The sequence below is a fragment of the Oncorhynchus mykiss genome, chromosome 18, assembly GCF_013265735.2.
Source record: "Oncorhynchus mykiss isolate Arlee chromosome 18, USDA_OmykA_1.1, whole genome shotgun sequence".
NCBI lineage: Eukaryota > Metazoa > Chordata > Actinopteri > Salmoniformes > Salmonidae > Oncorhynchus > Oncorhynchus mykiss.
In genome coordinates this window covers 32,563,097-32,707,275 of record NC_048582.1, presented here as the reverse complement: position 1 = coordinate 32,707,275, position 144,179 = coordinate 32,563,097, and the positions used below count along the sequence as shown (strand labels likewise).

Below are 144,179 nucleotides of genomic sequence, written 5' to 3'. Positions count from 1 at the left end.
AATGTCGTTCCACTTCATGATTGTGTCCCACTTGTTGTTGATTCTTCACAAAAAAATACAGTTTTATATCTTTATGTTTGAAGCATGAAATGTGGCAAAAGGTCGCAAAGTTCAAGGGGGCCGAATACTTTCGCAAGGCACTGTATATAAATGTTTTCTGAGTGCCGTTCTCAGATTATTGCATGGTTTGCTTTTTCCATAAAGCTTTTTTGAAATCTGACACAGCGGTTGCATTAAGGAGAAGTATATATATAATTCCATATGTAACACTTGTATTTTTATCACCATTTATGATGAGTATTTCTGTAAACCGATATATATCCAGCAAAATCACTGGATGTTTTTGGAACTACTGAACGTAACGCGCCATAACGCGCAATGTAAACTCAGATGTTTTTATATAAATATAAACTTTATCAAACAAAACATACATGTATTGTGTAACATGAAGTCCTATGAGTGTCATCTGATGAAGATCATCCAAGGTTAGTGATTAATCTTATCTCTATTTGTGCTATTTGTGACTCCTATCTTTGGCTGGAAACATGTATGTGTTTTTCTGTGGCTTGGTGGTGACCTAACATAATCGTTTGTGGTGCTTTTCCTATAAAGCCTTTTTGAAATCAGACACTGTGGCTGGATTAATGAGAATTTTATCGTTAAAATGGTGTAAAATACTTGAATGCTTAAGGAATTTTAATTATGAGATTTTTTTGTTTTGTTTTGAATTTGGCGCCCTGCACTTTCACTGGCTGTTGTCATATCGACCCCGTTAACGTGATTGCAGCTCTAAGAAGTTTAAGAACAATTCTTATTTACAATGACGGCCCAGACGACGCTGGGCCAATTGTGCGCCACCCTATGGAACTACCAATCACGGCCAGATGTGATTCAGCCTGGATTCGAAAACAGGGACTGTAGTGACACCTCTTGCACTGAGCTGCAGTGCCTTAGACCACTACATCCATGTGTGTGTGTTAACTATTTAACTGCACTAGAATGCTTAAAAGGCTGCAAAAATGTAAAATATTTATTATCGGTATTGGTATTGGGTTTTTTTTGCAAGGAAAATATTGGAAATCGGTATCGGCCAAAAATGTCATATCGGTGCATCACTATTAGTAATTGCAGTGTAATTGCCAAAGTCTATACAGCGGATGAATTGAGCAATAAGGCCCAAGAAGGTGTGGTATATGGCCAATATACCACGGCTAAGGGCTGTTCTTATGTACAACGCAATGCAGAGTGCCTGGATACAGCCCTGGCCATATAGCACAACCCCCTGATGTGCCTTATTGCTATTATAAACTGTTTACCAACGTAATTAGAGCAGTAAAAACAAATATTTTGTCATGCTGTGGTATGCTGTCTGATATACCACGGCTGTCATCCAATCAGCACTCAAGGCTCGAACCACCCAGTTTATAAAGGGCTGAATAGACTGTTCATTCAGGTGGTAGGCAATTTCCTCTACTGCAGTTGTATATCACATTCATAAGTGCTTATCAGACAATACTCATTATCATTGAAATAAATCAGTTGATAAAGCATAGATACAACCAAGATAAAGGTAACATCATACAAATGACAAATGAAAACAATCAAAATTATTCTGGACAAATTCCTAGTAGTATATTGAAAACACGTCAATTTCCCACACCATTGCATTATAATACTTATGTATCCATTTTCACTAACAATCTACAGTATTTACGACGGATATGTGAGAGAACACCTCAGTTATTTTAATGGTTAGATAGATTTCCCTAAAAAGACCCTGAAATTGGCCATTATCCGATAATTACTTAATAACAATTTGGCAGTACTAATTCAGCAACTCAACAGCACTGAAAACTCTGTGTTAATGTAAGGATGGAGTCGGCGAAGTGGTCTGATAACACACACACCTGCGTGTACAGCACACATGCATGAGCGTACGCACAAACACATACACACACACACACCACACTCACACACACACACACTCGCAAACACTCACACACACTCAGTCACTCTAGCTCAATGTAAACTGTTGAGGCAATTTAAAGAAGCCTTGGCAGCCTGTTAATGGTTTGTCACAGTCTAACGGGTTTAGATCACTTACAATGGAGTGGGGGTGCTAAGCCCCATAGCTCACGGTTAATTGTTCAGAACCTGATTCTCTGAGAGTTGCTGTCTGTCTGAGGAGTGGCCCATTAGAGCCGTCCTGGGGCCGTGACAAAGGCCATTGCCTGACTTTATGAGGACAGAGCTGCTGTTGCTACAGCGGTCAACAAGCAGGGAGATGAGGGACATTCAGGACTGCTAGGGGGAATAATACATTGTGATCCGGCGACATCAGGATTAACAGGCCACGGCAAGTGACTAGAATGTGCATCGGGCAAAAATGGGTCAAGTAGCTGACTAATAAGACTACTAAACAAGCTATCAAATGAAAATGGCCTTAGAGAAATGAAATAAAATTATAATCTCAATAGCAAAAAAAATGTCAGTCTGAAAGAGCCCTCTAATGATGCAGTCATGCCTGAAAAGCTTTCCTGAATGGCTACATGTTCGGAAAACTTGACCCAGAATATGTTTGACAATTTCCTTTTAATTAGACCTTGAAGACAAGACTAATTTCAACTGCCATCCAGAGAGCTACATTAATTACTGTGACAAAGTCCATTCTAGGCGACGATGAATCACAGCAGCATGTTGGGGGAACAACAGGCTCTATTCAGAATAACTGATAAAACACAGACACACGAAATGTGAGCTACAGTAAGTCATAAAAAAACTCCCACTGAATTTAATTGAATTACTAACCCGGCCTTAATCTCTGACCCCTGGTTTCTGTCTCTGGGTCTCTCTCTAGGTCTCACTCACTCTCTCTATTTAATACCACAGTCCCCCTCTCTCCTTCTACCGTCCCATCTCTCTCTCTCTCTCTCTCTCCCTCTACCTTCCCATCTCTCTCTCTCTCTCTCTCTCTCCCTCTACCTTCCCATCTCTCTCTCTCTCTCTCTCTCTCTCTCTCTCTCTCTCTCTCTCTCTTTCTCTCTGTCCCTCATGGGTCCACTCTGGTCTCTTCTGCTGGGTGATTCACAGATGGTCTGGGCTCGGCTGGAGCAGGGCAGGCAGGCAGCCCGTTCCACGGACACGCTGCTCACAACAGAGGCAGGCAGATCATTTATTCTGCTAAATGACTGTGTCATCTGTCAGCCTTTATAAACAAGTGTTTGTGAGTTATGGGCAATTTAGCTAATCACAACACTGAGGGATGTGCCAAAGACAAAGAGGCCTCACAGAAGTGACAGCACGTCGGGTTGCGGCTGAGCGCCAAGCCACACCTAGGCGGATCCCTGTGACTTACAGTTGAAGTCGGAGGTTAACATACACTTAGGTTGGAGTCATTAAAACTTGTTTTTCAACCACTCGCCAAATCTCTTGTTAACAAACTATAGTTTTGGCATGTCGGGTTAGGTAATTTTTCCAGCAATTGTTTACAGACAGATTATTTCAGTTGTAAATCACTGTATCCCACTTCCAGAAGTTTACATACACTAAGTTGACTGTGCCTTTAAACAGCTTGGAAAATTCCAGAAAATTATGTCATGACTTTCGAAGCCTCTGATAGGCTAATTGACATCATTTGAGTCAATTGGAGGTGTACCTGTGGATGTATTTCAAGGCCTACCTTCAAACTCAGTGCCTCTTTGCTTGATATCATGGGAAAATCAAAAGAAATCAGCCAAGACCTAAGAAAAAACATTGTAGACCTCCACAAGTCTGGTTCATCCTTGGGAGCAATTTCCAAACGCCTGAAGGTACCACGTTCATCTGTACAAACAAAAGTACGCAAATATAAACACCATGGGACCACGCAGCCGTCATACCACTCAGGAAGGAGACGCGTTCTGTCTCCTATAGATGAATGTACTATGGTGCGAAAAGTGCAAATCAATCCCAGAACAACAGCAAAGGACCTTGTGAAGATGCTGGAGGAAACAGGTACAAAAGTATCTATATCCACAGTAAAAACAAGTCCTATATCGACATAACCTGTTAGGCCGCTCAGCAAGGAAGAAGCCACTGCTCCAAAACCTCCACAAAAAAGCCAGTCTATGGTTTGCAACTGCACATGGAGACAAATATCGTACTTTTTGGAGAAATGTCCTCTGGTCTGATGAAACAAAAATAGAACTGTTTGGCCATAATGACCGTCGTTATGTTTGGAGGAAAAAAGGGGAGGCTTGCTTGCCAAAGAACACCATCCCAACTGTGAAGCACGGCATACCATATAATGGTCCTCTCTCTCGCAGCATCCTGCTGTGGGGGTGGTTTGCTGCAGGAGGGACTGGTGCACTTCACAAAATAGATGGCATCATGAGGGAGGAAAATGTATAGATTTTTTATTTTTATTTTACCTTTATTTTACCAGGAAGGGCTCATTGAGATTTGAAATCTCTTTTTCAAGAGCGTCCTGGCCAAGATAGGCAGCACCAAGTCATTACAAAATTACAGACAAACAACATGAAAAACTACAAGTAATCTAGTAAAAACCATAGAAATCACAAGAGTATAACAAAATCATAAAACAGCAAATTAAAAACATTGACAGGTCAGGGAATCAGTCTCAAGATCATTCATCAGTGATTTAAAAACACCAATCGGGACAAGTTCATCCAGTTTAAAAGTATTTTATAAGGCGTTCCAAGACGATGGCGCAGAGTACATAAAAGCCCTTTTACTAAATTCAGTTCGGACATTTGGAACAGTTAGCAGGATAAAGTCCAGCGAACGAAGAGAGTACCCACCACATTTCTGAACAATAAAAATACCCAAATAAAAAGGTAGTAAACCCAAAATGGCTTTGTAAATAAAAGTATACCAGTGACTGAGCCTACGAGTGACTAGAGATGGCCAGCCAACACTGGTTTACAAAGTGCAGTGGTGTGTAAGGGTTTTGCAGTTTAAAATAAATCTCAAAGCGCCATGGTAAATAAAGGGTGTCAATTGATCTCAAACACTGAGCGGAAGCATTCATATATAAAATATCCCCATAGCTGATACTAGCCTCCTTCTGGCTTCAAAAGAAAAACAGGCCTTATTCCTAAAATAAAATCCCAATTTCAGCTTAATTTTTTTGTAAGTTGCTGAATATGCAATTTAAAAGAGAGGCCGTCATCAATTAAAATTCCAAGATATTTATATGAGGTTACAGTCGCAATCTCATTGCCAATTATGTCGATATATTGAAGCAACATCAATCAACTTAAAGCTTGGTCGCAAATGGGTCTTCCAAATGGACAATGACCCCAAGCATACTTCCAAAGTTGTGACAAAATGACAACAAAGTCAAACTCTTGGAGTGGCCATTACAAAGCCCTGACCTCAATCCTATAGAAAATGTGTGGGCAGAACTAAAAACGTGTGTGTAAGCAAGGAGGCCTACAAACCTGACTCAGTTACACCAGCTCTGTCAGGAGGAATGGGCCAAAATTCACCCAAATTATTGTGGGAAGCTTGTGGAAGGCTACCCGAAACGTTTGACCCAAGTTAAACAATTTAAAGGCAATGCTACCAAATACTAATTGAGTGTATGTAAACTTCTGCCCCACTGGGAATGTGATGAAAGAAATAAAATATGAAATAAATAATTATCTCTGCTACAATTCTGACATTTCACATTCTTAAAATAAAGTGGTGATCCTAACTAACCTAAGACAGGGAATGTTTACTAGGATTAAATGTCAGGAATTGCGAAAAACTGAGTTTAAATGTATTTGGCTAAGGTGTATGTAAAACTTCCAACTTCAACTGTATGTGACCTTCTGCCTCTAAACTAATGACAACATGGGCTATTTTCTGACAACCAAGAGGTTGATTTCCAGTGTGAGAAGGGAGCAATGCAGGACAACTAGGATAATTAGATACTTACAGCATACCATATAATGATCCTTTCTCTCGCTCTTTTTCTCTGAAATTCTGAATTCTCTGCCATCAGATGAGCAGGTTTGTATCGACAGAATCATTGGCCGGTGTGCTTGGCAAGTGTAATGAAATAACAACTCGAGTGTTTGTTCCCATGGACCCCGTGATTTAATAGAAAGGTTCAAATGTGTATGTCCTCAGATGAAGGAAAGATGACAAATTATGTTTAATTTTTTTTTTAAATGTCTGTTGTAATCTATGCCTTGTATGATTGAAATTCCCCTATCATCCTAATTCAATCACTCTTTTGTTGCTGAGAACTTGTGGTGTATTGAAGGTTGAAAAAAACATAAAACGTTTGAAATTGCCACTTAAAAATGTCCGACTTGATTTACCCTAACGAAAAATGTATAACTTCACATTCCCTGTTGCCGTAGGATTATTTTCTTGCTTGTAGCAAACTGGCTCAAATTAAGATCCTGCATCTGTACAGAGCTGGCAGGTCAGCCAATAGCACACAATTCCAAGGCACTGGCTTTTTGTTCTCTGAGAGAAGTGTTAGAGCATGTGTCTGTGTATACTGTGTGTATGTGTGTGCTTGTGTGTGTGCGCATGCACAATGTATGAGTAGAGAAGAGCTCTGCTACAGCATCCTATGTGTCATTGTGGACAGGCCTGAAGGCCCACATTCAACAAGATCTCCCATGTACATATCCTATCACAACAGATCATTGGCCTCTGGTTCAGTAATCAGTAAAGAGGGCTTTAGTCACAAACACATACAGTGCTCACACAAACACATAGACAGCACTCACATGCAGTCACAGTCACAGATACGCACACACACACACACACATCTTTAATCTAAGATACCAGATGTTTTACCTGACCATTATTCAGTGTTTTTGTTGTTGTACATAATGTCTCCAACATCATTTCCTATGACTGAAAACCACTTCTGGAGATCAGAACAGCGATCACTAACCTTGATTTGGACTTCAATGAGTCTGCAGCCCTGGACATTGTGCTTACTCCGGCCCTAATGCCCAGGACTCGAAAGACTGAGTATACCAAACATTAAGAACACTTTCCTCAATTCATCAGGACATGGACTATACAAGGTGTCGAAAGAGTTCCACAGGGATGCTGGTCCATGTTGACTCCAATGTTTCCCACAGTTGTATCAAGTTGGCTGGATGTCCTTTGGGTGGTGAACCATTCATCATATGGGAAACTGTTGAGCATGAAAAACCCAGCAGCGTTGCAGTTCTTGACACAAACCGGTGCGCCTGGCACCTACTGTACTACCATACCCCGTTCAAAGGCACTAAAATCTTTTGTCTTGCCCATTCAACCTCTGAATGCCACACATACACAATCCATGTCTCAATTGTCTCAAGGCATAAAAATCCTTCTTTAACCTGTATCCTCCCCTTCATCTACACTGATTGAAGTGGATTTAACAAGTGACATCAATAAGGGATCAAATCTTTCTCCTTGATTCACCTGGTCAGTCGATGTCAAAAAATGAAGCCGGAGAGGATGGCTGCCGTTTTATTGGCTCTTAACCAACCGTGCTATTTTGTAGGTTTTTTCGCATTGTTTGTAACTCATTTTGTACATAATGTTGCTGCTACCGTCTCTTATGACTGAAAATAGCTTCTGGACATCAGAACAGCGATTACACACCTCGAATTGGACAACTAATTTTCTTGAATGAGTCGGACGGGAAGGATATACTCCAAACACCCAAACAGGCCCTCATCCCCGTCATTCACTGGAGAAAGAAACTGAGATTTTGCAGAAAGAGATCGGGGTGCCTTGTGAGGATCAGGTGATGAGTGGCTAATCTGACTTTGCCATCTGTACTGTTAGCCAACGTTCAATCGCTGGAAAATAAATGGAACGAACTGAAAGCAAGTATAGCCTACCAACAGGACATTAAAAACTGTAATGCTGGTGGGTTATACGCTCTATCGGCAGGGTAGAACAGCAGCCTCTGGTAAGAGACGGGGCAGAAGCCAATGTATAGTTGTAAACAACAGCTGGTGCATGATATCTAAGGAAGTCTCAAGGTTTTGCTCGCCTGAGGTAGAGTATCTCCTGATATGCTGTAGACCACACTATCTACCTAGAGAGTTTCCATCTGTATTTTCCGTAGCTGTCTACATACAACCACAGACCGATGCTGGCACTAAAACAGCACACAATGAGCTGAATTCCGCCATAAGCAAACAGGAAAACGCTCATCCAGAGGTGGAGCTCCAAGTGGCAGTGACTTTAATGCAGGGGAACATAAATCAGTTTTACCTCATTTCTATCAGCATGTTAAATGTGCAAACAGAGGGGAAAAAAACTCTAGACCACCTTTACTCCACACACAGAGAACAGCGAGTATAAAGTTCTCCCTCGCCCTTCATTTGGAAAATCTTACCATAATGCTATCCTCCTGATTCCTGCTTGCAAGCCAAAATTAAAGCAAGTAGCACAAGTGACACGGTCTATAAAAAGTGGTCAGATGAAGCGGATAATAAACTACAGGATTGTTTTGCTATCACAGACTGGAACATGTTCCGGGATTCTTCCGATGGCATTGAGGAGTACACCACATCAGTCACTGGCTTTATCAATAAGTCCATTGATGACGTTGTCCCCACAGTGACTGTACGTACACACCCCAACCAGAAGCCATGGATTACAGGCAACATTTGCACAGAGCTAAAGGGTAGAGCTGCTGCTTTCAAAGAGCGGGACTCTAACCGGAAGCTTATAAGAAATCGCGCTATGCCCTCCAGTGAAACATCAAACAGGCAAAGCGTCAATACAGGACTACTTGGACGTGTACTCCGAGCATGCGCTGACCAACAGGCAAGTGTCTTAACTGACATTTTCAACCTCTCCCTGTCTGTGTCTGTAATACCAATGTGTTTCAAGCAGACCACCATGGTCCCTGTGCCCAAGAACACTAAGGTAACCTGCCTAAATAACCACCGACCTGTAGCACTCACGTCTGTAGCCAAAAAGTGCTTTGAAAGGCTGGTCATAGGTCACATCAACACCATTATCCCAGAAACCTCAGAGCCACTTCAATTTGCATACCGCCCCAACAGATCCACAGATGATGCAATCTCTATTGCACTCCACACTGCCCTTTCACACCTGGACAAAAGGAACACCTATGTGAGAATGCTATTCATTGACTACAGCTCAGCGTTCAACATCATAGTGCCCTCAAAGCTCATCACTAAGCTAAGGACCCTAGGACTAAACACCTCCCTCTGCAACTGGATCCTGGACTTCCTGACAGGCCGCCCCCAGGTGGTAAGGGTAGGTAACAACACATCCCCCATGCTGACCCTCAACACGGGGCCCCTCAGGTGTGTGTGCTTAGTCCCCTCCTGTACTCCCTTCACCCACGACTGTGTGGCAGCGCATGACTCCAACACCATCATTAAGTTTGCTAACGACACAACAGTGGTAGGCCTGACCACCGACATAGGGAGGAGGTCAGAGACCTGGCAGTGTGGTACCAGGACAACAACCTCTCCCTCAACGTGATCAAGACAAAGGAGCTGATTGTGGACTACAGGAAACGGAGGGCCGAGCATTCCCCCATCCACATCGACGGGGCTGTAGTGAAGCAGGTCGAGAGCTTCAAGATCCTTGTGTCCACATAACTAAAAAATGAACATGACTTGGACTCGAGTCAGACTTGAGTCACAAATATGATGACTTGCAACTCGAGTTTGACTTTAACACCAATGACTTATGACTTGACTTGGTCTTGAGCCTTATGACTTGACTTGATACCCTCCCCAAGCCCAAATATTGGTGCTATTAAAAAAAGTGTGCAGCGCATCAACTCTTCATATAATGGATTACAGTTTGAACCGGACAGCAGCTAATCAAATTGTGCCAGCTGAGAAAAAGTTGTGCGTTTCAGTGCAGAAGAACGTGAATTCAGGTGGAGCCCTTGGAATGATACCCAAAATTATTATTTTCGGATATAAAGACTACGCTGTATCAACAAAAAACGGATTGCAACTTGCAAAACATGTGGAAAGAAAATTACAGACGGAGGCGCAACAATTTCCAACTTTGTTTGGCATTTGAAGCTGCACAAAGAACGGTAAGTCAGGGCCAATATAGCCAACAGCTATATAATTTATAACTTTACTAGTGTAGCATGTTGGCTAAATGAACGTTAAATCAATGAGCTTCCACACAGTCAGTCAGTGCGGGAACGTAATCATTGCACCCAAGATTGAGCTACAACTGGCTAGGCAGTCCTCTATAGTCATCACTATTGGGGGGGGGGGGGGAGGGGGGTGTCTTTCTCATGGCTACCCATGTATTTATTTGGAAAGTAATAAATATAGAGATATTATTAAAATCATTCATGATTTGCGTAAATGTAATATACTAACTATTAATCTTGTTAAAAATATGAAATGGAATTACATTTGGTGAAGAGCACATTATGACTTCTTTAGGACTCAAAACTCAAAGTTTAGGACTTGAGACTTGATGGTCTTGACTTGAGACTTGACTCGGACTTCAGTGCTAAGACTTGAGACTTACTTGTGACTTGTAAAACAATGACTTGGTCCCACCTCTGGTCCACACACACCAACACAGTCGTGAAGAAGGCACAACAATGCCTCTTCCCCCTCAGCTGCACCATTGAGAGCATCTTGAATGGCTGCATCACCGCTTGGTATGGCAACTGTTTGGCATCCGAACAGAAGGTGCTACAGAGGGTAGTGCGTACGGCCCAGTGCATCACTGCTCTCAATGGTGCAGCTGTAGAACTTTTGGAGGAGCTGAGGGTCCATGCAAAATCCAGTACCTCTATACCAGGTGGTGTCAGAGGAAGGCCCTAAAATTGTCAAACACTCCAGCCACCCAAGTCATCGACTGTTCTCTATGCTACCACACGCCAAATGGTACCGATGCAAGTCTTGAATCAACAGGACCCTGAACAGCTTCTACCCCCAAGCCATTATACTGCTAAATAGTTAACCAAATAGCTACTATCTGCATTGATCCGTTTGGCACTAACTCTTTTGACACGTCGCATATGCTGCTGCTGCTGTTTATTGTCTATCCTGTTGCCTAGTCACTTTACCCCTACCTACAGTGCCTTCCGAAAGTATTCATACCCCTTGACTTATTCCACATTTTGTTGTTACCGACTGAATTGAAAATCATACCCCATACTGACAAAGTAAAAACATGTTTTTTGAAATGTTTGCAAATGTATTGAAAATGAAATACAGAAATATTTAATTCATTTAATTCATCTATTTAAGATTTTCACAACCCTGAGTCAATGTTAGAATCCCTTTTAGCAACGATTACAGCTGTGAGTCTCTAAGAGCTTTGCACACCTGGATTGTACAATCGTTGCACATTATTCTTTCAAAAATCCTTCAAGGTCTGTCAAGTTGGTTGTTGATCATTATTAGACAGCCATTTTCATGCCGATTTAAATCAAAACTGTAACTAGGCCACTCAGGAATGTCGTTTTGCTTGGTAAGCAACTCCAGTGTATATTTGGCCTTGTATTTTAGGTTATTGTACTGCTGAAAGGTGAATTTGTCTTCCAGTGTCTATTGGAAAGCATACTGAACAAGGTTTCCTCTAGGATTTTGCCTGTGCTTAGCTCTAAATCATGTTAACACTATTGTTAAACTATTGTTTAATACTATTATTGAGTCCATGCAACTTATGTGACTTGTTAAGCAAAGTGTTAGTCCTGAACTTATTTAGGGTTGCCATAAAGGGGTTGAATACTTATTGACTGAAGACATTTCAGCTTTAATTTTTAAAGGGAATTTCACCCTGGCTCTGCCACGGCATATAGTCATTTCTATATTAACAACATTACATTTTTGTCACAGACATCAACATTATCCAAACCACAAGCTAAAACAAGCGCATTTTCATTTCACTGGTAGAATCAGGAAGTTTGGACTTCCTGTGTATTCGTCTGCTCATAGTGAACCACAAAGTCCAGCATTCATAGCGAATACAGATACTGCACAGCTAGGTAGATGGGGCATGCCCACAGACTTGGTTCATGGCATTGTTTACTTCAAAAGTCCAACACACAGTAATCTCAGAACTTCTCAATTCAGCTTTTTTTGAATAAGTTTGTGTTTCACTAACATTTGTCATCATGCCCATGTGGTGTTCTGTCTTGCTGTGCGAATTACAAATTACAAACAAGCCTTCCAGTTCTACCTTTCTGCCAGTGTTTTCTAGCTATCAATAGTGATGCTTACGGCGACCAAAGATGATCAGAGGGACTTTCAAGCTGAATCCATTTAGGCGACAGCTTATTTTAATTTTATTAGGATTTTATTAGGATCTCTTTTAGTCCCCATTTGGACTAATCTTCCAAGAGCCTTCAACATTAAAATACAATTTATAATACGAACACATTTTCACATATAGCACACTGTTACAAACAGACAGACCAGATACATACTCTAGCAGTCTGAAAAGATAGATTGATTCCTTCATCTACCATAGTCCTGCACAACCTTCCAATTTATTTGTATTTATTCATTTTTATTTCAAATTTATTTTATTAAAAAAATAATAATAATGTTACCCCATTTTCTCCCCAATTTCATGGTATACAATTGTTAGTAGCTACTATCTTGATTCATCGCCCGTACGGGCTCGGGAGAGACGAAGGTTGAAAGTCATGCGTCCTCCAATACACAACCCAACCAAGCCACACTGCTTCTTAACACAGCGCGCATCCAACCCGGAAGCCAGCCGCACCAATGTGTCGGAGGAAACACCCTGCACCTGGCAACCTTGGTTAGCATGCACTGCCCCCGGCCCGCCACAGGAGTCGCTGGTGCACGATGAGACAAGGATATCCCTACCGGCCAAACCTTCCCTAACCCGGATGACGCTAGGCCAATTGTGCGTCGCCCCACGGACCTCCCGGTCGCGGCCGGCTGCGACAGAGTGATGGCTACCAGATTGAGTTACTCTTAGCTAGCTTACATTAGTCAAAGAACGAATACAAAAACATGTTTACTCTGCTGAAGTAGCTACCAGTCTAGCAGTGACTACCATGGCATAAGCTAAATTGAATGACAGTGTGTAGCCAAAAGATATCTATCTATATGATTTAGCTGATGGCTTTCAAAGTTCAATACAGGACTGTAACGTCAGCTAACTTAGCAAATATAGCTAGTCCAGCTAACGTTACGTTATCTCTAATCGAGAACCTTCCGTTTTGTTGTGAAGAGAGAAAACAATGGTATCACATCACTTCTCATGAGCATTAATTGATGAACAGAATTATTGAACACTACGTGTCACGAATCCCGCTGAAGATGGTGCCTCTTCCTGTTCGTGCGGCGCTCGGTGTTCGCCGTCGCCGGCCTACTAGCTGCCATCGATTCCCTTTTTTGTTTCTGTTAGTTTGGTCTGATTGGTTACACCTGTTTTGAGTTTAGTTTTGTTTGTGGGCTATTTAAGGGCACTAGGCCCGCCGGCTTTTGTGCGGGCTTGTTTTCTGTTCATGGTGTTGGATTATTTGTGGATTCTATTTTTCCAGACAGTTTAGTCCTGTTTGTTTGGACTGGGTATTTTATGCGCCCTTGTGTTTGGCATGTCCGTTTTCACTGTCTTTGAAATAAAGATCCACGTTCTGAACTAACCTGCTCCCTGCGCCTGACTCCTCCACCCACTACACCTAGAAGCCGTAACACTACGTAATTATGCAGTTAAATTAAATCGCAATAAAATAAACTTTATTTTACTAAAATGATTTTATTGATTGTAAAAATGATTTAAAAAAGGTATGGAATACAGTTAAGGGCTTACTTGGTACATCTATCTCATCATGCCCATCTAGTGTGGAGGTTGACGGGAGAACAATAACAAAACCTGCAAATCATTTATAGATATTTTTTTACAAAGAAAACAAATTAATTGAGAGATAATGTAAACACTCATTCATCCCAACAAGTAATTGTCCAATGGATTGATGATCAAATTATGAGCAAAAGAAACTGCTCTTTTAGTCTACCATTGGTACGGGTGGAGAAGCTGTTAAACCTATTGAAGTCATTACCCAATGGTAAATCTGCAGGTTATGATATTATGAACTATTTTTTACTTTGCTATGATGCTCCCCAGATTGCAACTCCACTGAAATACGTGTTTAATTGGTCACTGGAAAAGGGGAAATGTATGGAAGCATGCTAAACTGTGCCCATTCCCAAAAGACAGCAAAGAACCCATTACTCTTGCCAAAAGTTGACCAATCAGTCTACTCCATTCACTCAGTAAGATATTGGAGGGTATTGGGAGTAGACAAATATGGGAATATATGGAAAAGCATGATCTGATCACAGACAATCATCATGCTTATCACAAAAACATTCCACTACCACTGCATTGGTTGACATGACAGACCAGTGGCCCAATGCTATGGATAATGGCAGGTTTGTGGGTGTAATATTTTAAAATTTTAGTGCAGCATTCGATTTAGTGGATCATGAAATAATGTTGATAAATTATTGCATTATTAAAGAGGCAAAATTGAATTTGGTACAGTCATAGCTAACTAACAGGAAAAAAGTCTGCCTATATCAATGGGTTTTCTTCCCCTCCCCTTAAACTGTGGAATACCCCAGGGCAGCTGCCTTGGGCCACTTCTTTACTTAATATATACCAGCGACCTTCCTTATGCCTCATCTGACACTCAAGCTACTGTATTTGCAGATGATACTACAATTTATACAGCAAGACAATCGGTTCAACAAGTACAGCAAGCTCTACAAGTAGATCTGGGAAATATCAGGGAGTGGGTTTGCCAGAACAAACTAGTTTTGAACGCCAAGAAAACCAAGGTTATCTTGGTCTGTTCCACCAGGAAAAGGCCAACACAATATGGGATGCAATTAAGTATTGAGGAAGTACAAATTGAGGAAGTGGCAGAAACCAAACTACTAGGGATGCAGCTAGACAACTGCTTGTCATAGTTGTCTCAAATAACTGATCTATGTAAAAAAAAAAATAAAAAAAAAATATATATATAATAATAATAATAACTGCATGCATGATCAGAATATTTACAGGGAAAGATTCTTAAACAAACAACCCAAGCATTAATTGGAAGTCAGGTGAACTACTGTTCTATGGTCTGGGGAGATGCATCAGCAAGTCAAATTAGGAGGCTGCATGTGTGTAAATGTGTGTAAATTGTCTATGGTTGGTTAGTTGGTTCTCAGCTGGATAGAAATGTTGTGACGCTAATTAGCCATCAGCAAGCTGATAATATTAAAATGTCCATGTTAGGTCTGCTAAGCTAGCCAGTCTATCAGAGATCAATACAATTAGTGGGGTGGTAAAATTGTGTATTGTTGTGTGTTTTGTTATAGGTGGTACATACTCTGATTCCACTAGGTGTTTCCAACCCCAAGCTCTGCACAAAATGTGTCTGCCTTTATGGATTCACAGAATATATACAGGGCTCTGTAGCATCAAACAGATGTTAGATATTCTGATACTGTACATCCAAATAATGTTTATTTGTCTAAACATAAAATACAGTGGAGTGTATAATATTTAATGCTAATTCAAAAATAACCGAATATTTAACAAGAATGTTATATGGTAAAAATACACAGTGTGTCTCAGGTGTCGTAAAGTGTGGAGAACTGTCGCTACAGATTGTTAAACAGATCATGTGATTTAAACAAAGATTTTTGGTATCCTTTACTGGAATTTACAGGATACTATTGTTTGGTGTAGCACAGAGAATTTTTGACCAACTTTAGCTCGGCGATCCTGCCTTGATTCATGGAAACGGGAGTCTCAATGTCCGTGTCCAGTTGCAGGGTGTCCGTTTACATTTCGAAAATGCTCCATTATTAAAATAAATACTTTATTTCTCCATGAAGTAATCCAACAGAGTACGCCACCATCTTATTTATTTAAAGTCTTCTCTCATTGATCGAGACAGGTGAGTGTCCACCCCAAAGGGCTGCATGCCATGATGACAGACACCTGTCTCGATCAACGAGAGAAGACTTGAAATAGACAAGATGGCAGCGTACACATTGGTGAATTACTTCATGGAGCAAAATAATGTGTATTTACTCAATTAAAACGGACCACCTGCAACTGTACACCAACATTTTATGAGACTCCTGTTTCCACGAATCGAGGCCAAAGGCAGCATTGCCAAGGTAAGGTTGGTCAATCTTCGAATTTGCGTTGATGAGAGGAATCACTTGAAGCCACTGTGGCCTGGTCAGTTCTTTCAGTTTTGCGCTAAGTGTCTGCCTCCCTTTCAAAAAAGCCTTAGGGAAAGCATGGTGCCAGAGCACAAAGCAACAGCCCAAACGAGTTGTCTTTCAGCAATGAATCCGCTGATAGGAACATCGCTGAAAGATGTCCAATGACTCTATCGAACAAGGACAACCTTTATCTACACGGACAAAAACGTATAGTGCGCTCAGTATAACATAGAGCCTTTGCGAAATGTCACAAAGCAGTACTACATTTATTTTCAGCCCCCCCCCCCCCCCCCCCCCCCACCACCACCACCACCCTCCTACTGACCTTGAGATGCCTCAGACATGATGACAACAAGACCAGATTCCCCCAGGGTGAAATTCCCCTTTAATTCATTTGTAAACATTTCTCAAAACTTAATTACACTTTGACATTATGGGGTATTGTGTGTAGGCCAGTGCAACTAAATCTATTTAATACATTTTAAATTCAGGCTGTAACAACAAAATGTGGAAAAAGTTAAGAGGTTTGAATACTTTCTGAAAGGGGAAAAGGGGATACCTAGTCAGTTGTAAAACTGAATGCCTTCAACTGAAATGTGTCTTCCGCATTTGAGGGGGGATGCCTTAATCGACATCCACGTCTTCGGCGCCCGGGGAACAGTGGGTTAACTGCCTTGCTCATTGGCAGAACTACAGATGTTTACCTTGTCAGCTCAGGGATTCGATCCAGCAAAATTTCGGTTACTGGCCCAACGCTAACCACAAGGCACTCTGTATGTATATATCTACTTCAATTACTTCGGAAAGCTGTACATCGACTCGGTACTGTTACCCTGTGTATATAGCCAAGTTATCGTTAGTCATTGTGTATTTATTCAGTGTGTTATAATTTGTTTATATTATTTTTCTATTTTTCTCTCTGCGTTGTTTGGAAAGGCCCGTAACTAAGCATTTCACTGTTAGTCTACACCTGTTGTTTACAAAGCATGTGACAAATGCAACTGGATTTGATTGAATTTATAGTAGCTCCATGAACGGTGGTGCAATTAGCACAAGCTTGACTGCACAAATGTAATCAGCTGACAAGATTGTGCTAATGCAACAAGGCCAGTTAACCAGTCAAGGCATTCAAGAGAGACAAATAGTTGCATGAACATGATTCTCCAGTCCAGCCTGACCAGCTCTGGGAGGGCCATGTTGTCACAAACAGTTTGATAGTCTAGCAGTTAGGAGAAACACACCATCCTCATCACATTGCAAACATCTGGCAATGGTAAAATTGTAAAAAATCTAAACACATCCGTCTGGAACCACACCACCACCCAAAAACAAAAACAGGTCCTTGTGTTTCAAACTAAAATGTAGATTTTCCATGAGAGGACGGTTGTGCAATTCTGACAACAAGCAGAAGACTACATTAATCGTGGTCTTGTCCTCGGCGAATAAAGGCACTATGTAGAGCCACATTCATATCAGTGAGCCTTGACTTGGGTTGCGTCCCAAATGGAATCTTATTACCCATATAGTGCACTACTTTCGACCAGGGCCCATGAGGCTCTGGTAAAAAGTAATGCACTATAGTGAATAGGGTGTCAATTGGGACACACCCTTGATGTACTGGGTAACCATAGGAAGCTGAAGAAATGGCACTCTAGAATAACCTGCAGATCAAGTGTTTATCTTTGTGCAACATATGCACTTTTGACATCTTCCAGGTGATCTGGCATGTGCGTGCAATTCAATAGGGTGTCCAAACAAAATCACGTATTTTGACCAATGGTTAAAACAATACGTTAATTGTGTAGATACTCCTCTAAGAAATGTACGATCATAATCTGTTCAAAAGTAACTGGAGTTTTTACCCTTGTAGGATGGTCAAAATTAGGGTGACTAAATCGATGTAGGCCAGAAAAAAAAAGTGGTCAAAAATCTGGAAAATAGCATTACGCCAGCTAGGCTGGATGCTGTGCGAGAATTAAGACGGTCATCTTTCGTCTCGATTCCTGAGGACACAAAACAATATAGAGGTAAGATAGATATTTATTTTGAGACATGGCATGTAGTATTTTCCTATTTTAGTATACGCTTTTCATTTTAATGCGAAATTTCTGTTATTTTTAGAAGATTTATCACAAAAACAAGCGTATTTCTGTGAAATTTCTCACAAAAACAAGCATATCTCTGTGAAATTTCACACAAAACCAAGCGTATCTCTGTGAAATCTCTCACAAAAACATGCAAATCTCTGTGAAATTACCTAAATTACCCTCTTTATGCCTTCTTTTGTTGTTGCCCATAACAGAAGGGACATAACCGCAAACAAGAATTACATCAGCTATTACATATGCATTATTCCAAACCACAGCTATAAGGGGAAGATAAATCATTCCACAAATGCAATAAACCACTGAGGAATTGGCACATTAACACGTATAGAATGAAGCAATGAAAGAAGGAGAAAGAGAATGACAGAATAAACAGAGTGAAAATATTAACGGAGAAAAAAATAAAAGGGGGAAAGGAGTGAGGAGGAGGAGGAGGACTTAATCGGCTGTGATTATTTGAAATGTCACTAAAAGGCCACCATTAATGTTACAAGGGAAATACAACCATTGGTGACCTTGTCCTATGTGTGTAAACTGTGTTATTGCCATCTATACATGTATTTTAAACTCATTACCAAAGGGACAAGGAGGATCATTTTATTCACCAAACGGAACAAGGAACATGGAATGCTTCTTTAACTTGATATGTGTTGGAATACTCTTACTAACCGCACCAACTGTACTACTTGTGACATGAATTGAGTATATAGTATGCTTGTTGGTCATAGTATGGATATAGTTAGTGTGACAAAGGTTCACGGGTGTCGTACTAAATTCGCCAACATACGAAGTACACACGCAGAGGACAATATTTCTGTGCTTTTAGGGCACTTAATGCAATTCTTCAAAAATTGGGAGTGGCTTCAAGGTTTTCAGATTTGAAGAAAATAGCGGAAAATAATGAGCCGAGGCCCGATGAGAGCGAATAACAAATTCATTGAACTACTGTAGCTAATGACAAATGTTAAGAAAATGTTGAGCAATGTAATAAAGTAATGACTTTTCAAATAAGTTGCGTTACACTTGATGTTGGCTGCCAATTTGTTAGCTACGCTATCCTTACGAACCGCATAGCATTACAGCAGTATGTACTGGTATGTTAGCTAGTTACCTAACTAAGATGGCTACTAATACATCGAACTTGCCAGACAGTATATTAACTATCTGCTATCTAACTAACTACCCAATGTTTATTGACTTGATTATTCACATCCTTATTAGCTAAGTGGTATAGTCATTGTGCTTTTCAATGGACATTGTTAATTCTGGCTATCTACTCCGATTTCAGAGCACTCTCGTCTGATCGAATTTACGAACACACCCGAAATTGTAAAATGTCTAGCTAGACATGTGTTATGCTAACAAGCTAGCAAGAGGTTGCATAGCAACAGCATCAACTTCCGGTAGACAGACAGGTGAAGCTCTAGTATGCTCAACTGAAATGATACCGTTTGTTTACAGTATAATACAACTAACTAATAGTATATAGTACGTAGTATATACTCATTAAGTATGTAGTATACAGTATGTTAGTATGGGTATTCGAACACAGCTTATGTCTTTGTATTTTTCTAATAAATTCTCTACAGACCCGAAAATCCATTGAGCAAAACACAGCTAAACTCAAGGATACTAGCTAGACTCCAGGGTGCATCCCAAATGCCACTCTATTCCCTATATAGTGCACTACTTTTGACCAGTGCCCATTGCGCTTTGGTCAAAAGTAGTGCACTATATAGGGGATAGGGTGGCATTTGGTAGGCACACTAGCTGCTAGAGCAACCTTCCCAGCCAGCCTCTGAAGAACCCAATAACACAATGTGCCCTTTTTCAGCGATCATTAGGTTGTCAAGTTTTATTACACTCAAGCACCCGAAGGCCGGTCAATTTGCTGTGACCATTACCTGTACTGGTTAAGTGTTTGTTGAATGGTACACCAGAGGACTGCATGTGACATATGAGATAGAATACAGATGGAAGGCCTGTGGTGCTTGGCAATGGTATCCTTCATTCAACACAACTCATGCGTCTCCTCAGTCCTCGCTCCGGCAGATCACATCTCCTCCGCTCTTTCTCTCTTCCGACTTCCTCTGGTTCTGCTTTGTCATAATCCCATGTCTCCTCGGGGACATCCATCCCATATTAAAAGTGGAAATGTATCCGCTTCCATTGTAATTAGAAAACCACTGGAGGCGCAGGCGCTTGATCTCGGCTGGATCTGAGCGCCTCTCGTTATTTACTTGCCTCGCTCATCCGAGGGGACAGAGAGAGAGGCAGAGGTATCGGTTCTGTTTTTCATCGACTTCAACAAAAAAAAACGTTTTTGCATGTAATTTGCTTAAAAACACAATGGCTGGGAAGGGGGGGGGGGGGGGTTAGGATATGAGTCAACGAAAGTGCATGTTTTAAATGAAAGACCATGAGAAAATACACAAACCTTGAAGGATGGACGGATGAAGGCATGCTTTGTTTGCTAGGATCTGTCTGGCATAAACAATTCTAGGCGTTGCGAAACCTCCAATGGGTCCAAAGTGGTGACTTGTCTTGTAGATGCATGGCGGGGGAGGGACAAAAAACTAACAACCAGTAAGAAAACATCCGGCCTGGTTTCCCGTAAAAACAGCCCAGTAAAAGTGTGTGTCTGCGTGGTGTGGGAGTTGGGTCGAGGACAAGCCAGCCTTTGATGTATCCAGGGCTCAGATGGAGCTGAAACAGGTTAGCGGGAGACTGAGATCCACCAGCAGGGTGTGTCCAAGCATCCTACACAAACACTGAGGTCCACATGACGACCAGATGAGTCTAGGGTGTGTCCGTTTCTTTGTGAATCAGGTCCAGAGTTGTATTTACCAGATTCAGACACAGACAGTCACCACCCCTAGCCAGGTTCCAGAACTGTTTGTCCTGTCTTGCCAACTTCTATGGTTATTGTCGACAAGACGGCACAAACAGATCTGGGACCAGGCTAAATGACCCCTGCTCTAGTCAATAGGAGACATTCCTCAGGGATATGGCTGGGGAACATGCTGTACTGTACCAACGCTGCCACTCCTCACATAAACACAACTGACATGACCACAACCATAGTCAAAACCATGTTCATTTAAAAAAAACAAAAAAACATTTATAGACGGGCTGGCTCACAACGTCACGAAAATGATGAGCGTGCATTGATGTGGCCAGAAGCCGGGCTTTGCTATGATTTTGAACGGTCAGATAGCTAGTTGTATCTTGTTCTTGATACCATGTGTTGTTTTGAGGTGTTTCAAATTATTTCACGTCAATGCTAATATGGCTGAAATTCGCTAGCTAGCTAACCAACAACAGGAAGGATATATTTGGGAGACAGTACTACAGTCATACTGTGCAGCAGCATGTGTTGTTGTTGTTAATAACACACTGAACTAAATCTAAGGTTCATTGAGCCAGCATTTTATCAACACAGTGGTAACATCAGAGAATGGTGTGCAACATGAAACAAAATGGAGACTGATGGTTATCACCTACTACGCTACAGTATGTTCAATCAGTCCTTCACACGCAAGTACTTCAGGGGGGTCTCTCCATGTTTGTGAATACAGGGGATCTGAGAGACGCATGGAAGGTGAGGGGGGTTTCAGAATGTTTGTTCGCGTTGGTGGGATCAGCCACATGTGTTGCCCACTACACACTGTATGTCAGTGTGAGAACAGATAAACATTCATTTCCCATTGAAGGGAGAGGGGGATAGAGTAGAAAGTAAAGAGAATAAGAGTGAGAGGCAGGAGTCTGACAGAGTGGGAAAGTGGGAGAGAGTGTGGAGAGTGTGGAGAGAGGGAGACGTGAGAGGGCGATGGAGAGTGCAAAGTGAGCATAGCTGTACAGTATATGTTTGAGAGTACTCACTGCTGGCTGTCCCTGGCAGTAAGCGTAGCTGGTGTGGTGATGGAGGTGGGCCGGGTACTGCAGGCTGGAGCGGGGGTAGGAGACGGAGTGGCCACTACAGGCCCCCTGTACACTGCTGTTCCATTGGGAGCTAAAGCTTGCAGGGCTCATGGCCGTCTTACTGCTGTGGTATCCTCTCACTGCTGCACTGGGCTGAGGGAGGAGGGGGGGGGGGCAAATGTTAATATAATAATAATAATATAACATAATATATTTAGCAGACGCTTCTATCCAAAGGGAGTTACAATAGCGTGTGCATACATTTTCGTATGGGTGGCCACAGCGGGAGTTAAACCCACGATCATGGCATTGCAAGGGTCATGATCTACCAACTGAGCCTCACAGGGCCAATGCATCACTACAAGTTGCCCTCTCTCTCCATGCAAACCCTCACAACCGGGAGCCCAAACATTTACCTGAAACCATCGCAGGAGGGGGGAGGAGGGGGCTGTTGATGAAAATTCTCCATTCTGGGGATTCTGGAACGTTCTCACGTTCTATTTTCCCGCTCCCATTTGCTGCTGAGCAGCTGTTGACAAACACCCCTCCCAACCCACACCAGTCACGGTCTAGATGTGTTCTTGCTAGAAATGTGCCGATGGGTTTGATAAGATGCTTGGATTAGAGTCTGGCAACGTGCAGCCCGTTTGGCATGATGTGTGTGGGTATTAGCAGGGCACAGGAGCCACTGCGGTAAAACCTGCTGACAGGCAAAGTTCACACTGCTCTAAGAGGGATGCCTGTAGCCAACTATGACTACTGGAGCAAAGAGGACTCTGGAACTACAGAGGCTGGTCTTTGACTAACACACTGAAAGAGATGAAATGACAAAAGGAGAGATGGAAAAAGTGATACATAAAATAAAAGACTGACAGAGAGTTGTGTGAGTTAGGAAGACGCACCACAACTAATCTATCAATTTTACTACAGGCATTTTTATCCAAATTCCACTCTGCTGTAGTGTCTGCAGATTATGTTTATGACAAAGGGAATTATTATTTGTGAAATAAGAGGATCAAACATGAAGAGCCATATTTTAGTTTAGTGTATCTGTGAGGCATGCGAAGTAAAAACCCTCAGATGAACTGCAGCTACAGTATACAGTCTGTGCCTACGGAAAGTATTCAGACCCCTTGACCACATTTTGTTACCTTACGGCCTTATTCTAAAAATAGATTAAATAAAAAACAAATCCTAATCAATCTACACACAATACCCCATAATGACAATGTGAAAACAGGTTTTTAGAAACAATCAGGCCTTTACGCTAGAGTGGCCAGACGGAAGCCACTCCTCAGTAAAAGACACATGACAGCCCGCTTGGAATTTGCCAAAAGGCACCTGAAGACTCTCAAACCATGAGGAACAAGAGTCCGTGGTCTGATGAAATCAAGATTGAACTCTTTGACCTGAATGCCAAGCGTCCTATCTGGAGGAAACCTGGCACCATCACTAGGGTGAAGCATGGTGGTGGCAGCATCATGCTGTGAGGATGTTTTTCAGTAGCAGGAACTGGGAGACTAGTCAGGATCAAGGCAAAGATGAATGGAGCAAAGCACAGAGAGATCCTTGATGAAAACCTGCTCCAGAGCGCTCAGGACCTCAGACTGGGGCGATGGTTCACCTTCCAACTGGACAACAACCCATAGCACACAGCCAAGACAAGGCAGGAGTGGCCCAGCCTCTGAATGTCCTTGAGTGGCCCAGCCGGATTTAGACCCGATCAAACATCTCTAGAGACACCTGAAAATAGCTGTGCAGCAACGCTCCTCATCCAACCTGACAGGGTTTGAGAGGATCTGCAGAGAAGAATGCGAGAAACTCCCCAAATACAGCTGTGCCATGTTTGTAGCGTCACACCCAAGAAGACTCAATGCTGTAATCGCTGCCAAAGGTGTTTAAGAAAAGTACTGATTAATGGGTCTGAATACTTATGCAAATGTGATATTTCAGTTTTTAATTTGTAATAAATTAGCAAAAAATTATTTTTCATTATGAGTATTGGGTGTAGATTGATGAGGAATGAGGAAACAGGATAAATGCATTTCTACTGTGTTAGTCTATGAAGTGGCCTTATTGCTTTATGAAAACACATAGAAATACTGTAGAGGGGGTTCGTCAATGAGTCAATGAGTCAATACTAGCTGTGTGGGCAAGAGATAGCATTGAACACACATTTATTGCTGCAGTGAAGTATGCATCAATGGCGAGAACTAAAGTGCAGTATCAAGAGCAGCCATGACTATTATATAGACATTCCAACAGCCATAATCAGAAGAGTAGCATTCGTACATTAATCGCAATGGCCGACACTTTAAGGGCAGTATTCACTAGTTTGTAGAGTTTATGTTCTGCCTAGAGCTAAGCAGCCATGTTCATTAGGCATGTAAATGAGGACAATTGAGGCAGAGCTCATGTTCCAATGCAGAGGTATTTGTCCAGGCCTATAACTCTCTGGGGAGAGATATGTTTATATATACTGAACAAAAATATAAACGCAACATGTAAAGTCCCATGTTTCATGAGCTGAAATAAAAGATCCCAGCAATGTTCCATACGCACAAAAAATGTATTTCTTTCAAATTTTGTTTACATCCCTGTTAGTGAGCATTTCCCCTTTGCCAATACAATCCATCCACCTGACAGTTGTGGCAAATCAAGAAGTTGATTAAACAGCATGATCATTATACAGGTGCACCTTGTGCTGGGGACAATAAAAGACCACTCTAAAATGTGCAGTTTTGTTACATAACATAATGCCACAGATGTCTCAAGTTTCGAGGGAGAGTGCAATTGGCATGCTGACTGCAGGAATGTCCACCAGAGCTGTTGCCAGAGAATTTGAATGTTCATTTCTCTACCAATGTCCTTTTAGAGAATTTGGCAGCACGTCCAACTGGCCTCACAACCGCAGACCACCTGGGCCTCCACATCAAGCTTCTTCACCATCGTCTGAGACCAGCCACCTGGACAGCGGATGAAACTGAGGAATGCTTCTGTCTGTAATAAAGCCCTTTTGTGGGGAAATGCCCTCCCAAGCCCACCAATGCTGAGCCCTGCCCGAGCCCCTGCCGAGTCATTTGAAATCCATTCAGTATATGTTTTATTCACGCGTTATACAAGACTACAGAATCATTGACATGCGGCTAAAGCTCCTACGGGCACAGAGATATTCAGCCACATCATACGGGGAAGGGGGCTGTTTCTTAAACAAGAAGGGGAGATCTGAGGGTCTTGACACTCCGAGACTGGAATGTGTGTTTGTTCCCCAGACTCTGGCTTCGTGTCACAGGCTTTCAGCAGCTCATCAGAGCCTTACACGCTGCTCATATTTCTCCATTTTATATCAGGGCCATCGGCTCTGTTCTGTCCTGTTCTGATGGGCATGTTATACATGCGGATGAACAGATGTGCATGCACTCAGATATGTAAACGTGCACTTTAAACACAATACTTCCACTGTAATACAATAGAAGGTCTATATAAATGGAGCTTGGATTAATATTTGTTCCAGAAAGTCCCCCTTTATATCATAATGTGTTCCACAAACAGAGGTACGTGTGTTATCTTCTTGGTATAATATGTTTATTCAGTCTGAGGAAAAAGGATAATGTAATGATTCAAATTCAGCTTACAGTGTTATCTGTACCATTTGTTCCAACCAAAATACACGTCCCATAAATTAGGGGGGGATAAATGCCTCACTTTCAATGATGAGGAAGTGAGTAGGAGGTTGTTACTACATGCATATGTTTAGGAGGAGTTAAGGAACCAGAACACAGTGTCTGCATCCCAAATGGCACCATATTCCCTTTAGGGCTTTAGCACCTATGGCTCTGGTCAAAAGTAATGCATTATAGGGAAGAGGGTGCCATTTGGGACAGATCCAGTGTCTCTCAGGCTACCATTTAGTTTTTTTTCACCATCCCCATCAATGAAACTGTGTGAGGAAGGAAGGGTGCCCCAGGACAGACGTATGGAATACAGAGCTCATTTGTCCTCCCTCTCGCATGAAAAATGCCCCTTTATATAGTATGTAGTTGATAGGCCTATGGACCATAAAAATACCAAATGTCTTTTGAGAGTAGTGGGAGTCCACTGAAGACCAAATTGAAAATATGAAAAGAAACTGCAAAACTTTTGGGATAATCTCACCATGTGGTTCCCCCTCAGAAGAATACGATCTGACAAAATGATTCCTTGTGTTCGAGGAAATATATTGGAACATGAAATCCCCGACACAAACCGAAAACAGTGGTGTGAAAACCAACTACATCAAATCATAGACACGTCCGATTGCTTTTATATTGGGGTGATTTAACAGAAATACAACTCTGTGAAATCCTCAAGTTGCACGGTATCCCTGTGCAATATCGACTTTCTCGTAGGATGAGTCTAATAGGCTGAAGCTACAGCCTTTTTCCCCACACGTTATCTAAGATCATGTTTCATTTTCTCCACAAGTTATCTAAGATCATGTTTCTTTTTTCCACAAGTTATCTAAGATCATGTTTCTTTTTTTCCACAAGTTATCTAAGATCATGTTTCTTTTTCCCCACAAGTTATCTAAGATCATGTTTATTTTTTTCCACAAGTTATCTAAGATCATGTTTCTTTTTTCCCCACAAGTTATCTAAGATCATGTTTCTTTTTCCCCCACAAGTTATCTAAGATCATGTTTCTTTTTTTCCACAAGTTATCTAAGATCATGTTTATTTTCCCCCTCAAGTAATCTAAGATCATGTTTAGGGTTTGAGTAGGGTTTGTGACTTCTAGATCGCAGACAATAATGCCCGAGCTAAGCTTCCTTTTGGTCTTGCTTTGCCCGTGCTAAGCTTCCTGTTGGCCTCGCTTTGCTCGGGCTAAGCTTCCCGTTGGCCTCGCTTTGCTCGGGCTAAGCTTCCTGTTGGCCTCGCTTTCCTCGGGCTAAGCTTCCTGTTGGTCTTGCTTTGCTCGTGCTAAGCCCTCCATCGAAGGAGCAGGGCTCCCACCTCAAAGAATTGTTCCCTCCCCTTCTCCATTGTGCTGTCTCCTGTACAGTCGAGACTCAAGACAACGGTTATCGAAAATGACAGAGAAACCACCATTACACGGATGTAAACATTACATCACTTGTGGGGTCTCATTTGAAACCCCTAAGGTGCCGATGGAAATTTGGCTCCTCATGCTGAAAGTTCCAAAACTCGATCCCCAATGAGTAAATAACAGATGCCATAGTACTTTCATTAAGGGAGAAATGAGCGGTTTCAGGGTGAAAGACCAACTGACACAAAAGTCACCCCAGATGGTATTAGCTAGGATATTGTCTTCCAGAGCGATCGCCACACCTCGTTGCCCCATTTGGCTGGGTATGAAAGAGATACAGCCTCACTGGCATCCCCCTGATAACTGGCTTCCTGAAACTTGCGTTGCGTGAAATAGGCCCCTCTGTCCCAGATGTTCTCCATCGCGTACCATCCCTACACAGTCACCTTGCAAGACGCCGCCTTGTCTTTCTTTCAATATCTCTGTCAGAACTCAGGTGGGAAGGGAAATGCTACTGGTTCCATGAGTCACTGCCCCCCCCCCCCCCCCCCAACCGAGGCAGAGGATTGCAGGGGTTCAAGTGTAACCAAGGCAACAGGGTTGGGAAGAGTGTGGGAAGTATGACAGGTTCACACTTCTCTCTGGATTGTTTCTCTACGGAGGATTGAGAGTGAGAACTTAACCAATGGCTTTCTACGGTAGCTATAGCTATCGCAGGGGGCTGAAGAGGGCCAGCATTCTCTCTCTCTCTCTCTTTCCCTGCTTCGTTTCATGCTCCAAACACTTGAAGATCTGAGACGGTGGCTGGTGGAGGGGTGTAACCAAGGCAACCGGGTCAGAATGCAACATTATACATGGGGTAGCTGCCTGACAACATCTCAAACAGGCTGCATAACCTTGGACTTGGGGCAGCAGCTTTGAGTATAGAGGCAGACTGCTGCCCAACTGTTCTCAAAATCCCTACTGACCCATATTCACCACAAACATTACACAACTATAAACCTACCTGTTTTGCAGTGTGCCGCTACCTTCAAGAATTTGACAGAGACACATATTTGACAGATAGAACACCATTCATGTTTTATTTCAGTTCGAAGAGACAACAATAACGTCTTCTGCAAACAGAGCTCTGATGCTGGACAGTGGTGTGAAGCCCTCTGAGGTGTTGATAAGGGGATTTACTGGGTTGTCTCTAACCTGAGAAATCCCTGTTGAACCAAGATGTCCATTCTACAAAGTAGCCCCTGAACCCCATGTCTGAGTCTTATCCATCCTCTCCAAATGTTATTCCTGGCCCTGACACATGTTTATGCACTGATGAACCTGGGGCCAGGGGGTTGGATACTGCTGTGAAGCCGGAGTGTTGAGTACCGCTGTGAAGCCGGAGTGTTGGGTACCGCTGTGAAGCCGGAGTGTTGAGTACCGCTGTGAAGCCGGAGTGTTGAGTACCACTGTGAAGCCGGAGTGTTGGGTACCGCTGTGAAGCCGGAGTGTTGGGTACCGCTGTGAAGCCGGAGTGTTGAGTACCGCTGTGAAGCCGGAGTGTTGAGTACCGCTGTGAAGCCGGAGTGTTGGGTACCGCTGTGAAGCCGGAGTGTTGAGTACCGCTGTGAAGCCGGAGTGTTGAGTACCGCTGTGAAGCCGGAGTGTTGAGTACCGCTGTGAAGCCGGAGTGTTGAGTACCGCTGTGAAGCCGGAGTGTTGGGTTCCGCTGTGAAGCCGGAGTGTTGAGTACCGCTGTAAAGCCGGAGTGTTGAGTACCGCTGTGAAGCCGGAGTGTTGAGTACCGCTGTAAAGCTGGAATGTTGAGTACCGCTGTGAAGCCGGAGTGTTGGGTACTGCTGTGAAGCCGGAGTGTTGAGTACCGCTGTGAAGCCGGAGTGTTGAGTACCGCTGTGAAGCCGGAGTGTTGAGTACCGCTGTGAAGCTGGAGTGTTGAGTACCGCTGTGAAGCCGGAGTGTTGAGTACCGCTGTAAAGCCGGAGTGATGAGTACCGCTGTGAAGCCGGAGTGTTGAGTACCGCTGTGAAGGCAGAGTGTTGAGTACCGCTGTGAAGCCGGAGTGTTGAGTACCGCTGCGACGTTGGATGTGAAGCCGCCTGCATACTGGAGCTCTTCTTTTCTGGGAGGTGACTGACTGACTCGTCTACAGTCGTTAACGCAGCCTCCTAGGCGGTGTCCCCAATGACACCCCATGCCCCATATAGTGCACTACTATGGGTCCTGGTCAAAAGAAAGACACTATATAGGGAATAGGGTGCCATTTGGGACACATCTCAAGTATCAAGGGCTGCTCTGCTCCGCCTTCTGATACCTAACCCTCTCCAGAAATCCGAGAGCTCTCTTCAATGACCCATGTTTGGATACGTTGAGAAAAGAAGCAGTGGTTCGCCCCCCCCAAAGGAGAAAAGACTAAAACATTTACAAGAAGGTACTTCAGCAAAAGGGTAGACTGAGGCCATGACCATATACAGTCATTGGATGAGGAACGGGAGCAGCAAAATAACTGACTGCTTTCTCACTGTACAGTATGTGAAACCAATGCAAGAACGCAAAAGTATGCAAATCTACCCAGCGACAAGGTTCATTATGACATACTGTAAGTACACCCCTCAGACACTTCACATCAGAGAACAGGAAGCCCTGTCTGAAAGCCGAAATGCCACGCACAGTAATGCACTGTGCTGTAACCTGAATGCTGTATAGAGTGCCTGCTAATGCTTACAGCAGTTATCCACAATGATTACAGCAGTTAACCACTGTTTCACCCACACGGTGTCTAAGTGACTCACACCTACACAGGAATGTTCTGTCTCTGACATCAGACCCAGCTCTCTCTCTTTCCCTCTGTGTCTCTCTCTTTCCTCTCTTTGTCTATCAATCTCTCCTTCTCTCGAGCTCCCTCTCGCTCTCTCCCTCTCTTTTTATTCTCTCTCCTTCTCCGTCTCTTACTATGTCCCCCCTCTCTCTCTCTCTTCATCTCCCTGTCTCCCTCTCCTTCCCTCCCTCCCATCCCCCTTTCTCCCCCCTTCTCTCTCTCTCTCTCTCTCTCTCTCAGTCAGGAGATGATGGATGCCTGTGAAATGCCCCTCAGTAGAGGAGAGTAAATCCCTGGTGACTCACAGAGGGGCATCCCATTAGAACAACACCTGTGCACTGGCAGGTACAGTGTCATGGGTCCACTAAGTGAGGCAGCATGCTCAGTAGTCTGTACTCATAGTGCTGGGGATGGGGACCATATAGACTGGTTTGAATTACATGGAAGGAATTACACCTGTGCCTATAACCTGTGGAAATGAACCTGTCAATCTGTAGGGTTAGCTTTGATTCCAAAAGTACCTCAATGAATGCATCATGGCCTGCTTGGTGGAAACATTAACATACAATAACTATATAGCAAATATTCCAGTAAGTCTTCTGTTTGATTACAAACAATGATCAATATATATATAACTTTTGGGTGGAATTAAAAGTCCCTGTAGTGCGGCAGTGGAATCTCGCGTCTGTTAGTACATGCGTGAAACAGCTGTCCCTCTCCCAGTGTGGTGAGGTGGCGTAGTGTGTTCCATGGCAGCGTCTGTCAGAGCCTGTTTAAATTTGAGAAGGTTGAGTCACAAATGGCCCCTTATTCTCTCTATAGTGCACTACTTTTGACTAGAGCCCTATGGGCCCTGGTCAAACGTAGGGTGTTATATAGGGAACAGGGTTTGGGATGCACTTTGAGAGAGTGGGGCCGGTCGCCCTGCAGTGTCCTTGGGTCTGTTGCCTGCATTCCCTAGCTCCAGATGGGCCGGGGTGCAGCGGGTGCTGCAGCACGTCTCTGAATGACAGGCACTCGGACTCCAGATGCCTTGCTGCTCTTTCTGGGGCCAGATACCCTGCACTGTACCTTTGAAACGCACACATCTGTGTGCATCAGGGCACATACCATACTATGCATCGGGGTACAACCTATGTATGAGAAAACACACACATGGTTTCCTACAAATGTGACAGTGATGGCATTATTTTAGTATATAGGTTTTGACCATCCAAATATGTGTGCACATAAGCTCTCTCTCTCTCTCTCTCTCTCTCTCTCTCTCTCTCTCTCTCTCTCTCTCTCTCTCTCTCTCTCTCTCTCTCTCTCTCTCTCTCTCTCTCTCTCTCTCTCTCTCTCTCTCTCTCTCTCTCTCTCTCTCTCTCTCTCTCTCTCTCTCTCTCTCTCTCTCTCTCTCTCTCTCTCTCTCTCTCTCTCTCTCTCTCTCTCTCTCTCTCTCTCTCTCTCTCTCTCTCTCTCTCTCTCTCTCTCTCAAGAATGACAGAACAAAGTTTGAGAAATACCGCAGTCCTCGATAAAAGTATATTTTCTCAACACTTTGTCTCTACAGAATATGATAATTTTCCTTTCAATTCAATAATATTTTTGTCTTTCATAGACGTTAGCCTTGTCTGAATATAAGCCTTTTACGTGTTTGACCATGCTTGCATTATTTCTCATTCTACTGAAGGTGTTGTAAATTTTTTTGCTAAACAACTATTCACAATTTCACTTCACTGAATTAAGAAACAACTAAAAGAGTTGTAGAGCCCGACCGATATGGGATTTTTGGATACGATAACGATTCCGATTTTAGTGGAAATATAAAAAATATATACACCGACTTAACCATGGCAAGGTGACCATAGTTATTCCCCCGTAAGGCAATCAAACAGGCAAAATGAGCGGTACAGAGACAAAGTGGAGTCGCAATTCAACGGCTCAGAAATGAGACGTATGTGGCATGGTCTACAGACAATCATGGAATACAAAGGGAAAACCAGCCACGTCAGCCACGCCTTGCTCCCAGATAAGCTAAACACCTTCTTCGCCCACTGTGAGCATAACACAGTGCTACTGTACCAATGCGGCCCGTTCCAATGGACTCCGTGGCCCACGTGAGAAAGACAATGAAACATGTTAACCCTCGCAGGGATGACAACAGTAGTAGGCCTGGTTGCCAACAATGACAAGACAGCCTACAGGGAGGAGGTGAGGACCCTGGCAGAGTGGTGCCAGGAAAATAACCTCTCCCTCAATTGACGTCAACAAAACGAAGGAACTGATCGTGGACTTCAGGAAATAGCAGCGGGAGCACCCCCCTATCCACATCGACGAGACCGGAGAAGGTGGAACGTTTCAAGTTCCTCGGCGCACACATCACTGACAACTTGAAATGGTCCACCACACAGACTGTGTGGTGAAGAAGGCGCAACAGCACCTCTTCAACCTCAGGAGACTGAAGAAATTTGGCATGGCCCCTAAGACCCTCAGAAACTTTTTTGTACCACCTGGTACAGCAACTGCACCGCCCACAACCGCAGGGCTCTCCAGAGGGTGGTGCATCCTGCCCAACGCATCACTGGGGGTGCCCTGCCTGCCCTCCAGGACACATACAGCACCCAATGTCACAGGAAGGCCAAAAATATCATCAAGGACATCAACCACCGGAGCCACGGCCTGTTCACCCCGTTATCATCCAGAAGGCGAGTTCAGTACAGGTGCATCACAGCTGGGACCAAGAGACTGAAAAACAGCTTCTATCTCAAGGCAATCAGATGCTCTCAATCTGTAAAAGTTAGCCATCACTAGCCGGCTACCACCCGGTCACTCAACCCTACACCTTAGAGATTGCTACCCTATATACATAGACATGGAATCACTCTCCACTTTAATAATGGAACACTAGTCACTTTAATAATGTTTACATTCTGCTTTACTCATCTCATATGTATATACTGTATTCTATTCTACTGTATTTTAATCTATGCCACTCAGACATTGCTCGTCCTAATATTTAGATATTTCTTAATTCCATTCTTTTACTTTTAGATGTGTATATTGTTGTGAATTGCTAGATACTACTGCACGGTTGGATGTAGGAACACAAGCATTTCGTTACACCCGCAATAACATCTGCTAAATATGTGTATGTGACCAATTACATTTGATTTGATTAACCGATATATCGGCCAATATTTTCATTATTATAGCTGGAATTAATTAATTAATTAATTAATTTATAAAACAGCCCTACAAAGACACTCAAAGTTGATTTCTTCCATTTGCGGAAAGAACATTAATGTAACTGCCACAGAGAATTCAGGAGAACCAGAAAGACTAGATTTTTTTGTTTTGTTTGTCACATCGGTATGAATGATTTGGGAGACAGGCGCAGGAATACGTAATAGTTTTTTCTTTCTTACCCAAATTACGGCGTGCCATGTAAAGGCACGGGGACGATGAACAAACAAACACTATACAAAACATAGGGTAGATACCCAAAACAAAAGAGCGAGGAATACCTCGAATAAATAATACAGTGCCTTGCGAAAGTATTCGGCCCCCTTGAACTTTGCGACCTTTTGCCACATTTCAGGCTTCAAACATAAAGATATAAAACTGTATTTTTTTATGAAGAATCAACAACAAGTGGGACAACTTTTTTAACAAATTAAAAACTGAAAAATTGGGCGTGCAAAATTATTCAGCCCCCTTAAGTTAATACTTTGTAGCGCCACCTTTTGCTGCGATTACAGCTGTAAGTCGCTTGGGGTATGTCTATCAGTTTTGCACATCGAGAGACTGAAATGTTTTCCCATTCCTCCTTGCAAAACAGCTCGAGCTCAGTGAGGTTGGATGGAGAGCATTTGTGAACAGCAGTTTTCAGTTCTTTCCACAGATTCTCGATTGGATTCAGGTCTGGACTTTGACTTAGCCATTCTAACACCTGGATATGTTTATTTTTGAACCATTCCATTGTAGATTTTGCTTTATGTTTTGGATCATTGTCTTGTTGGAAGACAAATCTCCGTCCCAGTCTCAGGTCTTTTGCAGACTTCATCAGGTTTTCTTCCAGAATGGTCCTGTATTTGGCTCCATCCATCTTCCCATCAATTTTAACCATCTTCCCTGTCCCTGCTGAAGAAAAGCAGGCCCAAACCATGATGCTGCCACCAACATGTTTGACAGTGGGGATGGTGTGTTCAGGGTGATGCGCTGTGTTGCTTTTACGCCAAACATAACGTTTTGCATTGTTGCCAAAAAGTTCAATTTTGGTTTCATCTGACCAGAGCACCTTCTTCCACATGTTTGGTGTGTCTCCCAGGTGGCTTGTGGCAAACTTTAAACAACACCTTTTATGGATATCTTTAAGAAATGGCTTTCTTCTTGCCACTCTTCCATAAAGGCCAGATTTGTGCAATATATGACTGATTGTTGTCCTATGGACACAGTCTCCCACCTCAGCTGTAGATCTCTGCAGTTCATCCAGAGTGATCATGGGCCTCTTGGCTGCATCTCTGATCAGTCTTCTCCTTGTATGAGCTGAAAGTTTAGAGGGACGGCCAGGTCTTGGTAGATTTGCAGTGGTCTGAAACTCCTTCCATTTCAATATTATCGCTTGCACAGTGCTCCTTGGGATGTTTAAAGCCTGGCAAATATTGTTGTATCCAAATCCGGCTTTAAACTTCTTCACAACAGTATCTCGGACCTGCCTGGTGTGTTCTTTGTTCTTCATGATGCTCTCTGCGCTTTTAACGGACCTCTGAGACTATCACAGTGCAGGTGCATTTATACGGAGACTTGATTACACACAGGTGGATTGTATTTATCATCATTAGTCATTTAGGTCAACATTGGATCATTCAGAGATCCTCACTGAACTTCTGGAGAGAGTTTGCTGCACTGAAAGTAAAGGGGCTGAATAATTTTGCACGCCCAATTTTTCAGTGTTTGATTTGTTAAAAAAGTTTGAAATATCCAATAAATGTCGTTCCACTTCATGATTGTGTCCCACTTGTTGTTGATTCTTCACAAAAAAAATACAGTTTTATATCTTTATGTTTGAAGCCTGAAATGTGGCAAAAGGTCGCAAAGTTCAAGGGGGCCGAATACTTTCGCAAGGCACTGTACAAGCCCCCAATGATTAACCCACGGGACGAGACCCGTAATCATCTGTGCAATCCACAATGGCATGAAAGCCAAAACACACAGCACAGGTACTCACGCGCACCAACGGACATTGTAACAATAATTGACAGCACCATGGTGAACAACAGGCACATACAGTGCCTTGCGAAAGTATTCGGCCCCCTTGAACTTTGCGACCTTTTGCCACATTTCAGGCTTCAAACATAAAGATATAAAACTGTATTTTTTTGTGAAGAATCAACAACAAGTGGGACACAATCATGAAGTGGAACGACATTTATTGGATATTTCAAACTTTTTTAACAAATCAAAAACTGAAAAATTGGGCGTGCAAAATGATTCAGCCCCCTTAAGTTAATACTTTGTAGCGCCTTTTGCTGTGATTACAGCTGTAAGTCGCTTGGGGTATGTCTCTATCAGTTTTGCACATCGAGAGACTGACATTTTTTCCCATTCCTCCTTGCAAAACAGCTCGAGCTCAGTGAGGTTGGATGGAGAGCATTTGTGAACAGCAGTTTTCTTTATGTTTGAAGCCTGAAATGTGGCAAAAGATCGCAAAGTTCAAGGGGGCCGAATACTTTCGCAAGGCACTGTATATACAAATACAATCAGTGGGAATAGAGGCCAGGTGTACGCAAGGAAAGTTCCAGAGGGATCCGTGACATTGTTACTCTAGTTAAGTAAAAGTAAACTGCTTTGCTTCCAGCCCAAAATTGGCCTAGATTCTGAAGAATGCGCTCCCTCATGCTAGACATAGGACACATTTTCAATGTATTACTATTTAGGTAAGGGCTGTAGCCACTGATTTCTGGCAGTTGTCACTTAATTTGCTGCTAGCAAAGTGCTGCTTCTCGCACCAAGCTGAAAACATTTGAATGAAAGAGTTTCAGGAATACGCATCGCAAAGAACAATAACACACCAGATTTCATTGGCTTCACTTCAAAGGGCTGTAACGTTAATGTTACCACAGAGTTGAACGTTTTTAGCAAGGCACTTACTTTACATTTGGACAAAACATTAATTGTTTGTCCTGACACCCTACCATGAAACTTCACATAACAGTATATGCCCAGTGCGCATTTTTGGCACTTCATTGAGCTGGCAAGCTTCCATCTACTCAGCACTCACCATAGAAGTAGTAAACTAAGAGTTCGTTCACAGTAGTTCACTCTCCTCTCCAACAGGTGTAGTTGCGTTGGCCCAGTGGTAGTGTCCAGTGTCTTAGTGTAGCGCCACAATGCAAGATAGGCTTATAGCCATTTTCTCTACATCTTAAATTGGTCCGTTTCAATTGATTAATCGCCAATACAAATACATCGGTCAAAGGTTAATATCGGCTGATAACATCAGTCAACCGATATATCGGTCGGGCTCTAAACAGTTGTCCTTTACTCCATGAGGATGACAAAGATGGTGCCGACGGAGAAGGGTGACATCTTACGAGTTCCAACAAAACTTTGCTGTATAGTGACTTTTATTGTGTTTATCTTTACTTTTTTGTAGAGAAAGTTCATACTATTATCGCATATGACCACCAAGCACTTCTGGACATCAGATCGACAGTAACTAACCTCGATTTCGACATCAATGCTGACTTAGCTGTTCCACTGTTCATACCGAACCCTATTCCTTTGTTCCATATGCTACCAAAATGCCGTAGAGGTAGACGAGGTGGAGTCCTGGTGAAATTGAGGCGAAGAGAAAACCGAACAGCACTTGTCCAGTCACTCGAGAATAAGATGGATGAGCTTTGTTCAAGAGTCTCCTTTCAGAGAGACTTGAAAAGCTGCACTAGTATATCTCTTACTGAAACGTGGCTGGATGATGATGCACGTAGTACTCGGTGGATTCTCCATGCAGTGGCAGGATCATACAGTGGTTTCGAGAAGTCGAAAGGATGTGGAGTGTGTTTTTTAATAAATAACAACTGGTGTGCTGCTTCAAGTCTGAAAGAAATCTTGAGCTTTTGTTCACCTGACATAGTAAGCTGCAGACCCTTTAATCTACCAAGAGAATTCTCATCCGTATTTATCACAGCTGTCTACATCCCACCCCAAGCCAACACCACTCTGGCACTCAACAAACTGTATGGGGCCATAAACAAACAAGAAACCGCTCACCCAGAGGCAGTGTTTCTGGTGGGCGGCGAATTTAACGCGGGGAGACTTAAACACTTCTACCAACACTCCTGCGCCACTGGGGGAGCTACAACTATAGACCACTTTTATTCTACCCGCAGATACAAGTCCTCCCTTCGGCAAATCTGATCATGACTCCAATCACCTGCATGCGCAGACCAGCTGGCAATTGTCTTCACCGACATTTGGAATCTATCCATGTCCCAGTCTGTTATCCCAAAATGTTTCAATGTGACCACCATTGTCCTTATTCCCAAGAGCTCCAAGGTAATCTGCCTAAATGACTCTCGACCTGTAGCACTCACATCTATAATAATGAAGTGGTTTGAAAGGCTGTATGTCAAGACACATATCAACACCATCATCCCAGACACCCTAGACCCACTCCGATTCACATACTGCCCCAACAGATCCACAAATGACACAATCTCATTTGCACTTCTCACATCCCTCTCCCAACTGGACAAGAAGAGAAATAACTATGTGAGAATGCTGTTCATAGACTACAGCTCAGAGTTCAACAACATAGTCCACTCCAAACTCTTCACCAAGCTAGGGACCCTGGAACTGAACCCCTCCCTCTGCAGCTGGATCCTTGACTTCCTGATGTGCCGGCCCCAGGTGGTGAGGGTTGGCAACAACACCATCTCGCTGACCCTCAACACGATGGGCCCTTCAGGGGTGTGTGCTTAGTCCCCTCCTGTAGTCCCTGTTCAACCCATGACTGCGTGACCATGCAAAATTCCAACACCATCATCAAGTTTTCCGACAACACGACAGTGGTTGGCCTGATAACTGATGGCGATGAGTCAGCCTATTGTACATGATTTGGAAATGCACACACCTGTCTATATAAGGTCCCACAGCTGACAGTGCATATCAGAGCAAAAACCAAGCCATGAGGTCGAAGGAATTGTCCGTAGAGCTCCGAGACAGGATTGTGCAGAGGCACAGATCTGGAGATGGGTATCAAAATAATTCAGCATTCAGCAGCATTGAAGATCTCCAAGAACACAGTAGCTTCCATCATTCTTAAATGGAAGACGTCCTAGAGCTGGCTGCACGGCCATACTGAGCAATTGGGGGAGAAGGGTCTTGGTCAGGGAGGTGACCAAGAACCTGGTGGTCACTCTGACAGAGCTCTAGAGTTTCTCTGTGGAGATGGGAGAACCATCCAGAAGGACAACCATCTCTGCAGCACTCCACCACTCAGGCCTTTATAGTAGAGTGGCCGGATGAAAGCCACTCCCCAGTAAAAGGCACAGGACAGCCCACTTGGAGTTTGCGAAAAGGCACCTTAAAGACTCTCAGACCATGAGAAGCAAGATTCTCTGGTCTGATGAAACCAAGATTGAACTCTTTGGACTAAATTCCAAGCTTCACATCTGGAGGAAACATGGCATCATCCCAACGGTGAAGCGTGGTGGTGCCAGCATTCTGTGGGGATGTTTTTCAGCGGCAGGGACTGAGACACGAGTCAGGATCGAGGAAAAGATGAACGGAGCAAAGTACAGAGAGATCCTTGATGAAAATATGCTCCAGAGCGCTCAGGACCTCAGACTGGGGCAAAGGTTCACCTTCCAACAGGACCATGACCCTAAGCACACAGCCAAGACAATGCAGGAGTGGCTTTGGGACAAGTCCCTGAATGTCCTTGAGTGGCCCTGCCAGAGCCCGGATTTGAACCCGATCAAACATCTCTGGAGAGACCTGAAAATAGCTGAGCAGCAACGCTCCCAATCCAACATGACAGAGCTTGAGAGGATCTGCACAGAAGAATGAAAGAAACTCCCCAAATACAGGTTTCCCTAGCTTGTAGAGTCAAGAAGACTCAATGCAGTAATCGCTGCCAAAGGTGCTTCAACAAAGTACTGAATAAAGGGTCTGAATACTTATGTACATTTGATATATATAAATATATTTTTTTGTAATAAATGTGCACAAATTTCAAAAAAAATATTTTTGCTTTGTCATTATGGGGTATTGTGTGTAGCTTGATGAAGGGGAAAAAACAATTGAATAAATTTTATAATAAGGCTGTAACGTAACAAAATGTGGAAAAAGTCAAGGGGTCTGAATACTTTCCGAAGGCACTGTATATAGAAAGTGAATTCAAAATGGATTAAATATTTTTTTTTCTCATCCATCTACACACAGTATTCCATAATGACAAAGGGAAAATATGTTTTTAGAAATGTTTGCACATTTATTGAAAGAGAACTACAGAAATACTGTATCTCATTTACATAATTATTCACACCCGTGAGTCAACACTTTGTAGAAGCACCTTTGTAGGGCAGCCCAGACCCAGAAGTGACTCTTCTTATCAACTGTATGCAATAATTTGCAATGTGTTGTCTAGGTATTCAACATTCTCTGTGTTGGTCTCACCAACCCCCTTCGTCACACCTCTGAAAAGCAGCGGTTACATCATGTAGGTCTGATATCTGATTGGGTTAACTTTACAGTAATTCCCAGAGCCGTTTGCTGTTCTAGTTAGAGCCTAATGTTAGCTAGCTAACATTGAACATGCTTAGTTAACTCCCAGCACTGTGGCGTTGTTGGCACGGTTCATTGTTGTTCAACTAGCTAATGTTAGCTGGCTGGCTCGTTAGCTAAAGTTATGTGACGTGTGTGAACTTACAATTTGTTTACCTAGCTAGGTACATTGTTTACCTAGCTAGCAAGCTAGATGTCTTAAGCTAAAGTGTACTGTTAGCTAGCTAGCTAAAGTTAGCTGGCTGGCTCCCTAGCTGATGTTATTGTTTCCCAGAGCTGTGTGCTGTTCTAGTTAGAACCTAATTTTAGCTAGCTAACATTGAACATGGTTGGTTAACTCCCAGTACTGTGGCATTGTTGGCACTGTTCATTGTTGTTTAACTAGCTAACGTTGGCTGGCTGGCTTGTTAGCTAACGCTACGTGACGTGTGTACAACACCCGTTGAATATGGCTGGTGTCAGTAAACGTCTGCAAAAAAAGCAGAATGAAATTGTTGCCAGCGGAGCTGGTTAGGCTGTTTTCATGTTATTCAAAGTAAACAAATCATTGGCCAGAGTGTCAAGAGTGCACTTTGAGAGCGAATTGAGATGGGTGGGGAAAAAGCTTAGGGTGAGGGTGTGAACTATGCTGAATGGGTTTAGACAAAGAGCTCTTCACTAAATAGCAAAACATTCAAAGCCGATCTTCTCAAAAGTGAGTTTAAAGCTGATCAACTTTCCCATTGTTCCTCAAATTCTCTACTTTTAAATCATGTAAAAAACACAATTAAACATTTCGCTACATAAGACCAAATCCAGGTGGTGAGTCACATTTGGCATTTGGTGTTTTAGGTTATTGTCCTGCTGAAAGGTAAATGAATCTCCCAGTGTCTGGTGGAAAGCAGACTCAAACAGGTTTTCCTCTAGGATTTTGCCTATCCTGAAAAACTCCCCAGTCATTAACGATCACAAGCATACCCATAACATGATGCAGCCACCACTATGCTTGAAAGTATGGAGAGTTGTCATGTCTACCCCTGCTCCTCCCCTCCAGGGTTCGACGTCACCGGTTTACTAACCACCGGTCCTGGGAAACATCATTACATTTTCTCGTGTTACTATTTTATATTCATCTTTAAACTCTGCATTGTTGGGAGGGGCTCGTAAGGAAGCATTTCACAGTAAAGTCTACACCAGTTATGTTCGGTACGTGACAAATACGATTTGATTTGAGTACCTTCAAAAGCTTTTGTAGCTTGTTGAAAGACACAGCTGACCATTAAACATCTTCTTTTTTTTTAAACATCTTTGTTTGTACTGTAGGGTTCACTCTATGGGTTCACTCACTATGTCAGGGACAGCTCATTTAGTCCTGCACTAGATTTACCATGGATCTTGATAGCTTAGAAATGTTACACAGGATTGAACCTTTAACAAATGCACCTATTATGTAAATAATTTATCACTATAGCGGAGCAAGCCACTTAAACATGCTCTTGATTGCCCCCATTGTAACGATTGTCCTCTTCTTCTGACGAGGAGTAAGAGATGTCGGACCAATGTGCAGCGTTTAATATATAAAACTGAACACTACAAAAATACAAAATAACAACGTGAATGAACAAACGAAAATCGAAACAGTCCCGTATGGTACAGACACAGGAAACAATCACCCACCACTCAAAAGTGAAACCAGGCTACCTAAGTATGGTTCTCAATCAGGGACAACGAATGACAGCTGCCTCTGATTGAGAACCTTACCAGGCCAAACACAGAAATCGCAAATCATAGAAAAAGGAACATAGACAACCCACTCAACTCACGCCCTGACCATACTAAAACAAAGACATAACAAAAGAACTAAGGTCAGAACGTGACACCCATTACATTCAGTCACTGGACTGCTTGTCCATTGTGATTGAAAATCTCTACATTCAATTCTCCGCTTATCTAATTCTGGTAAGGCAGGGAGCAGCACATTCACAGAACACACTGTTCTATCCACCTCTCTCTTCCTCCCCACCTCTCTCTCTCTCTCTCTCTTACTCCCCCATTTTCTCTCCATCTCACCCTCTCTCGTTCCCCCGTTCCGTGAGAGACAGGGAGTGGGGGTTGCCAAGGGATGGGAACAGAGTGATCTTGTTTTGGCCAGTATATTTTCGACAGCCTCTCTTCACCCTAGTGGAGCAGAACAAGCCATACATGCACAGTCATGAACACATTGACAATAGTGTAGAATCTGAAAATACTGTCTGATTCCCAAATGGCACCCTATTCTCTACATAGTGCCTTTGGGCCATGGTAATGCATTATGTAGGGAATTGAGTGTCATTTGGGAAGCAGTCACTGGAGAGAGACTGCAGTGGTATCGCCATCATCATCAAAGCACCACCTGAGGGTGTTGACTTGACCTGACCATGATCTCAATGGGGAACGAAACGTTGCATTTTGGTGTGTCTTCATAGATCACAGTGGGAGCATATCAGAGTTTTATGCACTCCAGATATCCTTCATTTCTTTACATTTGTTTTTCTGTCCAACAGCTGTGGGAATTGTGTCCTTACCTTTTTCATACCACAGAGTCTCTGCTGTATTTCATGAACGGTACATTGTATGTGACCTGTAAGAGCACCAGGGATATGTGAGGAATTTATATTTCATGTCAAAAGCTATGGATGGGTTTGTTTGCTTTGACGGAGAGAGACTATCAATTGATCTGATCTGGCTAATTCTGAGGAGACACTTAAAAGCCCAATGAAGTTCGAGCGTAAAATTGATATTTACCACATCTAATGTGTTGACACATTCTTCAGCATTTGTCATCTAAGAGCTTTGATTTAAGTCCCCTCTTGCCACATGCACGGCAAACTACAGATAAACGAGGACAAACTCGCATGCTTCAGATGAAAGCACACTGAGTGGATCGGAACAGTCAGAGAAGTAGAAGTCACAGGAAATGGATAAATGAGAAGCAAATGTCAAGAGACCTCACAACAATGTACAATATTTTGAGTGGAATGCAATCAGATTTCAGGTGAAGCCACAGCACTGTTACAGCAACATTGAAGGTTTTGGATGATATTCACTATGCTCTGGTTAAAACGTTGTGTTCATAGATTTGTCAAAGTGATTTGAAACTGTGTTGAGATTACTGGTAATGCCCTAGAGTGGTTTGTGAACTACCTGTCAAATTGAACTCCATGTGTTAAGGCAATTAAGGCCGATGGTTGTCTGACATCATAAAGCTGCACTCAGGTGTGCCTCAAGGGTCCATTTTAGGTCCACTGTTGTTTATTATTTAGATCAACAACATTGGGAGACAGATTGAGAAAGCTGATGTATATTTTTGTATTTGACACTGTTCTCTATTCAAGTGGCAGCAGATTGATTTTGACCTTTGAAAAAGCTTAAATAGCTATTATTACTATTATTATTATTACATTATTCAACAGAATCTGTACTATTTGAAGCTTGTTCTGAATTCCTCCAAAACAAAATACATGGTTTTTTCCAATACTAAACTCCGAAAACCAGGCACATGCCCTTCCGGTCTCCAATGTGCCCTTTTGGGTGGTGGTATAATTCCTCCCGCCAAAAATGTTTTTTTTGTACCTTTTTTGTGGTTGTTCTGAACCCACTTGCTGCAAGTCGTCATTAAATTGACATAAGATAATGAATGTAGCTGGCTACTGACATTTGTAATCCATTTGCCCATTCATAATTTGTCATCAAACCATCCATATGATGTATTCTTCACCATCATTTTTGACTTAGCCAAAATAACTTTAATATTGTGGTGAATATTTGTTGGTTCATGATGATATCACTGAATATGCATCCAAAGTCATGGCAAAGGCATACAGTTAAGTGCGTATGAAACTGCCCTTCTATCCTGGCTTTCACAACAGATAGCAAAGGAGGAGGTCTTCTAGCATCACAAGAGGAGGACTGAGTTAGGCAAACAGCAATGACTGTAATAGAGCTGTGCTACATGACAATATAGTTATTATGAAATGTGAAATTACTTTGACATGACATAATAAAATCGTACAATGAAGTTAGAAGATGTATGGTTATTAGATTATGAAGTTATTATTTAAGAGCATTGATGCTTAATCACAATCTGTATTAAAAAAATCTAGTCACCTCTAGCTGGCTAGCCATTTTGTTAACTGTAGCATATGAGCCTATGTAGCCTAATGAGTCTGCTTGCAAACAACATTATCAATCATATAGTAAAGCAATATTTTCTCACGGGGGGGGGTTGAGCACATGCCCCTCAAAAGGTATGGCCCTGCTGCTAGAGGCAAGCACTCAGGAACTAGAAAAGATGCGGAAAACAAAGGAGAGTTATCGTTATGCGGCGAAAATAAACAGACAAATGCATTTTAGGTCACAATCAGAGGAGAAACTAGACGGAGAGATAGATACAAGCCAAACCATTACATGGGAACCTAAAGTACTGTATGTTGAACTTTGTTTTGAACCTGTCATGCAGCGTATGAAGTGACGTGTCCACTGAGCATTCATGGTTCTCAAGACCTTCCTGATTTGCTATCAGCAGTCCAGTGGTTTGTGTGCACTGAGGATGATGGCTATGGGTCATAACAATCGCTCATCATTTGAAGGCATCTAGCCTTTGCACTGTATTTTGGGCACAGTGGTGCTTGTGCTCTGTAATCTGCCTCTGAAATCAAATGGTGCACAACAAATCGACCACGGTGTCAGAGTGTGAGCTTCGGCTGCACTCCTCCTAACATCATTTCTCATGGGGCTGATGATTTGGTGCACAACGAAGCGTTCCGGAACGTTCTGAAAATGCCCAAACTGCTTATAAATCAGAGATGAGGCCAACGCCCAAGACTACGTAGTTCAAACGCAGGGCAAGAAATTGAACAATTTACTATATTACACTGCCCAAAGATTTAAAAAAAAATCTCTAATCAAAAATGCTCAGACTATGTGTTCATCAAGGTAATGGGGTCCAATGAAACCATCATGTGTGATGGCTTTTTTATGTTTGGTACAGTAGATATAGGTTCTACGGTGCAGTAATTTTCATTGCACAGCACAGATATTCCCATTAATTCAATGGATCGTCGTCCCTCAATGCTGCATGTCTCTCTTGGCTGATCAGCGGTAGCAGCCGACTGCGGCCTGACTGGCTGAGTTTCACAGTTTCCACACATTCCACACCCTCTTTTATACTGCCTCTCAGGCTGGGAGAGGAGGGAGCAGGGCGATGCCAGAGTCAAATTGATTACTCACAGAGCACACACCTGACAAAGCCACAGGTTGTGTGTGTGTGTGTGTGTGTATATATATATAATTTACATGAAATTTTTGTCACTTACTGGAGCAATTAGGGTTAAGTGCCTTGCTCAAGGGTTACTGGCCCAACGCTCTTAACCGATAGGCTACCTGCCACCTGCTGTGTGTGTATTAGAGAGAAAGATAAATAAAGAGTGTGTGTGTGTGTGTGTCAGGGTTTCCGCCAGGAAAATTTGGCACCGGACAACGTGACCGGACAGATTTTTAATTTACTGGACATTTGAGAAATATACTGGACATCCATATGCATTGGCTTTGTAACCCATTAGGATGTTTACCCACGGTGCTCAAAATCACATTTAGATTATTGTCATTCATTTTAACAGAATAGAAATTAGCTTGTAAAGTTGTAAACAAATAAAGTAGAATGATGTTCTTATACCAACATGACAGGTTTTATTTGATAAGCAAAGCATTGCCTGTTGCGTCTTCATCCTTGCTATAAATCACAAATGATTATCATGAAACATAATAATAACAATAATTAGCCTATAAGAACAAGTCGCCTACTTCAAAATATAGATTTTGTATAAAATTATTTGCGAACGACCTGTCCTAAAGGCTATTTGTATGCACATTTTAATGAATAAATAACAAAACAGCTGATTTCAAATACAATCTAGGCCTCTAATTTAATTTAGCCTAGGAATGAATATTTTAACTAATAAATAACAAAACATGGCTGTCTACAAACACCAGGGCTGGCCGGTCATGGCTTGAAGGGATCCAGTTTTTGTAAAGCAGGTTAGGAGAATTTACACAGCAGGTTTAGAGAATTAATTTAGCAGGTTAATCCGGTGCCAAATTTTCCTGGCGGAAACCCTGACACACACACACATGCACACTCTTTATTTCTCTCTCTCTCTCTCACACACTCACACACACACACACACAGCGGGCGGCAGGTAGCCTATCGGTTAAGAGCGTTGGGCCAGTAACCCTTGAGCAAGGCACTTAACCCTGATTGCTCCTGTAAGTGACAAACATTTAATGTAAATGATACACACACACACAACCTGTGGCTCTGGCAGGTGTGTGCTCTGTGAGTAATCAATTTTACTCTGATATCACCCAGCTCCCCCCTCTCCCAGCCTGAGAGGCAGTATAAAAGAGGGTGTTGAAAATTAGGTTTAGGTTAGGAAAAGAGTTAGGGTTAGCTAAAATAAATAAAAATCTATATTTGACATTAATTTGACAAAAGCTAGATCCCTTCTAGCAATGACTGGGCTGTCCCACCCTACTCCTCATTCCCATTGCGATTCAGCACCACAGCAGTGGCAAGAGGACACTCTAGGTGGCCACAAAATGAAGAAATTCCAAAACTGATGTTGAACAATCAAATTCGATATGTAAATAAAACACATTTGACTAATCATTGAGAGAAAGCTTATTTTATTTATTAGTCTATGAAGTATATTTGCCTTTGAAGATGGAGCACATCGACTGGTATTTCCATCAATGAATAAAACGCATTATTTTGCAATGTTTTTTTATTTTTCTCTACAATTTGAGCGGCAATAATTTTACTTATCTGCTTTTCTTTTTTCTTTTTTTTAATCGGCCAAAGCCAGCATTTACCGGCTAATGGAAACCCTGGTGTGTGTCACATAAAAATTACATGAAGGCTTTTGACTCTGAAGTCTGAACCCTTCTGAGTTTCCATCTCTATTGTTTATTGTTTGTGTCAGAATACACTGTACACGGAGAACATTTTTCTACATGCTGTCTTTCAGCCCAGGAAAATTTGTGGGATTTTTTTTTGACAGCCTGAGTATGAAAATAGAGGCAAAAAGCTAGTTGTAGTAGGGCTGGGCAATATATCGATTTAATTCGATGAATTCCAATTTTATGTTTTTGCACGATATTCCAAATGCCTGTATTGCAAGAATCCCGTTTTTAAGTCGTTTTTGAGTTTATGAACGTTTGTCCACTTGTTCTCATGTTTTCTCGTCTCCTTCGCTCCTGTGCTGTGTGCACCTTTCCATTTACACCAGAGATCTGTATAAAATGAGGAAATGCACGACTCCGCCCTAACAATGGGAGTCGTTGTCCCAAAGGAGGGAATGCAGGAGACAAGTTAGGTCCAAAACAAGCCCATAGCAACGCATTGGGCTTATTTGGGACGGAATTTAGTGAGAGTGAAACTTCTTACTTCTTCTCTTCCTCTGGTTTACACACACACCAAGCCCCTCTCACTAACAACAACAAAGATAAGAGATCACTTCTTCATCTCCCAGGTAGCACAAATGTCTGGCCCACATCTGGCCTGATTCTGACATGCCAGATCTAAAACTGCTGGCCTGGGTCTGGCAGCTGGATTTCGCCCGAGTCCGAAATGAATGACGGCAGACTAGGCCAGAGTAATTCGGCCCAGATCTGGCAGCCTGAACTAAGCCAAAGCTGCCATTTTTGGGACAGAATTGGCCCAGATCCACTCGATTCAACCCTCCACCCCCGCCACACACACACACTCAAAAAATAATAATGATGTTAAATTGAGGAAGTAATATTGCAGCTATCAACCGAACTATGAACAGCATAAGCATAAAAAAAGACATGACATTTTCTAATTTTACCTTTTTTATTTAAATATATGAAATTTACTTTTGTGTGCGTGTCATCCCTCAACAAGTACTACATATGTACAGTAGCATGGACATATCCAAATAAATGTCACTAGAAAACAGCTTAAAAAAAAACGCAAAATGCAGCTACTTTGATGTTATTCTGTGCATAGTTGAAGCGACTGGGTTAGCCATAGTTGGCCAACTAGCAAGTAAGGGATAAGAACATTGCCAGCCTGCATAGCAATCAAATTAATAGAATGAACAACAAGTCCGCTTCTCTATCAACTGAACCGATAGCACAACTGGAAGGATGAAATAGCATGAATTTACTTATCAAAATTCTAATCTCAAAGAAAACATGTACATTTTTACCAGTAAATGTGGTCTTGTTTTCTTTGGCAACCGTGGAATAAGCGGGATAAACGCCTCTGCTCTGTACATTACTTGGAACTAATAAACTCGGGCAGTACCAAGTCGTCCATTATTTCCAGATAATGTACAAAGAGTCAGTGTTCCTCCCTTTATCCCATGTATGTCTGCGTGTATGTCAATGTATCTATTTCTCTCGGGGTCTATCTGCCCTTTCCTTGCTGTGTTAGGTCCTCTCCTTCCTGCGTCCGTCTCTGTCTGGTGCAAGCTGCAGCCACCTTATGACGAACTTCTCCCGTCTCTCCATCTGTAGCCTTGGATGTGAAACTGTTTCTCCTGACAGCCCCTTTGAATAACAGAAAAAAAATAGCAAAAGAACTATGTGTAGTTAGAACAATTTGTTGGATTTTGACACCACACAAAAATCTTAGGAATCACAATCCAGACCTCAAATGGGAAGCACATCAACTGCAGAAGTTTTCCATTTCAACAGTGAGTCAAACAGATCAAGAGATATGAATATGTGCCTGTTGTAGCCCCGTCGTGTGGTCAATCTGAATGTGGAGTCTTGACAGGGTTTGGAACAAGTTTACCAAGTTTGGTTACAATACAAATATCCGTGTCTAATTTTATGCATGTACAGTGCCTTGCGAAAGTATTCGGCCCCCTTGAACTTTGCGACCTTTTGCCACATTTCAGGCTTCAAACATAAAGATATAAAACTGTTTTTTTTTGTGAAGAATCAACAACAAGTGGGACACAATCATGAAGTGGAACGACATTTATTGGATATTTCAAACTTTTTGAACAAATCGAAAACTGAAAAATTGGGCATGCAAAATGTTTATCTTATCTTGCCCAGTATTCATGGATACAGCTCTCAGATGATAAACATATGGTCCATGCTATTCAGCATCCTTTGGATGTCGCTACCCCATTGAAGTTGACATATAAAATGGTCAAGGTTAGGTAAGGGATTTGGTTATGTGTAATGTTAGGGTAAGGTTTAAGATTAGGGTTATGGTTTAGGATTCCAAATAGCACTGACCATATAGGAGCTATGGATGCAAGGACTGGCCATCCGTTATATAGAAACTATAGTTTTGAGGCTATACAGTGTTTGTTTTCAGTTAATCCTATGTTTGGTTCTGATGGGGAAGAACAGTTGACCTAAGCTCAACAAGCATTAAAATATTTTCTTCGAGAAGCAATAGGTATACAGTGACTAGTGAAAGTCGACACACCCTTGAACAGTTTTCACATTTGAGATTTACTCTTTTACTGTCCAGCCACACCATCTCAGGCTCAGGGTGCCATCCTTCAGATTTACATTTTGAGTATTTGTTGCACGGTGGTGGAGACAGTCCATCAGAGAGGCTGAGGGTGGAGAAACAGAGTCTGCTGGTAGGGAGACAAACAAGAAGTCATGTGTTGTAGAGCACATCACTTTACATGGGGTTCAAGTGAAGAATGGGGTCCGCTGGAAATACTCATCATTCAACCTATAGAATGTTGTTTTACATTATACTTCTATTATTAGCGGAAAGTTCAAATGTATTGTAAACCAAAATGGATGTACTGTAATTGTTGTTCAACAAATAATATGTTATTGTGAGTGATAACTGTTTTGTCACACATTCGTCTCTCGCTGTGAGACGAGAGTATTTGATGCATGGAGGTGGAACGAGGAGACAGTCCGTCAGAGAGGCTGAGGGTGGAGAGACAAGAGTCTGCTGGCAGGAAGACAAACAAGAATACTATTGTCGAGCACATCCCTTTACATGGGGTTCAAGTGAGGAATGGGATCAGTTGGGAACACTAATAATTCAACCAATAGAATGTTTAAGATTATACTTAGTTTTTTTTTATAGATTTGCTTCTTAATGAAAGAAGCAGCTGATTGACCCATTAACTGTATAGGGTGTATAGGGTCAACCATGACTAGTTTCACAAAACTATTTATTGTTTTGGATCTAGCTAACGTTAGCTAGATCCAAATTATTCAAGTAGCTAACGTTAAATAGCCACTGGGACTATATAATAAATATACAGTGGGGCAAAAAAGTATTTAGTCAGCCACCAATTGTGCAAGTTTTCCCACTTAAAAAGATTAGAGAGGCCTGTCATTTTCATCATAGGTACACTGCAACTATGACAGACAAAATGAGAAGAAAAAAAAATCCAGAAAATCACATTGTAGGATTATTAATGAATATATGCTTTTTTTTAATGCTTTTCCTGGACAGTCTGTGGTGCAATGTGGCGTTGGTGGATGGAGCGAGACATGATGTCCCAGATGTGCTCAACTGGATTCAGGTCTGGAGAACGGGCGGGCCTGTCCATAGCATCAATGCCTTCCTCTTGCAGGAACTGCTGACACACTCCAGCCACATGAGGTCTAGCATTGTCTTGCATTAGGAGGAACCCAGGGCCAACCGCACCAGCATATGGTCTCACAAGGGGTCTGAGGATCTCATCTCGGTACCTATTGGCAGTCAGGCTACCTCTGGCGAGCACAGGAGGAAAGAAATGCCACCCCACACCATGACTGACCCACCGACAAACTGGTCATGCTGGAGGATGTTGCAGGCAGCAGAACGTTCTCCACGGCGTCTCCAGACTCTGTCACGTCTGTCACATGTGCTCAGTGTGAACCTGCTTTCATCTGTGAAGAGCATAGGGCGCCAATCTTGGTGTTCTCTGGCAAATGCCAAACGTCCTGCACGGTGTTGGGCTGTAAGCACAACCCCCACCTGTGGATGTCGGGCCCTCATACCACCCTCATGGAGTCTGTTTCTGACCGTTTGAGCAGACACGTGCACATTTGTGGCCTGCCGGAGGTCATTTTGCAGGGCTCTGGCAGTGCTCCTCCTGCTCCTCCTTGCACAAAGGCGGAGGTAGCGGTCCTGCTGCTGGGTTGTTGCCCTCCTACGGCCTCCTCCACATCTCCTGATGTACTGGCCTGTCTCCTGGTAGCGCCTCCATGTTCTGGACACTACACTGACAGACACAGCAAACCTTCTTGCCACAGCTCGCATTGATGTCCCATCCTGGATGAGCTGCACAACCTGAGACACTTGTGTGGGTTGTAGACTCCGTCTCATGCTACCACTAGAGTGAAAGCACCGCCAGCATTCAAAAGTGACCAAAACATCAGCCAGGAAGCATAGGAACTGAGAAGTGGTCTGTGGTCACCACCTGCAGAACCACTCCTTTATTGGGGGTGTCTTGCTAATTGCCTATAATTTCCACCTGTTGTCTATTCCATTTGCACAACAGCATGTGACATTTATTGTCAATCAGTGTTGCTTCCTAGGTGGACAGTTTGATTTCACAGAAGTGTGATTGACTTGGAGTTACATTGTGTTGTTTAAGTGTTCCCTTTATTTTTTGAACAGTGTATTATGTATACGTGTGTTACTATAATTCAGCGTTTAGCTGCCATAGTACACATGAAGCTAAATAAACCATTATTATCATCACTATGAATCTTGGAGCGCTCTTTGCCATCTCCACTCGAGACCAGTTGGGGTTGCGCGAGTCCTTTGTGACTCACTGGACATAGCTAGCTTGCTAACTGTTAGCTACGTTAGCTATGTTAACCGGGTGCTTTCTTGCCTAGTCTTAGCTAGACTACCTCAATATCACATAGGCTAGACCCTAAACGTATTGACTAAGCTAGCTACCTCTACTCTAACAGTTAGCTAAGATAGCGAGCTAACATTAACGTTAGCTGACGTTAATGAGAAACTTTGACAAACATGACCAGTCCAAAATGAAGCTAGCCACAATGTCACAAACGACTTAGCGACTGCGACAAAATAAATGACTACAAACACAAAACCTACAATTCCCTTTTTTTAAAAACTTTTTTGTATCTTCTACTGCTGGTTTCGACTGTTAACCAACTGACTGACTCTCACAACGACCGCTAGAAAGTCAGACACCGAGGCCGGCTCTAGCTGCAAGGCAGACGGCTCAAACAGCAGAGGCCACCGCTGCTGGATCGTGTGTTTTTTGGTTCCTTTAGAGGTAATGCTAGCTCCCTATTAAGGATACTTAAGCAAGCATTGATGATACATGTATGCTGCGTTTTGCTATGTTGAACATTTGAATCACAGATTTGTAAAACAGACAGTAAATAGTTTTTTTTATTTAACTAAGCAAGTCAGTTAAGAACAAATTCTTATTTACAATGACAGCCTAGGAACAGTGCCTTGTTCAGGGGCAAAACGTCAGATTTTTACCTTGTCAGCTCAGGGATTCGATCTAGCAACCTTTCGGTTGCTGGCCCAACACTCTAACCACTAGGCTACCTGCCACCCCATTGTTGACTTAAACTTTGTCTATAGAAACACTATGGCAAAGTTACACAGTAGGTGACACAATTCATAACTTACCTGGTTAAGAAAATAGGTTTTATTTTCTTCTGGCTTTTCTTCTGGCAACCCATAGCTACTGTCAAAAATGATGTGACATTAAGCAGAAGCTTTTATCCAAAGTGACAGTATATATGCATACATTTATTTTCTGTTCGTGGCCCTGGGAATCGAACCCACAATCATGATATTTTGAGCGCCAGGATTTTTTCCATTGACTGTCATGGTCGTTATTTATTTATCTATTTTAATAGACTACATTTGGTAACAGCTATTGCAATAATTCACCATGCATGGCTGTATCAATCCTTCCAGCCTAGTCCGCCGAGTCTCAAACGGAATAGGCCCGAACTCACAGTGTTGACTGGGCTCTGACAAGCGGTTTTAATTAACTTGCTATTTGACGTTCTTGTCCAACAGACACCAAAACACATTGAGAAATTATTTTACAGTAATAGAGAAGTTCACCTTTCTAATGATGCCCTTTTTATGTCTCGAATACTCAAATAGCACGCAGAGCATACACTACTAAAACAAGAGTATCAATGAACATTGATTGTGGAAAATGAATGCTCACTTTTGTCACACGCAGCATTTCGGTAGTAAGTACCATTACCAGCATTTTAGCCAAAGACTGTTATACTAGCTGTCTTGTCTGTCTTTTATAAATGTGCAATAAGCATAAGATATAAAGAACTGGAAACTCATTCTCATTCTGAGAAATAAAAGGTAGGCCATTTGATTTTAACATCTGAACAAAGTGGACAGGCTGACATGCTGTTCAAACCGTAGGAGACGGACAGAATAGTGTGTTCATAACAATTCAACTGTTCTACCTTGTCAGCCGGCAAATAGATCCAAGTTGGCTAAACTTGAAATACAAAGATTAGCTGGCTACTCACTAGTACATGGGCTTGTGCTTGAGAGATCGTTCATGAGACATGTGTTAATTGTCTATAGCATAATGCCGGCTACAAGAGGTTAGTCATTATTAGTGAATATGCATTATGCATGGTTATGGTTAAATTTGTAACAAAAAAAAGGGCATTTTCATAGACAGTCTTGTTCAGTAACTTGTTCAGCCAGTTCAGTGATTATTGCAAACTGTTTTGATAAAATAAGACAATTATTAGTGGACTTGGTTGTGGAAGGCTTATATTTTGCCTAGGTATAACTTCACAAGCCCTGAATTCATTTGATTATTGCTGACTGTTTGAACTGCAGTGTATATGACCGTTAATTGTACATTAAAGCTCATGGAGAGAAAACATTGTGATAACTGTAGATATACTGTATATCTTGAATCGCACATAAGTTTGAAAAAATGTAGGTTTGATTTTTTTTGCCATATAGCCCAGCCCTAAATTGTAGTTCGCCTGATGAATCACACTAAATTCTTCCCGGTGCTCTGTTGTTCGCTACATACTTTAGTCTGAGACTGCCATCATTTAAGTAGTTTGTGGTGATGAGGGGCACCACAAAGTAATAAGACGGAGACTGCCACCACAAAGTAATAAGACTGAGACTGCCACCACAAAGTAATAAGACCGAGACTGCCACCACAAAGAAATAAGACCGAGACTGCCACCACAAAGAAATAAGACTGAGACTGCCACCAAAAAGTAATAAGACGGAGAATGCCACCACAAAGTAATAGGACGGAGAATGCCACCAAAGTAATAAGACTGAGACTGCCACCACAAAGTAATAAGACTGAGACTGCCACCACACAGTAATAAGATTGAGACTGCCACCACAAAGTAATAAGCGATTGGATCGTCTCTAATCAATCAGAGTATCAAACTGCTGCTTTACCAACGTGTGTTCTGGCTCAACCCATTGGTTTCTGGACCAATCAAGCGGCCCGGAATGTTTTTGCATTTGGTGAAGGGTCGGGGATGTACTCAGATCCAGACTCATTGCAGTGAAGAAACTAAGCAGGGAGTCTGGATAGCCAGGCAAAGTTGTAGGGATATACCATTTGAAACAGACAACATACTTGAACCCAAAGTGGACAAAAAGATATTCAACATAAGAGTCATATGGGCTATGTGAATCTGTCACATGTCTGAAATGAAGAGGACACACACACTTCTGAAGTCAAAGTACTGTATGTGTCATCATATGCCCTTGATGAGGATAACTGAGGGACAGTGGAGAATGACCCTAAATACATGACACATACTTTTACTGTGAGACCATTCGTCAAACCAAAGATGTAAAAATTAGGCAACATAAGCGTTCCTTGCAGGAGATCATGCAGTATTGGACTCCTCTTGGTCTTTTCACACCAGCTAGAGATCAAAGGTCTGAGAGACCACAGGCCTGGCTGGGAGTAGGGTGCGTCCCAAATGAAACACTATTACCCATTTGGTGCACTACTTCTGACCAGAGTCCCTGGTCAAAACGAGTGGACTAAATGGAAAACAGGGTGCCATTTGGGGCGCAGGCTAGAGTGGTGTTGAGACACTATCACGGGTCACAGTGTGAGGAAATCTAACACATCCATCTCGTTTGGTATGACCCAGGCTTGGAGAGACTGCTGTGACCTCCTTATAACATATCCCTCTGAGGGGAAGGGAACAGCCAAAACATTATGAATCATTAAGAACGATTGCATTCAAAGGGTCGGGGGTGAGGAGGTGATTCAACCATCAACCGTCACCATGTTGCAAAATAATCAAACAGAAATGAGTACAATGTGTTATTCAAACAAAATTAATGAGCAGTAGTCAATGTGCTGAATGCACCATTCCACAGAATTGACTGTATTTACACCGCACCACATCACAATTCCAAGCCTCCCAAACTGAATGCCTCCACTTGACCAAAGGGAGTTTTATCCACAACAGATATACAGTAGCTGAGCATGAATTTTCTAAATAACAAGAGACGTTCTCCTTTTCAATACCCATATTTACTGAGAGGGAGCTGAGAGAGCAACCTCCAGCTGCCTTAGAATGGAAGAGGGGAACATCCCTGCAAGATATGGCTAAGAACATTAACCCCCCCCCCCAGCGCAGCTATGAAAACCGCTACTGAATGGCTGAGGCTAATGTGACTTTCATTAGCGCTATGCTAGCAGCCAAAGGCTGAGGCAGGCCAAACCCAAATAGAAAAGAGCTACAGCATAACTGTGTCGGATGCCCAACCTTCTACTACCCCGAGCCCAACTGATTGAATTCCTGCCTCGCCCAATGGAATAATTCCTAAGCTCCAGTTGCTCCCATATTAAGCATTGGGTTTCGTTCGGTTGGGTTCTTAACTAACCCGACGGGTTACCAGAGCAATTGTTTGAATATCTAAAGTCAAAGGATGCCAACCCATGGGAACAGGATATGACAAAAACATTAAGATTCAACATACCCAAAAACACTAGCTGAAGCGTTTCTCGAACACTACCTATAAAAAAATCCATGAAATTACCACATGGTAAACAAACTAAAAGTTTAGGAGACATTCCTCCGTACTTTCTACTCAGCTACCTGGAGAAGTTGCCATGCCAAAGTCAATGGGGAACTTTTGTCCCCCGTTATTTTATTCTGGCAACAGTGTGGTACACCCAGCTTCTCACTCCTTTCTTTTTTTCTCTCTTTCGCCCACTCCCTTTCCTCCCATTACCTCCATCTTGCCAGATTTGCCCCATGCACCTGGGACTCTTAATGCCAGGAAAGAAAAACAAAAATCTTCCGTTTCAGGTCGGTATGGGAGCAACAAAGTTTGTGAATGGGTATTTGAGAGAAATGCTGGTATTTTTAGCAGCAGAATGCTGCACAATTACCAGTCGAGTCCCAGGTGCGGCTTGGAGGGCTGCTTTCTGCTGAGCCCTGGAGTGCCATTGAAGCCTGCTCTAGAATCATTCATTTTCATCGCCTCATCGTCGGCTCCCACAGACAGCAGATGTGCACTGCTGCGATCACCGCATGGCTGCCTGCCACGATGCAGGTCAAACATTCCAAGTAAGAAGAAGTTAGAGAGAAAAAAGTGTGGCGAAACAATGTCCAAACAGCATGAAAGAACACTGGAGTTGTGCATGATGAAATTGCATGCATGCAGAGGTGATTTTAAACATTAGGCTATAGGTGATGAACTGTGGTGCTTCCTAATTCGAGAGAGGTCCCAATGTGGGGCTCTCAGGTCTCCATTGGTGTGGCAGGCCTTGTTATACCCGAAAGACAGTCAGACCTGAGTGGTGCTGCAGTGGAGCTGTCCTCCTATCCCTGACATCGATATAGGGGCTTTGAAAGTGGGAAAACAATAGTTTTGACAAGCGCTATCGGGCCGAGCAGTGTGAAGGCAGGCCAAATGATTTCATTTCGCAGCCAAGTTCATTATCAGGACAGACAGAGTGTACTAATGCCTGAAAACCAACAATAGCAAAGCATCCTTCTAATTAAGCCCTTGAGTAGCGTTGCTTAGTGCACCAGCCTATCTGTTTTGGATGCCTGCGAAGCGCCTGATTGGATTCAAGAATGCTCCTAATAGCCTCCTTATTTTTCCCATAGGCCACAGAGGAATCTGCTGAATTCAATGAACCAACCACGGTGCTTTGTCTCAAGCTTTTAGAAACTGATTGAGGCATATGACTACCATTAATTTTTTTTACATAAATTCCACTTTCATTCTGTCAACATTCCATGTCAATGACAGTGAGCACGAAATAGCTACAAAGGACAAGAACAAACAAAAAAACGTAGACACTGTAATTTGTTCTTCATTTGTAGAGGACCTACGGCGAGCTGGTTCAAGCTAGGCCATACCATTCAATGCTACGTTGTTACGATTGAAATTCCTTGTAACGATCTTCTTCCTCTGATGAAGAGTAGTCAAGATCGGACCAAAACGCAGCGTGGTAAGTGTCCATGTTAATATTTATTTTAACTCAGAACACTAAGACAAAATAACAAAAAAATAGACCAACACGAAACAGTTCTGTCTGGTGCAGACTACCCACAAACACAGGTGGGAACAGGCTACCTAAGTATGGTTCTCAATCAGAGACAACGATTGTCAGCTGCCTCTGATTGGGAACCATACCAGGCCAAACACATAGAAATACACCACACAGAACAAAACATAGAATGAAAAACATAGAATGCCCACCCCAACTCACGCCCTGACCAAACCAAAACAGAGACCTAAAAAAGGAACTAAGGTCAGGACGTGACATTCCTCACCAAGACAGGCCAGCACCAGGCCAAGACAACCAGAGCAGAGTATTGGCAGGCACGCATCACGGCTCCAATTTTACCATACAAAAGTACTGAACACAATAGGAGTACTTGACTCCTCTGGCACTTAACAGTCTAGCTGGCCCCATAACTTCTCCCCTTACTGCTCTCTCCTTTCAGGGGGTGGAAACAAATCGGTCTACGAGTACAAAGCCAACTGTGCGTTTTACACAACGGAGTTGTTCAGAATAAGTCTAAGTGATCTCTGTCTATAAACACACTGTTTTCACACAATGGAGAATGGAATATTTTATAGCTAGGAGAGAGGGTCTAAAAATGGACATCTCAGCTAGGAAGCGAACAAGCAGTGGACTCACTCTATCCCCCGAGGTGACGGAAATTAATTAAATCCGGCACGGCAGATGCTGCCTTTTTATGAAACGGCTCTGTTTCGAGATGGCCATCAAATTAGCCAAATTGGAGTGATGTGACAACCTAAGAACTTTGTCTGCTTTTGTTTTGAAGCTGGCTGTCCCCTCCAATGACTGTTAGCTAATGTCAGACCGAACGGAGTGAATTGTACTTTTTTATTTAACCCTTATTTTACCAGGTAGGATGACTGGGAAAACATTTCCATTTACAGCAATGACCTGGGGAACAGTTACAGGGGAGAATGAGCCAATTGGAAGCTGGGGATGATTAGGTGGTTGTGATGGAATGAGGGTCAGATTGAGAATTTAGCCAGGACACCGGGATTAACACCCCTGCAGGCACAATAAGGGGCATGGGATCTTTAGTGACCACAGAGAGTCAGGACAAACGTTTAACGTCCCATCCAAAAGAAAGCACCTTACACCGAGCAATGTTCCCAATCACTGCCCTGGGGTATTGGGATATTTTTCAGACCAGAGGAAAGAGTGCCTCCTATTGGCCCCCCAACACCACCTCCAGCAGCATCTGGTCTCCCATCCAGGGACCAACCCTGCTTCAGAGGTAAGCCAGCAGTGGGATGCAGGGTGGTATGTTAAAAGCATGCATGCGCCGATGTGCTTAAATGAACAGAATTACTTTCCACTTGAAGGGCATTATCACGGCCCCAAAACAGGTTTATCTCTGGATTAAATCATTCACAATTCACAACGTGTCCCCTTTATAGTGTGTGATCTAATGCGTTCAATAAAACCAAAAAACATTTAAGGGCTAATTCTATAGAATTAGGATAGATGGTCAAGACGGATTCTAAAATGGCTTCCTTGTCTCAAGCCGATGATACCGTAGATAGTAAGTGATGAACATTTAATAATGAGCTTAGTGTACGATATCTTTGATTCGTATTTGATAAAGGCCTCGAGATCTATGGATCTGTTTATGACAGCCAACCTAATGAAAACAGGCACACGTTGCTATGGCATCAAAGGTAGATGTCGTAAACGGGCTGCACATGTATCTTTAATCATGTCAATTTTTATACTGACCTCAATGTCTCAAGAGGGTCAATCGTTAGAAACGCATTTGTTTATAAAGTCGCGTTGACCCTGACACTGCACTGACACTGCACCAGAGTTCACAGCTTGCTCTACAGAACTGGGGGATGTAGACTTGAAAACCCCCAACACACACACTCCAAACAGTCTTGCTTTGCTCTGCAGATCAATGCCCCCCTCGTGTGCTTCTCAGCAGGGCTGACTGAGTATTAGAGCACTCGCTGCTTAGTTTGACAGTGTCCCAGATTGCACCCTATTCTCAATGTGGTGCGCTACTATGGACCAGAGCCCTGGCCTCTGGTCAAAGTAGGGCACTGCATAGAGAATAGGGTGCCATTTGGGAATTAGCCTATGACTCGCATATCTCGAATAAGACGGTTGCGGGAAATATGTTACATCCTCAACAATAGAGGCTTCTCTGATGTGAACCTGAACCGGAACCGGAACCTGCGGCATAGAAATCTCAATCAAGCCGACACCCACACGTTGAACACAGGCAAATAAATGCAGCTGGCAACATTGTAGGAGAGTACAACTTTTTCCAGTCTTTTAAGTTAAATATACCATACAGTAAAAACAATGCAGGGCCAGCAATTAAGAGCAAAAAATCCACCACAGACAAACATCATCTGTTGCATTTGATGCCATGTTCCATACAGGCAAAACGTTCTACCCAAAAAACATGAAGTTAAGCTGGGGAAAAAAAAAATGAGACTGCAAAACCATTGCAACAGGAGTTGCTGTTAGAGAGGACGAAGGTAACCACACAAGTAGGGTCAGGGGAGCGGAAGTCTCTCCATTTACAGGAATCTAGAGGTCCTTGTCCCACTGCAGGAAATCTGTCCAAACTAAAAAAACACATAGCTTAGGCCTTTCACCCAAGAACACGTGGTCACTTTCCTGCCAAGCCTACCCTGGCCATCATGATCACGGTTCAATTAAAGTTCACTGTTCTAAGGGGCATCTGAAAAGGTCCCCGTGCGCACACTGGAATGGGAGTGAAGGCTGCCAATTTCCTTTCCCCAGAAATTGCCAAGGAAACAACAACCTTTCCAGTAATGGAGTTGCCTGCTGCTGGTCGTGATGTGATTGGATTTAACGTTGTGTTCTCTCTCGGCGAGGGAGCAGAGACTCGACGGGTACGGCATCTCAAGTGTAACGTACATATTCAATCCGGCGGCTTTAATAACTTCTATTATGTCTATTGACTCTCCCTGGGCAGAGACACAGGAAGTCCCAAATGGCACTCTATTCTCTGGGACAAATTCAATAGGGAATAGGGTGCCATGTGAGAAGCAGTACTAGACGCCTGCTGCTGGAGAAAGGGATAGGGAACTGCTTGTAATGTGCCTGATATTGGTTAGTATGATTGTGTTAAAGGTTAGAGGCTTGTTGCCCCTTGGTGTACGACCGAGGTGAGATGTGATAACAAACTCCATACCATTTACAGTTGAAGTTGGAAGTTTACATACACGTTAGCCAAATACATTTAAACTCAGTTTTTCACAATTCCTGACATTTAATCCAAGTAAAAATTCCCTGTCTTAGGTCAGTTAGGATCATCACTTTATTTTAAGAATGTGAAATGTCAGAATAATAGTAGAGAGAATGATTTATTCCAGATTTCATCACATTCCCAGTGGGTCAGAAGTTTACATACACTCAATTAGTATTTGGTAGCATTGCCTTTAAATTGTTTAACTTGGGTCTCCTTCGGGTTGCCTTCCACAAGCTTCCCCCAATAAGTTGGGTGAATTTTGGCCCATTCCTCCTGACAGAGCTGGTTAACTGAGTCAGGTTTGTAGGCCTCCTACGTACTCGCATACACTTTTTCAGTTCTGCCCACAACTTTTCTATAGGGTTGAGGTCAGGGCTTTGTGATGGCCACTTCAATACCTTGACTTTGTTATCCTTAAGCCATTTGTCCACAACTTTGAAAGTATGCATGGGGTCATTGTCCATTTGGAAGACCCATTTGTGATCTAGATTTAACTTCCTTCCTTCCTTCCTGACTGATGTCTTGAGATGTTGCTTCAATATATCCACATAAGTTTCATCCCTCATGATGCCATCTATTTTGTGAAGTGCACCAGCCCCTCCTGCAGCAAAGCACCCCCACAACATGATGCTGCCACCCTTTGTGCTTCACGGTTGGGATGGTGTTCTTTTGCTTGCAAGCATCCCCCTTTTTCCTCCAAACATAACGATGGTCATTATGGCCAAACAGTTCTATTTTTGTTTCAACAGACCAGAGGACATTTCTCCAAAAAGTATCATATTTGACCCCATGTGCAGTTGCAAACCGTAGTCTGGCTTTTTTATGGCAGTTTTGGAGCAGTGGCTTCTTCCTTGCTGAGCGGACTTTCAGGTTATGTCGATATAGGACTCGTTTTGCTATGGATATAGTTACTTTTGTACCGGTTTCCTCCAGCATCTTCACAAGGTCCTTTGCTGTTGTTCTGGGATTGATTTGCACTTTTCGCACCAAAGTATGTTCATCTTTAGGACACAGAACGGGTCTCCTTCCTGAGCGGTATGACGGCTGCGTGATCCCATGGTGTTTGACATCATTTTCCCATGATGTCAAGCAAAGAGGCACTGAGTTTGAAGGTAGGCCTTGAAATACATCCACAGGTACACCTCCAATTGACTTAAATGTTCAATTAGCCTATCAGAAGCTTCTGAAGCCATGACATAATTTTCTGGAATTTTCCAAGCTGTTTAAAAGCACAGTCAACTTAGTGTATGTAAACTTCTGACCCACTGGAAATGTGATACAGTGAATTATAAGTGAAATAATCTGTCTGTAAACTATTGTTGGAAAAATTACTTGTGTCATGCACAAAGTAGATGTCCTAACCGACTTGCTAAAACTATAGTTTGTGAAATTTGTGGAGTGGTTGAAAAACTACTTCAACTGTATGTGAGTAACACAATGCAATCATGTTGAAAAGGAAGATAAATTACAACGAGGAGGAAAAAGAGGAGGAGGAGGAGGAGGATAAAGAATATCCTTGTGAATGTTGTCCTTTACATTATTTATGGCTGCCAACGCTTACAAGCTGTAGGCATGTTAGAAGCATTACAAAAAGGAAAGTAAGAGATAAGACTACAAAGCACGACATACAGAAGCAGGATAATGCAGGATCCTGTAGCAAGGCCTTCCTCCTCACACAACATAGCAAGCAAAACAGGTAGCCTAGTGGTTAGAGTGTTGGACTAGTAACCGAAAGGTAGCAAGAATGAATCCGCGAGCTACAGTTCTGCCCCTGACCAAGTCAGTTAACCCGTTGTCATTGAAAATAAGAATTTGTTCTTATCTGACTTGCCTAGTTAAATAAAGGTAAAAAGAACACTCAGGCCTCCCTCTCCCTCACTTCAGCAGAGGGAGATAGTGTGGATAAAAAGAGGTGTTTAAGCTGCGGCACTTGAAGAGAGGTCTCATCTGCAGCCGCAGGTGTTGTTCCATTGCACAGCTCTGGCGGGTAGACATCACAGCCACTGCTCTAGGCCACACGTCTACAGATGCTGCAATAGTCCTCCTCACAGACACGAAGAGGAGGAGGGGTGGCCCACAGCTTTAGCTAACATTACAAGGACAACAACACTCAGGCTGTTTACTGTATACAGTGCCGTCAGAAACTAGTCACACCCCTTGATTTTTCCACATTTTGTCGTGTTACAGCCTGAATTTAAGATGGATTACATTTGTATTTTTTTGTCCCTGGCCTACACACAATGCCTCATAAGGTCAAAGTGGATTTATGTTCATTGAACATTTTACAAATGTATTTTGGAAAATTAAAAGTTGAAATGTCTTGAGTCAGTAGGTATTCAACCCCTTTGCAAGCCTAAATAAGTTCAGGAGTAAAAATGTGCTTAGCATGTCACATAATACGTCGCAATAATGGTGTTTAACATGATTTTTGAATGACTACTTCATCTCTGTACCCCACACATACAATTATCTGTAAGGTGCGTGCACTGCACCCAGCCTGCCACAGGTGTCGCTAGTGCACGATGAGACAAAGATATCCCTACCGGCCAAACCCTCCCTAACCCGGACAACGCTAGGCCAATTGTGCATCGCCCCATGGACCTCCCGGTCGCGGCCGGCTGTGACAGAGCCTGGGCTCAAACCCAGAGTCTCTGGTGGCACAGCTAGCACTGCGATGCAGTGCCTTAGACCACTGCGCCACCCGGGAGGCCCACCAAACCCATATTTGTCCGTCGGACTGCCAGATGACGGTGCCACGGTGAATGTCACTGAACTCCTCAGAAAGGCCATTCTGCTGCCAATGTTTGTCCCTTCTGACTTGAAGGGGTGTCCATATACTTTTGTATACATAGTGTAGCTCTCTCTCTCTCTCGCTTCTCCTTCATTTTTAAATAAATGAATTAGTTAACTGTTCAACTACTGTCTATCTCTCTTTGAGTCAACTACTCACCACATTTTATGCACTGCACTGCGAGCTAGCTGTAGCGTATGCTTTCAGTACTAGATTAATTCTCTGATCTTTTGATTGGGTGGACAACACGCTCTGATAGATTGTAGGACGTCCTCCGGATGTTGTTATAATTACAGTGTAAGTCTATGGAAGGGGGTGAGAACCATGAGCCTCCTAGGTTTTGTATTGAAGTTAATGTACCCGGAGGAGGACGGAAGCTAGCTGTCCTCCGGCCACACCTTGGTGCTACCCTACAGAGTGCTGTTGAGGCTACTGTAGTTTTTTTTATCAATTATTTGGTGACATGTGAATGTATTTAGTGTAGTTTAAACTTTTTTAATGTTTCACTCTTTATTTTTATGAAAATCACTGAGGAGAATTATCTCCTATTCCTCCTCTGAGGAGACTCCACTGCTAAACAACAATTTTCAAGTCTTGGCATATCTTTTCAACTCAGCCACTCAGGAACATTCACTGTCTTCTTGTTAAGCAATTCCAGTGTAGATGTGTGTTTTAGGTTATTGTCCTGCTGGAAATTGAATTAATCTCCCAGTATCTGGTGGAAAGCAGACTGAACCAGGTTTTCCTCTCGGATTTTGCCTGTGCTTAGATCCATTTTGTAAATTTTTTATCCTGAAAAACTCCCCAGTCATTAACGATAACAAGCATACCCATAAAATGATGCAGTCACCAATATGCTTGAAAATATGAAGAGTGGTACTCAGTAATGTGTTATATTGGATTTACCCCAAACATACTGTAGCTAGCTATATTTCGCTATAGCTATATATTTTTTTCACTTTGACTTCGGTAGTGAATGCATCTAGCTAGTTTAGTTTACTCAAACACCCGGCTCAAACAGATAGGGATGCTATGTTAGCTGGGTGGTTATGGCTATCCAACACTTCCATGTCAAGGTAAGCTTTTGGTTTTACAAATTTATTGCCACCGGGGCCCGGCGGTGTAACTGCTAAACTGCTTGCTGACTGTACACTTCACTGTATGAACGTAGCGGGTTTACTAACGCGTTAGTTCTAGTAGCTATGTTGACTATGATGTTAGCTAATATTGTGACAACGATGTAGGCTGTGTGTAGAGATTAGCAGTTATGATATTTAGGTTTGGCTTTGGAGTTTTTTTTGCCTGGTCACAGACAGCTAATTGTGCACTGAAATCCACAAACAAAGGGAAAAGGTGAGAGGAGGAAAGCGTGTAGATGCAAGAAGCAATTATACAATGAGCAAAATGATCATGCTGTTTGTATGTGGCTGCTATGAAAATGAAAGTGTTTGCGTGTGATCAGGGGTGTATTCATTCCGCCGATTCTGTTGAAAACATTTCTTAAACGGAAGCAAATGGAACTGGGATAAACATACCTGAATTCTTCCATTAGAAATGATTGTTTACAACTATTGGACTAATGATTACACCCTAGATCAGCTAGATGCAGGCAAGAGTGGAATTTAATTTGTCATTGTCTGTCACGTTGGTATAAAGGGATCGGGAGACAGGCTCAGAAATTCGTAATAGGGGGTTTTATTGATCCAGCGTAAAAGCGCGGGGACGGAGACCAAACAAACAAGTATTCAAAACACAGTGTTGAAACCCAAACAAAAGAGTGAGGAGTCCATAAAATAAATAGAGCGGGGCGAGACCCGTAACATACAAGTGCACAATGATATCACACGGGACGAGGCCCGAAATCATCTATGCAATCCACAATGGCACGAAAGCCAAAACACACAGCACAGGTACTCACACGACCAACGGATATTGGAACAATAATCGACAGGACAATGGTGAACAATGGGAACACTTACACAATTACTAATCAATGGGAATAGGGACCAGGTGTGCGTAATGACACAGTTCTGGAGGGATCCGTGACATGGTCTGTCACCTCGATTCCTCTCATTTTCCCCTCGACCTGTGCACCTGCGTTGTAAACTTTCATTCCTCCTGACGGTTACAGGGAAAATGTGAGTATCATGTAGTAGCCTAAACCTATCAACGTTACATTGAGCTGGGTGAATAGAATATGAACGACAGTCATCCAATATGCTGTAATAGAAATCCGGCCATGCTCATAAAACAATTTATCATCCTCCGCCATCTCAAACGCCACTGACTGCAACTGTTGTCCAGCGATGATTTGACAGAGCTGGAAGAATTTTGAAAAGAATAATGGGGCAAATTTTGCACAATCAAGGTGTGGAAATCTCTTAAGAGACTCACCCAGAAAGACTCACAGCTGTAAACGCTGCCAAAGGTGATTCTAAACATGCATTGACTCAGGGGTGTGCACACTAATTCATGTATTTCATTTTCAATACATTTGCAAAAATGTCTAAAAACATGTTTTCACTTTGTTATTACAGGGTATTGTGTGAAGAAAATGTCATCCATTTTGAATTCAGGCTGTAACACAATATGAAATAAGTCAAGGGGTATGAATACTTTCTGAAGGCACTGTAAGTGCCTCACAAGGTGTCTGACGGCATGCAATGCCCCACGAGCATTGAGCAAATCCTCAACAAGAATAACATAAAACACAGAGATCTAATTCCTCCATGTAACACAAGGCTCTGATTTCCCGATGTCATTCGATTTGAACCCAAAGCCCGCAGTTGAACTCTCCCGACAAACACGTTCCAGGCTCTCTCTTCATTCACAGACTCGGCCCCCTCTGCCCTCTGCTTTGGAACAAATCCACCTGAAAAAAGTGCCAGCAGTAATTCCATCGCTCATTATTCTTCATTACAGTGGAGAAAAGCACCCAGGGCCAGATCATATTGGCTGTTAACTAAAGTTTGGGAGACAATTAGCTCAGGTTGTTAAAATTAATCATTGTTACAGCTGGGATCTCCGAGGCTAGCAGAAGCTCTGCTTTTATGTTTTGTTTATTCAAGCGCTCCATGGATATCGATTGAAGGCTCGCTGTAAACAGGGGGATAAGGCATTCGACAATTGTTTGCCGGATTCACTCTCTCTGCACAGAGACGAGCAATCCAATCGTTACTGAGATTAGAGCTGATGCACAGGGAAACACGGACCATCTCTACACTTTACCCCTTGATCATGATGAACTTGATGTGGTCGAAATCATGCAATTCTGTCTGTTCACAGAATTGGGAAAATAGTTCATCATTCGGCAGTTCAAATAATTGATCACGAACACCCTTACTAGGAATCAGTGGGTTTTAAACCAAATATTTAATTTAATTAGTAGGTCTTTGAACGCCTTATATGACCGCAGTGGTCTTGGGCTGGATTGTTGTCATTCCATAGATGATTGACTGTAAACACCAGAGGCTGATTTGATCTGACAGGAAGAGCTATTATGCTAAACTAGGACAGTCTCCTTTTCTCAGTCTCTGGTTGCCTCCCAAATGGAACCTTTTCCCTATATAGTGCACTACTTTTGACCAGAGCCCTATAAAGTCGTGCACTATAAAGGGAATAGGGTGCCATTTGGGACACAACCTCTGTGAAACAGACGCTCCAGCTGAATAAAATATACTAACACTTTGAAAACGAAATGGAGACAACGTGGCTTCCATGAATTCCCCCCCCAACATATTTTACATAGTTTGCGTTTTGGGAGCTTCCCTGACGTGCAACCGGACTCTAAATCCAGCCTCAATTAATTGTGCGAGTTTCTCCTCCCCCCTGTGGACAGCCCCTGAACAGCAGCAATGGCTTATCGCCCCAGTCACGCAGCATGAAAACCATATAAACATATCTGCTGTCTGCCCCCACCCCAAAAGAGACAGCATTCCATCTTTTGTTTTTCTGAAGCTCTCCAGTCATGATAATGGGGCGTGCAACTCTTCCAAAGTGGAAGTAACGTAACGTTGGATCAGGATCCATATTTATAGTTTATTGCTTACGCCTGAGTGACTGTTTATGGCTTGTGATTTGCATTAATCCTCTGCAGGATTGCGTCCGAGAGGAAGGACACCTGAGAGACATATGGTGGGGAATGAAGGTATGAATATCCAAACCAGAGACACACACGTCGTCCCCGGGACCGAGGTGAGGCCGCAGAGGGGTTTGGTAATACCCTGTATAATACCTGCACAGTTACTGAGAGCATCTGCTGTAGGAAGGGAAGGGGGAGAAGGAGGGAGGCTCATTTGGATGTGGATGTGCTTCTGGCGGTTATAAGGAATTCTATTATTGCTCCCAAAAAGCAAGTATCTATATGGTAATTTCCCTGTAATGTGTGTGCTGTGGGTAGATACATGATAATCCCAGTGTAATTAATGGTTCCTCTGGTGAGCGCCTGATTAATGCATGTGCAGCCATTGAACACATGGATTTTGTCGCAAACTATTGGAATATTTAATGGACATTGAGGTAAACATGCCCTCTTACAGCCATCTAGAGACCTTCCTATTAGAAAAACTCCCATAGCCTCATCTTTCCCTGAGCTGCCTTAAAGTACCACGGTTGCATCCCAAATGGCACCCTATTGCATATTTAGTGCACTACTTTTGACCAGATCCCTATGGGTAGTGCATTACAAAAGGTAACAGGGTGCCATTTGGGATGCAGCCCACATACACAGCCCAGCCGACGTATTCACATGTTGTCCCTCGGGTTCATATGTAAGTGGGGGAAGGACCAAAAAACAAAAGACCCCGAGCAAGGTCCTTTGTCTTTCCTTAAGTGCCGCATCATTCTCAATATCCTGGCAGTTTTTGTCCCCGTGGCCACACTCCTGCCAGCGTTATTAGCTCAGCTTAATAATGAACCCACCAGGCATCATCTTCATTAGGAAGGACGGAGGAGTGGGGGCCAGGGAGCCAGGCTGACCCTGCTACAATCTCTTCACTGGGGATCTGGCACCGGAATTTTAATAGGAGAGCAAAGCAGGCAGGTGGGTCAGTCCTGGAGACATGCTGTGCATGCCAATCTGGTCCCTGCATCCATGGCTCAGGAACAAACTGAAGGAGACAGGAAAGGTGCTGGTGGCAGGGGGATCAGGACAGCGATGCAGCATCCATTCAGGTGAGAAGGAGCATCGTTCGGTGACAAACAGCCCATGAGCCATGCTGGCTTCTCCATATTAATGAGGTTGGTTGAGCTGTGAGGATTCCTGTTAATTGCTTTTGCTGGATTGTCAGCTGGACTGCTATTGGTGTGAGCGACAAAATAAATGAAAGCAGTAAAGTTAGGTCTATAGTCTCATCTGGCCGTAGGCTCTTACAGACCCGATCCCATTCACTCTCCCTACCTACTTAAATGTTCTGCATCGGAGCCACGCTTTATTCCCCCCATTTTAGAAGGTCCCTGCCCCAAACAGCGTAGGTGATTTGTTGTATATTTAAGGAAGTTTTCCGCGCCGCGGTAATTGCCACGGCGACCTTGATGCAGATAGGACAAAAGACATATCTGCTGTCAAGAATTTGCCATTAGTACCGCTAGAGAATTGCCACATTCTCTCACTGATCCCTGTAAGCATTTCCGATTCCGAGCATGTCCACTCATTCTGCAATACCCACTGCTCGTCTAAGAGAGAAAGGTTTCTTATTCCCAAATATGTGTGCAAAAACACAAAACTTCAATAAAATGTTATGATCAAAGAACATATACAATTCCTAAAGCCCACTCCAAAACTGCTTCTCATGGAAGGTTGAGAGGATAGTTGTAGATAACCTGAAATGCTCTTTGAGATCTAGAAATGAAGTCCCACACATCCGGGAGCTAGATAAAGGTGGAAATATAATGGAAATATAACTAGAGGGTGGAAGTACAATATTGGAGGGGATGCAATCTCTTTCTCACTCTGATAGAGACTGATAGGTAACCAGGTGATTTCCTGGCACTATAGGCTCTTGACAATTATGTTTCTTCATCTCATGGTTGAGAAGACATTAGACCGACCCAATTCCCTGGTAGTCCTTATGATGGACATGCTTTGAATCTGGAAAGGCGGGTAAAGGTATGAAAGAAATTGTATAGTAGAAAATAATGTACTGTAACATATATCAACTTTATTAGTCTGTGTCTTGGTCGACCAAAAACCTAATCTAGATGTTAAATTTGACATTATGTTGAGTTTGGTTTCCCGTACCAAGCCAAGACTACAGCAACAAACCACATTGGCAAGTAACTGAAACAGAGATAAATCTGCAGGCCTAACAATCCCAATGCACAAAACCAGAAACAACATAAAAAACAAATCTTCAATCTCAGGTTCAATAACAGGTCAAAAGGGTGGTATTTCACAGACCTGGGGTCGTATGCGTCAAGCATCTCAGCGTAGGAGTGCCAGTCTAGGATCAAGTCCCCCATGTCAATATAATCGTATTCATTATGATCTAAAAGGCTACACTGAACCCTAGAACAGCACTCTCTAAGAAGCTTTATGAATACGGCCCCGGATCCTATTAAAATCCATAAATACATCACTTCTAATCCTACACGCCGTGTCAGTCCAACAATCACAATCTGTTTTGTTGTGCGAGTGGAGGACAGCAAACCTAATGAAGAACCCTGCCAAGGCAGGTCTTAGCACTGCTCTCATTTCTTGCCTTGTCAGCTCTCCAAATTAAGAATGATGTTCTTCATTTTCCTTTGTGTTTATTTGCTGTACAATGGTTGAGTTAGTTTAGTACACATTGGCCTAACCTGCACCACACCCCCATAACTCCAAGGCCATAAAACAACAACAGTTAAAGCCACATAAAGTGACTGAACGTGAAAAGGAGGTTATAACCAGAAACATCTAAAGTGCAACATGTTCCAACTGAGAGGTAATGTGCCAAGACCTTGCCTGACGACTCATTCCGAATTTAATTCCGCTGCTCAATCAATCACTCCATGCATCAGTCTGAACCGGTTATCCTAGAAGTCGTTTGTGCTGACGTCAAGATGAAGTGATTCACTATTCGTATAGCCTGACTCTGGTCCAACCCATCGGTTTCTGGGACCAATCATAACAGTTCAAATGTGTTCGCATTCGAGAAGTAGTCGGGGAGGAAGCAAAATCGAGACTCATCGTGGCACTGAAAAGTAAATGACAATGGGCGTGGCGTTTGGCCGGAGCGATGTGGATGGGTAGCCAGGCCATCCAAGATCCAGAGTTAGAGAGGCCCATAGGATATAGGCCAGTGAACCACCCAACAGTGATAGGTTAAACACTCAAAAATATATGAATCATCTACAGCAGTGGTTCCCAAACGTTTTATAGTCCCGTACCCCTTCAAACATTCAACCTCCAGCTGCGTACCCCCTCTACAAGCAGGGTCAGAATGTTGTTTTTTTGCCATCATTGTAAGCCTGCCACACACATACTATACAGTACATTTATTAAACATAAGAATGAGTGTGAGTTTTTATCACAACCCAGCTCGTGGGAAGTGACAAAGAGCTCTTACAGGACCAGGGCACAAATAATAATATAATAATAATCAATAATTTTGCACTTTATTTAACCATCTTACATATAAAACCTTATTTGTTCATCAAAAATTGTGAATAACTCACCACAGGTTAATGAGAAGGGTGTGCTTGAAAGGATGCACATAACTCTGCAATGTTGGGTTGTATTGGAGAGAGTCTCAGTCTTAAATCATTTTCCACACACAGTCTGTGCCTGTATTTAGTTTTCATGCTAGTGAGGACCGAGAATCCACTCTCATATTGGTACGTAGTTGCAAAGGGCATCAGCGTCTTAACCGTGGGATTTGCCAAGGCAGGATACTCTGAGCGCAGCCCTAAATAGAAATCTGGCAGTGGCTTCTGAATAAATAACATTTTCGCTGAACCGCTTGATGCAATTTCAATGAGGCTCTCTTGTTCAGATCTTGGTTAGTGGACTGGAAGCAGAGCATGAAAGGGATAATAAATCCAGTGGCATGTGTCATTCGTTCGGGAAAGTACATGCGTAAATGCGCACCCAGATCACTCAAGTGCTTTGCTATATCACATTTGACATTGTCCGTAAGATTGAGTTCATTTGCACACAAAATATCATACAATGATGGAAAAACCTGTGTGTTGTCCTTGTTAATGCAGACAGAGAAGACCTCCAACTTCTTAATCATAGCCTCAATTTTGTTCCGCACACTAAATACAGTTGTGGAGAATCCCTGTAGTCCAAGATTCAGATCATTCAGGGGAGAAAAAACATCACCCAGATAGGCCAGTTGTGTGAGAAACTCGTCATCATGCAAGAGGTCAGACATGTGAAAATGATGGTCAGTAAAGAAAACGTTAATCTCGTCTCTCAATTAAAAAAAACTTGTCAATACTTTTCCCCTTGATAACCAGTGTATGTTGTCAAAGCGTTACATGGTCACAGCCCATATCATTGCATAATGCTGAAAATACATGAGAGTTCAGGGACATTGCTTAAACAAAGGTAACCATTTTTACTGTAGTGTTCAAAACGTATTTTAAGCTGCCAGGCATTCAATTGGGGGCGGCAGGGTAGCCTAGTGGTTAGAGCGCTTGACTAGTAACCGGAAGGTTGCAAGTTCAAACCCCCGAGCTGACAAGGTACAAATCTGTCGTTCTGCCCCTTAACAGGCAGTTAACCCACTGTTCCTAGGCCGTCTGTGAAAATAAGAAATTGTTCTTAACTGACTTGCCTAGTTAAATAAAGGTAAAATAAAAAAGAGCTTCTCGGTAGATGCTGCAGTGTACCCAAGTGGCGTCCGGAGCAACTGCTTGCACGTGTGTTATGTGTCCCTGTCATGGCTTTTGCACCATCAGTACAAAACATCTTGATGCCACAAAGCCATCCAGTACTTTAAAAATATAATATAATTTTCCAGTGGTTTGCAGAAGAGGATGTCTTCCTTAATTAACCCCCCATAAACGTAACGGACCAGGAGCTGTGCCAGGCCCACCACAGTGGTGTCTGTTGACTCATCCAGATGTAACGCATAGAATTCACTAGCTTGTAAACGAAGCAGTAATTGTTTCAAAACATCTCCTGCCTTGCCACTGATGCGTCGTGAAACAGTGTTGTTGATGAAGGCATTGTATGTATTGTTACATCTTCTCCTGCCACGCCCTCTACTTCTCATCCTGTCTCCCTAACCAGCCACCACTCCCCCAGTGCTCTCTCACTCTCGCCGTGTGGGTGAATGTGATTGTGCGCAAGGAGACAAGTGTGCTGGAGGCAGAGCAGATCCCCACAAGCTGCAACCTGTTCCATAATCAATACCTCTACAATACCCAGCCCTGCCACTTCCACACTGCCAGATCGTAGCCTATGCTCAGTCAGTCTGTGTTTCAAGCTGTTTGTTCCTGCATAGATCGTGTTATCCTGTTGTGCCTGTTCTTCCCTAGCCTGACGCTGCTTTTCTCTCCGCTACAGTTCTGTCCACTCTGACTCTGGTCCGTCTCCAGTCCTTCGTCTCGTCAGTCATGCTTCCCTGCCCTGGACCCCCGCTATACTGCTTCCTTGGATTCCACTCCGGACCTGCTTACCTTGCCACTACTCCCATTGCCCCAGCCTCAGTTCCTGGTTCCCTGCTACCCGCCAAAGCTTCCCCTGGCCTGCACCCCATCTCCCCCCGGCTTTTCAATACAGTGCCTTGCGGAAGTATTCGGCCCCCTTGAACTTTACGACCTTTTGCCACATTTCAGGCTTCAAACATAAAGATATCAAACTGTATTTTTTTGTGAAGAATCAACAACAAGTGGGACACAATCATGAAGTGGAACAACATTTATTGGATATTTCAAACTTTTTTAACAAATCAAACACTGAAAAATTGGGCGTGCAAAATTATTCAGCCCCTTTACTTTCAGTGCAGCAAGCTCTCTCCAGAAGTTCAGTGAGGATCTCTGAATGATCCAATGTTGACCTAAATGACTAATGATAATAAATACAATCCACCTGTGTGTAATCAAGTCTCCGTATAAATGCACCTGCACTGTGATAGTCTCAGAGGTCCGTTAAAAGCGCAGAGAGCATCATGAAGAACAAGGAAAACACCAGGCAGGTCCGAGATACTGTTGTGAAGAAGTTTAAAGCCGGATTTGGATACAAAAAGATTTCCCAAGCTTTAAACATCCCAAGGAGCACTGTGCAAGCGATAATATTGAAATGGAAGGAGTATCAGACCACTGCAAATCTACCAAGACCTGGCCGTCCCTCTAAACTTCCAGCTCATACAAGGAGAAGACTGATCAGAGATGCAGCCAAGAGGCCCATGATCACTCTGGATGAACTGCAGAGATCTACAGCTGAGGTGGCAGACTCTGTCCATAGGACAACAATCAGTCGTATATTGCACAAATCTGGCCTTTATGGAAGAGTGGCAAGAAGAAAGCCATTTCTTAAAGATGTCCATAAAAAGTGTTGTTTAAAGTTTGCCACAAGCCACCTGGGAGACACACCAAACATGTGGAAGAAGGTCCTCTGGTCAGATGAAACCAAAATTGAACTTTTTGGCAACAATGCAAAACGTTATGTTTGGCGTAAAAGCAACACAGCTCATCACCCTGAACACACCATCCCCACTGTCAAACATGGTGGTGGCAGCATCATGGTTTGGGCCTGCTTTTCTTCAGCAGGGACAGGGAAGATGGTTAAAATTGATGGGAAGATGGATGGAGCCAAATACAGGACCATTCTGGAAGAAAACCTGATGGAGTCTGCAAAAGACCTGAGCCTGGGACGGAGATTTGTCTTCCAACAAGACAATGATCCAAAACATAAAGCAAAATCTACAATGGAATGGTTCAAAAATAAACATATCCAGGTGTTAGAATGGCCAAGTCAAAGTCCAGACCTGAATCCAATCGAGAATCTGTGGAAAGAACTGAAAACTGCTGTTCACAAATGCTCTCCATCCAACCTCACTGAGCTCGAAGCTGTTTTGCAAGGAGGAATGGGAAAAAATGTTAGTCTCTCGATGTGCAAAACTGATAGAGACATACCCCAAGCGACTTACAGCTGTAATCGCAGCAAAAGGTGGCGCTACAAAGTATTAACTTAAGGGGGCTGAATAATTTTGCACGCCCAATTTTTCAGTTTTTGATTTGTTAAAAAAGTTTGAAATATCCAATAAATGTCGTTCCACTTCATGATTGTGTCCCACTTGTTGTTGATTCTTCACAAAAAAATACAGTTTTATATCTTTATGTTTGAAGCCTGAAATGTGGCAAAAGGTCGCAAAGTTCAAGGGGGCCGAATACTTTCGCAAGGCACTGTAAATACCTTAGATGAGGAGACAGGGAGGAGGTAACTGAGTCTGCACTTGGGTTCACAACTAACATGTATAGTTTTTGGGCCCTTCCCCCAGCATTGTCCCAGACATATCTGCGGCAGCAGGAAGAATTATGTCCTCCACAATAGTATGGGGCTTGCCTGTCCTAGCCACTCGGTAGCTCACTATATAAGACACTTCTAGCCCCTTCTTATTCATGATATTTGTTGCTTTTATACGTCTTACTACTTGAAAGTCATCTTAATTCTTGCTGAAAACTCCTGTGGTTTATTTTTCAAATTGGCATGTTTCATCGAGGTGTGAGATACAACACACAGTGGCTGAGGAAAGGCACTAGTCCCAATATAAGTGAAAACCCAAATGTTGTTCTCATATAGGGATACTCAGAGTCGTCTTATATGTTGCGGCTACTCTGTTTATAATCTATGCATAGTCACTTTAACTCTACCTACATGTACATATTACCTCAATTACCTCGACTAACCGGTGCCCCCGCACATAGACTCTGTACCGGTACCCCTCTGTATATAGTCTAGCTATTGTTATTTTACTGCTGTATGTTTTAAACTGCATTTTTGTTAGGGGCTTGTAAGTAAGCATTTCACTGTAAGTAAGCATACACCTGTTATATTCGGCGCATGTGACTAACATTTGATTTGATGCGTCTATGGATGTAAGAGGTACTTTTTTTTAACCATTTATCAATTTACGAGCAAACTGAATGAGCAGCAGCTACATTTGGCTACATACGGACCGTTAGTGGAATTCCCTCGAGAGAGCAACGTTTAATGTGATTGGATGTTAATTATTTGACTAGGCTACCTGTATTTGACATTGTTGTTATTTCGCTGAACACTAGATGGTTTAATTTGATTTTTGGCAGTGAAATGAGACTACTCAGGTGAGAAAACCTCACCCAAATGTATAGCCCTGTTGGAAAATCGAAATGGACTGTTTGAAAACGTGAGTCACATTTTCATTTAGCGTAGCCCCGACGGCGCCTCAGTTTGGGAATAGTCGATCGACAATATCTTTATGTAATTACAGTATGGGAATGATTAATTCACATAAAGATGCTTTGAAACAACAAACAAACTTTGGAATTGTAAGTGGTCCATAGAAAATTGTAATCACATCAATATAGGATTAGCTAAGAGGAGCCTGGTTAGAACACATGCAGTGCCTTCAGAAAGAATTCAGACCCCTTGACTTTTTCCACATTTTGTTACGTTACAGCCTTATTCTAGAATTGATTCAATTGTTTTTTTTCCTCATCAATCTACACCCCATAATGACAAAGCAGAAACATCTCAAGAATGATAAATGGAGACAGGATGCACCTGAGCTCAATTTCAAGTCTCATAGCAAAGCGTCTGAATACTTATGTAAATAAGATATTTCTGTGTTATTGTTTTTTGCAAAAATGGCTAAAAACCTGTTTTCGCTTTGTCATTATGAGGTACTGTGTGTAGATTGATGATTTTTTTGTTATATTATCCATTTTAATTGAGGGTGTAACATAAAAAATGTGGATAAAGTCAAGGGGTCTGAAAACTTTCCAAAGGCACAGTACATACTTAATGTTGAGGATACATCTGAGGTCAACATTACAAAACTTGTATTTTTTTTATATATAAATAAATAATTATGTTTTTTACCAAACAGCATTAAGTAGGCCAGGGGAAGGGAGATAATTATGTCCTAATATCTAATGATATTGACCCCAGTGAGACCCGAGAAGTAAAACCTGTCATTGAATAAGCCTCAAGTCCCGGGGAAAGATGGCGGTTGAGGTGTGTGGGGCAGCTAGGGCCACCAGAGTCCCCTCAACACGGCCCATCACTCCTGGGCTGCGTCCCAAATGGCACCCTATTCCCTACATAGTGCACTACTTTTGACCAGACAATAGGGAATAGCGTGCCATTTGGGCAGTCCTGATGCAGAGAGATTACCCCGTCAGTCCGGCCTCCTCGTCCTGCCGAGGCCACGAGTTGGACACTAATCCCCCTTTGATGAGTCCAGCTTCAGAGGCAAAACGCTGACATTTCGCACTAAGGCCGTCTCCCTGTACTCCTGACACGCACAGAACCGGTGGGTGCTTCTTTCATCCCGACATTGGCAAGATGAGGGTCTGGACACGGATGACTGGCAAATTAGTGTGCAGCTCACAGGGGACGATCATCCTTCTGAGAGGCGGGACGAGTAGGACTCCTCATGGCCAAATGTTGTCCCACCGTCAGCCCTTTTCCAATTCCTCATCCAGTGAAAAAAAGCTAAGCATTGCTGCTACAAAGGTCAAAATCCTAATGACCTAGTTTCTAAATTGAACTTGGTGGCTAGCATCAGTCATAGGTTCTAGTTGGTCCAGCTCAATCCATTTCCATTTGCATGAAATTTAATGCATTTTCCTTTTAAGTGAAGGGTGGGAAACATGTTACTTTTATGAACTAACTAGTCTAAATGTTGCCTTTTGCTTCTCTCCCCAGTATCTCGCAGCAGCAGAGACTTGTGATCTGATTTCAGAAGTAATACAAATCCAACAGCTGGCCTACCGGACGGCTATTGATTTCCCCCAGCAGAAACGGATCTTGCATTCAGAGGAACATTTATGAATGCGCAGGGTGCAAGAAATGATACGATAGCCCCAGTAATTCCCTAAATCCACTATTGATCGGTGGGTACAGTAAGAACTGTTAAGCAGCTCTGCCCTGGACGGCTAGGGTCAGTGTTAGCTGCTCACACCACACAGACCAGGAGATTGGAGTCCACTGCAGTAATTTTCCTCCCAGCATGCAGTGGCTGCCTGCCGCTGAGAGGAAAGTAGAGAAGAGGATTGACTGCAGAAGGTGCAATCAGCAGGATTCATCATCCAACTCCGAGCATCTTAATCTGGCCATTAGAGACGGAGAGCTCATCCATCTACCAGCACCAAACTGGAGATAGCTTTATCAAAAGGCCTCTTTCTGTGAAGCTGCTTGGGGGCTGAGGTTTATTTGACAAACTTGTCCCGTAGTGTGAATGTGTGAGTGAAGGGGGAAAAGGTGTTCACGCTCATCGCTGTGAAAATGGTGTACACGGAGATAGGTTGAATTTGTGTGCTGTATAAATGTATACACCATATCGATACTTTGACTCCAAGTCAAGATTATTATTTTTTATTGTTCTATAGCTTGTTCTATAGCTTCTTCTATACCTTGTTTTCCATCTTCTTTTTAAATAGTGAGCCAACATGTTTTCACCACTTTTATTTCCATGACTGATCAAATCTCATTTTGTCCTGCTCTCTTTTCTCTATGCAGCAGACATGTGCACTCTTAGAAAAAAAGGTTCCTTATAGAACTAAAAAGTGTTCCATCGCTTTCTTCATATATGGAACCCCTAAAAGTTATAGAACCCTTTTATAGGGTTCTTTGATCAGAACCCTAGAGGTTTTTCTTCACTGAAACAAAATGGTTCCACACAGAACCTTGCATGGTGCCATTTATGAATGGATGTCTACTACTATTAAATAGCCATATTTTTTGCTAAGAATTTAATTTAATAAACAATTCAATCATGGACAAAAGAATACCTGCATAGTATTTAGAATTTATTGTAATTTTATGCAAACATAATTTTGAAATGTGCCAACGTCAACTCTGGCTGACATCTCTTTGTTTGAATGATGGCCCATGTCAACTCTGGCTGACTTCTTTACAATAAAATACAATTGTCATGTACTGTCATGTTGTCTTGTCTCTGTCCTTTCCCTTCACCCTGTCTCCCTCTGCTGGTCGTGTTAGGTTACCTTTTCTCCCCCGCTTTCCCCCAGCTGTCCCTTGTCTCCTCTAACTACCCATTCACCCCGTTCCCCACCTGTTCCCTTTTTCCCTCTGATTAGGTCCCTATATCTCTCTCTGTTTCTGCTCCTGTCCTTGTCGGATTCTTGTTTGTTTGTGTCATTCATGCCTGAACCAGACTGTCATCATGTTTGCTGTAACCTTGTCCTGTCCTGTCAGAATCTGCCGGTCCATCTGAGCCTACCTATGTTTGGTAATTAAAGAAGCTCTGTTTAAGTTGATTCGCTTTTGGGTCCTCATTCACGCACCCCGTAACAGAAGAATCCGACCAAGAATGGACCCAGCGACTTCGGATCCTCTCCACTCAGCCGTCGAGATCCAGGGAGCGATGCTAGGCAGACACAAGCAGGAATTGTCTGCTGCTCGACATGCCGTTGAGACCCTGGCCACCCAAGTCTCCAACCTCACAGAACAGGTTCACCATCTCCGCCTCGATCCACCGGCCACTTCCAGGGCTTTCGAATCTCCGGAGCCCAGAATCAATAACCCGCCGTGTTACTCTGGGGAGCCCACTGAATGCCGCTCGTTCCTCACCCAGTGTGATATTGTGTTTTCTCTCCAGCCCAACACTTACTCCAGGAGCACTGCTCGTGTCGCCTACGTCATATCTCTCCTTATTGGACGGGCTCGTGAGTGGGGCACGGCAATCTGGGAGGCAAGGGCTGAGTGTATTAACCAGTATCAAGACTTTAAGGAGGAGATGATACGGGTTTTTGATCGATCTGTTTTTGGGGAGGAGGCTTCCAGGGCCCTGTCTTCCCTATGTCAAGGCAATCGATCCATAACAGACTACTCTATTGAGTTTCGCACTCTTGCTGTCTCCAGTGGCTGGAACGAGCCGGCCTTGCTCGCTCGTCTTCTGGAGGGTTTCCGCGCAGAGGTAAAGGATGAGATTCTCTCCCGGGAGGTTCCTTCCAGCGTGGATTCCTTGATTGAACTCGCTATTCGCATTGAGCGACGGGTTGATCTTCGTCACCGAGCTCGTGGAAAGGAGCTCGCGCTCTCCGTCGCCTCCCTCTCCGCATCACTACCGTCTTCCTCTGCCGGCTCGGGTGCTGAGCCCATGCAGCTGGGAGGTATCCGCATCTCGACTAAGGAGAGGGAACGGAGAATCACCAACCGCCTCTGTCTCTATTGCGGTTCCGCTGGTCATTTTGTCACTTCATGTCCAGTAAAAGGCCAGAGCTCGTCAGTAAGCGGAGGGCTACTGGTGAGCGCTACTACTCCTGTCTCTCCTTCAAGATCCTGCACTACCTTGTCGGTCCATCTACGCTGGACCGGTTCGTCAGCTTCCTGCAGTGCCTTAATAGACTCTGGGGCGGAGGGCTGTTTTATGGACGAGACCTGGGCTCGGGAACATGACATTCCTCTCAGACAGTTAAAGGAGCCCACGGCCTTGTTCGCCCTGGATGGTAGTCCTCTCCCCAGGATTCAGCGTGAGACGCTACCTTTAACCCTCACTGTTTCTGGTAATCATAGTGAAACCATTTCTTTTTTAATTTTTCGTTCACCTTTTACACCTGTTGTTTTGGGCCATCCCTGGCTAGTTTGTCATAATCCTTCCATTAATTGGTCTAGTAATTCTATCCTCTCCTGGAACGTCTCTTGTCATGTGAAATGTTTAATGTCTGCTATCCCTCCTGTTTCCTCTGTCTCTTCTTCACAGGAGGAGCCTGGTGATTTGACAGGGGTGCCGGAGGAATATCACGATCTGCGCACGGTGTTCAGTCGGTCCAGGGCCACCTCTCTTCCTCCACACCGGTCGTATGATTGTAGTATTGATCTCCTTCCGGGAACCACCCCCCCCCGGGGTAGACTATACTCTCTGTCGGCTCCCGAACGTAAGGCTCTCGAAGATTATTTGTCTGTAGCTCTTGACGCCGGTACCATAGTCCCCTCCTCCTCTCCCGCCGGAGCGGGGTTTTTTTTTGTCAAGAAGAAGGACGGGTCTCTGCGCCCCTGCATAGATTATCGAGGGCTGAATGACATAACAGTGAAGAATCGTTATCCGCTTCCTCTTATGTCTTCAGCCTTCGAGATCCTGCAGGGAGCCAGGTTTTTCACTAAGTTGGACCTTCGTAACGCTTACCATCTCGTGCGCATCAGGGAGGGGGACGAGTGGAAGACGGCGTTTAACACTCCGTTAGGGCACTTTGAATACCGGGTTCTTCCTTTCGGCCTCGCTAACGCTCCAGCTGTCTTTCAGGCATTAGTCAATGATGTCCTGAGAGACATGCTGAACATCTTTGTTTTCGTTTACCTTGACGATATCCTGATTTTTTCACCGTCACTCCAGATTCATGTTCAGCACGTTCGACGTGTCCTCCAGCGCCTTTTAGAGAATTGTCTTTTTGTGAAGGCTGAGAAGTGCACGTTTCATGCCTCCTCCGTCACATTTCTCGGTTCTGTTATTTCCGCTGAAGGCATTAAGATGGATCCCGCTAAGGTCCAAGCTGTCATTGATTGGCCCGTCCCTAAGTCACGCGTCGAGCTGCAGCGCTTTCTCGGCTTCGCGAACTTCTATCGTCGTTTCATCCGTAATTTCGGTCAGGTGGCAGCTCCTCTCACAGCCCTTACTTCTGTCAAGACGTGCTTTAAGTGGTCCGTTTCCGCCCAGGGAGCTTTTGATCTCCTCAAGAATCGTTTTACATCCGCTCCTATCCTTGTTACACCTGACGTCTCTAGACAGTTCGTTGTCGAGGTTGACGCGTCAGAGGTGGGAGTGGGAGCCATCCTTTCTCAGCGCTCCCTCTCTGACGACAAGGTCCACCCATGCGCGTATTTTTCTCATCGCCTGTCGCCGTCGGAACGTAACTATGATGTGGGTAACCGCGAACTGCTCGCCATCCGGTTAGCCCTAGGCGAATGGCGACAGTGGTTGGAGGGGGCGACCGTTCCTTTTGTCGTTTGGACTGACCATAGGAACCTTGAGTACATCCGTTCTGCCAAACGACTTAATGCGCGTCAGGCGCGTTGGGCGCTGTTTTTCGCTCGTTTCGAGTTCGTGATTTCTTATCGTCCGGGCTCTAAGAACACCAAGCCTGATGCTTTGTCTCGTCTCTTCAGTTCTTCAGTAGCCTCCACTGACCCCGAGGGGATTCTCCCTGAGGGGCGTGTTGTCGGGTTGACTGTCTGGGGAATTGAGAGGCAGGTAAAGCAAGCACTCTCTCAAACTCGCGCGCTTGTCCTAGGAACCTTCTTTTCGTTCCCGTTCCTACTCGTCTGGCCGTTCTTCAGTGGGCTCACTCTGCCAAGTTAGCCGGCCACCCTGGCGTTCGGGGTACGCTTGCTTCCATTCGCCAGCGTTTCTGGTGGCCCACCCGGGAGCATGACACGCGTCGTTTCGTGGCTGCTTGTTCGGTCTGCGCGCAGACTAAGTCCGGTAACTCTCCTCCTGCCGGCCGTCTCAGGCCGCTTCCTATTCCCTCTCGACCGTGGTCTCACATCGCCTTAGATTTTGTCACCGGACTGCCTTCGTCAGCGGGGAAGACTGTTATTCTTACGGTTGTCGATAGGTTCTCTAAGGCGGCTCATTTCATTCCCCTTGCTAAGCTTCCTTCTGCTAAAGAGACGGCACAAATCATCATCGAGAATGTTTTCAGAATTCATGGCCTTCCGTCAGACGTCGTTTCGGACAGAGGTCCGCAATTCACGTCTCAATTTTGGAGGGAGTTTTGCCGTTTGATTGGGGCTTCCGTCAGTCTCTCTTCCGGCTTTCACCCCCAGTCTAACGGTCAAGCAGAACGGGCCAATCAGACTATTGGTCGCATCTTACGCAGTCTTTCTTTTCGCAACCCTGCGTCTTGGTCAGAACAGCTCCCCTGGGCAGAATACGCCCACAACTCGCTTCCTTCGTCTGCGACCGGGCTATCTCCTTTTCAGAGTAGCCTCGGGTACCAGCCTCCGTTGTTCTCATCTCAGTTCGCCGAGTCCAGCGTCCCCTCCGCTCAGGCTTTTGTCCAACGTTGCGAGCGCACCTGGAAGAGGGTCAGGTCTGCACTTTGCCGTTATAGGGCGCAGACTGTGAGAGCTGCTAATAAGCGTAGAACGAAGAGCCCTAGATATTGTCGCGGTCAGAGAGTTTGGCTCTCCACTCAGAACCTTCCCCTTAAGACGGCTTCTCGCAAGTTGACCCCGCGGTTCATTGGTCCATTCCGTATCTCTCAGGTCATTAATCCTGTCGCAGTGCGACTTCTTCTCCCGCGATATCTTCGTCGCGTCCACCCGGTCTTCCATGTCTCCTGTGTTAAGCCCGTTCTTCGCGCCCCCGCTCGTCTTCCCCCCCCCCCCCCCCATCCTTGTCGAGGGCGCACCTATCTACAGGGTCCGTAAAATCTTGGACATGCGTCCTCGGGGCCGTGGTCATCAGTACCTAGTTGACTGGGAGGGGTACGGTCCTGAGGAGAGGAGTTGGGTTCCCTCTCGGGACGTGCTGGACCGTGCGCTGATTGATGATTTCCTCCGTTGCCGCCAGGTTTCCTCCTCGAGTGCGCCAGGAGGCGCTCGGTGAGTGGGGGGGTACTGTCATGTACTGTCATGTTGTCTTGTCTCTGTCCTTTCCCTTCACCCTGTCTCCCTCTGCTGGTCGTGTTAGGTTACCTTTTCTCCCCCGCTTTCCCCCAGCTGTCCCTTGTCTCCTCTAACTACCCATTCACCCCGTTCCCCACCTGTTCCCTTTTTCCCTCTGATTAGGTCCCTATATCTCTCTCTGTTTCTGCTCCTGTCCTTGTCGGATTCTTGTTTGTTTGTGTCATTCATGCCTGAACCAGACTGTCATCATGTTTGCTGTAACCTTGTCCTGTCCTGTCAGAATCTGCCGGTCCATCTGAGCCTACCTATGTTTGGTAATTAAAGAAGCTCTGTTTAAGTTGATTCGCTTTTGGGTCCTCATTCACGCACCCCGTAACAACAATACAACTTTGTCCATTAGTTACAGCGAACCAAAAAAAACATGCCTTCTGCTCTGTTTCTAAACCCCAAAACAGCAGACCTGACACATACAGTTGAGATGAGCACAGATTGAAGCTGCAGTGCAGCGACCCTGGATGCTGATGTTTTGGGGTTAAAGACCTTGCTCAACGGCCCAACGGTGGGTGAATGTTTTGAGGATATGAACCCTGTAGCCCTCCACTTGTCAGATCAATTCCGTTTTTTAAAAAAATGTTTAGTGTGTTAAAAGTAATGTAATGATTAACTAGGCTATTGAATCACCAAGACTTACTATACATCATTCATAAGAAATAATGTATACATACCTCCTCTCAGTCAGCAACAGTCTTCTAGTGGCTTCATGAAACATAGTCCCATTAATCGACTCCACACTGAAATACTGAAAAACAAGATGCAATTACCTAATTTCCAATGTCAGGCTGGGTCTGTAGCTCTATTTGGCATATCCTATAACTAAAAAAAGTATTTTAAGGAGTCAGCTTGCTAGCTTGTAAAGTGGCAAACTAAAGTAGCCTAACCTTTTCTGTTTAGCTAGCTAAATTAGCTAGCCAGCTTACAAACATGCTCAAATTCTAATAAAGGTTCAACTTTATTTATCTAGCCTGTAGTTTATCATATGACTTTGGCTTCATATATTTGAATTCAATAATCAACTTTGCTTACCTTAAAGAGATGGAGGGAGAAATAGTGAGAAAGTAAAACATAGGGAGAATATACTATGAAATGGTTATGAGCTCTGTCTGTCATTGACAAATCCTCCATAACCTCGTGAGGCAATGTGCTTGATACTCTGCACTAACCAGACAAAGACCCATGATTTAAAAACTAATGCATAGCAGCAATCTAATAACCTGAGCTAATGAATGGGAGAATAAGTGATTGATGATTGAATATTCAAATCAACATTAGAGATACTATTTGACACTTCAGGCCATTGTAAGGTGTGGCACTGCCTCCCTCTGGCACTTTAAGGAAGTACACACCTTTGAGTTGATTATACCTATATTATATTACAGTGACCTTTACTGATGTCGTGACTTGACTTTAACATTCATCTGAAGACTTATTTATCTATTTAACTAATTATGTTGAATTTTTACCCGGTTAAATGAATCATGTAACAATTAATTTGTCAGGATACGGGGCACCACGAGAGCGGTTCTTTAAAGAGTTATCATCTCCTGAAATAAACTCTAAAAGGTCTTTACCAATCTCCAGTGGTGGAAAAGTACCCAACTGTCATACTTGAGTAAAAGTAAATATACCTTAATAGAAAATGACTAAAGTAAAAGTCACCCAGTAAAATTCTACTTGAGTAAAAGTCTAAAAGTATTTGGTTTAAAATATACTTAAGTATCAAAAAAATATATACACTGTATATTCAAATTCCTCATATTAAGCAAACCATTTTCTTTACGGAAAGCCAGGGGCACACTCCAACACTCAGACATCATTTACAAACAAAGCATGTGTGTTTAGTGAGTCCGCCAGATTAGAGACAGTAGGGATGACCAGGGATGTTCGGTTGATAAGTGCGTGAATTTGACTATTTTCCTGTCCTGCTAAGCATTTAAAATGTAATGAGTACTTTTGGGTGTCAAGGAAAATGTATGGAGTAAAAGTACAATATTTTCTTAAGGAATATAGTGAAGTAAAGTAAAAGTAGTCAAAAATATAAATAGTAAAGTAAAGTACAGATACCCCAAAAAACTACTTAAGTAATACTTAAGTATTTTTTCTTAAGTACTTTACACCACTGCCTATTACATCTATAAAGAGTCAACATATTAGTCATAACCTCGTATCATACCATCATTCTGAACAGTCATAACCTTGCATCTGCAAAAACCCAAGCCTTACTTATGATTCAGTACTACACAAACTGGTTTAATTATTTATTTACTAGCTAATTAAATGGGAACACAGGATAAACATACACACTCTGCATCGGTTATTGACTGGAGACTTAATACGCTGAAAACAGGTCCCTAGCGGAATGACAACAACATGGCCGCTTGTTAACCTGTCTGGGAACGGGCGGAACCCCTCTCCAACAGCCAGTGAAATTGCAGGGTGCAAAATTCAAACAACAGAAATCTCATAAATCATTTTCTCAAACATACAAGTATTAGGCACCATTTTAAAGATACAATTCTCGTTAATCTTGATTTCAAAAAGGCTTTACAGCGAAAGCTCCACAAACGATTATGTCAGGTCACCACCAAGTCACAGAAAAACACAGCCATTTTTCCAGCCAAAGACAGGAGTCACAAAAAGCAGAAATATAGATACAATTAATCACTAACCTTTGATGATCTCCATCAGATGACACTCATATGACTTCATGTTACACAACACGTGTATGTTTTGTTTGATAAAGTGCATATTTATATCCAAAAAATCTCATTTTACATTAGCGTGTTATGTTTAGTAGTTCCACAACATGCGGTGATTTTGCAGAGAGCCACATCAATTCACAGAAATATTAATCATAAACATTGATAATAGATACAACTATTATACATGGAACTTTAAATAAACTTTTCCTTAATGCAACCGCTGTGTCAGATTTTTAAAAAAACTTTACGGAAAAAGTATTCCATGCAATAATCTGAGTACGGCGCTCAGAGCCCAAAACAGCCAATGAAATATCAGCCATGTTGTGTAGTCAACATTAGTCAGAAATAGCATTATTTTTTATTTTTTTATTTTACCTTCATTTAACTAGGCAAGTCAGTTAAGAACAAATTCTTATTTTCAATGACGGCCTAGTGGGTTAACTGCCTGTTCAGGGGCAGAACGACAGATACCTTGTCTCCTCTCGGATTTGAACTTGCAACCTTTTGGTTACTAGTCCAACACTCTAACCACTAGGCTACCCGGCTATCCTACCGCCCCATTACAAATATTCACTTACCTTTGATGATCTTCATCAGAATGCACTCCCAGGAATCCCAGTTCCACAATAAATGTTTGATTTGTTCGATAAAGTTCATCATTTATGTCCATATACCTCCTTTTGTTAGGGCGTTTGGTAATCAAATCCAAACGCGCGTGCAAATCCAGCGGAAAGGTCAGACGAAAAGTCCAAACAGTTATATTACTGGTCGTAGAAACATATCAAACGAAGTATAGAATCAATCTTTAGGATGTTTTTAACATAAATCTTCAATAATGTCCCAACCGGAGAATTCCTTTGTAGAAAAGCAAAGGTGAGCGAGGTAACTTTCACATGACCGCGCATCACGAGCTCGTGGCTACTGGCAGACCTCTGACTCATTCCCCTCTCATTCAGCCCCCCTTCACAGTAGAAGCCTGAAACAACGTTCTAAAGACTATTGACATCTAGAAGAAGCCTTAGGAAGTGCAAGATGACCAATATCCCACTGTAGCTTCAATAGAGGCTGAGTTGAAAAACAACCAACCTCAGATTTACCACTTCCTGGTGGATTTTGTTCTCGGGTTTTTGCCTGCCATATGAGTTTTGTTACACTCACAGACATCATTTAAACAGTCTTAGAAACTTCTGAGTGGTTTCTATCCAATACTACGAATAATATGCATATATTAGCATATGGGACTGAGTAGCAGGCAGTTTACTCTGGGCACACATTTAATCCAAAAGTGAAAATGCTGCCCCTTATCCCAATGAAGTTAAAGAAGAGATGGAGAGGGAGAGGGACAGAGACACTTAACATTGGTATATTCAGAAACTACTTTCACCTACAGTAACCATACATTTTGCACACAAACCGCCACACACTTTGAGTAAGAAATCATGAATGTATTTACGTGAAATGCCTGAGTTCGCTGGGGATCTCTTGGTGAACATGGCAGCCTTTGAAAGGAGGTTGGTCCTTTTTGCGGCACGCTTGTCTCTGATTGTCCGAAATGGTTCCAACAACTCTTCTACTGTTGTCCTTCTTTGTAGTTGTCTGGTATTTGGTGACTTGTCGTGTAGTCTTGAACAGAACAACATAGTTGATTTTCCTTCCATTCGCTCTTGAAGATGCTTCTTTGAAGATAGGCTAGCCAGCCGTATCGATGGTTCCCCAGTTCGGTGATGAGAGTAGCATAATAAGATGGTTTGAGTAGAGTAACAGGATGGTCCTACTAGCTTTCTAAGATACTTTAATTAGGACAGCTAATCAGCCGTACCAGTGATTGTCCACCTCGTGTTGAGATTCAAAGTTCAAACCATTTTAAAAGTGCAGCTGCTGATTCACGCATTTTCTGGTCTAATGTGTTTTTTCCTTTATACCTTTTGCCCCTCACTCTGGGGCGGTGACTACTCACTGTGCAAAGTTATATAAAACAATTATCTCTTATAGCTTATCAAATCACACCCCTCCCTTAACCTGTTGAGTGTCGGGGGCAGTACTTTGATGTTTGGATGAAAAACGTACCCAAATGAAACTGCCTATTTCTCAGGCCCAGAAGCTAGAATATGCATATAATTGCCGGATTAGGATAGAAAACACAGTAAACTTTCAAAAACCGTCAAAATATTGTCTGTGCGTATAACATAGCTGATATTGCAGGCGAAAACCTGAGGAAAATCCAACAAGGAAGTGCCTCTTGTTTTGAAAACTCCCTGTTCCATTGCATGCCTTCCCTCCATTTAAAGGGATATCAACCATATTCCTTTCCCTATGGCTTCCACATGGTGTGAACAGTCTTTAGACATAGTTTCAGCCCTTTATTCTTAAAAAATGAGTGAGAACGATCACATCGCGTCAGTGGATGGCTGGGTGCCAGCAGAGTTTTGCATGCGCCAACAGCTTGGAGCAGACATTTTCTCTCTCTCGCCTATTGAAAAAGGTACGGTCCGGTTGAAATATTATCGATTATTTATTGTAAAAACAACCTGAGGATTGATTATAAAAAACGTTTGACATGTTTCTACAAACTTTACGGATACTATTTGGAATTTTTCGTCGGCCCCATCGTGACCGCTCGAGCCTATAGATTACTGAACAAAACGCGCCAACCAAATGTAGGTTTTTGGATATAAAATAATCTTTATCGAATAAAAGGAACATTTATTGTGTAACTGGGAGTCTCGTGAGTGCAAAAATCCGAAGATCATCAAAGCGATTCATTTTATTGCTTTTCTGACTTTCGTGACCAATCTACTTTGCTGCTAGCTGTTTGTAATGTTTTGTCTGCTGAGAGAGATGTCCTCACGAACGCTTGGTTTGCTTTTGCTGTAGATCTTTTTTGAAATCCGACACGCCAGGTGGATTAATAACAAGCTAAGCTGTGTTTTGCTATATTGCACTTGTGATTCCAAGAAAATTCAATATTTTTAGTAATTTAATTTGAATTTGGCGCTCTGCAATTCAGCGGATGTTGACGAAAATGATCCCGCTAACGGGATGGGTGAACCAAGAAGTCTCTTAACAAAACACTTTCATAATTTTCATATTACATGCACAACACATAGTATGGAAACTTTATATATGTAGTGGGTATGCTTTCCAAGTTACAGTATTGCATTTATAACATTTTTCTTGACATCACAAAATAACAAACCAAATTATATTAGTGCTTAATAGATCGCCTCTGACCATTCCCCACATTCTATATTGTTCCAGTAGATGCTTTTGAACGTGTTAGAGTTTCAACGGGAAAAAGGTCTGTTGAGACAAAGCACATTCCTTTAGTGCATTTGGAGATGGAGAGCCTGAATTTTCTCCCTTGATTTATAACAGGACGTGAGTTGTTAATCCCCACTAGTTCTTTCCTCCACCCTACGGGTAAGAGGGGGTCTGATTGAAGTTATTCCTTCCAAACCTGATCTGACCTATTTGGATTCTCGTGGACAGTCATGACACTGAGTGTACCAATTCATATGATACCTATGATACGCTTAGTTGGACTCGGGGGGTTGGGAAGTGAGCATTAAGACACATTTTCGTTCTCTGCAAGTTAATGGACAATAAAGTGTTCTTCTTCTTCTACTGATCTCAAAACATCACATTTACATGAGCAGCAATAGTGCATCAAGAACACAAGTAAGAGATAAACTACAGGATGGATGGTATTATTACAAGACCGAGGTGGGAGACACAATCACACATTTCTGAGAACAGTGGAAACAATTGTGCACGCTGATCTATGTGCCATTGACGTAATTGTGAGAAAAGGAAACCTCTTGACTGTTTATCAGCTTAAGATCAATAGGAGACACAGCTCCTTCACAGAACATTCATTTACTGGCTTGTAAGTCCTGTGAGTTAAGGGAGGAAATCTAATGTTACAAAAACTGGTGTTAAAGATAAACCAGTTGAGCACAATGAAATCATTCTAAAGCTGGCGTTGTTGCTGTATATCATCAGCAGTGCCTTGTCTTTCCCTATCCGCTGCCTGAATGTAATTACATAACAGCAGCTATGGTGCCCTGACAAAACGCCATTCTCTCCCTCCTTAGACAATGTAGAGGAGGCTCTTGCTTGCTACAGACACTATGGAGACTATTGATCTCTATAAGGAGACATGGCCCTGAAGCTAGCTGCTGGGGAGGGAGGTGGTTGTCATGGTTACCTGATGCAACAGCAGAGTGCCGGACCATCTGCCACGTAAAGGAGAAACCGGTGCCTCGCAGGGGCCCGTTTGCTGCAATTACAGAAAATTCCATCCAGTCAGCAAGCCTACAGAGGTGTGTGTGTGTGTGTCCACTCATCCTGCACCCTTGAGCCACCACTATGATGGGTCAGAGGTAGACACTTTTTTGCTGACCAACCAACACATCAGTGACAGGTAAACCAGCACATTCACACATCTGCACACACATGGTCAGCATTCAAGGAAAGCATACTTCTGTTGACCAAACTCTTCCTAATTCATCATCTAAACCTCTCACATTTTGACTTTACTATTTCTCTCAAGCACTGGCACACATGGACACAAATGCACTTGCAAACATGGTCCAAAATGTGGTTGAAACATCATGGTTCTCAGACCATGCAGTAATTGTGTTACATGTCAGAGCTTCCTCCAATCTTCATGAAGTCAACTTCTCAGTGTGAATGATTTACTTCCTTTGCTCCAAATCTCTGTGCACTGCTACAGGAGCACAGAGGCCAAAACGTAGCCCGTGACTTGAGGCTTCTTGGATTTCTGTTCTGTCTGCAAACGTCTTTCTTTTCTTAAAGCATCAGCACATAGTGAGACTGAGTGGACCGGACACTTGGAGACAAGAATCAGACTGGGCACATGTTCCATCCCCATGGGGACCGTTACCAGGGGCAACAAAGCAACAGCTTAGGACATGTCTGGGCATCACCAAGGGCCTGACTGTGCAGTTTGGTTTGGGATACTTCTCGAATTAGATACATCTCCCTATTTCATATGTAGTATACTACTTTTGAGCAGAGCCCTATGGGCCCTGGACATAAGTAGTGATATTACTTTTGTACTCATTTCTATGAGCTCTTGTCAAAAGTATTGAACTATAAAGGGAATAGGATGCCATTTGGGAAGCAGCCTTGGTGTGTAACTGGTCAGGCTGCCATATTGCATAGGCTAGCTACTGCTATACTTTTCTTAAAAGAGCCACAAAAAGCAATTAAGAGTCAAATGCAGTTTAAATATCTCAGTGACCCAATTAAAATTGAGGCCCTGCAGATATCTGCTGGTTTCTAACGTGCTCAAATTAAGATCGTTAGTTAGACGGTGCCACAGCCCTGCATATATCCCTGATGTCCCAAATAGCACTGTATTCCCTACATAGAGCACAACTTTTGACCAAAGTCCTATGGGCCCTGGTCAAAATTAGTGCACTATATAGGGAATAGGGTGCCATTTGGGATGTAAACCCTGACTGACTGACTGACTACCAGTGAAAGCATCCACCTCTTTAGTTTCTTCCTTGGGGCAGTGAGCTTCGGTTGGCCAATAGAAAATAAATGTGTATTTGGAGTTATTATCACTCTCTAATTTACCGTAATGAAACCATGAGCCAGCGCGGGCGGAATGAGCCTTTTTAATTTGTGCGTCGGACGCAGGGCTGCATATTAAGGACCTAATTTGCATAAATCATGTCACTCCACTCGGGATTCCAATTAAACCCTTGATTAATTGCTCGGCTGACCCGTTAAATAGAATCCTTTAAGTGGTTCAACAGGGGCTCTAACAGCGCTAGTGTTGACTCACACACACACACGTAAGTAAACTCACACACTCTCCCTTTTTGCTGGGTAATCGGCAATGTGATTCATCATTGGGACTTGCAGCCACTCATTTTGAAATGTATATGTCTTCCTAGACCGGATGCTGCTGTCTGGAGTGCCAGTGAACACTCACTATGTGCAAACCCAATCGATGGCATCCCTCTAAGGAATAATGACGTCTAATTAATTATGATGCCCATCAGTTCAGAAGTGGAGAACTTTTCAAATGAGTTATCCATAAAAAAAATATACATTTTTTAAAATGTATTTCCTGTTTGTTATAAGTGGCATATGATTGGCATTTGGAACATATGGAGCAAAACTAAAGAAGTAATTAAAATGTAGCAAAAGTGACACACAGTCAGACTTAGAGTGGCAAGAAAAAGTATGTGAACCCTTTGGAAATACCTGGATTCCTGCATAAATTGGCCATAACATTTGATCTGATCTTCATCTAGGTCACAACAATAGACAAACACAGTCTGATTTAAACTAATAACACACAAACAATTATACGTTTTCATGTCTTTATTGAACACACCGTGTAAACATTCACAGTGCAGGGTGAAAAAAGTATTTGAACCCTTGGATTTAATAACTGGTTGACCTTCCTTTGGCAGCAATAACCTCAACCAAACGTTTTCTGTAGTTGCGGATCAGACCTGTACAATGGTCAGCAGGAATTTTGGACCTTTCCTCTTTACAAAACTGTTTCAGTTCAGCAATATCCTTGGGATGTCTGGTGTGAACTGCTCTCTTGAGGTCATGCCAAAGCATCTCAATCGGGCTGAGGTCAGGACTCTGACTGGGCCACTCCAGAAGGTGCATTATCTTCTGTTGAAGCCATTCTGTTGTTGATTTACTTCTGTGTTTTGGGTCGTTGTTCTGTTGCGTCACACAACTTCTGATGAGCTTCAATTGGCGGACAGATAGCCTAACATTCTCCTGCAAAATGTCTTGATAAATTTGGGAATTTATTTTTCTGTCGATGATAGCAAGCTGTCCAGGCCATGAGGCAGCAAAGCAGCCCCAAACCATGATGCTCCCTCCACCATACTTTACAGTTGGGATGAGGGTTTGATGTTGGTGTGCTGTGCCTTTTTTTCTCCACACATAGTGTTGTGTGTTCCTTCCAAACAACTAAACTGTAGTTTCATCTGTCCACAGAATATTTTGCCAGTAGCGCTGTGGAACATCCAGGTGCACTTTTGCGAACTTCAGACGTGCAGGAATGTTGTTTTTTTTGACAGCTGTGGCTTCTTCCCTGGTGTCCTCCCATGGACACCATTCTTGATTAGTGTTTTACATATCGTAGACTCGTCAACAGAGATGTTAGCATGTTCCAGAGATTTCTGTAAGTCTTTAGCTGACACTCTAGGATTCCTCTTAACCTTATTGAGCATTCTGCGCTGTGCTCTTGCAGTCATCTTTGCAGGACAGTCACTCCTAGGGAGAGTAGCAACAGTGCTGAACTTTCTTCATTTATAGACAATTTGTCTTACCGTGGACTGATGAACATCAAGGCTTTGAGAGATACTTTTGTCATCCTTTCCAGCTTTATGTAAGTCAACAATTCTTCATCTTAGGTCTTCTGAGATCTCTTTTGTTCAAGGCATGGTTCACAACAGGCAATGCTTCTTGTGAATAGCAAACTCAAATATTGTGAGTGTTTTTTATAGGTCAAGGCAGCTCAAACCAACATCTCCAATCTCGTCTCATTGATTGGACTCCAGGTTAGCTGACTTCTGACTACAATTAGCTTTTGGAGAAGTCATTAGCCTAGGGGTTCACATACTTTTTCAAACCTACACTGTGAATGTTTAAACGATGTATTCAATATAGGCAAGAAAAATACAATAATTTGTATGTTAATTGTTTAAGCACACTATGTTTGTCTATTGTTGGGACTTCGATGAAGATCAGTTCAAATTTGATGACCAATTTATGCAGAAATCCAGGGAATTAAAAAGGGTTCACATACTTTTGCTTACCACTGTATATAATAATGCACATTGAAATATACTGCACATTGAAATAATTAGGCTAGTCAAAATCAGACCATCAAAATCCAATCATGGGTCTGCTCCAGCCAAAGAACCCCCTGCAGCCTGTGGTAGAGACGTAAATACCAATAAGAAGACTGCCTCAGTCATATAAGGCTTTCTAATGCTGGGGTAGCTAAGGACATAACCTCAGATGCAGGTGGTGTTAACTGACCAGCAGCCACTGATCTGACCCTCAGCCTTCGCTACCGTCACACACATACAGTGCATTTGGGAAAGTATTCAGACCCCTTAACTGTTGACATTTTGTTTTATTCTAAAATGGATCAAATAGTTGTTTTTCCCTCAATCTTCACACAATACCCCATGATGAAAAAGCAAAAACAGGTTTTTAGATTTTTTTTCTAATTTATAAAAACAAAAATTGAATATTACATTTACTCAGTACTTTTTTGGTGTGTGTTGAAGCACCTTTGGCAGTGATTACAGCCTCGAGTCTTCTTGGGTATGATACTACAAGCTTGGCACACCTGTATTTGGGGAGTTTCTCCCACTCATCTCTGCAGATCCTCTCAAGCTCTGTCAGTTGGACGGGTAGCGTAGTTGCACAGCTATTTTCAGTTCTCTCCAGAGATGTTTGATCGGGTTCATGTCCTGGCTCTGGCTGGGCCAATTCAGGACATTCAGAGACTTGTCCCGAAGCCACTCCTGCATTGTCTTGGCTGTGTGATTAGGGTCGTTGTTCTGTTGGAAGGTTAACCTTTGCCCCAGTCTGAGGTCCTGGGCGCTCTGGGGCAGTTTTTTATCAAGGATCTCTTTGTACATTGCATCGTTCATCTTTCCCTCGATCCTGACTAGTCTCCCAGTCAGACCAGAGAATCTTGTTTCTCATGGTCTGAGAGTCATTTTAAGTGCCTTTTGGCAAACTCCAAGCAGGCTGTCATGCCTTTTCCATGAGGAGTGGATCTGTCTGGCCACTCTACCATAAAGGCCTGATTGGTGGAGTGCTGCAGAGATGGTTGTCCTTCTGGAGGGTTCTCCAATCTCCACAGAGGAACTCTGGAGCTTTGTCAGAGTGACCAGTGGGTTCTTGGTCACCTCCCTGACCAAGGCCCTTCTCCCCTGATTGCTCAGTTAGGCATTGCAGCCAGCTCTAGGAAGAGTCTTTGGTGGTTCCAAACTTCCTCCATTTTAGAATGATGGAGGCCATTGTGTTCTTGGTGACCATCAATGCTGCAGACATGTTTTGATACCCCCTTCCCCAGTGTGGCGCGACACAATCTTGTCTCGGAGCTCTATGGTCAATTCCTTTTACCTCATGGATTGGTTGTTGCACTAACACTTCCGAAAGGCTAATTGACATAATTTCAGTCAATTGGATGTGTACCTGTGGATGTATTTCAAGGCCTACCTTCAAACTCGCTTGACATCATGGAAAAATCAAAAGAAATCAGCCAAGACCTCAGAAAAAAAACTGTAGACCTCCACTAGTCTGGTTCATCCTTGGGAGCAATTTCCAAATGCCTGAAGGTACCACGTTCATCTGTATAAACAATAGTACACATGAATAAACACCATGGGACCACGCAGCTGTCATACTGCTCAGGAGGGAGACGTTCTGTCTCCTAGAGATGAACGTACTTTGGTGCGAAAAGTGCAAATCAATCCCAGAACAATATATGCTGGAAGAAACAGGTACAAAAGTATCTATATCCACAGTAAAATGAGTTCTATATCGACATAACCTGAAAGACCGCTCAGAAAGGAAGAATCCACTGCTCCAAAACCGACATAAAAAAGCCAGACTAAGGTTTGCAACTGCACATGGGGACAAAGATTATACTTTTTGGAGAAATGTCCTCTAGTCTGATGGAACAAAAATAGAACTGTTTGGCCATAATGACCATCGTTATGTTTGGAAGAAAAAGGGGGAGGCTTGCAAGCCGAAGAACACCATCCCAACCATGAAGCATGGGGGTGGCACAATCATGTTGTGGGGGTGCATTGCTGCAGGAGGTACTGGTGCACTTCCCAAAATAGATGGTATCATGAGGAGGGAAATTATGTGGATATATTGAAGCAAATGGCTTAAGGACAACAAAGTCAAGGTATTAGAGTGGCCATCACTAAGCCCTGACCTCAATCCTATAGAAAATATGTGGGCAGAACTGAAAAAACGTGTGCGAGCACGTAGGAGGCCTACAAACCTGACTCAGTTACACCAGCTCTGTCAGGAGGAATGGGCCAAAATTCACCCAACTTATTGGGGGCAGCTTGTGGAAGGCAACCCAAAACGTTTGAAAAAAGTTAAACAATTTAAAGGCAATGCTAGCAAATACTAATTGAGTGTATGTCAACTTCTGACCAACTGGGAATGTGATGAAAGAAATAAAAGCTGAAATAAATAATTTCTCTACTATTATTCTGACATTTCACATTCTTAAAATAAAGTGGTGATCCTAACTGACTTAAGACAGGGAATTTTTACTTGGATTAAATGTCAGGCATTGTGAAAAACTGAGTTTAAATGTATTTGGCTATGGTGTATGTAAACTTCCGACTTCAACTATACAGTCATGTCCAAAAGTATTGAGAATAACACAAATGTTAATTTCCACAAAGTTTGCTGCTTCAGTGTCTTTCGATATTTGTGTCAGATGTTACTATGGAATACTGAAGTATAATTACAAGCATTTCATAAGTGTCAAAGGCTTTTATTGACAATTACATGAAGTTGATTTAAAGAGTCAATATTTGCAGAATTTACCCTTCTTTTTAAAAACCTCTGCAATCTGCCCTGACATGCTGTCAATTAACTTCTGGGCCACATCCTGACTGATGGCAGCCCATTCTTGCATAATCAATGCTTGAAGTTTGTCAGAATGTGTGGGTTTTTGTTTGTCCACCCGCCTCTTGAGTAATTGGCCACAAGTTCTCAATGGGATTAAGGTCTGGGGAGTTTCCCGGCCATTGACCCAAAATATCGATGTTTTGTTCCCCAAGCCACTTAGTTATCACTTTTGCCTTATGGCAAGGTGCTCCATCATGCTGGAAAAGGCATTGTTCATCACCAAACTGTTCCTGGATGGTTGGGCGAAGTTGCTCTCAGGAGGATGTGTTGGTACCATTCTTTATTCATGGCTGTGTTCTTAGGCAACATTGTGATTGAGCCCACTCCCTTGGCTGAGAAGCAACCCCACACATGAATGGTCTCAGGATGCTTTACTGTTGGCATGACACAGGACTGATGGTAGTGCTCACCTTGTCTTCTCCGGACAAGCTTATTTCCGAATGCCCCAAACAATCGGAAAGGGGATTCATCAGAGAAAATGACTTTACCCCAGTCCTCAGCAGTCCAATCCCTGTACCTTTTGCAGAATATCAGTTCCTGATGTTTTTCCTGGAGAGAAGGGGCTTCTTTGCTGCCCTTCTTGACACCAGGCCATCCTCCAAAAGTCTTCGCCTCACTGTGCGTGCAAATGCACTCACACCTGCCTCCTGAGCAAGCTCTGTACTGGTGGTGCCCCAATCCCGCAACTGAATCAACTTTAGGAGACGGTCCTGGCGCTTGCTGGACTTTCTTGGGCGCCCTGAAGCCTTCTTCACAACAATTGAACCTCTGTCCTTGAAGTTCTTGATGATCCGATAAATGGTTAGGTGCAATCTTACTGGCAGCAATATCCTTGCCTGTGAAGCCCTTTTTGTGCAAAGCAATGATGACGGCACGTGATTCCTTGCAGGTAACCATGGCTGACAGAGGAAGAACAATGATTCCAAACACCACCCTCCTTTTGAAGCTTCCAGTCTGTTATTCAAACTCAATCAGCATGACAGAGTGATCTCCAGCCTTGCCCTCGTCAACACTCACACCTGTGTTAACGAGAGAATCACTGACATGATGTCAGCTGGTCCTTTTTTGGCAGGGCTGAAATGCAGTGGAAATGTTTTTTGGGGATTCAGTTCATTTGCATGCAATTCATCTGATCACTCTTCATAACATTCTGGAGTATATGCAAATTGCCATCATACAAACTGAGGCAGAAGACTTTGTGAAAATTAATATTTGTGTCATTCTCAAAACTTTTGGCCACGACTGTATATAGACAGGTGTGTGCCTTTTCAAGTAATTTCCAATCAATTGAATTTACTATAGGTGGACTCCAATCAAGTTGTAGAAACAGCTCAAGAAGGATCAGTGGAAACAGGATGCAACTGAGTTCAATTTCGAGTCTCATAGCAAAGGGTCTGAATACTTCTGTAAATTAGGCATTTCTGTGGCTGTTAAGAGGAGAGTGAGAGGTCAGAGAGTCGCTGCTGTTGGTTCTGCCCGGGGGGCGCTCAGGCTGTGCATGAAAACCCTTCCTCAATGCAGCTGGTCACCCAGGCTGGAAACATAGGGCTCTGGTCAAAAGTAGTGCACTATATGGGTGACAGGGTGCCATTTGTGACGCAACCATAGTGGCTAGCAGGGTGTACTGTAAATACGACCCGGCCGACGATAGTAACTAAGGGATAGGCCCTAACTCAACTCTCCTGCTCGGTGAAGGTCAGCTCAGCTGTGCTCTGGATCAACTGACTGAAGCAGGTCAGCTAGACTCTGGGGTAACATTTGACTTCTGGAACACAACGCCCGTGAATATGAAATAGAACATTCATGCAAACATGTCAGTCAGCAGATATGTGCTGTGTATGCACCATGGTGTTTTAATACACCCTTCCCCATTCTCTTTCGATACATACGTAGGGCGACACTACATACAAAAGCCCTTACACATGATACCACATACAGCATGTACTACATAAATCATGTGCTCTTTCATTCAGTCCTGTTTCCTTCTCTCTTATTTGCTTTCCTTCTCTTACATCAGAGTAAGACGCTACAAACATGTCTGTGCTCCGTACCTCAGACTAAGTTCAGCATCCTGCTGCACGCCACTCAACCTCGCCCACGGCTGACTGACTAGCTGGCTTACTGACAGGGGGCGTTTTACTCTGTGTGTCAAAATGGCAACCTATTACCTATATAGTGCACTATTTTTAACCAGAACCCTACGGGCCATTTAGGACGCGACCCCTGTCTTTGGCCTACCTGCTGAGCTGAGTCTTTCCTGCAGTTACCCTCTCTCACTGACTGACTGTCTGGCTGACAGACGCAGGATTAATATCTGCTGTTCTGGCCTGTGACAGGAGTGTCCCTTACATCACAGACTCACTGTCTGCGTCCCAAATGGTACCCTATTCTCAATCTCTAGACGGTCCACTACTTTTGACCAGAACCCAACCTCCTACAAGGGGGAAGACTTTGCCCACGACCTGCATCCTGGACGTCAAAGTCTTCTTTTGCCTCTGGTCAAAAGTAGTGGACTATATAGGGAATAGGGTGCCATTTGGGACTCGCATACCTGCTGCAGCATTACAGTGAAGCAGGGACGGGGCTGAGCCGGGCTAGGTAGGGCCGACACGCAGGGGACAGGGTGGCCAGTGCCACTGTTACATACAGTGCCTTGCAAAAGTATTCGGCCCCCTTGAACTTTGCGACCTTTTGCCACCCTTCAGGCTTCAAACATAAAGATATAAAACTGTATTTTTTTGTGAAGAATCAACAACAAGTGGGACACAATCATGAAGTGGAACGACATTTATTGGATATTTCAAACTTTTTTAACAAATCAAAAACTGAAAAATTGGGCGTGCAAGATTATTCAGCCCCTTTACTTTCAGTGCAGCAAACTCTCTCCAGAAGTTCAGTGAGGATCTCTGAATGATCCAATGTTGACCTAAATGACTAATGATGATAAATACAATCCACCTGTGTGTAATCAAGTCTCCGTATAAATGCACCTGCACTGTGATAGTCTCAGAGGTCCGTCAAAAGCGCAGAGAGCATCATGAAGAACAAGGAACACACCAGGCAGGTCCGAGATACTGTTGTGAAGAAGTTTAAAGACGGATTTGGATACAAAAATATTTCCCAAGCTTTAAACATCCCAAGGAGCACTGTGCAAGCGATAATATTGAAATGGAAGGAGTATCAGACCACTGCAAATCTACCAAGACCTGGCCGTCCCTCTAAACTTTCAGCTCATACAAGGAGAAGACTGATCAGAGATGCAGCCAAGAGGCCCATGATCACTCTGGATGAACTGCAGAGATCTACAGCTGAGGTGGGAGACTCTGTCCATAGGACAACAATCAGTCATATATTGCACAAATCTGGCCTTTATGGAAGAGTGGCAAGAAGAAAGCCATTTCTTAAAGATGTCCATAAAAAGTGTCGTTTAAAGTTTGCCACAAGCCACCTGGGAGACACACCAAACATGTGGAAGAAGGTGCTCTGGTCAGATGAAACCAAAATTTTACTTTTTGGCAACAATGCAAAACGTTATGTCTGGCGTAAAAGCAACACAGCTCATCACCCTGAACACACCATCCCCACTGTCAAACATGGTGGTGGCAGCATCATGGTTTGGGCCTGATTTTCTTCAGCAGGGACAGGGAAGATGGTTAAAATTGATGGGAAGATGGATGGAGCCAAATACAGGACCATTCTGGAAGAAAACCTGATGGAGTCTGCAAAAGACCTGAGACTGGGACGGAGATTTGTCTTCCAACAAGACAATGATCCAAAACATAAAGCAAAATCTACAATGGAATGGTTCAAAAATAAACATATCCAGGTGTTAGAATGGCCAAGTCAAAGTCCAGACCTGAATCCAATCGAGAATCTGTGGAAAGAACTGAAAACTGCTGTTCACAAATGCTCTCCATCCAACCTCACTGAGCTCGAGCTGTTTTGCAAGGAGGAATGGGAAAAAATATCAGTCTCTCGATGTGCAAAACTGATAGAGACATACCCCAAGCGACTTACAGCTGTAATCGCAGCAAAAGGTGGCGCTACAAAGTATTAACTTAAGGGGGCTGAATAATTTTGCACGCCCAATTTTTCAGTTTTTGATTTGTTAAAAAAGTTTGAAATATCCAATAAATGTCGTTCCACTTCATGATTGTGTCCCACTTGCTGTTGATTCTTCACAAACAAATACAGTTTTATATCTTTATGTTTGAAGCCTGAAATGTGGCAAAAGGTCGCAAAGTTCAAGGGGGCCGAATACTTTCGCAAGGCACTGTATTGGAATTAACCCCTTGGCATTATGATGCAACGGTGAAAACATGGATAAAGGGATATTGATTGCAGATGGAAGCCTGGTTGTGCATACTAGACAGTGCATGTCTATCTTTAGTCTAATTCCTGAATTTTATTAGGGATAAGTTTGCGGTCCATTACAATTTATTGCCTCTGAGCAAGTCTCCCTTCAAAAACACATCGTATGAATTTTTTTCTTTACCACAATTCCTACCCGAAGCAACGCATACTAAACTTTGCACATAGTTGAGCTGTCCTCTACCAGGACAGGGGGCCTGAAACTCCTCACTGTTTATCTCGGTCTCTATTGCACTGTGAGTTCAGTTACACTGACATTGTATCAGTGCTGCAGAGGGTCACCATCCCTCATGCCACTCTCAGATATTGTTTAATTCTAAGTGGGTCATTGTGAATCCCATTGGATTTTTTTCTCAGAGTTCAAAACGGGCTTCTCTGAATCCTTAAAGACCCGCTTCCCATAGGGATTTCTCTCTAGATGGCCTTCCTGACATCTCCTTACTTAAAGGTTACTCTTCAGTCTTTTGTAACAAACATATACCTAATGTTTTCAGCAGGTCAAAATGGCCAGAGATTTTGGAAAATGGCCAATTTGGAAACACAATTTATAAATATGCGCTAAATATGTGTATGCAACCAATAAAATGTCATTTGATTTGATTTCCCCCTCAAACTCACAATTATCAAGTCCAAAGCAAATCAAACTTTCTTGCCTAATACCATAATTATAATAATATCCCTAAAACTAACAATCAAATCTGAGCAAAACAGAGTGAACTTTCTTGCACGTGAGGGATCCAGTAACTCAAGACCTTAGTGAGGAAGGATCACCTTGCGGTGACATAACGGTGGGATTAGCGATGCAGGGTTAGACTGAGATGTACTGAGCTCTATGGGGGTACTGGTACTGGGCAGTGCTTTCCACGTGGGTTTCTTTGAATGACTTGGCCTCGGGCCAGCAGCTCTGTTGAACGAGAAGGCTTATTTTGGCTGCTATAACAGAGGAGGACACGAGAAGAGGCAGAGAGAGAAATAGAGAGAGGGCGGGAGGAGAGGATGGAGAGAGAAAGAGAGAGGGGGAGAGAAAGAGGGCGGGAGGAGTAGAGAGAGAGGGAGGGATATTTCCAGGCCAATTGTAAATGTGATTTACTAACCCCGGGCAACACATCCATTTCGGGCCCTGCATACTCAACAAAACTCTATTTATGTTCTTGTAGCATTTACAGAGCACTACACCCTATTTCTGAAAATGCATAAACTTTCACATAATGTAACTGCCACTTGCTCATTACCACTCAATAAACCATTTGTGTCCTATCTGAAGATAACTTGTGCATTACTGAATAATGGCATAATAATGATCTCACACACTAGAAGGTAATCCACCAGATCCCATGAGAGATCCTAAGCACAGAGCTTGTTAGTATAATACCATTCTCATACATACTGTCGGATGCCGCTACAGTAACGGATCAATAGCGCAGACAATTTAAAAAAGCGCCACATCAGAAGCGTCTGTACCTTTTCAGACAGTAGAATTCTGCTCCGGCATGGAACGTTCGGTATTGTTTCCCTGACAGCAAAAAAGGTTGGTGGGTTGGTTTTCTGCTGTTTTTATGGTATAGTAGTTAGTGTTTTCTTTCTACTGAATGTATTGGTAAGTCATTGCAGGGGCGCAACTTTGGTTTTTGAAGTGGGGGGATATAACTATATATAAATACAGTGGGGAGAACAAGTATTTGATACACTGCCGATTTTGCAGGTTTTCCTACTTACAAAGCATGTAGAGGTCTGTAATTTTTTATCATAGGTACACTTCAACTGTGAGAGACAAAAATCCAGAAAATCACATTGTATGATTTTTAAGTAATTCATTTGCATTTTATTGCATGACAGAAGTATTTGATCACCTACCAACCAGTAAGAATTCCGGCTCTCACAGACCTATTAGTTTTTCTTTAAGAAGCCCTCCTATTCTCCACTCATTACCTGTATTAACTGCACCTGTTTGAACTCGTTACCTGTATAAAAGACACCTGTCCAGACACTCAATCAAACAGACTCCAACCTCTCCACAATGGCCAAGACCAGAGAGCTGTGTAAGGACATCAGGAATAAATTGTAGACCTGCACAAGGCTGGGATTGGCTACAGGACAATAGGCAAGCAGCTTGGTGAGAAGGCATCAACTGTTGGCGCAATTATTAGAAAATGGAAGAAGTTCAAGATGCTGGGCCAATTGTGCGCTACCCTATGGGTCTCCCGGCTGGTTGTGATACAGCCTGGATTCAAACCAGGGTGTCTGAAGAGACACTGAGACACAGTGCTTTAGACCACTGCGCCACTCGGAAGCCCAAAAACATGATAATACATGATTCCATATGTGTTATTTCATAGTTTTGATGTGTTCACTATTATTCTACAATGTAGAACATTTTTTTTTAAATAAAGAAAAACCCTGGAATGAGTAGGTGTCAAAACTTTTGACTGGTACTGAATATATTTATTTTTTGGCGGATAAACATTCCAAACAGTCTACCCGACCCCTCGGAGGCGTCTGCATGGTCCTAAAGCACACCGTTGCCTCATTTTGTATCACATTCCAATGATAAAACTGGGGGGACAAAAAATGCAATTTCAGAACGTGGGCCTGTCCCCAGTGAAAGTTCTGCCCCTGAGTCATTGTATTTAACGAACTTCAAAGTACTTTTCTTGGGAGCAAGTGGTCTGTGTGCAGGCAGCAGGCAGGCTGTGCTCAGGCAGCTCAAGATCATTTGATTGACAGGTCTGGTTGCCTAGCGATGGATGTTAGTACCGCTTCAGAAGCGGCATTCCTTTACAGACAAGTCAAATGCCCGCTTCGAAACTATCTCCAGAGAAAGTTTCGTGGCGGCATTTAAAAAGATGTAGTGGATCCTTTTCAGACAAATAAACATGCCGTAGCCGAGGCACTTTTAAGGCGCCACCTTCCATATGTCTAAAAGGGATATAAGAGCCATTGAATTAATCATCCAAAAAAAAAGAGTAAGAAAAGTAGACTATCCGCCAATATCTGAAGACATGAGGAGTGGTTCCCACTTCCCATGTAGAGTATAAATCCTTCCTTGCCCACAGTTGACGGGATTTACCTGTCCTTTTCCAATGTGCCACGAGCCAAATCTCTCTCGCTGCTCCCTCTCCCTTCAAATGTTGTTTACAGCCCTCTAAATACAGTGATTACACCATCATTAAGGGTGTTACTCAACGCACACCTGAGGGGCCAGGACTGTAAGGGGGTGGAGGGTGCCGGTGGCAGAAATGGGCGTCTATAGGCTAATCTTGATGAGGGACGTGAACTTTGGGAGAGAGGCTATGGCTGCATTCCAAGCACGTAAAAAACACACCCTCTCCCCCTCAGATTAAGTGGACACTTCTGATTATGTATCATGACATATGATGAGTTGACACTTGCAGGATGAGGGAAGAATGAATACATTTTAAATGGACCGTCCTTGCCCAGAAATGTGTCACTTGTTCATCCCACAGTTGTGTTTTCAGTCATCATGGAACCACCGGTAGCTGTTGTGTGTGTTTATATCCGCTACAGTCAATTATGATCGCATTTCATATCTTGGCTAGAAGACAACACATCCGCAGACATCGAATACTAGCCATCCGACGATATCAGGTAAATTGAAAATTGCCATGTATAAGTGTGGCGTCAAGGAAAGTTGCATGCGCTAGATGGCGTTTCCAAAAGCTAACCAAACAAAAACATCATTACTTTTACGATACGTGTTTGCGGAGTAGCACAATTTCTAACTTGTCTGGTGAGTGTAGGTGTTGAATATGCCTGTTATGTTGGAGGAGGTCAGGATTCCCAAGAATACAATAATTAGTGCTGAGCGATTGACTGAAATGTAAGTTTAGTTTCGTATTTTAAACAACTAATTGACCGATGTCGGTTCAATTACTTGAATTCCATTTCGTTTTTTTTCTGTGAAGAATATGTAGAGTTCCTGTAGATATAAATCAGATCAAGCCTGAACTATGCGATGTAATAGGGAGTTGTAGTTTCCAACAGGTCAATAATCGGCCTAGTTTTGAGCAGAAAAAGTAGTAATTAACTACAATGACCATAATCCATTGTGGGCCCGCTTAAACTTGTCAGGTCTGTGGCCGGCAGACAAGCAGACTGAGAGAAGACAAGGCCTGATCGATAGGAATAGAAATCAGCTGCTTTGCGACCCTGAAAATACATGATCTAAGTGATTGATAGTTGGTATTGAGCAGTCATAAAAGGTAGTTATTTACCTTGAAGAACTACTAAAATCGTGTTTTTGAGAGACAGTGTCAGCAGCAGCTCTATAGAGATGAGATGACAACTTTGAATGAAATAATGAAGTCATCAAATAAAACACATTTTTGATTAAAGTAAAGTAATGTGAATAAATGATGGTTAATAAGTGATAAGCAGTAATGGGCCGTCACTGCCATCATGGGACTTTTAGAAATGGATTAATGCAGTGTTCTTACAGCATTCAACCCATAAAATGCAGAGCATATTTAATGTGGGAAAAAAAGAAAATCGAACCCGAAATCGAACCGAAAACTACCCGACCTCAAAAAGTACTAACAAGAATACCCCCCGTGTCAAATTGTGCCAAAACAGTGAAGTGAATGAGAGGATCAAGAGAGCAGGCAGGGCCTGGAATAGAGAGCAATCTGGATTAGTCAGGGATCTTCTCTCTCTCTCTCTCTCTTCTTCTGGAGACTGCTGGCCAACGTTAAAGGTCCAATGGGAAAGTCAGAGATACTGACCTGTGATTAGTGGTCCTCTGTAGCTCAGTTGGTAGAGCATGGCGCTTGCAATGCCAGGATAGTGGGTTTGATTCCCCGGGGCCACCCGTTTGTAAAATGTAGGCACGCGTGACTGACTGATAAGTCGCTTTGGAGAAGAGTGTCTGCTAAATTGCATGTATGATTCTACAGTCTATTATTAAGCAAGGTTTTATGGATTGAACAATTCCATTGTGAGATATAAGTAGATATCAAGATGTGAACTCCCTCGTGTAGAACAATCAGAGGAATCACTGGCACTTTAGGATAAGGTTCAATAGATCTACGTTTTAATATCTTTCCCTGTGCTATAGCATCATATAACATCTGTCATGTTGACAGTGCTGAGGCATTGCACTTCACTGTCAGATATGAGATGGAACATCTACTATGCCTTCACATACAATTAACTCCTTTAATAAGCACAACTATTATTGCTTCAGAAGTAATAACTTAATGACCACTCTCTCTCTCTTTAGTAGTCAAATTGGTGGATTTACAGCAGAGCTCTGTAAAACACAGTGTAGTGGAATGGCAGTTTGCCTAATTAAGACCATCACTAAAAAATGTGGAGGAACACCAGAACAGTCATTTCGAAATTGTGTGATAACGACATATTCAAATATTGTTTCATTTTGCCTAAACCTTTTGCAGGACACAATCTACAGAGACTAGGCAAGGCAAGTGGTCCTTCGTTCATGGCTTTGAAAATGAAATGCACATCATCATCCTCTTTTTGAACGCACAAACACAGCATCTAACACAGCATCAAACACAGCATCAAACACAGCATCTAACACAGCATCTATAACACAGCATGTGTACGTGTCTCCCTCTCCCCATCTCTCTCTTGTGGTAATGAGTGAGCATAGGCAGAAACTGCTGCACCTCGGAGCTGGTCACACAGCCTAATAGGGTGTCATTATATATTACAGACTCCTGGGGAATGGGAGGGGGGGGTGTTTGTGTTTGCACTTACTATGACAGAGCCTGTGGGTTACCTTACTGATGCCCAGGTGAGGCGAGGTAGTGTTCATCCTCTTGTTTTGCTAAATATCTAATGCAGATGGACTGGGTTAGCTGTGTCCTGGGTTAGCTGTGTCCTGGGTTAGCTGTGTCCTGGGTTAGCTGTGTCATGGGTTAGCTGTGTCATGGGTTAGCTGTGTCATGGGTTAGCTGTGTCCTGGGTTAGCTGTGTCCTGGGTTGGCTTTGTCCTGGGTTAGCTGTGTCCTGGGTCAGCTGTGTCCTGGGTTAGCTGTGTCCTGGGTTAGCTGTGTCCTGGGTTAGCTGTGTCCTGGGTTGGCTGTGTCCTGGGTTAGCAGTGTCCTGGGTTAGCAGTGTCCTGGGTTAGCAGTGTCCTGGGTTGGCTGTGTCCTGGGTTGGCTGTGTCCTGGGTTGGCTGTGTCCTGGCTTGGCTGTGTCCTGGCTTGGCTATTCCCTATATACCACACTTCTTTTTTGCCCTATGGGCACTGGTCAAAAGTAGTGCACTATAGGGTACAATTTTGGACAGACCCTGGGTTGGCTGTACATTGCACACATGTAGGGCTTAAGTGGGTTTAGAAACATGGGCTCCCTACTGTGCCAATGGTACAATGGTGCTGCTTAATGATCCTTAGAAGGTATTTAATATGTGGCCCGTAGGAAAGACGGTTTTGGGAAATCCCAAGTGCAAAAACATGCATTAAACATGAATCTAGAGACATACATGTTTCCAGTAAAATAAGATTTGTGTGTTTAATTTATTGCTGTCGGATTTGATTGAATAGATTTGGGTTTCATCTTTCTGTTTTCTATTTGTTTGGAAATCAGTGGTGCAGAGTTTGCACCAGGGCAAATGTTTAATCAATCTGTCTCCTTTTCGCTTCCTCAAGATGTTATTGAGATAGAGGGCCAAATATCAACTAAACAACAGAAAATATTGATTCAAATAGTGCTTGATTATAATTCATTGTGTGGCCCTTCCGAACGGAAACAGACCTTCCAGAGTGAAATATTTAAGGGGAGATGTCACTATTAAACACAAGCTGAAGCATCTGTTGCTGCAATATGAACTAAGGTCATCGTCCCATATGAGCGGTTTGCTCTTCTTACAACTTGAATGACCAGTCTACGCATAAAAATAGATATTTTTACGCCGTTTAAGCGTTGTGCGATTATCATACAACCTTGGGTTTAAAGAGCAATCATGTGTACACGGCTACACGCGTGTGCTCACACACACACACACACAAACACAACAGACAAAGACAAAAACACACACACACACACAAAACCTACACAATTTAGTATGGGATAAGAGTAAAAAAAGGGGAGACTATTATTGCTGTTCAGCCTCAGTGTGTTGTTGTGTTGAGAGCCTGCGGCTGGGGCAATGTGTAACTAATGGGGTTTAATACAAGCAGGCTGGCCAGGACGTGCACACATTAAACTCCAAGAGAGCGAGGAAAGCGGAATTAGAAAAGGAATGTAACGGTGCAAGTTTTAATGATGACCCTAGCCGCCATATGTGGGCTGCCTACTTAACAGGCATAGGGCTAGGCGATATATCGAATTAATTGGATTAATTCAAATGTATGTTTTAGCACAATGTTCCAAATGCCTGTATCGCAAGATAATTTCGTTTTTATGAATGTATTTTTGGTCTCGTCTCCTTCGGTGCTGGGGCACCCGATTTAGACTACAATCGCCCCATTAAAAGGTGGAAATCATCTCACCAATCACACCGCTCATATGGTGATATGTGGTGCCCTACCGCCACATATGTGGTACGTGATACCTTTGAATGGTGAGTCAGAATCAAATCAAACTGTATTTGTCACAATGCTTACTTACAAGCTCTTAACCAACAACGCAGTTAAGAAAAATACCTTTAGAAAAATAACAATAGCAAGGCTATATACATGTACAGGGGGTACCGGTACAGAGTCAATGTGCGGGGGCACCGGTTAGTCGAGGTAATTGAGGTAATATTCACACGTACGTAGAGTTAAAGTGACTACGCATAGATAATAAACAGAGAGTAGCAGCAGCGTAAAATGGGGGGGGGGGGGGGGGGGGGGGGGGCAATGCTAATAGTCTGGGTAGCCATTTCATTAGGTGTTCAGGAGTCTTATGGCCTGGGGGTAGAAGCTGTTTAGAAGCCTCTTGGACCTAGACTTGGCACTCCGGTACCGCTTGCCGTGCAGTAGCAGAGAGAACAGTCTATGACTATGGTGGCTGGAGTCTGGCAATTTGTAGGGCCTTCCTCTACCACCGCCTGGTATAGAGGTCCTGGATGGCAGGAAGTTTGGCCCCAGTGATGTACTGGGCCGTACGCACTACCCTCTGTAGTGCCTTGCGGTCGGAAGTCGAGCAGTTGCCACACGTCGTACTGTGTGATAGGCGACCCTTTCAATGGTGATTTTGGAAGATTAACTGACACCGCGTGTACATGTCCACTAAAAGTTTACATTTCTTTCTGCTCTGACTAGGTAGTAAGCTTTTTATTATATTTTTATGTTTTTTTGGAAACTATTGTCCAAGTCATTATTATCAGGATTTTGCTCTAAGTGTAACTGTAACTTTGTAGTCTGATGCTAGCTACATAAATCTTTCAGGTAAAGTTATTTTGCAAGCATTTTTAACCAGAGCTAGGCAAGCAGGTCAAGTCTTCTGTATGGAGCCATAGCTAGCGTAATTATTAGGAAAGGAATAATTCACCTGCTAAGGCCTCACAACTGACATAAATCCCATGATTTATTTATCACCCAGTAAGATGTGGTGTTTTAGTAGAAGCACGACCGAGGTAGAACGTTTTTTTATTTTCGCTTTTACATTGGCTGCATTATGTGAATCTGTACTGCACTTTGATGTATGTAAAGTCCTATCTAAACCATTTCCAGTTGTCTGTCCCCAGGCTGCTAGTCCCAGTTAGGCAGTGTACTTGCAGCCCTCAGTCAGCTCTCTAAAGGGCATCCATTCTGAAGGGCATCCATTCTGAAGGGCATCCATTCTGAAGGGCATCCAGAATTTTCTGGCAGACATCAGCAAGGACTGGAGGCAAAGTATGAACACCATTGAGAACTGCCTCAGCCGCGGAGAACCTGAATAATATCTGCAGGAGGGCCACCACAAGCTGATGAACCTGGACTTCATGGAATGACCTCGTGTACGAACAGTGCCGCATTGACAGCATGAACAAGCACAACGTGAACCTCAATCAAAACCACTCTGGCAAGGTACAGGGCGTGTCGGACGATAGTGCCGCGGGGCGCCATGGGTAAGGCTGGAAGCCACAGTGAGCACGGGCATCAAGGGCACCCAGTCGGTGACACGCGAGTCGGATAGGATGTGGCTGGTGACGCCGGTGCAGAGCTGCCCCACTACAACGTCTTGACAGGTTGGTCAAGCCTCAACACTGTGTCCGTGAGGGTGCAGGAGCTTGATTCAGAGGGCCTGACGGCCAACGAGATTGTGCCCCCCGTCACTTGGGATCCTCAACTAATACTTACAAAAGTAAGTCTGTAGGGCCCTTTCTGTGACTCATGCAGCATCAGTGATACCTGAGCACCAGTCCAATCACAGCTCCACGGAATATGCAGGAATGGAAATACATTATCTCCGAGTCTCTGTTCCTTTTCTATCGTCTGAGGTTGTAAACTAAATACATGGTCGCTGCTGCTGTCGTAAGTGCCAGCTCAGAAATATATTTTGTTTGTTTAGCTAGCCTGCATCAACGTTGGGAACCACTCATAGATATTCTCTCCGATTTCCTGTGATTGCTGTGTGTTTCTGTACGTAACAGTGTTGCCTCTGTAACTGTTACCTATCGCTCAACAAAAGCTGCGGCCAAGGGAAACGTCTACTTCTCGGTTCCAGGGAGGGGTGGGGGGGGGATCACCAGTTGAAACATATGTCTGCACTCATTAATGAGTTTATGGCTATCTGTGTGTAAAATGTTGTTGTGTGTGTGTGTGTGTGTGTGTGTGTGTGTGTGTGTGTGTGTGTGTGTGTGTGCGTGCGTGCGTGCGTGCTGTGCGTGTGTGCCATGCCGTGCGTGCATTGCTGTATGTGTGAATGTCCACATTACAGTACAGCATAAACATGGTTCTCTCAACCATATATCCCACTGTAATTACATGTTCCAGTGTGGAGATGATGGGTGCCCCAGAGTTGTTATTATGACAAACCAGGACGAGGTGTGCAGATAGAGAGGCTTACACTCTCTCTTTCTCACCCTTCCACAGGCCAACATTACAGGCTGGCTGCACGAGGCTCTGCAGACGGACAGACTGTCTAAGGCATGTACAGGGAAGGGTACATCAACAGGAACAATGGGGATCCCTAAACTAAGTGCAAATGAACGGTCAATAAAGTTCCCAGCTGCGCCTGAATCTACTAGCGCCTTATGCTGGGAATGCGGGGAAAACTCTATACACACACACACACATGTACACAACAGGGAGCTCTGGGTGAGTCGGGTGCCTACTCACCTGGGATGATCCACCTGTGCCCTGCCTGCTGCCTCGACTTCCTGGGGAACCTCTCCAGCACCGACCAGCAGTGTGTCATCTGCGGCCACATGTGGTGCAGGAAATGGCCCCCCCCCTCCGGTCACCCTCAGAGCAGCACCTCCGAGCTCCATAGGTTATCCAGCCAGATGGATAAACCACCGACTGGTCGAGGTTAAGGGTGGTGTCCCTGCATGCCAGCTCCTGACCAAAGTCCTCACATAGACTGCACCTGTAATGGTTGATCAGGGCCCTTTCATTCCATCCCGCGCTGGCTGCCAGGGTCCTGAAGGCCAGTGCAAAGTCCTGTGGGCTCCTCATCCGGTCTAAGATGGAACAAACGCTCTCCCCTCAGGTGGATGATCGAAGACCGTCCAGAAGCGGCGGGTAAAATCCTCATAGTGGACCAACGCCTTGCCTTCTCTCCCCCATACGGCATTGGCCCACTCAAGTGCTCTCCCCGACAAACAGGAGATGAGGGCGGACACGTGTCTCGTGTCCCGAGGGAGCCGGGTGGACGGTCGCCAGATTGAGCTCCAACTGGAGCAGGAACCCCTGGCACCCGTCCCATCATATGCCCTCAGGAGCGAGAGCCAAATCCCACTGGGTCCAGGTGACGGAGGGGTGGACAGCGGTGTGGGTTGTGGTGAAGTTGATGGTGTTTTGGGAAAACCCCCTCTCTCCCATCGCTCCATGGTGTGCAGCACGCGATCCATGGCTGTGCCAAGATGTTGGGGCATCGTCGCGTGCTGGACGCGCTCCTCCACCGGTAATGGAGGACTGGGTGCACCTGCTGACTCCATATTTAGGTAAGTGTTTCTGTCAAGTGTCAATGTGCAGCCGGTAGGACGGAGTCAGGCGCAGGACACAGAACTGAGTCAAAAAAATTACTTTACTCGAATAAACAACAAAAATAATTCCACGCAGGGAAAAGACACCAGCTCACAGAAATAGCGAAACTTAACAACGAACAAACACGCACAAAACCATGTGGGAACCAGAGGGTTAAATAGGGAATAAATAATAATGTAATGGAATCAAGGTGTGTACAATAAAGACAAAACAAATGGACAATGAAACATAGATCGGTGGCGGCTAGAAAACCGGTGACGTCGACCGCCGAGCGCCGCCTGAACAAGGAGAGGCACCAACTTCGGCGGAAGTCGTGACATTGAGGCTGTTCTGGGGGGAAAAGGGGGTGCAACTCAATATTAACAAGATGAACGACTCTCTCCATGCGATGGGCAGTGCAAGAATTCTACTGCGAGGCTAAAACATTAACACCACCACTGTTCCTTTTGTGAAACAACTGTATGTAAAATGTAGCGAGGAGAAGTGGGGAACGGGTGGTACCCCTGGATCTAGTCCCTTAGGTTAGACGGGTCAGAGGGGGATTAGGAACGAGCCGTGATCCCATCAAAAGAGGATTGGGTCACCAGCACCATGTCTTCCCACTGAGCCGCACACTCCAGCAAGCACTGATCCCATTAACTGCCTCTCAGAGGCCAGAGTTCCTAAGGCAAGCTGACAGCAGGGCTATTTTAGGGGGAAAAAATCACTGATCTGGACAAGAGTATGGGATGGCCGGCCCATTGCCATCGCTCTCCTTTAGAGCGAATAAAAACCCTAAAAGGAGCCCACTTTGCGGCAGAGAGCAACCCCTTGCTCAACGATGCTTAGACCGAAAGATGAGAGACAAATGAGTTGTGGCAGCAGCTAATAAGGTTTGCCGAAGGTGTGTGTGTGTGTGTGTGTGTGTGTGTGTGTGATGAGGGGAGGATGCAGAATATTGACTTGAGATACACACACATAACTTGACTGTCAAATCTCCAATGGATGAACAACTTGCACCTTTGAGCTATTCCACAAGTATCTCCGAAGGGCCGACAGTCACAACAAGTCAATGTCAAACGAGCAATGCAGTAAAAGTGTCAAATGCAGTCAATGAAGCCGGCAAAAGGTACATAACAAACACCTGGGCTTGATACGGAGTATCCGTCACGAGGAGCACACAACGCTTTGCAGCTTCTCTCCGTTCCAGGAAGAGGTTGAAAATACCGCTATACTTCACAGCTATTCTATTTTCATAGAATAATTAGCCAGTAGCTTTAACGACAGCCACCGGTGTTAAACACTATCACTGGTTCAGCTAGGGATTTATCTAGCTGAACCATACAGCAAGAGACCATCTGTTCTGGAGCTTCAGTAAGGCTGACTGGGAATCAGGGAATCCATAGACCCAAGGCGTTAACGGGGAGATCGAAAGCACCTGGCCAACAAACCATCAAAAAATAACACCCCCCCCCCATCTCTCCCTGTAATAGTTTCGTAATAAAGCATTGAGATTAAAGCAGAGTCAAATTTCACCAGAAAACCTATTCTATCTGGCTAAAAATTGAAATTGAAATAAAGTCAATCTCATCTGCTAAACATTCATTTTGCTCACGCTATGGCTTTTGTTTTATTTTCAAACACACACACACAGTTTGCGTGGTGAGCAATTGGAATATAATTTGTAACCTCACTTTATAAATTAGCATGTTTGTCATCTTTGTAACCAAACACTCCAGACATAATTGCCAGTATAACAATTCCACAAAGCTTTCTCCCAAATGAGTCGTCCTTAATGAAAACAGACCGGAAATGACCCATCTTCTGAATTCTCACCCTCCATTATATGTTTATGACATATGTAACATTGGTTTCTGTGAGAACAGATATATACATTCACAAAAATAGCTCAGCAGAGCATGGTGCCCAGCTAGCTTAGCATTCTGTGTGAGTTCAACAGAGACTGTCTGCTGCAATGAGACAAAACATCAAGTCCAGAAGAACACAGTGAAGGAAGTATAATGCTGAGCGCTTAACTTGTTTTTAAACAACTAACTGACTGACATCAATTCAGTTATTTGAATTCCATTTCGGTCTGTTGTACAGTTTATCTAGAGATAAATCAGATCAAGCCCGAACTGATGTAACAGGGAGCTGTAGTTTCCAACAGGCCAATATTCTACATAACTTAGTGCAGAAAACGTGGTAATTAACTACAGTGACCATAATCCAATGCACACCTACTTGTCCGGTCTGAGATGGAGAGGAGAGAAGAGACAGAAGAACGCGTGATCGAGAGGGATAGAGAGCAGTTGCTTCGCGAGGTACCTCTACCTAAAAATACATGATCTAAGATTGATAGTTGGTATTCGGCAGTCATAAAAGTGTGTCTTATTTACTTTGAAGAACTAGTAAAATAGCGATTTTGTTAGATAGCATAGGCAGCAGCTCTATAGAGATGAGATGATGACTTGGAATGAAATAATAAAGTTATCAAATAGACCTAAAACATATGTAATACACACAACCAAAATTGAACCGACCTCAAAAAACAAGAATCACTCGGCACTAAGGATGGTTTGATTTCTACACCTTGTATTTCCCTGTCACAGCTGTACATCTAAAGCTAAGATGTAGGACCAACGTTCCACATCCGTGTCCTGTAGGAACCACTACAGTCCAGCTAAGCTACGACAGTCGTAAACACAGCCGTAAACATAGACTGAGAGCAGAGCTATGCCATACAGCAAATAGGCTGTTCAGAATCAGTACCAAAAGCCCTGGAGGCTGTTCCCAGTGCCCACAGTTTATGATGAATCACTAATAAACATGAGGGCAGTCTAGAGGCGAGCCCAGTTTAACAGGGAACATAACATTGGTCCACTTCCACCGATGACATCTTGATGAATAAACTCTCCAAACGAATCGATGATAGCGCTGCAGCTGGTGTGAAAGGCACAGACCCCGGGGCAGCCCAAACAACATTTCAGGCAGTGGTGTCTGCACTGAATTCGACCGAAACACATACACACTTTCTTATTTTCTCTCCCTCCCTCACATACACACTTACACACACACACAAATGTAAGAGAGGCAGGGTTAGGACAGACACCAAGGGCCATTGGCCAATGCACCACATTGAAGTGTTTTATCCTTAGGGCCACCCACCAAGAGGCAAGCGACAAATGTTGATGCTGCTATTGTTATAGATGTAGTATCTTGGCTCTCTCAAAGCACACAGGACGCCTCATTACCCCAGCAGAAGCAACACAAACAACAATGGAAAGAGAGAGAGAGAGGAGTCTACGATATTGCACACCATAAATACAATACTGAATCTATATGGCCAAAGCCAAGGAGAAGTAATCAGAGAACTTATCTTCATATATCTTCATCTGGACCGTTTCCTTTCTTCACCATGACGCCAGACTTCACATGACCCTGAGCTTCAAATCAATGACTTGACATGGCAAGACTTACATCCAAATTAGCAACAGCAGGCTATAAACGAGTGTGTTTTTCTCTGTGCTGTGTTGTGTTTACTCTGGTGGTCTCCATAGGCCTGCCCTCCTATCATCCAAGGCCTACTGTCTCTCTGTGATGATTGATGGGGGAGTGGTGAGGTTCCTGCCAGGCCCGGTGATTGACATCGCATAGATGGAGGGAGGGGGAGTGGAGGCTGCTGTCATTCTGCATGTTGATGAAGGCCATAGAGAGTGGGGAGTGAATATGCTGAGCGCATTTACTCACACAGTGTTTCCCAATCCTGGACACATTTTTTGTTTTTGCCATCTAACTAACACACTTGGCTGAACTAATCAACTCATCAAGCTTTTGGTTGAATCAGACGTGTTAATGGTAGGGCAGAAACTAAAATGTGCACCGCTTTGGGTCCCCAGAACCATGATTGGGAAACACAGGCCCTAGACACACAAGCTCAGTAGCTCTGTAGCTCAGTTGGAGTTGGTATGTACGGGCAATTCCACTGTAATCGAATTACGCATTAACTCAATTATTTCTCATTTCAAAATGTATGCCAAAAGAAAACATTGATTTCAAAGTTGAACAAACCATACACATTGCACAATGACAACTTTTAAGAATTTCCACTGAAATATGTACAAAAACAAATTTGGACTGTGCAGATGCAAACTTTGGTAAAGGAAATATGTTTTTATGCCTCCATGTTTTCCAAAAATGTTTAAATAATCTCCTCCGAATGAAGATTCAAAGATGTCTGCAGAAACAATGGGGTGTCAGCTAATGACTTTGAAAACATCTATTTTGGTTACTGAACTACATACAGTAAGTGAAGTGGACTTACACGCGGTAACGGAATTATGGTAACAGAGTGACATCATGGGTCCCTGATCTGTACTACACAGAAATGCATAATTATGGATATGGATATATGCATTATTATGGATTTATGGATTTTGGATTATGGATTATTATGGATTTATGGAATTATGGATATATGCATTATGGATATATGTCATTCTCCTTAGGTTTCAGAAGTTTGGACATCACAGCGCAGCATAGCAGAGCACAGTAAAGTACCGTGCAGTACATGCTTTTCTGTACTGCAGTACAGTACAGAAAAGCATAGCAGAGTAGGGTAGAGTAAAGTTCAGTACGGTACAGTAGATTATAGCAGTACAGTAGAATACAGTACAAAATTCATGGGTTGCATGTTTCGTCACTACTGGTTTCAAACGTTATTTTTGGACTGAGCATTCTACTCAATGCATTGCCAATGAGAGCTGATGAAGATTTCAGCAAAAGTGCATTACAGTGGCTTGGAAATACAATGACATTCAAAAGGAGGCAGATAATTAGTAGATAGCTAAGGATGAGGAGAGGCCACCAGATTTTAGCTAGCTTAGCACGTTAGCACTGCTAGGTATTTTTGACAAACTTTGCTAGCTAATGACAACATTGCTATCTGTCGAAAGTAAATTTGACGACATGATAATGCTTGCAAAGTTGTTTCCTACAAAATATTTGACTACTTTAGCAATGTCATCGCATTTTCAGGCACTATAGTGTAGTTTAGACTAAACAGTAGTTAGCCTCCGTCCAGAATGACTGGCCTTGTCACGACTTTAGGGCACGACTATGGCGCCGCCGAAGAGGGCGGCTTGAGAAAGTTCATAACAATGGCATGACGCGACCGAGTGACGGAGGTGCAACCTATGAATTCTGTACTCTACTGTACTATACTCTACTTTACTGTACTGTATTGTACTGTACTCTACTGTATTGTACTGCACCACTGTATTGTATCGGACTGTACTCTCCTGTGCTCTACTCTCTGTACTGCACTAAACAAACTCGTGAAACATATTTCCATGATAGGTTCAGATTTGGTCCAGGGTGGTCCATCTGTGGATGTTAACATCAAGGCCCAGGAGGACATTTCTACAACTTTTCAACCTCCACGAACTTTCGGTTTCGATCGGTGCTCAGTGGGTGAAGAAGCTGGTTAAAGTAAAGGGAAAGGGAGAGGGGTAGTTCCATGTCATTTCAGCAAACCATGACAACCACTCAGATTGTTCTGAAATCGTTAGACAACAGATAAGATAAGCATTCCAGCAACATTATTTTGTTGAAATATAATTTGATCTAAGAGGACTTGATTGCACCCAAATTGGCCATTTAAATGTATCGGATTCATATAATATATAATATCCGATTTGGACCAAACTTTTATTTAACAATGAGTAAGACAAGGAATCCAAAGAAATGGTAAAAAGCCAGTCTTGGACCTCCCCCGTCCCACACCAATCCCACCCCAACAACGAGTATACAGTATCAGTTCTCTTTGTCTGAAAACGTCTGAAACCCTACCTCTTTGAAGAGTATCTTAAATAACTCTCGCGGCGCCCCAGACACCCCCCACCGCTTCCCCTTACTGTTCTGTACTTTGTCATGTGTTTGTACGTTTTATGTGGACTCCGGGAAGAGTAGCTGCTGCATGTGTTATTGTCTCACCTAGCTATCTTAAGACGAATCCATGAATTGTAAGTTGCTCTGGATAAGAGAGTCTGCTAAATATCAAAAATGTCAAATGTAAATAGATTGTAGCTGAGGCTCAGAGTATTGTATCTTCATCCTATGTAATGTATTCTCAGTGGTGATGTTTGTTTTCCACACCTGTTCAGAGAAATTCATTATTGAAGGTGTTAGGTTTATGTCCCATCATACATCCTGATATTACTAGGTTCGGACCACTAGATGGTGCTGTTCCTGCTATTAGTAGATTTTTTTTGTGTACTGATTAATTCTTAAAAATGTAGGCTGTTTGGGAGGAGGGGAGGGTTCTGAGCTGACACGTTTTTTTTTTTTTAGATGGTCATATTATGGATCATTTAGCTATTTCATTTTGAATTTTAGGACCCCTTTAGGTATCAAAAATATATATAAAAAAGTGTACTACTATAGCCCAGAGAAACGCATCAAATAACACATTCATAAATGGCAAAAAAAATAAATGATAAGAAACAAGGTTTTGAACTGTTTGTCCTACACTTACGAGATATAAGAAATCTCAGGAAGTAAATGTAGTTTTTTTTTACACATATTTAACCACTACCTTCATACTTCCATATTTTTTTTAAACCAGCACTGGTAGAGTACAACACGGAGAATACTATTGTGTTCGTGAGAGTCTCCCCTTTCCCATAGAGTGGTCATAATAGTTTTTTAGGTCAAATCGTTCGGACACTACAGACTAGTGGTGCGCGGGTCAGCTGTTTGTTCACTCGCCTGCAATTGCTAATAACCCATCCACAACTGCCCGACTATGTGACAAAGTGAAAATCTGAGCCCCGCACCCAACCCTAACCCGCATATATAGAACATATGCTACCTGCTCCAGTCAATGACTGCAGAACGATTTGACAGGCGTGCAGGATTTGTTGTTGCCTGTTTTAGATATGTTCCAGCTTAAATTTCCAACATTTTGGTAGGCTATTTGTTAGTCAACTTGTCTATAATTAGGTACATAGCTTCTCTTTTGTCATTATATGTTGCCCTAGAAGACTAAATAAACCCTTGCCCAACAGTATAATGTAATAGATCGATAGTATGAATGCTTCAATCTAGTTGACATCGGTAAAGTTTTCTCTGTCATCTTTCGCGGAGCAAAGGAGTTTAGGGACTGGGGAGAAAATACAATAAAAATGGAAGATTTTCTGTGCATGTCCAAATGACATCATTTTGACCGGTTGTAAGGAAAAAAGAAAGCTGTGAAAACGACCCAAAGTGTTTCTGATAAGATTTCAGTTCGGCTTCAATGCATATTTTATTTGGTTGAAATACTAATAATCTTTTATGATGAAGAAAGCACCTCTACAGATGGTATCAAACTGAGAATTGTAATCTCATAAGATGCAGAAAGATAGAAATCCTATTTCTCCAAATTTAGTCTACATTTGGTGTATCATTTTACTGCAAGAAATGCTTAATTCTGCAGGAGTTATTATTACGGCTATTTGTGAGGTTATACACCTACAGTCACTGTCCAGATTTCAGTTTCCATTTAACCCATCTAAACAGAAGGCTACATTTCCCTTGACATGCCATAGGCCTATTTGAAGTCCTGTCTTGTGACTGTCTAATTTGTTTAGCACCTCACAATCATCACAAATAACATAGCAGGCACTGCTATCATCCTCTTCTACCACTTCACCAGATCTTTTACAAACATGATTTTGCTGGCCCTCTCTTCTCTTAATTTTCAACTCTCCTTTTGCAGCTTTTGTCTTATTGAATTAAACTTTGACGATGTCCCTTTTGCCTCTGTATATTGACGTTAACTTTTTCTGCCCATTCCAAAAGCATTATTTGGCGACTGGCTGTGTAGGTATTTTTTAAATCTTTATTCAACCCTCCCGCCACGTACCCACCTGCCCTTCAGCCACACAATATTTAATGACCCTAAACCCATCCTCGCGTGATATAACCACGGGGACTGCGGGTTATGAGTCATCACTACTACAGACGTTTTCATAAAAAGACCAATTTTCAGGATGTCTCATGGTCTGACAAACACTGCTCTAGCACCAGTGCGTCAATCGACTCTAGGGTTTTTAAAAGGTAAGGAAACCAATATGTAATTTTGTAATTTTTGTGAACTATCCCTTTAACAAACTTTTTTAGCTAATAATGTGAACAGCACCAACTAGTGATCAGAAACTGGTACTATCAGGATGTTTGATGTGTGAAATTATATTTCAACAAAATGTTGCAGGAATGCTAATCCTATCTGTTTCCAACAACAGAAACAATTTCAGAACAATCTGAGACGGGGCTGTAGTGGAACGGGTCGAGAGTCTCAAGTTCCTTGGCGTCCACATCACCAACAAACTATCATGGTCCAAACACACCAAGACAGTGAAGAGCGCAATGACAAAAACTTTTCCCCCTCAGGAGACTAAAAAGATTTGGCATGGGTCCCTAGATCCTCAAAAAGTTCTACAGCTGCACCATCGAGAGCATCCTGACCGGTTGCATCACCGCCTGGTATGGCAACTGTTCAGCCTCTGACCGTAAGGCGCTACAGAGGGTAAAGTGTACAGCCCAGTACATCACTGCTGAACAATTAATCAACTAGCCACCGGACTATTTACATTGACCCCCCCCCCCATTTGTTTTGTACGCTGCTGCTCCTCGCTGTTGATTATCTATGAATAGTCACTCACCCCTACCTACATGTACAAATTACCTCAACTAACCTGTACACCCGCACACTGTATATAGCCTCGTTATTGTTATGTTATTGTGTTACTATTTATAATTTTTTACTTTAGTTTATTTAGTAAATATTTTCTTAACTCTTCTTGAACTGCACTGTTGGTTAAGGGCTTGTAAGTAATCATTTCACGGTAAGGTCTACATTTGTTGTATTCGGCGCATGTGAAGTTTGATTTGAGATGGTGAGTGCCGATATCCACTTTCTTGTGCACCCAGGGGGCTCATGGCTATTTGTCCGTAAGAGCTGGCAGAGGTGTCATCAACTGGAGAGTGAGAGAGAAAGGCAGATAGAGAGGGAGATAGATAGGGAGGGGTTGTCCAGACTCAGAATGTTTCAACACTTGATTTGACCATCACACAACAGAAAGAGAAAGAAAAGTATGCCAGTGGAAGAGAGGACAGAACAGGTGACCCAACTGTGATTTGTGACTATTATGATTTCCCATTGTAGCCAATTCAGGTGCGGTAATTCCGTTACAGATTTTTGGGTAATTCCATTTGAAATCTGGTAACGGAATTACGAGTTTGAATCAATTAATAAACTAAATTGATATCAGTAAAATAGCAAATTCATTGGTAGGTCTACCTTTACTTGTTACTTCTGTGAACTTTCATTGTCCTCCCTCCTCATGAGGGAGAGAAATTAGAAAACATCTTTAAGATATGTGGGGTTTTGCTAAAGCAATACTTCTTAAAGTTACAGAAGGTAAACCATTTCTCCAACATAATATAAATGCTAACATTAGTTGGCAGAGGTCTTTACGTCAACATTATTGTGTTTTGATGTTTGTGTATTTCCGGTAACTTTTAAGAATGTTTCTGGTAGATGTATCCTAAGACCCTTTTTCCATCTGTTTATCCAACAATTAAAGCCTTTTACTTATTCCTCATTTTTAAGATGGAAAATGGTTGAAAATACCTTAATTTACCAAAAATATAGACTCTATATAGACTCTAGCTTTCATTTGACACCCAATTTGATATGCTCTTATGAACTTCACATGTTGGTGCTCAAGGGTATTTTTCGAGAGAAATGCCCATATTCAAGCATAACTAAATTGCTTTGGCATATATTCTATATTAAGAATAAACCGATTATTGTGGAATTTTAAAAAGATAATTCAAGGTACAAGTACAGCTACAGCTATATTATTGACCTGCTCTATCCCACAGTAGTCATAAAAGTACCTTGACTCATTGCTTTTAACATGCACATCGCATACCTTTGAAACCAACAATTTAGTCCCAGTTTCATTTTATCTTTGCGTGGCATTGGATGGCATTTTGCTGTTCCGCAATTATGCCAGCCAGTCGAAATTACTGGCAGCACCGTTAATGCAAAAATGTTTAGACAACCATGCCCACAGCTTATCGTAAAATGATGCATGCTAGCAGCTGTAAGATAACTAACTACTGTAGCTGAGGCCAATTAATTACTCAACACACCCAAAGAAACTAGTCAATACAAACTGGGCACACATTACCACATTAAATGTACCCTTGAATAATCAATGGATTTCCTCAGATAGCTATAACTGTAACAATAGCACGCACGCACGCACGCACACACGCACACACGCGCGCACGCGCACACGCACACGCACACGCACACACACACACACACATATTCACCAATGGACACATAAACACACAGGTGAGCAGTACTAAACAGCCAAGCGATCAAGTCTGTCTCTTTTTAGCATTAGAGGGAGCCTTTTCTGCAAACAGAAACAGTGCATTGGAGGGGCCCCCCCCCCCCACCCCCATCCCCTGTATGTTAACACACGTTAACACACAGACGTACACTCACACACACAGGTGATGTGGAAGGAGAAAGGAAAGGAGAGACTTACTTTTTTGTCGTCTCGGTGGCCGGCGGCTGGCTGGGTGTCCTTGCTGTGGTTGTCAGCGGTGGGCCTGGCGCTCCGCTCTGCCTGGCTGTCCTCCGGCTGTTGAGGGGAGGAGGGGAGAGAGGTAGGGAGGGGCTCCACTGCCTTTTGTATGCCACTCCGGATGTCCATTTTCCGCTGCACTGCCATCCAAAGGAGTTAGAGAGTGAGAAGGGAGAGGGGAGAGAAAGAACCATAGAGTCAGAGGGAAAATAAATAGGATACACAAATTCACACAGCTGACAAACTGGTAGACACATTGTCACACACCTGCAAGCGCATGTGCACATAATATACAGTACCAGTCAAAAGGTTGGACACAACTACTCATTCAAGGGTTTTTCTTTATTTTTACTATTTTCTACATTGTACAATAATAGTGAAGGCATCAAAACTTTGAAATAACACATTTGGAATCATGTATTAAACAAAAAAAGTGTTAAACAAATGAAAATAGATTTTAGATTCTTCAAAGTAGCCACCCTTTGCCTTGATGACAGCATTGCACACTCTTGGCATTCTCTCAACCAGCTTCACCTGGAATGCTTTTCGAAAGGTCTTGAAGGAGTTCCTACATATGCTGAGCACTTGTTGGCTGCTTTCCTTCACTCTTCGGTCCAACTCATCCCAAACCATCTTAATTGGGTTGAGGTCAAGAGAATGCCGAGTCACTCCATCACTCTCCTTCTTGGTCAAATAACCCTTACACAGCCTGGAGGAGTGTTGGGTCATTGTCCTGTTGAAAACAAATGATAGCCCCATCTAAGTGCAAACCAGATGGGATGGCGTATCGCTGCAGAATGCTGTGGTAGCCATGCTGGATAAGTGTTCCTTGAATTCTAAATAAATCACTGACAGTGTCACCAGCAAAGCACCACCACACCTCCTCCTCCTCCATGCTTCACAGTGGGAACCACAAATGCGGAGATCATCTGTTCGCCTACACTGTGTCGCACAAAGACACGGCGGTTGGAACCAAAAATCTCAAATTTGGACTCATTAGACCAAAGGACAGATTTCCACCGGTCTAATGTCCATTGCTTGTGTTTCTTGGGCGAAGCAAGTCTCTTCTTATTATTAGTGTCCATTAGTAGCAGAAATTTGACCATGAAGACCTGATTCACGCAGTCTCCTCTGAACAGTTGATGTTGAGATGTGTCTGTTACTTGAACTCTGTGAAGCATTTATTTGGGCTGCAATTTCTGAGGCTAGTAACTCTGCTGCAGAGAATAAGTTCATTAGAGGTACCTCTGGGTCTTCATTTCCTGTGGCGGTCCTCATGAGAGCCAGCTTCATCATAGAGCTTGATGGTTTTTGCAACTGCACTTGAAGAAACTTTCAAAGTTCTTGAAATTTTCCAGACTGACCTGTATGTCTTAAAGTAACGATGGACTGTTGTTTCTCTTTGCTTATTTGAGCTGTTCTTGCCATAATATGGACTTGGTCTTTTACCAAACAGGGCTATCTTCTGTATACCACCCCTACCTTGTCACAACACAACAGATTGGCTCAAACGCATTAAGAAGGAAAGAAATTCCCAATTTAACTTTTAACTAGTTAATTGATACCTATTAATTGAAATGCATTCAAGGTGACTGACTACCTCATGAAGCTCGTTGAGAGAATGCCAAGAGTGTGCAAAGCTGCCATCAAGGCAAAGTTTCGCTATTTGAAGAATCTCAAATATAAAATATATTTTGATTTGTTTAACACTTTTCTGGTTACTACATGATTCCATATGTATTATTTCGTTGTTATGTCTTCACTACTACTCTGTAATGTAAAAATAAAGAAAAACACAAATGAGTAGGCGTGTCCAAACTTTTGACTGGTACTGTACATGCAGGAACACGAATACACACAAAAATATATTGCCTTCCAAATGGCCTACCTCAGACGGGTTTTGGATTACTTAGTGTGAACCGTAGAAATCAGCTCAGTTTTGATGAGTGACCAAATTGTTGAAAGCTGCCTGAATATTTGGCCTCTCCAAAAAGTATCACAGGTCCATCATAGCATTAGCTCAGTGCACAGAAATACAATCATTTGTTTCCAAAAGGCCAAAGAGGGTATTATTACAACAACAAAAAAGCAACTCTCAATATCATGGTGGACAATATACTGGGCATATTGGACTTAACTGCCCTCCTATTAGTAAATCATTTCGTAGATTAATCTCCACAACAAAACAATGAATTATTTAGCTCTAGGTATGTATTACAATGTAGCCTATAAAAATACCCAAATGCGGGTGAATGTAATTGTCGTTCCATATGATGTCAATAACTTTCTGAAAGTGACTTCTTGGACCTGAATACCGAAACATTAATAAATCATTTTATTTCAATAGGCTAAATCAGGGTCACACAGAGTGGGTTGGTAGTCTTAAACACATATAATTTGAAACAAAAGTATACATGTGGTAGAAAAAAGAAGAAGACACCTGTACCATGTCAGACATAGAGTTGACATGTATTCAATTCTGTGTTTGCATCCCAATGTTACACTTCATATACAGTTGAAGTCAGAAGTTTACATCCACCTTAGCCAACTACATTTAAACTCAGTTTTTCACAATTCCTGACATTTAATACAAATACAAATTCCCTGTTTTAGGTCAGTTAGGATCACCACTTTATTTTAAGAATGTGAAATGTCAGAATAATAGTAGAGAGAATGATTTATTTCAGCTTTTATTTTTTTCATCACATTCCAAGTGGGTCAGAAGTGTACATACACTCAATAAGTATTTGGTAGCATTGCCTTTAAATTGTTTAACTTGGGTCAAATGTTTCAGGTAGCCTTCCACAAGCTTCCCACAATAAGTTGGGTGAATTTCGGCTCACTCCTCCTGACAAAGCTGGTGTAACTGAGTCAGGTTTGTAGGCCTCCTTGCTTTCACACACTTTTTCAGTTCTGCCCACAAATGTTCTATAGGATTGAGGTCAGGGTGTTCGGGCACTCCAATACCTTGACTTTGTTGTCCTTAAGCCTTTTTGCCACAACTTTGGAAGTATGCTTGGGGTTTAACAAGTAAATTTTGTGAAGTGCACCACAACATGATGCTGCCACCCCAGCATCATGGTTGGGATGGTGTTCTTCGGCTTGCAAGCCTCCCCCTTTTTCCTTCAAACATAATGATGGTCATTTTGGCCAAACAGTTCTATTTTTGTTTCATCAGACCAGAGGACATTTCTCCAAAAAGTACGACCTTTGTCCCCATGTGCAGTTGCAAACCGTAGTCTGGCTTTTTTTATGGCGGTTTTGGAGCAGTGGCTTCTTCCTTGCTGAGCGGCCTTTCAGGTTATGTCGATATAGGACTCATTTTACTGTGGATAGATACTTTTGTACCTGTTTCCACCAGCATCTTCACAAGGTCCTTTGCTGTTGTTGTTATTGATTTGCACATTCGCACCAAAGTACATTAATCTCTAGGAGACAGAACGCGTCTCCTTCCTGAGCGGTATGACGGCTGCGTGGTCCTATGGTGTTTATACTTGCGTACTATTATTTGAACAGATGAACGTGGTACCTTCAGGCATTTGGAAATTGCTCCCAAGGATGAACAAAAATAAATTCTGAAGTCTTGGCTGATTTCTTTTGATTTTCCCATGATGTCAAGCAAAGAGGCACTGAGTTTGAAGGGAGGCCTTGAAATACATCCACAGGAACACCTCCAATTGACTCAAATTATGTCAATTAGACTATCAGAAGCTTCTAAAGTCATAACATAATTTTCTGGAATTTTACAAGCTGTTTAAAGGCACCGTCAACTTAGTGTATGTAAACTTTTTGACCTACTGAAATTGTGATACAGTGAATTATTAGTGAAATAATTTGTCTGTAAACAATTGTTGGAAAAATTACTTGTGTCATGCACAAAGTAGATATCCTAACGGACTTGCCAAAACTATAGTTTGTTAACAAGAAATTTGTGGAGTGGTTGAAAAACTAGTTTTAATGACTCCAACCTAAGTGTATGTTAACTTCCGACCTCAACTGTACATCACAGAAGACTGAAATATAACAAAACAGTTTGACATAAAAATACCAGATTTTCAGAGGTTTAAGAAAAATAATGTTTATTAATTATTAAATTATTACAAATATCAATAACAGTCCACCCATGAGGCCACTAGAGGGTGCTTTGGTCATTTGACTGCAGGAAAGGCTAGATGTGCTCAAAGTTGATCCATTTAGCATACCCCACCCTACCATTAGACATCGATGTCTTCAACACTGAAAAAGATAAATGGTTGAGTTTGATATCATTTAAAAGCTTACAAACAGGACTGTCAATCTGTTTTATGAACTATATATTTAAAAAAGAAGCTTTTAACATCAATTATCTAAAAACATGTCAACTCCTATTTTCTTCATGTTCATATATGTTGTAACTTAGACCCTATTGTACTTTACCTGAGGTGTTTGTGTTGTGCCTGCCATCAAATAAGACACAGCATACTCTTGAATAAAGGGTGGATGTCATGGTTTGGCTGATAAATGTACTAAAATGTGAATAAAGTTAACATTTCAAATAGTACCACAAAGACAGTTGAAGGTCCACACATCAGAGAATGTTGACTAGCGTGGGAATATCCAATGTTATAAATTATTTTAAAAAGGAAACCTATCAAAATCATAGAATATATAGATCATAGAATAGAGATAATTAAATTGACATTCGACGGTGGGTGGACCTGCGGCCAGATTTCTGGTAGTAATTGCAAGTTAAAGTTTCAATTAAATGTAAATATCAATAGCGTATCAGCAGGGGTCTGAAGGGATAGTTCCGTTCTATAAATTCTAGTTCTATGATTGGAATGACACCCACCCTGTATTGAAGAATATGCTGTGTCTCAACCGATGACGGGCACAACATAAACCCTTCAGATTATGTCAAATAGGGTCTAAACTAGAGGTCGACCGATTATGATTTTTCAACGCCGATACCGTTACCGATTATTGGAGGACCAAAAAAAGTTGATACTGATTAATCCGCCAATTTAAAAAAAGAAAAAAAAATGTATTTGTAATAATGACAAATTACAACAATACTGAATGCACACTTTTATTTTAACTTAATATAATGCATTAACAAAAATCCATTTAGCCTCAAATAAATAATGAAACATGTTCAATTTGGTTTAAATAATGCAAAAACAAAGTGTTGGAGAAGAAAGTAAAAGTGCAATATGTGCCATGTAAAAAAGCTAGCGTTTCAGTTCCTTGCTCAGAACATGATAACATATGAAAGCTGGTAGTTTCTTTTAACATGAGTCTTCAATATTCCCAGGTAAGACGTTTTTGGTTGTAGTTATTATAGGAATTATAGGACTATTTCTCTCTATACCATTTGTATTTCATATACCTTTGACTATTGGATGTTCTTATAGGCACTTTAGTATTGCCAGTGTAACAGTATAGCTTCTGTCCCTCTCCTCGCCCCTACCTGGGCTTGAACCAGTGACCCTCTGCACACAGACAACAGCCACCCTCGAAGCATCGTTACCCATCGCTTCACAAAAGCTGCGGCCCTTGCAGAGCAGGGGGAATAACTACTTCAAGGTCTCAGAGCGAGTTACGTCAACGATTAAAACGCTATTAGTGCGCACCCCGCACCAGTCATAAACAGCTCAATGCTTGAAGCACAGGGAAGAGCTGCTGGCAAACGCACGAAAGTGCTGTTTGAATAAATGCTTATGAGCCTGCTGCTGCCTACCACCGCTCAGTCAGACTGCTCTATCAAATAATAGACTTAATTATAACATAATAACACACAGAAATACGAGCCTTAGGTCATTAATATGGTCAAATACGGAAACTATAATTTTGAAAACAAAACGTTTATTCTTTCAGAAATACGGAACCCGTTCCGTATTTTATAAATCTAAATATCCATGAATCTAAATATTCATGTTACATTGCACAACCTTCAATGTTATGTCATAATTACGTAAAATTCTGGCAAATTATTTCGCAAGGAGCCAGGCGGCCCAAACTGTTGCACATACCCTGACTCTGCGTGCAATTAATGCAAAAGAAGTGACACAATTTCCCTAGTTTAATATTGCCTGCTAACCTGAATTTCTTTTAACTAAATATGCAGGTTTACAAACATATACCTCTGAGTATTGATTTTAAGAAAGGCATTGATGTTTATGGTTAGGTACATTCATGCAACGATTGTGCATTTTGGCAAATGCGCTTTTGTTAAGTCATCCCCCGTTTGTCGAAGTTGGTCTTCACACAGTTGGCAATGAGCCAGGCGGCCCAAACTGCGTCATATAGCCTGACTCTGTTGCACAGAGCGCAAGAGAAGTGACACAATTTCCCTAGTTAAAAGAAAGTCATGTTAGCAGGCACTATTAACTAAATATGCAGGTTTAAAAATATATACTTGTGTATTGATTTTAAGAAAGGCATTGATATTTATGGTTAGGTACACATTGGTGCAACAAGAGTGTTTTTTTCGTTAATGCACTTGTTAAATAACCGTTTGGCGAAGTAGGCTATGATTCAATGATAAATTAACAGGCACCGCATCGATTATATGCAACGCAGGACTGTCACGGCAGATTTCCTCCTCTTCGTCTGAAGAGGAGTAAGGATCGGACCAAGATGCGGCAAGGTAAGTGTTCGTCATTTTAATGGAAAAACTGAACACTACAAAACAACAAAGTGACAACCGTGACGCTAATGAACCACTGTGCTAACAAGCAACATAACATAGACAATCACCCACAATGACAAAACAGGCTACCTAAATATGGTTCCCAATCAGACAATGACTAACACCTGCCTCTGATTGAGAACCATATCAGGCCAAACACAGAAATAGACAAACTAGACATTTGTGAAAATAAACATTCTGTTTACGGCATTTTTAGATAATTGACGTTAAAGCTTAAAAAAGGTAATTTTTTAATTCATTTTTTTCTCTCTCCATGAAATCATTGAATAATTTCACAATCCTGTTTGTGAACTTTCAAAGAATATCAAACTCAACAATTTATATTTTTCAGTGATTAATTAAGACATGGACGTCTCATGGTAGTGTGGGGTATACAAAATCGGTCAACTTTGAGCACCTCTATCTCCTGAATGCTTTGGGATTCAGGACCAAAGGCACTTTCTGACCCCTTCCACCATCAAATCAAAAGGGGTGCAGTAAGAAATTAACTGAAATCATGTGGAAAGACCCTGCTGTCTCAAATTGGAGGACATTTTCTTTGACAAACAACCTCTTTAAAAAATTATAGGGAAAGTTGGTTTGTAAAGCCTAGATGTCAGGCCTATCAACTGCCTTTCTTGTCCCACATTGTGAGCTTTACAGGTATCTAGGCTATACATATTAATGTGATAAATCACTAATTCCATCTAAGTCAGTCTTGCGAAACCTGGTAAGCTAGAAGTTCTGAAGGAATATAACATGAACTTTCTGTTGATTTAACCTAGGGTGCAATATTTTTTAAAACTAGGCTAGAACCACAATAGCCTACCAGACCCTAGCATTTTCCCACGTTATGTTTAAATGACTGCTCCTGATGTGTGACTGAGAAAACAAGGCAAATGGACAAATGTAGGGTTATTTGTCCATAAAAAATCTAGGCTTGTTATAATGGCCAATTGACATAATGAAATAAAACAATCTTAATTGTAGGCTGTGTATGTCAGTGCTTGACTTGGGCCGGAGCTGTCCAGAGCGCCATACCGACACTTATAATTTTGGGGGAATTGCATACTATCTACAAAAACAAAGTCAAAGAAAGTACTGTATGAAGATAGGCAGAAACTACTTCTCCAATAGAAATCCTCTATTACACTTATGCGCGATGTCATGGCGACGTTGGCTGGCTATGCTCATGCATAGAAACATGTCATCGGTCTAACATACCGACCAGACCAGACACATTGCTTGCGCGAGCATTGCAAAATAAATGTAGAAATCCATGTTATTCAATTATTGCACCCACACTGCTCACATGCGCCAACGAGCATCTGCGTTGCCAAGGGCTAAAATAGACGTCATTCCTATTTCTGATGCAGATCGCGCTGCAAGTCTCCCATCTCCTCATTGGTTTATAGAAGCAGGTACCCACGTGCCATCTCCTCATTGGTTATACCCATGTGGATGATTGAAAGACAAACTGTTTTGCTGGTTGTCATGGTAATACTATGAAAGTTTAGATGCTGATCACCATATAAATTCAAAGATGAAAAAGTCTGGAAGGAGGAGAGATGACTAGAAACGATTCAGTTGACCGTTTTATGTGTGGATTAATTCTCGGAGTAGAGGACCTTGTACATTTCAGGTAAAATAACAACTCCATGTTTATATCCCAGGACAAATTAGCTTGCAAGTGCAAGCTAACTAGCTAAACTGCCATACATGTTTAATGCTTTTCGACTTGTCCCCAAATTAATGTCATTGGTTCAGAGTTTGTTTTGATATTTTAACCTGCGTGTCGAGATTGCGTTTGGTGTGGGGGGACAAAATTTATTTGTGCACGATGCCGCTCGCGCGCAGCCAGTTTGGGTTCCGTGTAACAGTCGTCTCGCGACGAACTTGCGCATTAGCTATCAAATCCACTCCTTTGATATAAAGTTGTTTTTGACAAAAATGAAAACGTGTCAGTTTTTCACTTTTACGAGGTTGGAGAAAAAACATGTTCAACTACTTAAGACATTCGGTCCAATCTAGGTTGTGCCTTTAGATTTTGAGAAAATGAACAACTAAACAATAATTTTTCACTTCTCTTATTGACTTCTCAAACCTCAAGCCCCGGCCTGCTCTGCTTGGTCTGTTTCGCAAGCCTTTCCGGAAGCCTGGCAATGGTGCGCCTCTGGGTTTAGAAACTGTGATAAAGTAGCCTATTGCCAGCCCAGATTCACACACCACGGCAAAAAAAGATTGATTAAAAAAATAGGAATGAAGGCGGGATCTGCAATGAATAGCAATGGGGAGTGGGCATGTATTTCTTGATTCCGCATTGTTCAAATGTATTTGCTGCTCGTCTGTGAATATGTGTGACAGTAGGCTGTTCGAGATTGGGCAGATTGAAAATGAGCCTGTTTGAATGCGCATGACGCGCTGTTCCAAGTTGTCAAATGAGGGTTTGTAGGTCATACTTTTTGTTAATGTAATTCATTAAAGGTGCACTTTTAAATATGATGATTCACTTAAAAATCTACATATCAGCAATTATAGGAATGACCCTTCAGTGCATGTCTGTGTGTGCTGGGTGTCTGCCATTGGGAGCGGGCCGTTGCCCAAGGAGAGAGAGCAGGACATTTAACAGCAGGTATAAAATAATGACAGGCAACCGACCAGACGGCCAATTCAAAACATAACGTAGGTAACTAGGTAACTGTAGCTAACTAAGCACTTATGTCGTTGTCGCCTTTCCACCAGCACTGTAAGCCAAAATAACTGCACAGTTGTAAAGCTGGGATTCCCCTCTACTAAACAGTAGCCATGTAACTGTGCCAACGAAAAAAAACGTTCTAAGAATAGCCTAAATGACACTTGCTGTGCATATATCTCCCATGAAAAATGTATATTATATTTGAGCCTTATAGATAAACATGTCTAGATATATATTTTGCTTTGAGGTAGCCTAGCTTATCCATTTGAACCCTGATTCATTGAATTAAAAAAAATGTATAAAGACAAAAGTATTTGCTTGTAATGGTGCAATATTTGATATCAAGGATCCTCCGTGATAGCTACTGCATGGGTTTGCAGGCTTTTGTTCAAGCCCTAGTCTAACCACATTATAGACTAATCATCAGCTGCTCAACAGCACCTTGATAAGCAGACGTGGCTTTTTCCAAGCCTGCACACCCAGGAGTTCTCCAGGTGGAGGGCTGACCACATGTAACTAACAGTACAGTTTTTACCTTGTGGGGGGTTACGTGCCTTGATCAATGTCACAAAGGCAAGATATGTTAGGTCTACATAGGATCAGACACAGCTGCCTTCCAGTGTCAATAATGCTTACTTTTTCATGTAGGCTATAATAATAGTCATGACAATTAGGTTAAAAGTAATGGAGCAGTCATGGAAAATGTGTATAAACCCTTAACCGTATATCATCAGAGGTCTCTATGGCATAATGTCATATGTACATTTCGGTGAACATTGCCTATTGGACATAGTCTACCTGTACCTAGTAGGCTAGTGAGGATAGCATTTTCAACAGTCAATGTATTCAACGTAGCTAACAGAAACACGTCGCCAGAACACCGAAATACCTCTGTCACTTCAGCGCCCCTGGTTATGTCAGTAGCTTGCATATCAAATGAAGAGGAAGATGGAGTAGTGCTGGCTAACTTGCTTTACATCTCTGTCGCTTTGACGCCGAAAACCACAACAAAATAATAAGCTCAATGTAGGTTCATTGAGTAGAGGTGAGTATGATAAATTCTCCGTCAAAAAAACAACTGTAGAAGAGGCTGCGGTTCGGTTCGCCACACTGCCGATACGCACGGTCTACCCACACGAACTGTCGTGTAACGAGCAGCCGTGTCCTTCCTTGTGCGCTGTCACAAATCTTCCTCCTCTTTGAGGTTCAACCGAGCTCTTCGTCAAAAAGTCCCGGTTCCCATGGAGCCGGAGTTAGTGTGCGGGACCAACCCACTTATGAAGGTGATGAGAGGCCACCAACAAGGAAGAGGATGGAAGAACGTGATTCAGGGCATGTGGTGGTACTTTTTTGGTGGGTAAAATAATATTTTGCATGTGGTGGTGCGTTTTTGGTACCACCACATGCCCTGAATCAGAATTATTCCATCCTTCTTCCCTTGACCGTGGTGGCCTCATCACCTTCATAAAAGTGGTCACAAAAAAAGTCACGGTCAAGAATTCACAAGTCAGCAACAGTCTTGTAGGCTCACCTATACCACTTTGTAGACAGCAATGGGTCTTCAATGAGTTTAAATGTATTCAGATTATTGAGTTCAGAAATATTTGTTTTGCTTTTCATCAGTATAATTACATGCAATCACCTTGAATGTGTGATAGTTGAAATGCATGAGAGTACCTGTGACCATTCTATCATGTAATGACTTTATTCTGTGTTGTAATAACTGCTACCAAAATGTTATATATTTGTGGGAGGTGCAAGCTATAACCACAAGGTGGCAACACACACTTTTATAAAGGACATTAAGTAAAGCAACTACAAACTTCCATAAAGTAATTTGACAAATTGTAATTTGTTTTCTGCTTACAGTAAGCATTGCTAATTGCCCAGAGCTAGTCTTTTGAGAGCTGGCATAACTTTTAATCATTTTGCAATATCCACACATGCTGTTGCAACAACATACTTTTATTATTGGTATTAAATCAATTTAATTAGCTTGAAAGTACTTGCTTTGCAGGGAGATGACATCGAGAGGAAAAAAATCTCCAAGGAGGGGAGTAACCTACATGTTTACATTTCCATGCAAAAGGACCCATGAGCACCAACGTGAAGTTCATAGGAGCATGTCAAATTGGCAGTGGCAACGGTCATTCAGGGCATGTTTAGCCAAAAATATATAATAATAATAACATTTATTCTGTTTTGCATGTTATTTTGGCATTAATACATGTCACATATCAGTTTGCAAACAATGTAAAATAAATTAATAATTGAGTTAATAAAGCAGCATACAAAAATTGTCTCTTTTTTTGCTTTCTTGAGTAAAGCAGCTCCAAAATGCAGGTGTTTCAGCCTAGCTCAGTGCTTTCTGTGGTGGTGGGGCAGCCAGCGGAAATACGGAGTGTAGGGGTTGGTAATGTTCTCTAGTTGCGCCGTGATTGGCTCAGTGTTCTGTCACTCAAGGGGACACTACGTCACCGCAAATCTACGGGTAGAGCTCAAAAATTCAAGCCCCTTGGGTGCTGCCATAGACTTTCATTAGAAGTGCCCATCCATGAAGGCTCAAGGTCATTGTCCACAGATAAAATGACCTCAAATCACATTATATCTACCGTAGCTTTAATTGGACTGATCATGTCAACATGATACTTTCATAGTATTAGCTAGCAAGCTAGACCAGCAGTCATCTTCATGCATCAAGTCGGATATTTCAACCTGCGTGTCCTGATCGTGTGTGGTGTGGGTGACAAACCGCGTTTGGTAAGCATGTTATGTTTTTACTGATATCACATTTTGTTGTGAATTATTAAATGATTAAAATTCCAAATCGGTAACGGAATTACTGCAGTAGAATTGGCTACAATGGGAAATCATAGTAGTCACCAACCACAGTTGGGTCACCTGCAACTGTCTTCCCTTCCACTGACATACTGTTATGTTCAGCTCATAACTGTTGTCTTTCTCTTTCTGTTGTCTGGTGCTCAAAGCAAGACTGTGAAAACACTCTCTCTCGTTCTCTCTCTCCAGTTAATGTCACCTCTCCCGGCTCTCAATGACACCTACCCTCTTTCCATTTACTGTAACAAGCATCCTCACCCACTGATCTAAACCAATCATATGTGTCAATGTTACACAAGTTTGGACAACACAGTACAGTAGGGCACAGTAGAGAACAGTACAGCAAAGTGCAGAACAGTAAAGAAAAGTACAGTAGAGTAGAATTCAGTACAGTACAGCACACTAGTGTAGTGTACAGTATAATGTACTGTACTCTACTGTACATATCTACTTTACTGTACTCTTCTGTACTGAAGTCTACTGTACTGTATAGCGCTAGACTGTGATGTCCAAACTTGTGAAACAAAAACATCTATGATTGGTTCAGATTTGGTCTGGTCCGGACCAGCCAAATGGTGTCTTGTTTGGGGGCGGAGCTCATTAGAATAATGTGTCATGTGTAGATGTTGTGGGTCACTACTTCACAGGAGAGACGTTTGAATGTAATCTTTTTTTCAAATCATTTTTTTGGGGCAGAAATGCCTTCTCGAACATGTGAACTTTCATGTGCCTTAATAACAAACTTGAATGCCATCTGTAATTACGAATAAAAAGGTTAAATTACCAGCCTAGTTGGTTTAGCCAAATAAAAAGTCAACAACCTTCTTGCTAGCCATGATTGGCTGAGATAATGAGTGGGCTGGACATGCCGAGAGATGAGTTTGAATTGGTCTTCCATATAGCACGCTTCTGTCTATTTGAGCTGGTCAGTATATCTAGGTAATCCTGTCTAACACGGCTTTTTTAAATGTATATTGTATTAAAACTGCATAAGTGTTGCTCTCCACTTTCTGGAAGACTGAGTTTGGAAATCAGTGGAATTTGAGTATGATAGTTAAGGAGATGGAGATAACACCTGTCTCCAGGTTACATCTTCAAACGAAGGGCAACCATGGCTCCCAACGGGAGACGCCTCCAACCATGAATGATGTATAGTCTAGCTGGCTACATTTTCAAATGTTACACGTTTCTAATTTTGACAGAAAAAGACATTCGCTTGGCTACCTATACCCTAATGGTAGCTTATTATTCGTATCTCAGAGCCATTTGCTTAGCTAGCTATAGCCTAATGTTAGCTAGCTAACATAGAACCTGGTTGGTTAGCTACCTGCAGATTCATGCGGGGTAGTAACGTCATGAGTTGAGATTATGCTTCACTATTCACCTAGCTACATGTCTAAACAAAATACTCAAATATGCAAGTAGCAATTTCAGGTGCGTTCATAAATTCAGTCTGGCCATCTACTCTGATTTCAGAGCACTCTCGTCTGAGTATGCCAGAGAGCGCAGAATAACTGATGAATTTACGAACGCTGTCCAGTTTGAGTGTTGGTTGTAGCTCGTTCAAGTCGCTAGCTTCAGCGAACTGAAAAGACGAGCGACCCAGAGATGTGTGTGCTCTGGTGACCTTTAACAGAATGTGAATGGCAGAACGGGTGTTGTATGTGGGGGATGGCCGGTGTCAGTAAACGTCGGCAAAAAAAAGCGTAATTAAATTGTTGCCAGCAGCACAACGCTCCCGACAACATGAAAACAGCCTAACCAGCTCTGCTATGGCGAGTAAAACGGTCAGAGTGGGGTGTTCTCTCATTATGTGTCTGGAAGTAGCTAGCAAGTTAGCTTGGGTGCTTGACTGCCGTTGTGAGGTTCGGATCAACCCTAGCCAGAGCATCCAGTGTGAGCTCTGAATGCGAAAAGCTCTGAATTTATGAATGGACAATCTGACAGCACAGTTGCAGTCACCAACACTCTGGATAACATAACAGCCTGACCAGCTCTGATAGGGCGAATAATGTTCAATGAGCTGTTCTCTCTCGCTTAGATGTCTGGAAGTAGCTAGCAAGTTAGCTTGGGTGCTTCACTGCTGTTAGTACATTCGGATCAACCCTTAAAGAGATGGGTGGGGCTAAAGCATGAGAGGGTGTGAACGATGCTGAATGGGTGTCGACAAAGGGCTCTCCAATAGTACTCCCAAAACAATCAAAGGCTATTTTCTCACAAGTGAGTTTACAAGTTTATCAACTGTCAAAGCAAAATTACTTTCCCATTGTTCCTCAACTGTAGTGTATGATACACCACTTTGTAGCTACTTTTATCAAATGTAAAAAAATAACACTTCAAATTTTGCTACTTAAGATCGATTTGAGCCGGTCGGTAACAAATATGCAAAAGCTTACTGCATCTCTCTACCTATTCAGGAAGAGAATGATATTCATATCCATAATTTTACATTTCTGTATAGTACAGATTTGGGACCCATGAAGTAATTCCGTAATTCAGTTACCGGATGTAAATCCACTTCACTTACTGTAGTTCAACAACCAAAATATTTTTTTTTTAAATCACGGTCTCATGTCACCCCATTCTTCTGCAGACATCATTGAATCTTAATTCGCAGAAGATATTTAACTGTGTTTTTGGAAAATGTGGTCACATAAATAGCTAAGGGAGATTTTACGAAAATTATGTTACCAAACTTTGTACAGTGCCTTGCGAAAGTATTCGGCCCCCTTGAACTTTGCGACCTTTTGCCACATTTCAGGCTTCAAACATAAAGATATAAAACTGTATTTTTTTGTGAAGAATCAACAACAAGTGGGACACAATCATGAAGTGGAACGACATTTATTGGATATTTCAAACTTTTTTAACAAATCAAAAACTGAAAAATTGGACGTGCAAAATTATTTAGCCCCCTTAAGTTAATACTTTGTAGCGCCACCTTTTGCTGCGATTACAGCTGTAAGTCGCTTGGGGTATGTCTCTATCAGTTTTGCACATCGAGAGACTGACATTTTTTCCCATTCCTCCTTGCAAAACAGCTCGAGCTCAGTGAGGTTGGATGGAGAGCATTTGTGAACAGCAGTTTTCAGTTCTTTCCACAGATTCTCGATTGGATTCAGGTCTGGACTTTGACTTGGCCATTCTAACACCTGGATATGTTTATTTTTGAACCATTCCATTGTAGATTTTGCTTTATGTTTTGGATCATTGTCTTGTTGGAAGACAAATCTCCGTCCCAGTCTCAGGTCTTTTGCAGATTCCATCAGGTTTTTTTCCAGAATGGTCCTGTATTTGGCTCCATCCATCTTCCCATCAATTTTAACCATCTTCCTGTCCCTGCTGAAGAAAAGCAGGCCCAAACCATGATGCTGCCACCACCATGTTTGACAGTGGGGATGGTGTGTTCAGCTGTGTTGCTTTTAAAAAGTTCAATTTTGGTTTCATCTGACCAGAGCACCTTCTTCCACATGTTTGGTGTGTCTCCCAGGTGGCTTGTGACAAACTTTAACCGACACTTTTTATGGATATCTTTAAGAAATGGCTTTCTTCTTGCCACTCTTCCATAAAGGCCAGATTTGTGCAATATACGAGTGATTGTTGTCCTATGGACAGAGTCTCCCACCTCAGCTGTAGATCTCTGCAGTTCATCCAGAGTGATCATGGGCCTCTTGGCTGCATCTCTGATCAGTCTTCTCCTTGTATGAGCTGAAGGTTTAGAGGGACGGCCAGGTCTTGGTAGATTTGCAGTGGTCTGATACTCCTTCCATTTCAATATTATCGCTTGCACAGTGCTCCTTGGGATGTTTAAAGCTTGGGAAATCTTTTTGTATCCAAATCCGGCTTTAAACTTCTTCACAACAGTATCTCGGACTTGCCTGGTGTGTTCCTTGTTCTTCATGATGCTCTCTGCGCTTTTAACGGACCTCTGAGACTATCACAGTGCAGGTGCATTTATACGGAGACTTGATTACACACAGGTGGATTGTATTTATCATCATTAGTCATTTAGGTCAACATTGGATCATTCAGAGATCCTCACTGAACTTCTGGAGAGAGTTTGCTGCACTGAAAGTAAAGGGGCTGAATAATTTTGCACGCCCAATTTTTCAGTTTTTGATTTGTTAAAAAAGTTAGAAATATCCAATAAATGTCGTTCCACTTCATGATTGTGTCCCACTTGTTGTTGATTCTTCACAAAAAAAATACAGTTTTATATCTTTATGTTTGAAGCCTGAAATGTGGCAAAAGGTCGCAAAGTTCAAGGGGGCCGAATACTTTCGCAAGGCACTGTATCTGCACAGTTCTTCCAGTGTACATTGTTAAAATGAGTCCTTGTGCACAAAGTTGTATGGTTTGTTAAACTTTTAAATTAATGGTTTTTGTTATAGCTTATGTCAAGTATTGCTAAGAGTAAATATACAGTATTTATTCCAGAGACCAGGATTGCATCCCAAATGGCATCCTTTCCCCCTATATAGTGCACTACTTTTGATGAGAGCCCATAGACATGGCACCCTGTACCCAATATAGTGCATTACTTTTTAATAATATTTGGGTGCCTTTTGGGACACATCCTTTGGCTCTACTCAGGGGCCATTCATACTGGTGCATCATCCAAAAAGAATGGAAACCACCCAAACGAACAACTGCTCCGACATTTGGGTCTTCGTCTGTGTTAACGGCAACCATCGCCAAAGAGACAGGCTTTGTGTGGAATCAGAGATCTGTGGCGGTCTGCTGTAGAGTAACTGTACGCATGCCCATCCGGCTGGGCTTGGTTTAAACCAGCAGATATGCAGACATGGACACCTCACCACCCTATCCATCCGGTGCAGACAGATGTTTTCTGGACATTGTTGTTCCGCCCCATTGGTAATTGTTTTCTTTCAGGAGCAGCCAAGGGCTGAGGTGCCAGGGAGTGCCTGAGGATGCAGGCAGGGATGGATATGTGGGGTTGGCAGTTCCATGCAGCTGAGCGTCCAGCATTCTCCCTTCCGTCCAGCATCTCCATGTGGTTTGAATAGACAACAGACAATGGGAAAACAATGATTCTGTAAGCAGAAGAGATGCCTACAAAAATGAGGGTAGAGCCTTCTGACTCACAACATATGCACTATTTTAAAGATAATGGTGTATTTATGTTGGTATGAACCACTGACATAATGCACTCTCCATTTATGACTTCCATTTATGACTGAGTTCTGGTCTTTTAAGGGATATTTTTCATCATGATGTGCATTAAGTTTAATGTGTTTGTATTTGTTTGCATGGTTATAGTAACAACTTTGCTGTATACCCAAAGACATGCTGTGCAGCAGTCTACTGCTTTAGCACACAGAGCTCTGGTTTGGTCTTAGCAGACACTTATCAGACAGTTGGCCTCCAACTGGTCCTGTCATAGAGTCATCAGGAGCTGCTGGGGGACTCCATGTTGAAAATGGATCCAATTAACACTTACTGAGTGACCAAGGCTCTACTATCAGGCCATTACCCAGTCTTTGGTAAGAGGACACTGTTTTACAGCCATTAGGGCCCTGAATTTAAGCCACTAGAGGGCACTTGCACACTTCTTATTGCAAGTTTGTCACCTTACAGAACACAGGCTATGGCCCTAAAGTTCTTGAAGTAATCGCTGATTAGAAATGACTAGATAGGTGAAAGCATAGTGAAAGAGCCCTCGTTTTCACCTATCCAATTATGTAAGACCTGTAATTACTTAAAGGAAGAGAGGAATGAAGAATGCCTTTGGAATGTATTCAAACTGGGCTTCAATTTATGAAACATAGACCGCGCATTGTGGGTTTCAGTAGGCCTATTTTTTTATGCAGAATGTTCTGTGTGGCTCAAGTGGTAGAGCAAGGCACTTGCAATGCCAGGGTTGTGGGTTCAATTCCCATGGGGGACCAGTATGAAAAGGTACAAAAATGTATCCACTTGCTGTAAATTGCTCTGGATTAGAGCGTCTGCTAAATTATTCAAACTTAAAAATAATGTTCATGTCATGCATATCCATCTGCTGTAGGCCTACAGAGTATAAAACAAATCAGTTTCAATAATAAATGCAGTGGCTAACCTAGTCAAAAGTTCCTGATAACCACTGTTTCTCTAGACAACTGTGTTGCCTCCCACAATTTTGTCCCGGCATAGCCTAAGGCAGAGGCCCCCAATTACATTCAGCCGTGGGCTGATTTCTCCTTGAGAGGATGGTTGGGGGGCCAGAACATAATTATACATATTTTGTGCACTGCAAATTGACTGTCAGAATCCCAAACAGATATAACTAGTTTTTGAGAAAAACATAATCATTTTAAACCTTGTTTACATTGGGATACAATCACATAATCCCTATTTATTTATGCTTGGGAATACTTAGGAACAGACTTCCTAAATTAAAATCTATTTGAACTAATTTCCTGATGATTTTGCAGTATTTTTTGTTCTAAAACAGAAAAAGAAAAATATATATTAAAAAAAAAACTTGGGGGCCAAATATAATCACTAGGCTGGAGTTGATAAAAAAAAGATTTTAAAATGAAATAGTTCTTTCAAAATTGTCCCTTCAACATGCTATGGTTAACATGCATTTTCAAACTTTCCAGGCAATACGAAGCTCACATACCAATCCACCACCATTCATGCGTTTCTGTGCGGGAGATTTGTTTTTCCCTTAAGCTTTTTTGTTGGTAAATAGTATTTGAAAGTTTTAATCCATTGCAGGAAAACGATTCCATCCAATGGCAATAAATCCAATCCCCTCGCGAGATAAATACTTATTTTCTCAGTACTACGAGTTTCAATAATAATTGTAGTGAGGAAAAATTGTGTGCTCTCCATACCTGTGCATCCCACTTCCGGGTCACCTGTTTGCCCCTGGTCAGTGACCCATGACCTAACATGACTCCTCAGTCTTGTGTACAAAATAAGTGGAATATACAAAGACAGATTTATCTATAGACAAGAAAACACAACACAACAACCACGTAAGTAGGCCAAAATAGCCCCTACAAGAATGCTTTGTTGTCATGTATAATACTACTACAATGTCTTTATAATTATTTAATTTATACAGTATACAAATAGACACCATTTAGGGTATTGATAGGGTATCTGTAAGCCCATGCTTTTAAGATGTAATTTAGTTTTAATCAGGATAAGACACTTGAGGCTAGAAACCTCTTTTGCAAGGGGGACCTGGCAGCGATCGTTCGGACAAACACAGTGGAGCGAAGGCTGAGGTACAAGCCATGTGGTTGTTCTCATTCCTCCACTAGAGAGAGTGCCAACTCAACACACAGAGCCTTGGCTGTTGCCAGGCTGTATTCAGCTCACTGCCTGCCACACTTCTGTCAAATTACTGTTTGCCTTAAAATCCATGACGAATGACAGATGCAAGATGCAAATTATTTTTAGCTGAATTATTACTCTTCTAAAGTCATTTCAAATGCCCTTGCCAAAGAGTGTTGTAAGGTGCATGACCATACAAGATGCACACAAAAGGCCTGGAAAATACAATCAGGCTATTCAATTGTTGTGCATTGGGTTTCAATAATCTGCACCTACAGTGCTTTGCAAAAGTATTCACCCCCCTTTGCGTTTTTGCTATTTTGTTGCATTACAACCTGTAATTTAAATAGATTTTTATTTGGATTTCATGTAATGGACATACACAAAATAGTCCAAATTGGTGAAGTGAAATTTAAAAAATAACTTATTTAAAAAAATACAAAAATACGTAAAAGGGGTGCATGCATATGTATTCACCCCCTTTGCCATTAAGCCCCTAAATAAGATCTGGTGCAACCAATTAATTACTTCAGAAGTCACATAATTACTTAAATAAAGTGCACCTGTGTGCAATCTAAGTGTCACATGATCTGTAACTTAATCTCAGTATATATACACACCTGTTCTGAAAGGCCTAAGAGTCTGCAACACCACTAAGCAAGGGGCACCACCAAGCAAGCAGCACCATGAAGACCAAGGAGCTCTCAAAACAGATCAGGGACAAATTTGTGGAGAAGTACAGATCAGGGTTGGGTTCTAAAAAAATATCTGAAACTTTGAACATCTCACAGAGCACCATTAAATCCATTATTAAAATATGGAAAGAATATGGCACCACAACAAACCTGCCAAGAGAGGGCCACCCACCAAAACTCACAGACCAGGCAAGGAGGGCATTCAGAGGCAACAAAGGGACCAAAGATAACTCTGAAGGAGCTGCAAAGCTCCACAGTGGAGATTGGAGTATCTGTCCATAGGACCACATTAAGCCATACACTCCACAGAGCTGGGCTTTAGGGAAGAGTGGTCAGAAAAAAGACATTGCTTAAAGAAAAAAATAAGCACACACATTTGGTGTTCCCAAAAGGCATGTGGGAGACTACCCAAACATATGGAAGAAGGTACTCTGGTCAGATGAGACTAAAATTGAGCTTTTTGGTCATCAAGGAAAATGCTATATATAGCGCAAACCCAAAACCCTTCATCACCCAGAGAATACCATCCCCACAGTGAAGCATGGTGGTGGCAGCATCATGCTGTGGGGATGTTTTTCATCGGCAGGAACTGGGACAATGATCAAAATGTAAGGAATGATGGATGGCGCTAAATACAGGGAAATTATTGAGGGAAACCTGTTTCAATCTTCCAGAGATTTGAGACTGGGACGGAGGTTCATCTTCCAGCAGGACAATAACTCTAAGCATACTGCTAAAGCAACACTCGGGTGGTTTAAGGGGAAACATTTAAATGTCTTGGAATGGCCTAGTCAAAGCCCAGACCTTAATCCAATTGAGAAACTGTGGTATGACTTAAACATTGCTGTACATCAGTAGAACCCATCCAACCTGAAGGAGCTGGAGCAGTTTTGCCTTGAAGAATGGGCAACAATCACAGTGGCTAGATGTGCCAAGCTTATAGAGACATAACCCAAGATACTTGCAGCTGTAATTGCTGCAAATGGTGGTTCTACAAAGTATTGACTTTTGGGGGGAGTGAATAGTTATGCACGCTCAAGTTTTTTTTCTTTTCTTATTTCTTCTTTATTTCACAATAAAAAAATATTTTGCATCTTCAAGGTGGTAGGCATGTTGTGTAAATCAAATTATACAAACCCCCCCAAAATATATTCTAATTCCAGGTTGTAAGGCAACAAAATAGGAAAAATGCCAAGGGGGGTGAATACTTTCGCAAGCCACTGTAAGTGTTTTAACATTAACACACCATTATGACCGAACAGTCATGTGAAAGCATCGAGATTACCTCAACAGACCCACCTCTTGCCCTCTGCGTCTCTT

The 144,179-nt window shown here is 42.6% G+C and overlaps 1 long non-coding RNA gene across 1 annotated transcript; it reads right to left on the bottom strand.

Annotated features, from left to right (window-relative positions):
• Positions 1–47,716: 47,716 nt before the first annotated feature.
• LOC118941135 lies at positions 47,717–133,320 on the bottom strand. The gene is made up of 4 exons (XR_005037433.1): positions 132,929–133,320; positions 122,636–122,814; positions 83,851–83,924; positions 47,717–48,425 (listed from the first exon to the last, which is right to left on the bottom strand). It is a non-coding gene; the product is annotated as an uncharacterized LOC118941135 (long non-coding RNA).
• Positions 133,321–144,179: the final 10,859 nt, after the last annotated feature.